Below are 122,946 nucleotides of genomic sequence, written 5' to 3' on the forward strand. Positions count from 1 at the left end.
TCATTCATATTGAGCACTTACTGTGTGCAGAGCGCTGGACTGAGCACCTGTATTTCTTTCATTCATTCATTCGTATTTACTGAGCGCTTCCTGTGTGCAGAGCGCTGGACTGAGCGCCTGTATTTCATTCATTCATATTGAGCGCTTACTGTATGCAGAGCGCTGGACTGAGCGCCTGCATTTCATTCATTCAATCGTATTTATTGAGCGCTTCCTGTGTGCAGAGCGCTGGACTGAGCGCCTGCATTTCATTCATTCAGTCGTATTGATTGAGCGCTTCCTGTGTGCAGAGCACCGTACTGAGCGCTTGGGAAGGACAAGTTGGCAATAATCGTAACCTTCTAGGCTGTGAGCCCACTGTTGGGTTTAACAAAGCTTAACAAGTACCATTATTATGATTATTATTTGGCCGGCTCACTTCCGAAGGCACTTGACCAAGACAGGGCCGTGGGCAAATACATACATTTCCTTCTCCAGCCCACATCCTCCCCCTGGCCGGGAGTCATCATCATCAATCGTATTTATTGAGCGCTTACTGTGTGCAGAGCACTGTACTAAGCGCTTGGGAAGGACAAGTTGGATGCCCTCCCTCCACACATCCGCCAAGTTAGCTCTCTTCCTCCCTTCAAAGCCCTACTGAGAGCTCACCTCCTCCAGGAGGCCTTCCCAGACTGAGCCCCCTCCTTCCTCTCCCCCTCGTCCCTCTCTCCATCCCTCCTTCCCCTCCCCACAGCACCTGTATATATGTTTGTACAGATTTATTACTCTATTTTACTTGTACATATTTCTTATTCTATTTATTTTATTTTGTTAATATGTTTGGTTTTGTTGTCTGTCTCCCCCTTCTAGCCTGTGAGCCCGCTGTTGGGTAGGGACCGTCTCTATATGCTGCCAACTTGTCCTTCCCAAGCACTTAGTACAGTGCTCGGCACACAGGAAGCGCTCAATAAATACGATAGAGTGAATGAATGAATGAAATACAAGGGCTTAGAGAACCAGCGTGGCTCAGTGGAAAAGAGCGCGGGCTTTGGAGTCAGAGGTCATGGGTTCAAATCCTGGCTCTGCTGATTGACAGCTGTGTGACTTTGGGCAAGTCACTTAACTTCTCTGTGCCTCAGTTCCCTCATCTGTAAAATAGGGATTAAGACTGTGAGCCCCCTGTGGGACAACCTGATCACCTTGTAACCTCCCCAGCGTTTAGAACGGTGCTTTGCACATAGTAAGCGCTTAATAAACGCCATTAAAAAAAGTCACTTAATTTCTCTGGGCCTCAGCTACCTCATCTGGAAAACGGGGATGAAGACTGTGAGCCCCACGTCGGACAACCTGATCACCTTGTAACCTCCCCAGCGCTTAGAACGGTGCTTTGCACATAGTAAGCGCTTAATAAATGCCATTAAAAAAAAAAAGTCACAACTTCTCTGGGCCTCAGTTACCTCATCTGGAAAACGGGGATGAAGACTGTGAGCCCCACGTCGGACAACCCGATCACCTTGTAACCTCCCCAGCGCTTAGAGCGGTGCTTTGCACATCATCATCATCATCATCAATCGTATTTATTGAGCGCTTACTATGTGCAGAGCACTGTACTAAGCGCTTGGGAAGTACAAATTGGCAACATATAAAGACAGTCCCTACCCAACAGTGGGCTCACAGTCTAAAAGGGGAGTAAGCACATAGTAAGCGCTGGCCAGGAGGCCTTCCCAGACTGAGCCCCTTCCTTCCTCTCCGCCTCGTCCCCCTCTCCATCCCCCCATCTTACCTCCTTCCCTTCCCCACAGCACCTGTATATATGTATATATGGTTGTACATATTTATTACTCTATTTATTTATTTATTTATTTTACTTGTACATTTCTATCCTATTTATTTTATTTTTTTGGTATGTTTGGCTTTGTTCTCTGCCTCCCCCTTTTAGACTGTGAGCCCACTGTTGGGTAGGGACTGTCTCTATGTGTTGCCAATTTGTACTTCCCAAGCGCTTAGTACAGTGCTCTGCACATAGTAAGCACTCAATAAATACGATTGATTGATTGATTGATTGATTAATAAATGCCATAAAAAAAGTGCTTAGTCCAGTACACAGGAAATGTTCAATAAATACGATTGAATGAAGGAACTGCAGCGCAGGGCAGGAGTAGAATTAGGGCTAGGGGGCTGATTGAGGCTGGACATTGCGTGGTTTTATTGATGTCACCCACTGGGCCTTGCGCTGCACTGTGGTGTTTTGCGTCATGTGAGGGGCTGCACTTTGAACTTTTCATTCATTCAATCGTATTTATTGAGCTCTTACTGTGTGCAGAGCACTGTACTAAGCGCTTGGGAAGGACAAGTTGCAACTTTCACCTCAGGGTGCCCCACGGACAGACTGACTCGGGCTCTGGGGCTCCTGGCCCATGGCGGTCTGAGGTAGGGGCTTTTCTCGCTCCTGCTAAGAGGGCAGAAACTTCTCCTGCTCCCACGAAAAAGCCTCTGAGGCCAGCTGGGGACTCACGCTACCCCACCGTGCTCTGGAAAAGTTTGGGAATTTTCCCTCCCCTGCTCCAGAGTTTGAGCCGGGGTGGCCCCGTAGGGGAAATGAACAATTTTGAGTTTATGCAGACGGTCCCTTTTAATCACAAAATGGCATTAAATTGCTCTTCGGAGATAGTGACTTTATACACGAGACAAATGAATACTGCGATTCAAGTTAAAAGTTGAAGAGCCAAAATAGAAAAATAGGAACGGTGTCTTGAATGAGGCCCGGAGGCTCAAAGAAAGCAGCGTTGTATTATCGGCACCATCTTATAGGCAGTCAGTCCAGTGTAAATGAAAAGCATAAATCACACATACACACACCAAACACACACACACACAAATATCTGTATATATATATATATATATATATATGTATATATGTGTGTGTGTATATGCACATATATATGTGTGTATACACATATTTGTGTGTATATACATACATATGTGTGTATACACATATATATATGTGTGTGTGTATATACACATTCATTCCTTCAATTGTATTTATTGAGCGCTTTGTGCAGAGCACTGTACTAAGTGCTTGGGAAGTAGAAGTTGGCAACATATAGAGACGGTCCCTACCCAACAGTTGGCTCCCAGTCTAGCTCCCAGTCTAGGCGATGGCATCACAGAGGGTAGTTAACGATTAACATGCTGTAGCAATAATAAAATAGGCAGATATAATGATGTCACAGAGAGCAGATACAAACTATTATGTGCTGGAGTAAGGTGGAATATATATATACACATATATGTGTGTGTGTGTGTATACACACATATGTGTGTGTATATACACATTCATTCATTCATTCAATTGTATTTATTGAGCGCTTATTTTGTGCAGAGCACTGTACTAAGCGCTTGGGGAGTAGAAGTTGGCAACATATAGAGACGGTCCCTACCCAACAGTGGGCTCACAGTCTAGCTCACAGTCTAGGCGATGGCATCACAGAGGGTAGTTAACGATTAACATGCTATAGCAATAATAAAATAAGCAGATAATGATGTCAGAGAGAGCAGATACAAACTATTATGTGCTGGAGTAGGGTGGAATATATATATATATATACACATATATATATGTGTGTGTGTGTATATACACATTCATTCATTCATTCAATTGTATTTATTGAGCGCTTACTTTGTGCAGAGCACTGTACTAAGCGCTTGGGAAGTAGAAGTTGGCAACATATAGAGATGGTCCCTACCCAAAAGTGGGCTCACAGTCTAGCTCACAGTCTAGGCGATGGCATCACAGAGGGTAGTTAACGATTAACATGCTATAGCAATAATAAAATAGGCAGATAATGATGTCACAGAGAGCAGATACAAACTATTATGTGCTGGAGTAGGGTGGAATATATATATATATATATACACATATATATGGGTGTGTGTATATATATATATGTGTGTGTGTATATATACACATATATATCCCACCCACCTCTCCACATCACGCCCCTGCTGCACCTCCCTGACTGGCTCTCTTTGCAATGTATTTTTTTGCTCCATTGTGAATGAGAAGGAAAAATGGCCCATTTTATATGTCCCATATAAATGTATATACACATGTGTTATATATATATACACACACACACACACACATATGTATATGCACACATATATATGTGTGTGTATACACACATATGTGTGTGCATATATATGTACATATATGTGTGTGTGTATATACATACATATATGTGTGTGTGTGTGTGTGTGTGTGTGTGTGTGTGTGTCTATATACACATATATATCCCACCCACCTCTCCACATCACGCCCCTGCTGCACCTCCCTGACTGGCTCTCTTTGCAACGTATTTTTTTTGCTCCAGTGCGTATGAGAAGGAAAAATGGCCCATTTTATATGCTCTTCGAGGATGTGAAATATTCACTTGGTTCTCCTTAGAACACCGGGGGTGACATCCTTGCAGAATCATGCTGTAAGAAAAGCCGGCCTCACAGTCCCCGTGCCTTGTCCGACACCATGCAAAAGGGCACAAATACTTAATTCCAAAGTCACTCTGCAACCGGAAAGATGAGTGTTGTTGGAACGGCATTCTCTCATTTGTCTACCCAAATGAAAGAGAGGGAGAGAGGGGAGGAAAGAGAGGAATGAGAGGAGAGAGAGACCGAAGAGAGGAAGGGGATGGGAGAGAAGGAGCGCCTTTCAAAAGCTGTTGTAAATTACTGACACACAATAGATTTGATGGAAAGGCCATGTTGAAAAAGGAATTTATAATCCAAAAGGTGGCGCAAGGATCCCTTGCTCCAATAGCTTTTTGGCCGACTTCAGATTACCCGTCGAGTTTCACAAATCGAATATTGAATCAAGTAATTTGGAGAGATTCTTCTTCCTGGTCATTTCTATTTGCTCTGCTGGATTGCTATGACTTCTTTCATAGCGCGTAGTACAGTGCTCTGCACACAGTGAGCGCTCAATAAATACGATTGATTGATTTCATAATAGGGAACCGGACGGGGCTATTAAACTGCGAAACAGTCATTAGAAGTTTTTCTTAGGGGAAATGGAGGATTAGTAAGCAGAACAGAAAGATGAGACAAGCACTCCCTTTTAATGTCCTCCTCCAAACCTCTGAAGAGAGTTTTGTGCTTTGCTGTGTATTTTTATCACCTCAAGGTTGCAACTGTGGCTGTTCAATTTGTACTTTAAAATGGTCAAAAAGATTTAAACCAAAGTATTACTGATTCAACTGGAACTATCCCTCCTTATTCATTCATTCATTCATTCATTCATTCATTCAATCGTATTTATTGAGCACTTACTGTGTGCAGAGCACTGTACTAAGCGCTTGGGAAGTACAAGTTGGCAACATATAGAGACGGTCCCTACCCAGCAGTGGGCTCTCCTTATCTGTGATCAGCACTAATAATTGAAATCTATCTGTAATTGTCAATCTCGATTCAACTCATTTCAATTTTTCCATCGTACTTCGTTCCAGAGGTGGTAAGGATGGCAAAATTGACTAATGTGAGTTTTAGCTCCTTTTATTTCCTCTTGTCTGAGATAGGTCCTTGAATAATCAATAGAAAATGCTACTTAATAATTCTAGACTGTGAGCCTGCTGTTGGGTAGGGACCGTCTCTACATGTTGCAAACTTCTACTTCCCAAGTGCTTAGTACAGTGCTCAGCACACAGTAAGCGCTCAATAAATACGATTGAATGAATGAATGAATTAAGGGCTCGCAGAGCTCTTTGCAAATGGACAAAAGGTGAAAAGGCCTGTCCTTTTCTTCAAGGAATTTTCACCTAATCCTGTTTAGCTTTGGATCCAGGTGTTTGGCAGGACAAGACGTACATTCAAGCGCCTGTATAAGTCAAAAAGCACAAGAGAAAGAAGCAACAAAAATATATGCAGACAACTTAAAGTACTTCTGATGTCCAAGCAGTGTGCAAGGGCTCAAAGGAGAGGCATGGAGAATGGACAGGCAGATTTCTTGGGCGCGATTCCTATCTCTGATTTGTTGGATGATGTAAAATAATAGTAATTATAATGGTGATATTTCTTAAGCACTCACTATAATCCGCGCAGGGTGGCCTAGTGGAAAGAGTACAAGCCCGGGAGTCAGAAGGACCTGGGTTCTAATCCCAGCTCCGTCACTTGTCTGCTGTGTGACCCTGGGTAAGTCACTTCACTTCTCTGGGCCTCAGTCCCCTCATCTGTAAAATGGGGGCTAAGAATGTGAGCACCGTATGGGACAGGGAGTGTGTCCTACCTGATTATCTTGTATCTATCCCAGTGCTCCGATCAGTGCCTGGCACATAGTAAGTGCTTAACAGATAGCATTAAAAAAAGCACAGTACTAACCACTGGGAGGGAGAGGCGTAACTACCAGAAAATCCAGCTGGACACAGTCTCTGTCCAACACAAGGCTCACTGTATAACGGGGAGGGAGAACAGGAATAAAAGTGACTATAGGCAAAGTCCTTAAAGATGAAGAAGGGGGCATCCTAAGAGTTAGGAAGCTCAGAACGGAATCCTCCCTCCTGCCAAGTAAGGAAATCCTTAAATGAAAAATAATTCTTCTCAAGGCATAACATAGCTGACTTTAATCATTATCATTAATCGAATCAGGCAATCAATCAATCAATGGTATTTATTTTTGAGACTGTGAGCCCACTGTTGGGTAAGGACTGTCTCTAAATGTTGCCAACTTATACTTCCCAAGCGCTTAGTACAGTGCTCTGCACACAGTAAGCGCTCAATAAAGATGATTGATTGATTGATTGAACACTTACTATGTGCACAGCACTGTACTAAGCATTTGGGAGCGTACAATGCAACAGAATTAGCAGACAAATAACGGGCTTACAGCCTAGAGGGCGGGGACAGGCATTAATAAGAACAAATAATTTATAATATATAATTTAAAAATATGTACAAGAGTGCTGTGAGGTTGTGGGATGGGGGGCGTTGAATAGCAAATGTCCAAAGGTCACAGATCCAACTGCACAGGCGACTCAGAAGGAAGAGCGAGCCGGGAAAAAGAGGGCTTCATCGGGAAAGGGCTTGGCGATTTGTACTTTCCAAGCGCTTAGTCCAGTGCTCTGCACACAGTAAGTGCTCAATAGATACGATTGAATGAATGAATGAATGAGAAGATGTGATCTTAATAATGTGGTCTTAATAATTATAATGACTTAATAATAGTTCTGGACTGCGGGGAGGTCGCGGGAAAGGGATCGACCACGAGACAGGTGAGATCAGGACACAGTGTGTAAACTGTGTATACCTGTATATATGTATATATGTTTGCACATATTTATTACTCTATTTATTTATTTATTTATTTTACTTGTACATATCTATTCTACTTATTTTATTTTGTTAGTATGTTTGGTTTTGTTCTCTGTCTCCCCCTTTTAGACTGTGAGCCCACTGTTGGGTAGGGACTGTCTCTATATGTTGCCAACTTGTACTTCCCAAGCGCTTAGTACAGTGCTCTGCACCCAGTAAGCGCTCAATAAATGCGATTGATTGATTGATTGTAAAGTGGAGGTAGAGGAGCGGAATGCGCGGCTGGGCTGTAGTAGGAGATTAGTGCGGTTGAGGTAGGATAGGGCAAACAGATCGAGTGCTTTAAAGCCGATGATAAGGAGTTTCTGTTTGATGCGGAGTGGATGGGCAGCCACTGGAGGTTCTTGAGGAGTGGGGTGATGTGAGTTGAACGTTTCTGATGATAATAATAATAATAATAATAATAATAATGATGGCATTTGTTAAGCACTTACTATGTGCAAAGCACTGTTCTAAGCTGCTGGGGGAGGATACAAGGTGATCAAGTTGTCCCACGTGGGGCTCACAGTCTTCATCCCCATTTTACAGATGAGGTAACTGAGGCTCAGAGAAGTTAAGTGACTTGCCCAAGGTCACACAGCAGGCATGTGGCAGAGTCGGGATTTGAACCCATGACCTCTGACTCCAGAGCCTGTGCTCTTTTCACTGAGCCACACTGCTTTCTCTAGCCACGCTGCTTCTCTGCAGCAGAGTGAAGTATGGACTGGAGTGGGGAGAGGCTGGGAGGTCAGAGAGGAGGGAGATTCATTCATTCATTCATTCATTCATTCAATCGTATTTATTGAGCGCTTACTGTGTGCAGAGCACTGTACTAAGTGCTTGGGAAGTTCAAGTTGGCAACATTTAGAGACAGTCCCTACCCAACAACAGGCTCACAGTCTAGAAGGGGGAGACAGGCACCAAAACAAAACATGTAGACAGGTATCAAGTCATCAGAACAGACAGAAATAAAGCTAGATGCACATCATTAACAAAATAAATAGAATAGTAAATATGTACATGTAAGATAAATCTGGACAAACATATATGCAGGTGCTTTGGGGAGGGGTACAAACATATACAAGTGCTATGGGGAGGGGAAGGAGGTAGGACTGGGGGATGGGGAGGAGGAGAGGAAAAAGGGGGTTCAGTCTGGGAAGGCCTCTTGGAGGAGGTGAGCTCTCAGTAGGGCTTTGAAGGGAGGAAGAGAGCTAGCTTGGCGGATGTGTGGAGGGAGGGCATTCCAGGCCAGGCGGAGGACGTGGGCTGGGGGTGGACGGCAGGACAGGCGAGAATGAGGCACAGTGAGGAGGTTAGCGGCAGAGGAGCGGAGGGTGCAGGCTGGGCTGGAGAAGGAAAGAAGGGAGGTGAGGTAGGAGGGGGTGAGGTGATGGACAGCCTTGAAGCCGAGAGTGGGGAGTTTTTGCCTGATGCGTAGGTTGACAGGCAGCCACTGGAGATTTTTGAGGAGGGGAGTAACATGCCCAAAGCATTTCTGCACAAAGATGATCCAGGCAGCAGCGTGAAGTATAGACTGAAATGGGGAGAGTCAGTAGGATGGGAGGTCATAGAGGAGGCTGATGCAGTAATCCAGTCGGGATAGGATGAGAGATTGAACCAGCAAGGTAGCGGTTTGGATGGAGAGGAAAGGGCGGATCTTGGCGATGTTATGGAGGTGAAACTGCCAGGTTTTGGTGACGGATTGGATGTGAGGGATGAATGAGAGAATGGAGTCGAGGATGATGCCAAGTTTGCGGGTTTGTGAGATGGGAAGGATGGTAGTGCCATCTACAATGACGGGAAAGTCAGGGAGAGGGCAGGATTTGGGAGGGAAGATAAGGAGTTCAGTCTTGGACATATTGAGTTTTAGATGGTGGGCAGACATCCAGATGGAGATGTCCTGAAGGCAGGAGGAGACATGAGCCTGAAGGAAGGGAGAGAGAGCAGGGGCAAAGATGTAGATTTTGGGTGTCATCAGCGTAGAGATGATGGTTGAAGCCGTGGGAGTGAATGAGTTCACCAAGGGAGTGAGTGTAAATGGAGAACAGAAGGGAACCAAGAACTGACCCTTGAGGAACCCTTACAGTAAGGGGATGGGAGGGGGAGGAGGAGCCCGCAAAGGAGACTGAGAATGAAAGGCCGGAGAGATAAGAGGAGAACCAGGAGAGGACGGAGTCTGTGAAGCCAAGGTTGGATAGTGTGTTGAGGAGAAGGGGGTGGTCCACAGTGTCGAAGGCAGCTGAGAGGTCGAGGAGGATTAGGATAGAGTAGGAGCTGTTGGATTTGGCAAGCAGGAGATGCAGTAGTCAAGGGGGGATAGGATAAATTTTTGGATCGGCATGGTAGCAGTTTGGATGGAGAGGAAAAGGCGGGTTAGCAATAATCATTACTAGATTTTTCCAGATTACAATAAACCTCAACTAAAATGTAAACCTGTGAACCAGACCATACAGGCACTAACAGATAAATGAGGTGAGGGATTCAGAATCTCCATGCTGGGCAAAAATACCCAAAATTTCCAGATGTTACAATTTGGGAAAACCCGTATGGCTTCTGGTCAATCCTTTAAATATGGAATGTGACCTTTCTGAACAAGATGCAAATCACAAGGCTTTAGAAAAAAGTATGGACTTTCAGCAATCCTTGTTCTGGGGTTTTTCCCATCAGTGAATAACTGTCATCAAAGAAAATCCTAATCAATCAATCAATCGTATTTATTGAGCTCTGTGTGCAGAGCACTGTACTAATGAAAACAAACCATCAGAAACACTGTAGAATTTACAGTGAAAACGGTCAGATCGATTTCAAAAAATCTCTCTCCCTTTTAGGTAGGAGACCTCTACAGAACCTCAAAGCCTCCTCAGTGATGTCCCTTCGTCTTGATGTAAAAATTATGAGTCTGGCAACTGAAGTCAAATGAACCTACCGTATCTGGATGGTATATAGGCCAGATAATTTAGGCACAGATTGAGCCTTTATGCAGGCCCATTTCCAAACTTTCTTCACTTGAAGATATTTCTGATGCCACATGATCAAATATTATGAAAAATATGCTCTGCACTCAGTAAGTGCTCAATAAATACGATTGATTGATTGATTGATTGATTGAAAGAAAGAGAAGTTGAGTGATCTAATGAAAACAGCACAGGCCTGGGAGGTCAGAGGACCTGGTTTCCAATCCCGGCTCTGACACTTATAATAATAATAATAATAATGATGATGGCGTTTGTTAAGCGCTTACTATGTGCAAAGCACTGTTCTAAGCACTGGGGGGATACAGTGGGATCAAGTTGTCCCACGTGGGACTCACAGTCTTAATCCTCATTTTACAGATGAGGTAACTGAGGCTCAGAGAAGTTAAGTGACTTGCCCAAGGTCACACAGCAGACATGTGGCGGAGCCGGAATTCGAACCCATGACCTCTGACTCCAAAGCCCGTGCTCTTTCCACTGAGCCACGCTGCTTCTCTATGTGCTTTGTGACTGTGGGCAAGTCATTTAACTTCTCTGTGCTTCAATTTCCCTATCTGTAAAATGGGGATTGAATGCCTGTTCTCCCTCTCCTACAGACTGTAAGCCTGTATATATGTATATATGTTTGTACATATTTATTACTCTATTTATTTATTTATTTATTTATTTTACTTGTACATATCTATTCTATTTATTTTATTTTGTTAGTATGTTTGGTTTTGTTCTCTGTCTTCCCCTTTTAGACTGTGAGCCCACTGTTGGGTAGGGACTTGTCTCTATATGTTGCCAACTTGTACTTCCCAAGCGCTTAGTACAGTGCTCTGCACACAGTAAGCGCCCAGTAAATACGATTGATTGATTGATTGATGGATGTGAGGGACAAGGACTGTGGACCATGGCGTAGCGGATGGAGCACGTGCCTTGGGAGTCAGAAGGTCATGGGTTCTAAACCCGGCTCTGCCACCTGTCTGCTGTGTGACCTTGGGCAAGTGACTTCACTTCTCTGGGCCTCAGTCACCTCATTTGTAAAATATGTAAAATCTGCAAAAAAAAGATGGAGACTGTGAGCCCCACGTACAACCCAATTTGCTTGTATCCACCCCAGCGCTTAGTACAGTGCCTGGCACATAGTAAGCACTTCATAAATACCATAATTATTGTTATTATTATTGTAACTACCCTTGTGCTGGGCACATAGTGTGTGCTTAAATATTATTATAGGTCTCCTTTTTGAAATTTATAATCATGAAGTAAAATAATACTATTATCACTTATATGTATATATTTTTAGGCATTTATAGATACACCATTATTCATTTGTATGTATTTCTACAGGACCTTAGCATCGTAAGGAACTTTACAGCCGTTTTTTATTAGTTAAGCTAGTCGATAGCCCTGTGAGGTAGGTCTGAATTATTCTAATTTTACAGCTGAGAAAACAGAAAGACTTAGTGATTTGCTGAAATGAAGTGCTGTTCTTTCAAGTTAACTTGGCCTAATTCCCTATCCATTTCACTCCTCTGGGCGCTCAAAGCGCTTCTCTGAAAGCGAATCTCTTCCCTCAGAGCAGCTTGGTGGGAAGAGAAGGGGTGAGGCATTGCCTAGGAGGTTCTGTGTGGGGCCCAAATTGCTTGAATTATCTGCATTTTTTTTTCCTGGGTTCAGGACTTAAAGAAGACTGGACCTCACCAGATATTAGATACTTGTATTTCAAATTCTGGCCAAGGCAGGTTATAAACCAGAGTTGGAGGTGGGGGCTATGAGCTTGTAGCAGATGCAATCAATCAATCAATTGTATTTATTGAGCGCTTACTTTGTGCAGAAAACAGTACTAAGCGCTTGGGAAGTACAAGTTGGCAACATATAGAGACAGTTCCTACCCAACAGTGGGCTCACAATCAGCTTTATTGAGTGCTTACTGTGTGCAAGGCACTGTGCCACTTCTCTGCTGGGTGGCCTTGGGCTAGTCACTTCACTTCATTCATTCATTCATTCAGTCAGTCAGTCAGTCAGTCGTATTTATTGAGCCCTTACTGTGTGCAGAGCACTGTACTAAGTGCTTGGGAGAGTTCAATGCAATAATAAACAGACACATTCCCTACCCACAACAAGCTTACATTCTCGAGGTAATTCATTCATTTCATTCATTCATTTGTATTTATTAAGCGCTTACTGTGTGCAGAGCACTGTACTAAGCGCTTGGAAAGTACAATTTGGCAACAAATTCTCTGCCTCATCTGTAAAATGGGGATTGAGCCCCACGTGGGATAGGGACTGTGTCCGCCCGATTTGCTTGTATCCACTTCAGCGCTTAGCACAGAGTCTGGCAGATGCTTAATAAATACCACAATAATTATTATAATTACAAAGTGCTTGGAAGGGAATGATATAACAAATAGGCACATTCTCTGGCCACAGTGAGCTTGCAATCCAGAAGGCGAAGTTTACAGCCTAGAGATGCATTCATTCATTTGATCATATTTATTGAGCGCTTACTGTGTGCAAAACACTGTCCTAAGTGCTGGGGAAAGTACAATGTAACAACAAACTGACACATTCCTGCCCACAATGAGCGCAGATGGCAGTCAGGCAACATGTTGCCCCAGGAGCTGCTGAATATAGTTGGAACGGTTGGAAAAGACAAGAGCCATCTCAGATGGAAGTGCAGTCACTCTTGCCACCTAATTAGCCTCCCCTACCGCCTCACCTCTTCCTCCCCATGGCAGCCAAGGGACATATAATAATAATAATAATAATGGCATTTGTAAGCACTTACTATGTACAAAGCACTGTTCTAAGTTCTGGGGAGGTTACAAGGTGATCAAGTTGTCCCACATGGGGCTCACAGTCTTAATCTGTAATTATATACAGACTTCTCTGGGCATCAATTTCCTCATCTGTAAAATGGGTGTTAAATCTTAGACTCTCAGACCCTACTTAGGCCCTACTGAGAGCTCACCTCCTCCAGGAGGCCTTCCCAGACTGAGCCCCTTCCTTCCTCTCCCCCTCATCCTCATCTCCATCCCCCCATCTTACCTCCTTCCCTTCCCCACAGCACCTGTATATATGTATATATGTTTGTACATATTTATTACTCTATTTATTTATTTATTTTACTTGTACATATCTATTCTATTTATTCTATTTTGTTAGCATGTATGGTTTTGTCCTCTGTCTCCCCCTTCTAGACTGTGAGCCCACTGTTGGGTAGGGACCATCTCTATATGTTGCCAACTTGTCCTTCCCAAGCGCTTAGTACAGTGCTCTGCACACAGTAAGCGCTCAATAAATATGATTGATTGATTGATTAATCCCCATTTTACAGATGAGGCACAGAGAAGCTAAGTGACTTGCCCAACGTCACACAGCTGACAATTGGCAGAGCCAGAATTTGAACCCATGACCTCTGATTTCCAAGCCCGTGCTCTTTCCGCTGAGCCATGCTGCTTCTCTACGGCCTAGCATGGTCCCCAAATGTGGCTAGTAGCCAATCTGGCAAAAGATTGTTAGGCTAGAGTATGAGTTGTGTAGTTGATTTGGTCATAATCCAATTCCCAGCCGTCCCAAGAGTGTCCTACAAGGTACAAATCAATCAATCAATCGTATTTATTGAGCGCTTACTGTGTGCAGAGCACTGTACTAAGCGCTTGGGAAGTACAAGTTGGAAACATATAGAGACAGTCCCTACCCATCAGTGGGCTCACAGTCTAAAAGGGGGAGACAGAGAACAAAACCAAACACACTAACAAAATAAAATAAATAGAATAGATATGAAGAAGTAAAATAAATAGAGTAATAAATATGTACAAACATATATACATCATCATCATCATCATCAATCGTATTTATTGAGCGCTTACTATGTGCAGAGCACCGTACTAAGCACTTGGGAAGTACAAATTGGCAACATATAGAGACAGTCCCTACCCAACAGCGGGCTCACAGTCTAAAAGGGGGAGACAGAGAACAAAACCAAACATACTAACAAAACAAAATAAATAGGATAGATATGAACAAGTAAAATAAATAAATAAATAGAGTAATAAATATGTACAAACATATATACAGGTGCTGTGGGGAAGAGAAGGAGGTAGGATGGGGGGGAAGGAGAGGGCAGTCCATACAGTCCAAAGTGGCAGTCCATACAGAGCAGCAATTCTAAGAGGATAATAATCGTGTCGAGATGATCTGGAGGCAAGAGGAAATGGGAGATTAGAGCAAAGGTGAGAAATTGGGCCTAACAAGGTAGATCTGGGAGTCAATAGCAGAGAGGTGTTAGTTCAGTAGTAATAATAACTGTGGTATTTAAGTGCTTGCTATGTGTCAAGCACTGTATTAAGCACTGGGGTAACTACGAAATAATCAGATCGGACATTGTCCCTGCCCAACATGAGGCTCATAATATAAGTAGGAGGGAGAACAGGGATTTAATGTGGAACAGCAAGGCATGGTGTGGAGCAGCATGGCATCGTGGATAGACAAGCCTGGGAGTCAGAAGGTCCTGGGTTCTAGTCTCGCCTCCACCGCTTGTCTGCTGTGTGACCTTGGGCAAGTCACCTCACTTCTCTGTGCCTTAGTTCCCTCATCTGTAAAATGGGGAGTAAGACTGTGAGCCCTATGCGGGATAGGGTTGTGCCCCACCCACTTTGTTTGTAAACACCCCAGTGCTTAGAACATCATCAATCATCATCAATCGTATTTATTGAGCGCTTACTATGTGCAGAGCACTGTACTAAGCGCTTGGGAAGTACAAATTGGCAACACATAGAGACAGTCCCTACCCAACAGTGGGCTCACAGTCTAAAATGGGGAGACAGAGAACGAAACCAAACACACTAACAACATAAAATAAACAGAATAGATATGTACAAATAAATAAATAAATAAATAGAGTAATAAATATGTACAAACATCTATACATATATACAGGTGCTGTGGGGAAGGGAAGGAGGTAAGATGGGGGGGGATGGAGAGGGGGACGAGGGGGAGAGGAAGGAAGGGGCTCAGTCTGGGAAGGCCTCCTGGAACAGTACCTGGCACATAGTAAGCACTTAATAAATACCATCATTGTTATTATTTAATCGTATTTATTGAGCGCTTACTGTGTGCAGAGCACTGTACTACGCGCTTGGGAAGTACAAGTTGGCAACATATAGAGACGGTCCCTACCCAACAGTGGGCTCACAGTCTAGAAACAATAATAATTATTATTAATCCCCATTTACAATCAATGAATGAGAAGCAGCATAGCTTAGTGGTTAGAGCATAGGCCTGGGATTCAGAAGGACCCGGGTTCTAAACCCAGCTCCCCTGTTTGTCTGCTCTATTAACTTGGGCAAGTCTCCTCCTTTTAGACTGTGAGCCCACTTTTGGGTAGGGACCGTCTCTATATGTTGCCAACTTGTACTTCCCAAGCGCTTAGTACAGTGCTCTGCACACAGTAAGCGCTCAATAAATACGATTGATTGATTGTCTGTGCCTCAGTTACCTTACCTGTAAAATGGGGATTAAGACTGAGAGCACCGTGGGGACATGGATTGTGTCCAACCTTAGCTTGTATCTACTCCAGTGTTTAGCACAGAGCCTGGCACATAGTAAGTGCTTAAGAACTACCACAATTATTATTATTATTACGGTGCCTGACACATAGTGAGCACTTAACAAATACCATAAAAATGGTATTTATTGAGCACTTACTATGTGCATTGTATTAAGCTCTTGGGAGAGTACAATACAACAGAGTTGATAGACATGTTTCCTAACCACAAGGATCATGCAGTACAGAGGAAACTTACAGGTGAGAAACTGAGGCACAGAGCAGTTAAGCGACTTTCCTAAAGTCACACAGGAGGCAAATGACAGAGGCAGGATTAGAATGCAGGTCTTCCTCTTTCCAGGCCCTCGCTCTTTCCACCATGCCACACTGCTTCTCTGGGAGAAGCCTTGGGAGTACAGTGCTCTGCACACAGTAAGCGCTCAATAAATACGATTGATGAGTAGATGACCTCCCAAAGGTAGAGCAGCATGAACTAGTGGGAAGAGCTCAGGACTAGGACTCAGAGGACCTGGGTTCTAAACCTGGCTCTGCCAGCTGGCTGCTGTGTGACCTTGGGCAAGTCATTTAACTCCTCTGGACCTCAGTAAACTGGGGACTTCAATGCTTTTTCTCCCTCCTACTTAGACTGTGAGCCCCATGAGGGACAGGGACTGTGTCTGATGTAATTGATTTATATCTGCCCCAGGGTTTAGAAAATGAGTGCTTAACAAATATGAATTATACAAATATTAATATTAATAATACAAATATTGGTCCTTCAGCGTGGCTCAGTGGAAAGAGCCCGGACTTTGGAGTCAGAGGTCATGGGTTCAAATCCCGGCTCCGCCAATTGTCAGCTGGGTGACCTTGGGCAAGTCACTTCACTTCTCTGGGCCTCAGTTCCCTCATCTGTAAAATGGGGATGAAGACTGTGAGCCCCCCGTGGGCCAACCTGATCACCTTGTAACCTCCCCAGCGCTTAGAACAGTGCTTTGCACATAGTAAGCGCTAAATAAATGCTATTATTAAATATAACGATAACAAAAGCAATAATAATGATAGGAGTAGACGGTAAGCTTATCCTCTAGCCTGTAAGCTCGTGGTGGGCAGGGAACGTGTCTGTTATATTCAATTCATTCAATCGTATTTATTGAGCACTTATTGTGTGCAGAGCACTGTATTAAGCGCTTGAGATGTACAAGTTGGCAACATATAGAGACGGTCCCTACCCAACAGTGGGCTCACAGTCTAGGAGGGGGAGACAGAGAACAAAACAAAACATATTAAAAGAATAAAATAAATAGAATAAATATGTACAAGTAAAATAAATAGAGTAATGAATACGTACAAACATATATACAAGTCACATCAGCAACAAGTGGCAGTGCCAGGATTAGAACCCAGGTCCTTCTGATCCCCAGGCCTGAGCTCAACCCACTAGGCTACGCTGCTTCAAGCGGAGGACCTCTCCCAAATTACGATTTTAACCAGTTCTGTTTTTAACTTTTTTCTTTCTTATATTATTCCTTTCTCTGAGGGTCTTGAGGATTGTAGTAAATAACGTTATTCGATCGTACTTACTGAGCGCTTACTGTGTGCAAAGAACCGTACTAAGCGCCTGTTTAACAATAAACAGACACATTCCCTGCCCACAAAGGAGGGTTCCTAGAATCGAACACTGTTATATTGTTATATTGTACTCTCCCAAGCGCTCAGTACAGTGTTCTGCACACAGTAAGTGCTCAGTAAATACTGACTGTGAGCCGAGAAGGGGATTCAGAACAGAGCCTTGAGGTGCACCCCAAAACGTGCAGTTAGATGCAAAGGAAGAGCAGTCCAAGTGACTGAGAGGGAACAATCAGATAAGAGGAAAATCAGGCAAAAACTGTGCAGGTGCAATTAAGGTCTGGTAGTATTTCCAGACTGTGAGCCCACTGTTGGGTAGGGACTGTCTCTATTATGTTGCCAACTTGTACTTCCCAAGCGCTTAGTACAGTGCTCTGCACACAGTAAGCGCTCAATAAATACGATTGATTGATTGAGTAATGAGTGGTTCGCAGCCTCAAAGTCAGCCAAGAGGTGTAGGAGGATTCAGACAGAATAGAGTCTGATGGATCTGGTAAAGAGGAGGTGAACTCGGTGACGTCGGAGAGTTGGAAGAGAGGAAGGGGAAAGAGCAGGTGCGGGCTACCTGTTTGAGGAGGTGAGTAGAAATGGGAGTAATAATAATAATAATAATGGCATTTGTTAAGCGCTTACTATGAGCGAAGCACTGTTCTAAGCACTGGGGGGGATACAAGGATTTCTCACCTCCTCCAGGAGGCCTTCCCAGACTGAGCCCCTTCCTTCCTCTCCCCCTCGTCCCCCTCTCCATCCCCCCCATCTTACCTCCTTCCCTTCCCCACAGCACCTGTATATATGTACATATGTTTGTACATATTTATTACTCTATTTATTTATTTATTTTACTTGTACATATCTATTCTATTTATTTTATTTTGTTAGTATATTTGGTTTTGTTCTCTGTGTCCCCCTTTTAGACTGTGAGCCCACCGTTGGGTAGGGACTGTCTCTATACGTTGCCAATTTGTACTTCCCAAGCACTTAGTACAGTGCTCTGCACATAGTAAGCGCTCAATAAATACGATTGATGATGATGATGAAGGTGATCAGGTTGTCCCACGTGGGGCTCACAGTCTTAATCCCCATTTACCAGATGAGGTAACTGAGGCACAGAGAAGTTACGTGGCTTGCCCAAAGTCACACAGTTGACAAGCGGCGGAGGCGGGATTAGAACCCATGACCTCTGGCTCCCAAGCCCGGGCTCTCTCCACTGAGCCACGCTGGGGAGATGAAGTGGTAATGGGAGGAAACAAAGGGATCCATGAGGTTCTTTATAGTAGAGGGCAAATGCGAGCCTACTTAAAGGCAGAGAGGAAGGAGTGTGGCCTAGTGGAGAGCCCACGGTCCTGGGAGTCCGAAGGACCTGGGTTCTAATCCCGGCTCTTCCAATTGCTTGCCGTGTGACTTCGGGCAAGTCACTTCACTTCTCTGTGCCTCAGTTCCCTCAACCATAAAATGGGGATACCTGTTCTCTCTCCTAATTAGACTGTGAGTCCCAAGCGGGGCAGGGACTGCATCTGACCTAATGAACTCATACCTACCCCAACTCTCAGAACAGTGTTTGACACATAGTAAATGATTAACAAATACCAATTAAAAAAAAAAATCAGAAAATGGCATCCAGGGAAGAAAGTGGGCACAAGCCCTTGGATGGCAAAGTGCTACATCAAGCCTGAATATTCCTGGAATGCCTGGGATCAGAGCTCAGATGGTGCAGGAGTGCTCACTTTAAGGCCCAGGAGCAGAACACTGCCACCTCTGAATCAATCAATCAATCAATCAATCGTATTTATTGAGCGCTTACTGTGTGCCGAACACTGTACTAAGCGCTTGGATGTACAAGTTGGCAACATTTTTAGACTGTGAGCCCACTGCTGGGTAGGGACTGTCTCTATATGTTGCCAACTTGTACTTCCCAAGCGCTTAGTACAGTGCTCTGCACACAGTAAGCACTCAATAAATATGATTGATGATGATATAGAGACGGTCCCTACCCAACAGTGGGCAATCAACTTTGTACCAAAAAAAACCCTCACACATTGTATAATTTTGGAAGAGTAGTCGTACATTTTTCATTCAATCGTATTTATTGAGTGCTTACTGCGAGCGGAGCACTGTACTAACATGTTACAGCCCTTCATAACTCAGGCTCCAGTTTGCTTACAGTTCTTTTGTTTGTAAAGAAATCTTTAAGTTGGTGGGTAAGTAAACAACTGTCTTTTGATTGAAAGGAACCGGCTGCTTCCCAATTTCCAACTGAGTACGGAATTGCATTACACCAGAGTAATTAAAGAACGAGGTGATTTGCATTATTTTTCTATAAAACCACTCGAGCAACAGATGGAAAACACAAATGTTTTGCTCTAGAGACATATGGAAACCCCTCAGTTCCATAAAAGCCTCAGTGGATATTCACCCTCCAGCAACTCCTCTCGTTGCATCACTCAGACGGAGTGATGATCTTCAAACAGCTCTAATTAGGTCACGTAACCATTCAAGTCTCAGAAAATAATATGCGGAAAATGATTATGTGAATAGTGTTTAATTAGCAGTTTACTTTAATCTGATTATTCATGCTAGCACAGCGTAATTAACCTATCCAGGCATATTGCTTCAGCTCTCGAGTGGGTTGTCGCCATCGTTTATAATCTTAAATTCTATCATGAAGGCAGTAGCCTGATAGTAATTCTCCATTGAACACAACACCCCTTTGCCTCACTCAAAACAAATTTAGTAAGAACTTTGCCCAAATGGTATAGTTCGTCACAGGTTCTCGAACAATTAACCATGCTCCTGGATTAAGCAGGTCTTTCTACTTTTACTTACATGTGTGGGAATTTATTATATACTGGGTGGAGGAGTGGGAATTTATTATATACTGTTCCCATTCACTGGGTGGAGGAGCCAAATTCAAACAGATTTTCTCACCTAAGAGAGAAATGGAATTGAATTTTCTTTTTGGTTTACCGGCTTCGTACAGATTTCTCCCAGAGGGTTAAAACCTGCCAGCACTTGGTGGACAGCATGACGTACAATTCCTTTGAGTCAAAAAGGAGCATTGGATGGCGTTTAGAAGTGGGAACTAGGCATCCTGACTGTTCCTAGGACGGCATCATCCTACTTGACCTTGAGTGAGTTACTTGTTTTTGTTGTGTCACTGAGAAAGGCTGATAACTGCCCCTGCCTTGTGAAAGCCTTGGGAGGTTGAGGAAGATAGAGAGCCTCACTCCCCAGAGAGCATGGTAAAGAGGTTGGAAGCGTTGACGACAGAAAGGGGGTACAAAACGAGGCTCAGAAAAAACGTAAAAACGTTAAGGCATTTGGAACCCACCTTTTTCGGTCAGCCTTCGCAATTCCAGTCCTTGAAGCCTGTATATATGTATATACCTGTATATATGTTTGTACATATTTATTACTCTATTTATTTTACTTGTACATATCTATTCTATTTATTTTATTTTGTTAGTATGTTTGGTTTTGTTCTCCGTCTCCCCCTTTTAGACTGTGAGCCCGCTGTTGGGTAGGGACTGTCTCTATATGTTGCCAATTTGTACTTCCCAAGCGCTTAGTACGGTGCTCTGCACACAGTAAGTGCTCAATAAATACGATTGATGATGATGATGATGATGAAGCGATGCTGCTGAATTGTTTTGCAGGTAGTTTGTGGTCCGAAACAATCAATGGGTTTTCCATTCATTCATTCATTCAATCGTATTTATTGAGCACTTACTGTATGCGGAGCGCTGTACTAAGCGCTTGGGAAGTACAAGTTGGCAACGTATAGACGGTCCCTACCCAACAGCGGGCTCACAGTCTAGAAGGGGGAGGCAGACAACAAAACAAAACGTGTTAACAAAATGAAATGTGCCGGAGGGAGGGCATTCCAGGCCAGGGGGAGGACGTGAGACTTCCTGACTCCCAGTTCTGTGTCGCCTGCTTTTCATTTTTCATCTTTGCTTTACTTGTAACCTGTTTCAACTGCTCAAATATCTATTAGCAGCAATAAAGCAAAGCTGCTTAACAATTCCAGAGGGTGGCACGTCCACTTAGGATAACTCTCAAGAAAGAGAAAGCAGCATGGCCTAGTGGATAGAGCACAGGTCTAGAAATCAGAAAGACCAGGGTTCTTCGCTTCTTTTTTTTAATTATTATATTTGTTAAGCACTTATGTGCCAGGCACTGTACTAAGCGCTGGGGTAGATACAAGCTAATGAAGCTGGACAGGGTCCCTAGCCCACGTGGGGCTCACAAGTCTTAATCCCCATTTTACAGATGAGTCAACTGAGGCTCAGAAAAGTTAAGTGGCTTGCCCAAGGACACAGGCCTTTATGCTGTGAGCCCACTGTTGGGTAGGGACCGTCTCTGTATGTTGCCAACTTGTACTTCCCAAGCGCTTAGTCCAGTGCTCTGCACACAGGAAGTGCTCGATAAATACGATTGAATGAATGAATGAGTGTTGGGTAGGGACCGTCTCTATATGTTGCCAACTTGTACTTCCCAAGCGCTTAGTCCAGTGCCCTGCACACAGGAAGCGCTCAATAAATACGATTGACTGATTGATTGATTGATCAGCAGCATTATCTATTTATTTATTTAGTTTACTTGTATATATCTATTCTGCCTCCCCCTTCTAGACTGTGACCCCACTGTTGGGTAGGGACAGTCTCTATATGTTGCCAACTTGTACTTCCCAAGCGCTTAGTCCAGTGCTCTGCACACAGTAAGCGCTCAATAAATACGGTTGAATGAGTGAATGAATGAATGCTGTACCGTGAAAAAAAAACCCGACAAAAGAAACCTCTTAAAATCCCCAAGAGTCCTCTATTGCCAACCCACTCACTGTACCGAGGTCTCGTCTATCTCACCTCCTAACCTCTCACCTCCATCCTGCCCCTGGCCTGGAATGCCCTACCTCTTCATATCCAACAGACAAGACTAATAATGATGGTATTTGTTAAGCGCTTACTATGTGCCAGGCACTGTACTAAGCGCTGGGGAGGATACAAGCGAATCAAGTTGGATAGACAATTACTCTCCCCACCTTCGAAGTCTTACTGAAGGCCCATCTCCAAGAGGCCTTCCCTAAGACCTCATTCATTCATTCAGTTGTATTTGTACCTATCTATTCTATTTATTTTATTTTGTTAGTATGTTTGGTTTTGTTCTCTGTCTCCCCCTTTTAGACTGTGAGCCCACTATTGGGTAGGGACTGTCTCTATATGTTGCCAACTTGTACTTCCCAAGTGCTTAGTACAGTGCTCTGCACACAGTAAGCGCTCAATAAATGCGATTGATGATGATGATGATGATTTATTGAGCGCTTACTGTGTGCGGAGCACTGTACTAAGCGCTTGGGAAGTACAAGTCGGCGACATATAGAGATGGTCCCGCCCTTCTGCGTCACCCTGATTTGCTCCCTTTATTCATCCCTCCCTCAGCCCCACAGCACTTACGTACATAGCCGTAATTTATTTATTTATATTATTGTCCGTTTCCCCCACTAGACTGTTAGTTCACTGTGGGCAGGGAATGCGCCTATCAACTCTTTTATATCGTTACACTGTAGTCTCCCCAAGTACTCAAAACAGTGCTCTGCACACAGTAAGCGCTCAGTAAATACGATCGATTGATTGATTAAGAGCTCACTCACACCCATCCTCTCCAGTTGGAGCTATGTGAAACTCCACAAAGCTCAGCAAAGCCAACCTACTTCCTTACCGCACACAAATGTGAGGATGTATTTTATATGTAACATGTAGTAACATGTATTCATTTATGTTGACTATTCGTTAATCCATTTTGGGTTCCCAGATGTTTCTAAATGGTAAGTCACTTGAGGGCATTCCCTCTGTTATTCTGTTATCTAATTATCATCAATCGTATTTATTGAGCGCTTACTGTGTGCAGAGTAGACATCAAATCAATATTGGTTTGTAATGAGGCTATGTACTAGTGCCTCAGAACAGAGTTTATCCCTCCCTGTTTAGTGTAATTGGAAAATTTATCCTGCTGAAATACATTTGACAAACATTAATGACAAACATTAGTCTCCCCAAGTACTGAAAGCAGTGCTCTGCACATAGTAAGCGCTCAGTAAATACAATCGATTGATTAAGAGCTCACTCACACCCATCCTCTCCAGTTGGAGCTATGTGAAACTCCACAAAGCTCAGCAAAGCCAACCTACTTCCTTACCGCACACAAATGTGAGGATGTATTTTATATGTAACATGTAGTAACATGTATTCATTTATGTTGACTATTCGTTAATCCATTTTGGGTTCCCAGATGTTTCTAAATGGTAAGTCACTTGAGGGCATTCCCTCTGTTATTCTGTTATCTAATTATCATCAATCGTATTTATTGAGCGCTTACTGTGTGCAGAGTAGACATCAAATCAATATTGGTTTGTAATGAGGCTATGTACTAGTGCCTCAGAACAGAGTTTATCCCTCCCTGTTTAGTGTAATTGGAAAATTTATCCTGCTGAAATACATTTGACAAACATTAATGACAAACATTAGTCTCCCCAAGTACTGAAAGCAGTGCTCTGCACATAGTAAGCGCTCAGTAAATACAATCGATTGATTAAGAGCTCACTCACACCCATCCTCTCCAGTTGGAGCTATGTGAAACTCCACAAAGCTCAGCAAAGCCAACCTACTTCCTTACTGCACACAAATGTGAGGATGTATTTTATATGTAACATGTATTCATTTATGTTGACTGTTCGTTAATCCATTTTGGGTTCCCAGATGTTTCTAAATGGTAAGTCACTTGAGGGCATTCCCTCTGTTATTCTGTTACCTAATTATCATCAACCGTATTTGTTGAGCGCTTACTGTGTGCAGAGTAGACATCAAATCAATATTGGTTCGTAATGGGGCTATGTACTAGTGCCTCAGAACAGAGTTTATCCCTCCCTGTTTAGTGTAATTGGAAAATTTATCCTGCTGAAATACATTTGACAAACATTAATGATATTAAGTACTTACAATGGACCAAAGGCTGAGGTTGATTCAAGGCAATCAGATCAGCCACCATCCCGGTTCCACGGGGACTCACAGTCTAAGAGGTAGGGAGAAAAGGCATTTTATCCCCATTTCACAGATGAGAAAACAGAGAATTAAGTGACTTGTCCACGGTCAACGAAGTCACACAGCACACGGTCACACAGCAAAAGAGCCGGGTTTAGAACCGAGGTCTCCCGATTTCACCCCCGTGCTCTTTTCGCTAGGCCGCTCTGCCTTCCGGGTTTGGGGGTGACACCAAATTGTAAAGGATGTTTAACATTGCACAATGGAAATTAACCTGCATAAACTAGAGAAATAAACCAGTAATAAAGCATAGAATAATACACTTAATGAGGAGAAAAGCAAAGTATCAAATACACAACAAAACAACTAGTCATCACGATACAAGGAATAACAATAATAATTCTGATGTTGGATTGAACGTTTGGGTTCCTTAGGGGACTTCGGCTGACTTTCTGGGAAATTTTGAAATGATCTGACGTTTGTTTCATTTTTACTTCCCTGACTTTTCTCTTCAAGCATTTGTAATACATGTGACCGCCACAGCCGAGGGAATTTTCAAAAAAGTCTGGGCCCTGGAAGTTTTTGAAGCAGCGTGGCTCAGTGGAAAGAGCACTGGCTTTGGAGTCAGAGGTCATGGGTTCGAATGCCGACTCCACCACATGTCTGCTGTGTGATCTTGGGCAAGTCACTTAACTTCTCTGGGCCTCAGTTACCTCATCTGTAAAATGGGGATTAAGACTGTGAGCCCCACGTGGGACAACCTGATCACCCTGTATCCTCCCCAGTGCTTAGAACAGTGCTTTGCACATAGTAGGCGCTAAACAAATACTATTATTATTATTATATATATATATTTTTTTTGAGCAGATGAACTGAATTTTGGCCAGTTACTGACAACTTCCTTTGATGTGAATTATCAACTATTGGGTAGGGACTGTCTCTATATGTTGCCGACTTGTACTTCCCAAGCGCTTAGTACAGTGCTCTGCACACAGTAAGCGCTCAATAAATACTATTGAATGAATGAATGAATGAACTATGTTCATTAGAGATCAGACTCTGTACCTTTGATGGCTCTGAATGCTTTTTGAACCAAAATCCCTGGAGAGAGCTTGACCTATAGGATTTGGACACCAAGTGGGCCTGACACGAAGTCGCCATTACACCCCTTTAATAATAATAATAATAATAATAATGATATTTTTTAAGTGCTTACTTTGTACAAAGCACTGTTCTAAGCGCTGTGGGCATACAAGGTGTTCAGGTTGTCCCACGTGGGGCTCACAATCTTAATCCCCATTTTACAGATGAGGGAACTGAGGCCCAGAGAAGTGACTTGCCCAAAGTCACACAGCTGACAAATGGCAGAGCCGGGATTCGAACCCAGGAGCTTTAGATGCACTTTTTTTGTATCTCTAGAGGGCAATTTCAGAAATTTTCTGCCATCGCCTCATTGAGAAAGAGCCTCTCGGTTGGTTTAGATAATGTACCTGACCAGGCATTCATTCATTCATTCAATCGTATTTATTGAGCGCTTACTGTGTGCAGAGCACTGTACTAAGCGCTTGGAAAGTCCGGGCATGAATGCAGTCCTTTGAGCAAGGCGAGCAGCATGAGGAGTGGGGCCCACTTTACAAGATGAGTAGGGTTATTACAACTTTTCGATGAGGAACAGACGTTCTTAAGAGCCCCCGAGGCTTCCCATTTTGGTTTCTATGTGGAAGATCATCATCATCATCAATCGTATTTATTGAGCGCTTACTGTGTGCAGAGCACTGTACTAAGCGCTTGGGAAGTACAAGCTGGCAACACATAGAGACAGTCCCTACCCAATAGTGGGCTCACAGTCTAAAAGATGTGCTTAGAGAAGCAGCGTGGCTCAGTGGAAAGAGCCCGGGCTTGGGGGTCAGAGGTCATGGGTTCGAATCCCCGCTCTGCCACTTAGCAGCTGTGTGACTTTGGGCAAGTCACTTCACTTCTCTGGGCCTCAGTGACCTCATCTGGAAAATGGGGATTGAGATTGTGAGCCCCCCGTGGGACAGCCTGATCACCTTGTATCCCGCCCCAGCGCTTAGAACAGTGCTTTGCACATTGTAAGCGCTTAACAAATACCATTATTATTATTAAAGATGCCCACCCAAAAGTAGCGTGAGAGTTGAATTGGGATGAAGAAGGGCTTAGCCCGGGCCTTTGCCACTGCTACTTATTCTTCCTGCCTGGGGGGGAGAAAAAGGAACAAAACTGTTCGATATGTGTCTAAATTTTTTAATCCGCATACGCCAGTTGAAGGCTTCGGTCGGAGAGGCTGCCTCTCCCCGGGTGAACCCGCCTCGGGTTCCATGGCTACAAGAAGCAGCGTGGCTCAGTGGAAAGAGCCCGGGTTTGGGAGTCAGAGGTCGTGGGTTCGAATCCCGGCTCTGCCACATGTCTGCTGTGTGACCTTGGGCAAGTCACTTCACTTCTCTGAGCCTCAGTGACCTCATCCGTAAAATGGGGATGAGACTGTGAGCCCCAAGTGGGACAACCTGATCACCTGGTATCCCCCCCAGTGCTTAGAACAGTGCTTCGCACATAGTAAGCACTTAACAAATGCCATTATTATTATTGAGAAGCAGCGTGGCTCAGTGGAGAGAGCCCGGGCTTTGGAGTCAGAGGTCATGGGTTCAAACCCCAGCTCTGCCAATTGTCAGCTGTGTGACTTTGAGCAAGTCATTTAACTTCTCTGAGCCTCAGTGACCTCATCTGTAAAATGGGGATGAAGACTGTGAGCCCCCACCAGGGGACAGCCTGATTACCTTGTATCTTCCCCAGTGCTTAGAACAGTCTTACGCACATAGTAAGCGCTTAACAAATGCCATCAACATCATCATCATTATTATTATAATTATTGAGAAGCAGCATGACTCAGTGGAAAGAGCAAGGGCTTTGGAGTCAGAGGTCATGGGTTCAAACCCCAGCTCTGCCAATTGTCAGCTGTGTGACTTTGAGCAAGTCATTTAACTTCTCTGAGCCTCTGTGACCTCATCTGTAAAATGGGGATAAGACTGTGAGCCCCAAGTGGGACAACCTGATCACCTTGTATCTTCCCAAGCGCTTAGAACAGTGTTTTGCACATAGTAAGCCCTTAACAAATGCCATCATCATCATCATTATTATTATTATTATTATTAAGAAGCAGCATGACTCAGTGGAAAGAGCACAGGCTTTGGAGTCAGAGGTCATGGGTTCAAACCCCAGCTCTGCCAATTGTCAGCTGTGTGACTTTGAGCAAGTCATTTAACTTTTCTGAGCCTCAGTGACCTCATCTGTAAAATGGGGATGAAGACTGTGAGCCCCCACCAGGGGACAGCCTGATCACCTTGTATCTTCCCCAGTGCTTAGAACAGTCTTACGCACATAGTAAGCGCTTAACAAATGCCATCAACATCATCATCATTATTATTATTATTATTGAGAAGCAGCATGGCTCAGTGGAAAGAGCACGGGCTTTGGAGTCAGAGGTCATGGGTTCAAACCCCAGCTCTCCCCGTTGTCAGCTGTGTGACTTTAGGCAAGTAACTTAACTTCTCTGTGCCTCAGTTGCCTCATCTGTAAAATAGGGATGAAGACTGTGAGCCCCATGTGGGACAACCTCCCCTTGTAACCTCCCCCGTGCTTAGAACAGTGCTTCGCACATAGTAAGCGCTTAACTGTGAGCCCGTTGTTGAGTAGGGACCGTCTCTATATGTTGCCAACTTGTACTTCTCAAGCGCTTAGTCCAGTGCTCTGTACATAGTAAGCGCTCAAGAAATATGAATGAATGAACAGATGTCATCATTATTATTATTATTACCAGCCTCAGCTTGCGGGGGCGGGGGGGTGAAAGACTTCCTCCCTTCAAAGCCCTACTGAGAGCTCACCTCCTCCAGGAGGCCTTCCCACACTGAGCCCCGCCATTCCTCTCCCCCTCCTCATCTCCCCCACCCCACCTCCTTCCCCTCCCCACAGCACCTGTATATATGTTTGTACAGATTTATCAATCTATTTATTTTACTTGTACATATTTACTATTGTATTTATTTTATTTTCTTAATATGTTTTGTTTTGTTGTCTGTCTCCCCCTTCTAGACTGTGAGCCCGCTGTTGGGTAGGGACCGTCTCTCTATGTTGCCAACTTGTACTTCCCAAGCGCTTAGTACAGTGCTCTGCACCCAGGAAGCACTCAATCAATACGATTGAATAAATGAATGAATCAAAAGGCCCGTTGGTGGGTAGGGACCGTCTCTATATGTTGCCAACTTGTACTTCTCAAGCGCTTAGTACATTCATTCATTCAATTGTATTTATTGAGCACTTACTGTGTGCAGAGCACTGTACTAAGCGCTTGGGAAGTACAAGTTGGCAACATATAGAGACGGTCCCTACCCAACAGCGGGCTCACAGACTAGAAGGGGGAGACAGACAACAAAACAGAACATATTAACAAAATAAAATAAATAGAATAAATACGTACAAGTAAAATAAAGAAATAGAGTAATAAATATGTACAAACATATATATATATATATATATATGTTTGTACGTATTTGTACATATACAGGTATATATATATATATATATATGTTTGTACATATACCTGCATATGTACAAATACGTACAAACATATATATATATATGTTTGTACGTATTTATTACTCTATTTCTATTTCTTTATTTTACTTGTACGTATTTATTTATATATATATATGTTTGTACGTATTTATTACTCTATTTCTTTATTTTACTTGTACGTATATATATACACGTGCTGTGGTGAGGGGAAGGAGGTAAGGCGGGGGGGATGGGGAGGGGGAGGAGGAGGAGAGGAAGGAGGGGGCTCAGTCTCTGCACCCAATAAGCACTCAATCAATACGACTGAATGAATGAATTATTCATTCAATGAATTATTCATTCATTGAATTATTCAATCAATAAGGCCCGTTGGGTAGGGACCATCTCTCCATGTTGCCTGCTTGTACTTCCCAAGCACTTAGTACTGTGCTCAGCACACGGGAAGCGCTCAATCAATACGATTGAATGAATGAATGAATGAATGAATGAATGAATGAATGAAAGACTACAAGTCCCGTGAGGCTCCGGGGCGGGGATGTCGGCCCCCAGGAAGCGCTCAATCAATACAATTGAATGAATGAATGAATGAATGAAAGACTACAAGTCCCATGAGGCTCCAGGGTGGGGCTGTCGGCCCCCCAGGAAGCGCTCAATCAATACATTTGAATGAATGAATGAATGAATCTATGAATGAATGAATGAATGAGTGAGTGAATGAATGAATGAAAGACTACAGGTCCCTTGAGGCTCCAGGGAGGGGATGTCGGCCCCCAGGAAGCGCTCAATCAATAGGATTGATGAATGAATGAATGAATGAATGAATCTATGAATGAATTAGTGAGTGAATGAATGAATGAATGAATGAAGGACTACAAGTCCCGTGAGGCTCCGGGGCGGGGATGTCGGGCCCCCAGGAAGCGCTCAATCAATAGGATTGAGAAGCAGCGTGGCTCCGTGGAAAAGAGCCCGGGCTTTGGAGTCAGAGGTCATGGGTTCAAATCCCGGCTCCACCAATTGTCAGCTGTGTGACTTTGGCCAGCTACCTCATCTGTAAAATGGGGATGAAGACTGTGAGCCCCTGTGGGACAACCTGATCACCTTGTAACTTCCCCAGCGCTTAGAACAGTGCTTTGCACATAGTAAGCGCTTAATAAATGCCATTATTATTATTATTATTATTATTATTATTACGATTAAATGAGTGAGTGAATGAATGAGTGAAAGACTACAAGTCCCGTGAGGCTCCGGGCAGGGATGTTGGCCCCCAGGAAGCACTCAGTCAATATGATTGAATGAGTGAATGAATGAGTGAATGAATGAATGAATGAATGAATGAATGAGTGAATGAGTGAAAGACTACAAGTCCCGTGAGGCTCCAGGGCGGGGATGCCGGCCCCCAGGAAGCGCTCAATCAATATGATTGAATGAGTGAATGAATGAATGAATGAATGAATGAATGAATGAATGAAGAGTGAAAGACTACAAGTCCCAATCAATATGATTGAATGAGTGAATGAGTGAATCTATGAATGAATGAATGAATGAATGAGTGAAAGACTACAAGTCCCGTGAGGCTCCGGGGCGGGGATGCCGGCCCCCAGGAAGCGCTCAGTCAATATGATTGGTGAGTGAATGAATCTATGAATGAATGAGTGAATGAATGAATGAAAGACTACAAGTCCCGTGAGGCTGCGGGGCGGGGATGTCGGCCCCCCAGGGAGCGCTCAATCAATACGATTGAATGAGTGAATGAATGAATGAATGAGTGAAAGACTACAAGTCCCGTGAGGCTCCGGGGCGGGGATGCCGGCCCCCCCAGGAAGCGCTCAATCACTACGATTGAAGGACTGAATGGGGGAAGGACTACAAGTCCCGTGAGGCTCCGGGGCGGGGATGACGTAGTTCTCCGGGATTGGTCGGGGCTCCTCCCTGCTCCCCTCCTCCCTGCTCCCTCCTCCCCGCCCTGCCTTCCTTTCTCCTCCGGTCTCCTGCGGTGCGGGCCGTGCTGCGCTGTGCGCTGTGCGCTGTGCGCTGCGCGAAGGGCTGTGCGCCGCGGGCCGCGCTCTGCCTGTGTGTGTGTGTGTGTGTGTGTGTGTGTCTCCCCCCCCCCCCCGCCCCCCGCCCCCCGAGGGCCCGAGCGAGAAGATGGCGAAGACGTACGACTATCTGTTCAAGCTGCTGCTGATCGGGGACTCGGGCGTGGGGAAGACCTGCCTCCTGTTCCGCTTCTCGGAGGATGCCTTCAACACCACCTTCATCTCCACCATCGGTCAGGAGGCCCCCGGGGGCCGGGGGGGGGGGGGGGGGGACACATGGGGGGGGGACACATGGAGGGGGGGACACATGGGGGGGGGAAACCCAAAGACCCCGGAGAGGGGCCGGGCACGGGGGGGGCACGGCGGGAATTGGGGGGCCGCCACCGGGGCCACGGGGAAGAGGAGGAGGAGGAGACCGTCGGGGGGGGGGGGAACTAGGGGGACCCCAGGGGGGCGGGAGAGGAGAGAGGGGGGACCAGGGGGATGGGAGAGGGGGAGGGGACCGGGGGGATGGGAGAGGAGAGAGGGGGACCAGGGGGACGGGACGGGAGAGAGGGGGACCAGGGGGACGGGAGAGGAGAGAGAGGGGGGACCAGGGGACGGGAGAGGAGATGGGGGGGACCAGGGGGACGGGAGAGGGGAGAGGGGGGACCAGGGGGACGGGAGAGGACAGAGGGGCAGGGGGACAGGAGAGGAGAGAGGGGAGACCAGGGGGACGGGGGGGACCAGGGGGACGGGAGAGGGGAGAGGGGGGACCAGGGGGACGGGAGAGGGGAGAGGGGGGACTAGGGAGGAGAGGAGAGGGGGGACCAAGGGGACGGGAGAGGAGAGAGGGGGGGACTAGGGAGGAGAGGAGGGGGGGGGACCAAGGGGACGGGAGAGGAGAGAGGGGGGGACTAGGGAGGAGAGGAGGGGGGGGGACCAAGGGGACGGGAGAGGAGAGAGGGGGGACCAGGGGGACGGGAGAGGGGGGACCGGGGGACGGGAGAGGAGAGAGGGGGGGACTAGGGGGACAGGAGAGGGGAGGCGGGGGGGCAGGAGAGGAAAGAAGGGGGACAGAAGAGGAAGGGGGAAAGGAGAGGAAAGAAGGGGGACAGGAGAGGAAGGGGAAAAGGAGAGGAAAGAAGGGGGACAGGAGAGGAAAGAAGGGGGACAGTAGAGGAAGGGGGCAGGGGAACAGGAGAGGAAGGGGGGAAAGGAGAGGAGAGGAAGGGGTGCGGGGGACAGGAGGGGAAAGAAGGGGGCCAGGAGGGGGGGGGGACCGGGGGACAGGAAAGGAGAGAGAGGGGGACCAGGGAGAGGAGAGAGAGGGGGACCAGGGGGACAGGAGAGGAGATGGGGGGACCGGGGGACAGGAGAGGGGATGATGGGGGGGACCAGGGGGACAGGAGAGGAGATGATGGGGGGACCAGGGGGACAGGAGAGGGGATGATGGGGGGACCAGGGGGACAGGAGAGGAGATGATGGGGGGACCAGGGGGACAGGAGAGGAGATGGGGGGACCGGGGGACAGGAGAGGAGATGATGGGGGGACCAGGGGGACGGGAGAGGAGATGGGGGGGACCAGGGAGACAGGAGAGGATGGGGGGAACCAGGGGGACAGGAGAGGAAGGGGGGACCAGTGGGAAGGGGGGAGAGAGGAAGGAGACAAGGGGATGAGAGGGGAGGATAGAGGGATGGGTGAGAAAGGGCTGCCGCAGGGAGAGGTACAGGGGGATGAAAGTGGGGAGCGGGGAAATAGAGGGGCAGGAGGGGACAAAAGTCGGGGGGCGGGAATGAAAGCTGGGGATCGGAGGGCAGAGGGAAGGGGTGGACCGGGAGATAAAAGGGGGATCAGGGGGCGGGGAGGGGAGAGAGAAGGGGATTAGGGCGGTGCGAGGGGAGAGGGAGAGAGAGAGAGAAGGGGGAGGGGAGCCGGGGGGGGGGGATGAAGTTGAGGGGGGACAGAGGGGCAGGAGGGGAGAGAATAGGGGGCAGAAGGGGAAGGTGAGAGAGAGGAGGGGGTGGGCTGACAGGGGCACAGAGGGTGGAACGGAGTCCGGGGAGGAGAGACGGTGGGTCACAGGAAAGGGGGGGGGGGGGGGGGGCAGAAAGAAAGGCAGATTGGGGGGTGGGGGAGGAACAGGGCCCACCTAGGACCTCGGGGGAGAGGGTATACAGGGACCAGAGGAGGGAGGGAGGAGGACAGGAATACCAAGCGCTTAGTACAGTGCTCTGCACACAGTAAGCGCTCAACAGATATGATGAATGAATGGGGGACCAGGGGAGGGAGGAATGGGACCAGGAAAAGAGGGAGGTGGGGAATATGAGAAATAGGGAATCAACAGGAGGAGGAGACACCAGAGAAGGCAGTGGGGAAAGGGACCAGAGGGAGGGAGGGAGGAAGTAACATAAGGGAGGTCAGAAGTGGGGAGAGGGGGCCAGACAGAAAGGAAGGAGAGAGAACTGGCTGGAGGAATTGTGGGGACAGGGGCAAGACGAGAGCAGAGTGGAGAGAGGGGAAAGGAAAAGATTTTAAAAAGTAAAAACGTGAAGGAATACAAAGGGAAAGGTGAGTATTATGGGAATGATCACAGAAGAGGGGGTGAGCAGAGAGAACCAAAGTGGGGAACGGTCACGTGGTTGGTGCAAGAAGGAAAAGGAAATGTGCTGATGTTCTGCCCAGGAGGACAATTCTGCTTTTGCTTCTTGCCTAAGAGGAAAAAGATGGTTCTTCATTTCTTTTTGAGTGGCCACCGTGAGTGACAGTTGTAGGCTTGATGACTGAAAGTGTTTGGAACTTGAAAGCCGGGGAAAGTCTCCTCTTCTCCCACATTTAGAAGCAACACCTCAGCCTTCTACTGAGTGTTAATGTTCACTGACTTCCCAGGCAGGGAATGAAATCTTACACCCTCCCCAGCTAGCCTGTATATTTTTCTGTGGTTTACATTTCCCCTAGCTAAATGTCTTACAGCCTGCCATTTACCCCAGCAGGCAATTTCTAATTGATTTGGGAGGTTTTTCTAGGCTGCCTTGGGAACTGGCCTTGTTGCTTTGCCTGCGTTTTGGAAGCCATTGTGTTTTAGGTAACAGGCTCTGTAACAATTTTACGTAAATTTTAAGAGTGGGGAATCAAAACTGGGCTGCCCCTCGCCTTCCCCCGAGTTCTGGGTCAACCTTTTTTCTTTTCTTTCTTTTTTTTGATGAAAAGAGTATAATTGGGAAGCATGAAGCCTGAGAAAACAACCATAGTAGCAGGTCAGCTAGTGATCTTCATGGCCTTAATCACTTAGCTTGGCCAATCATCGTGCAGGTTTAAATACTGGATTTTGTTACTTCTTGCTCTCTGACTTCCTACTTGACGAGATATTGATAATATGCCCTTGAAGTGAGTGAATTTAACGATGCAACTGGTTTCTGTCTGTTCCTAGTGAAAAAGAAGAGCTGATTTGTTACGAGGAGTGTTTTATACAAAATATAAGATTTAGCTGGTTTATATGCTTCTAATTTTCATGTCGACTTGGTTATATGAACTGAAGAGTTGTTACTCTACATTAGTACCAGGAATTTTAGGCTGTAGTTTCTTGGCAATTGAGTGAAGATTATATAGCATGAGTAGGTCCTTACTTCTCTGAGGAAGCATATTTTAAAGGTCGTCTCATGAGTTTATTCATAAAGGATTGAGTAGGTGTTTGTTCAGAAATGAAAGGGGAGTTTTGGGGTATTTTTCAGGTTTGAAATTACTAATCTCATGATTTCAAACAGGCCTTGTGTTCTTTATTGAGTATATATGGAACTGTATTTACAAACAGTTTGGGAGAAAATTTTTCTCCAATCCCAAACTGTTTAATGTCTTTACCTCAGTTGCATGCTTGTTCTATTTCAATGGCAAATGATCATTTTCAGTATTGTCTAATCGGCTTCTTGAATTACTAGGACTTGTTCTTACCACTTTTGTCTACTTTTTCCGTCAGATTTATTTTTGTTTTCACGATTATTTCCGGTTCTTACTGTGGGGATGTGTATTTTGCGTTTTAGTTTTTTTCCTGTTTTCGTAACCTCTTGCAAAAAGAACTCTCCTTCCTGGAGAAGTGGAGTATTTGTTGGAATAATCTCTCACTGCCCAGATGCAGCTGCTGAGGAGGGGAGGCACCTCTCTGGCCACTCTAAACAGTGCCACTCCTCAATTTATAATAGTAATAATGCTAACTGTGGTATTTGTTTAGCGCTTCCTATGTGTCAAGTACTGTTCTAAGCATCGGAGCAGATGCAAACTAATCAGGTTGGACACAGACCCTGTCCCACGTGGGGCTCACATTCTAAGTAGGACAGAAACCAGGGATTATTACGTCGAGTTGTAGTTTGCAGAATTATAGCATGGCTGCCTTGTAGCTGTTGGGGTTTTTTACATAGGGTTGGTGAGGTGCAGTAAGGGAACTCATGCCTCCATTTAAATCTTAAAATCCCAGACAGTCAGCAATACAGGACATGCAGTCAGGCCAAACCAAAGAATTTTCAGACCATGAGAACTATTGCATTGCCCATATTGACTGAGTCGGGGTAAGGGTTTAGATTTTTTAGTAGAAAGTGTCACAGAACCATGAACGTTTGAGTCATTTGTGTATCGTGCGGTTGGAGTGCTAGCCCCTTGAGCAGCATCCCTCAGGTTGAGCTGAGGATTTATCTTTAAATAGACCCACAGGTCCTAAATCATCATCCCATGAAAGCCCCTAATAGCTAGAGGACTTCCTTCTGAGTTCCGACAAGGTGGCATGACCATGGCAGCTTGGTGGCAGTGAAGTTTGCTACGATCATTTGTATCCCAGAACCATTTTCCCCCCATTAGTTAGGTCTGAGGTGTATTTTTTTTTTCCCCCTGGTTACTTCTGCATACTGACCATACACATCTGCTCTTTCCTGCGTTGCTTTCCTTCCACCAGAGATGAAAAGATCTTTCTCGACTGAGATCTGTTGTGTGAAGTCTGTCATTCCCCTCTGTGTTTGTTTTCGCCTGCCTCATTTCCTCTTCTGGGCAGACACTTGTAAAGTTTTGTACTGTCTAGGCCAAGCAAGGGTTATGTTGCTCACCTCAGAAGGAGCAATGTAAAGTACAGTAGATCCGTATTTATGTGGCCTTCGACTATTTGGAGTCTGGGCAGACTGTGAGTTGATTATGGGCAGGGAATGTGTCTGTTTATTGTTGTATTGTCCTCTCCCAAGCTCTTAGTCCAGTGTTCTGCAAACAGTAAGCGCTCAATAAATACAACTGAATGAATGACTGAATGTATAAAGGAATGGAGATATATTTCTCCAACAAAATGGGCAGCTCTACCCTGGCCCTGCCACTCAGGACACTCGCAGAAGGCACGTTGGAATTGCTCCAGCAGCTACACAGGGAATGTGCTTGTTTATTGTTGTATTGTACTCTCCCAAGCGCTGGAGAAGCAGTGTGGCCCAGTGGAAAGAGCACGGGCTTTGGAGTCAGAGGTCATGGGTTCAAATTCCGGCTCTGTCAACCGTCAGCTGTGTGACTTTGGGCAAGTCAGTTCACTTCTCTGGGCCTCAGTGACCTCATCTGGAAAATGGGGATTAAAACTGTGAGCCCCCGGTGGGACAGCCTGATCACCTTGTAACCTCCCCAGTGCTTAGAACAGTGCTTTGCACATAGTAAACCCTTAACAACACCATTATTATTAGTAGTAGTAGTAGTAGTACACAGCTCTACCCACAGCGCTCAATAAATGCAACTGAATGAATACACTAGGGCTGTTTCCCAATCATTTACCACGGCTTCAGTCCCACTGCTTAGGAAATCTTTTGGCAGGCACCCCGTCTGCCATTCCTGTGGCTCACAGACTCAAGGATATCGGGTTTGTTGGATTCCATGTAAATGTTTATCGGTTTGATTTTCCAAATTATCTACAGCCCCAAATGCCGTAGATCTTTGAAACTTGATGAAACCCATTGATCACTGGCAAATGTATATCCCAGCAGTGTGTCCTTGGAATGCCTCTTCTGGGCAACCACACTTTCCAAGAAATTGGAATTTACTTTCAGTATCACTATCATTGTAAAATAATTGTGGTATTTAACACTGCTCCTCTGCCCCATTGAGGTGTTAAGGGTTATAGCTTTCTCTGTTGACCAAGGTGGGCTTTTAGGAAGGTCTTAAATGTGGAAGGATCAAATGCAGCTAAACTAACTTTGTTCGGTGAATCAAAATACAGAGACTGAAGCTCCTTTGGGAGCACACAGACCTAATATTGAAGCCACCTTTTTTTGCTCACCTTTCCCCTAAGATTGTATTCATTAGAAATTGCATACTTTATAGAGCCCTTCAAGTTAGGAGACTAATCCTTTAAAAATTCATGCTCGCACACAGATTATTGAATGACATTATCCTAATATTGGTCTTTTGATATCATAGTTGCTGTCAAGTGCCACCAGGCCAAATTTGATCACTTTGACAGGTTCTATTATTTAGTCTAGTGCTCGTCACTGAGATGAATTTTATTGAGATTAAAAGAATCCCTTGCGTGATGGATGATTCAGAGCTTATTCTAAGACTTATTGACTGAAAAACAAACTTTGTCATATTTACATTTTTATCCAAGATGCTATCAACATTTGGCTGAATGTAATCCACATTTTGTTGTACTCTTGTTGACATCTGGAGTGAGTTGCCTGTAATTTTCAAATTTTTTTCTGGTTCCATTTTATTAAGCAGCGATATGCAAGGACAACATAGCTAGAAATTGTACTTTTTGTACATTGTTCTCGTTTATTAGTGTCCCTGCATTCTCTTGGCAGACTGTGACGGACAGTATCTTCTTAGATTTTCCATGTAGTATAATCCAGCCTGATGTTTGCATGGAATCCTTCAGACCAGCAGTTCACCAAAAATAGTGTACATTTAGTTGACTAGTAAAGGGCCAATGAGTGCTACACCATAAACTACAAAAAAATGGCAGTACAGATATATTGTCTAGTGAATACATGAAGGGAGCCATTGGGTATAGGTTGTTGAGGTTAAAAGAGTGATATATGAATCCTAGCCAGGTTTCCAAATGAGTGATATCATTAAAGCAGGAACATTCCTGCAGAAGTGTTTCACACAGAAACAACTCAAAGAAATTTCTCTCAGAAGAGGAAAGAATATTTAGAGCAACCGAGAAATTTGGCATTAGAGTGTTTGAAAGATGTTAGAGCGATCAAGTCTGAAAGAGGTAAAATTTGGGCCTTGAAGACTTACGAAAATTGGAAGTTGTTGACGTAGATGCAGAGATGTGAAAATGATCCAGAAACTGGAACTGAAACTGTGTGAGGAAGGGAATGTTGCATTGGCGTTTCTTTGTATTAGTGAGGCATGGACAGCAGATTTTTCTGCACATGAGCTTGGGTGCCACAACCTAGATCTTCAGCAAGTAGTTATAATGTTAACTATATGTTATATGTTATATGTTATATGTTAACTAATGTTAGAAGCAGCGTGGCTCATTGGAAACAGCACGGGCTTTGGAGTCAGAGGTCATGGGTTCGAATCCCAGCTCCACCACATGTCTGCTGTGTGACCTTGGGCAAGTCACTTAACTTCTCTGAGCCTCAGTTCCCTCATCTGTAAAATGGGGATTAAGACTGTGAGCCCCAGGTGGGACAACTTGATCACCTTGTATCCCCCCCAGCGCTTAGAACAGTGCTCTGCACATAGTAAGCGCTTAACAAATGCCATTATTATTATTATTATTATTAAACAAAAGAAGGCAAGCTAGGGGAAGAGTATATGTGAATTGCTGGAGGATGTGGTGGGTTAAGGAGAGACAAAAAGAGCCCTGAAATCTTGAAGGAATGAGAGGAAAGGAAACGTTCATGACTCAGGATGTTGCCGTTGTTTTTTCCAGTAAGGGCCTGCTGATGACTTTGGAAGGTAGTAGTAGTAATAGTAACATTTATTTTGAGCGCCTACTGGATTCAGTGCACTGTCCCAAGCGCTTGGAAAGTGCCAAAGATGCAGAAGATACATTCCTTGCCCCCAGGGAGCTTACACTGTAGCTTCAAGTTAAACTCTAGACTCCTTGGGCCTAAAATCTTTGAAAATGAATCTGGCTAGTGGCTGATAAAAGCTTCTGGTGTTTGTCCATAGACAGACTGGCCTCTTATTATATGATATGAGGATCCTCAAAATTCCCTAGCATTTTACAGGCAGTCTGCCTCAGAGGACACAATGAACTTCTTTTGAAGCCAGCACCAATAATAGTAAAAGGGCAGGATGTGTCCTGAAGTAAGATTGAAGATGATTTTGGTAGTATTTGATAATATCTAAATGTCCCCAGAGTTGTGTATGTGTGTATGTATGTATGTATGAGGGATAGGGATGGGGTTCCCCTCGAAATTATTAGAATACCATTTTTAAAGTCAAAATTTTAGCACAGAATTTTAAGATGTGGAAAACGTCTTCCGCTATGCCTGCCTGTTAAAGATAGGTTAGACACTTTTTTTCTTTTACAGGAATAATTCTAAGCAGTGAGTTCACTCGATTTACATTAAAAAGCTCTTTCAGATCTGTGTGTTTGATATGGTGAAACATGCCTTTTAACAGTTTCTTCCTCTGTTTTAATCCGCAAGGCGGAGACCATAGTCCTGTGTTCAGTTTGATACACGTTTGAGAGACAAGGAGTTGGATTGGGGCTGAAATAGAAATATGAGTTGGTTCAAAACACAGCCCCTTTTAAAACAGAATATGTTTATATTTATTCTATAGATTCAATTTTATCATTTATTTTGACAGTAGATTCTACAGAGCGTTGTGTGTCAATAAGGAGATGACTACAAGCAAATTGATATTTAGAGTCTATGGTATTTTCTTACTAAAATGGAAATAGAATGTCTGTTTCTAACAACTGCAAATGTTTTATATTTTTTACAGAGTGACTGATGTTTAAAAATAACTTCAATATAATTGGTTATGGTATAGAATATGTCTTGGGTTCTTTGAGGATTGAAGGAAACATTTTTTTGGTGCGGGGCAGATTTGGTTACTGTTGTAATACGCATATTACAAGTATTACAAGTTAGTACGAAAATGGACTTACTATTTAAGCAGTCCTTGTGTTGGGTCAGAGGTTTTTAAAGACATGTACATTTGAGATTTTAATTCTTGAATTTTTTTCCTTTTCTATTGAAGTAGTGGGAAATTTAGAGGAAGTGCTTGACCATTAAATGAATAAATAAATCTTGTCTTTCAGTTACTTAACTAGTTCCCCTCCTGTAGCTTTAGTGAGTAGGTATGAGGCAGATTTACATGTTATATCAAAACATATTCTTCTGTTTTTGTAAAGTTGTGCTTTAAATAGAAAAAGTATTGACACTTTGTTTTCATTTCTGAATAATTCAATTCTGTGTCCTTTTTCTATTCTCCGTATAATACTTTGGAAATTTTGTCCCAAGGACACTAATTTGGGTGAGATTAACCTTGAAACGAGAAGAAATTATGAACTTGATTGTAAGCTTCAAAATCATGGAATTATGTGTACTCTTAAGAGAAACCCTCCACGCCCTTAGAAGAAAACTATCAACCAATCATTCAATGCCATGGTATTCTAGCAAGCAGCCCCAAGGCCAGAACATTGCTTTCTCTTTTTCTTGGCACCCCAGAAAGACAAAGATGTCTAGGCCTTGCCTGAAAGAGTTATGACTGTACCATCTGACAGCGGGGAATTGAAGCACTGGGGAAAATCGAGCCCAGTTGGAATGATAATCTGAGGTTTCAGGTTTACTTTTCAGTAGGAGGGCATATTCCTCCAGGGCACCTGTGGCATCCAGAGCCATTTTAATTAGGCTCTTGATATTTACCTACCTGCTGAAACTTTGGCTAATTTCCAGACAGCCCTTTATCTCCCCAGGCTCCTTATTTTATTTTTTGGCTCCTAATGAAAGTGTCTTTAAAACTCTTCATTGATGCACGCTAATCGAAGCGGGGCTAGAGAACTGTTAACCTTTGAAAAGCCTCTTACGGGCAGAAAGAATGAGAGGTAGCATGGCTCAGTGGATCGAGCACCGGCCTAAGTGTCAGAGAACCTGGTTTCTAATCCTTGCTCCGCCTCTTCTCTGCTCTGTGACCTTGGGCAAGCCACTTCAAATCTCTGGGCCTCAGTTACCTCATCTGTAAAATGGGGATTAAGACCGTGAGCCTTATGTGGGGTATTCATTCAGTCGTATCTGTTGAGCACTTACTTTGTGCAGAGCACTGTACTAAGAGCTTGGAAAGTAAAGTTCAGCAGCAGAGACAATCCTTGCCCACAGTGGACTCATAGTCTAGAAGGGGGAAGACAGACATCAAAACAAGTAAGCAGGAATCAATAGCATCAATATAAATAAATAGAATTATAGATATATACACATAAGTAATAAAACAAATAGAATTATAAGTGTACATATATTCACACAAGTGCTGTGGGGTGGGGAGGAGGGGAGAGCAGAGGGAGTGATTGGGGGCGATGGGGAGGGGAGGAGGAGCAGAGGAAAAGGGGGGCTTAGTCCGGGAAGGCTTCCTGGAGGAGGTGAGCTTTCAGTAGGGCTTTGAAGGGGGGAAGTGTGCTAGTTTGGTGGATTTGAGGAGGGAGGGCATTCCAGGCCAGAGGCAGGACGTGGGTCAGAGGTCGACGGCAGGACAGGCGAGAACGAGGCACAGTGAGGAGGTTAGCAGCCACAGAGGAGCGGAGTGGGCGGGCTGGGCTGGAGAAGGAGAGAAGGGAGGCGAGGTAGGAAGGGGCAAGGTGATGGAGAGCATTGAAGCCCAGAGTAAGGAGTTTTTGCTTGATAGAAACCTGCGGTCTGTCTACTAGGCCATGCTGTTTCTGTCCATTGAAGAATAGACAGGCGAACAAACTCTAGAATTGTTTTTAATGACTGTCATCATTCATTAGTAGTAATAATAATAATAATTTATTAATAATTATTTATTGAACATATATATGTCCCACCTGATTATCTGGTATATACCCCAAGTGCTTATTACAGTGCCTGGCACTTAGTAAGCGTTTACCGAATACCATAAAAAAAAAGGAATTCTACCTTGCGTTGATATAGCATCGGCATCTTGAAGTGTCAAAGTACTCTAATAAGCTTTTTCCTGAAAGCGGAATCAGACACGGAGAGGTTAAAAGAAGCTTGCTCAGCCTCATGAAGATGTTGAGAAAGAAAGGGGAATGAGACTCATGTTTCCTTTCCCATTGCTGTGACAGCTTTACTTTTTTTCCAAAGTCTTTGGCATTCGTTTATTAATTGAATTAGTTTAATAATCCAGGGTTATCTTAATCACATTGCTCATTATGTTTTTGTAGGGGTAGAAAGTTGGGGTGAGAGTAGAAAGAGGAGCAGGAAAACCTTCAGAGCACTGCCCTTCCCAGGAAGTGGGTAGGGGTGGATGGTAAAAGAAGATGTATCGCATCGCATCTGTCAGTTTGGGAACTTGTTAATTTGGGGAAAGTGTTCTCGTGTCTACCAGTACCTTTGGTAATCAAGATTTGGCATTCCATCCCTGCAAAGTAACATAGGCCCTCCAACAGAAATCAGAGTGCGGGCGTAAGTCTAAAATCGCTTTAATGAACTCAACCACTCCTTTCTTTTGCTGTTTTGTTACTCTTTCATCAGGTTTGCAGGGGAATTTGTGTTTGAGTGCATTTGCCTCAGGCAAACACTTGTGTTTTTCTTGTGGTGATAGTGGTGACAGCAAGGGGGGTCTTGTGGTGGTGAGGAGAAGTGGTGGTATGTAGATCCAGTGTTGATTTGGGGGACTGGGGAAAAATTTCTATATGTCTGGACGTTCTCTGAACTCATCTGTCTTTGAGGACTGTCTTGTTTTGAAGTAATTTTTTTTTTATAAATAGCATTTGTTGAATACGTTGTGCCAGGCACTGTAGTAAATACAAATTAATCAGGTGGCATAAAGTCCACATCCCCCATAGGGCTCACAGTCTTCATTTGTATTTTACAGATGAGGTAACTGAGGCATGGAGCAGTTAAGTGACTTTCCCAAGGTCACGTAGCAGACGTGGCAGAACTGGGATTAGAATCCAGGTCCTTCTGATTCCCAGGCCTGTGGTCTGTCTACTAGGCCATGTTGTTTCTGTCCATTGAAGAATAGACAGGCGAACAAATTCTGGAATTGTTTCTCATGTCTATCATCATTCATTCGTATTTATTGAGCGCTTACTGTGTGCAGAGCACTGTACTAAGTGCTTGGGAGAGTACAATACAACAATACACGGACCCGTTCCCTGCCCACAACGGGCTTTTTTTGAGCATACTCTGGGCAAACCACTGTTTAAATAGTAGTAATAATGATAATAATTGTGGTATTTGCTAAGTGCCTACTATGTGCCAAGCACTGTATTCATCGCTGGGACAGGTAGAATATAATCAGGTCAGATATAGCCCCTGCCCCGTATAGGGCTCATAGTCTTAAGTAGGAGAGAGAACAGACATTTAATCCCCATTTTGCAGATGTAGAAATGGAGTCACAGCGAAGTTAAATTGTTACTTGCCCAAGGTCACTAGAACATTTGCAAAATAAATAGAAAGTAATGCCTCTGAGGGTCACTAGAACATTTGCAAAATAAGTAGAAAGTAATGCCTCTGACTGTTCAAAAGATATCAAAGGGAAAGGAGACAGATTCTTAGAGAAAAGTTCAACTATTCAGATCAAAATTGTCATTAGTGAAAAAAAGTTAATGAAAAGGAAGAATAAAAACAACGATCAGCAAAGAGCAATGCTCTAGGGAGTCTCTAGTCCTAAAGCCTTCTGGTCTGCTTGGAAAATTTTTGCATTGATGTTTCGAGCTTGGTCGCCAAGAGGAGGTAGGTATACATTAGTAGAAGAAACGCTTGCTGAGATTAGAAAAAAATCAGTAAAATTATGTACTTTTATCAAAATATTTTGTTTTTGTTATGAAGAAAAATGTAAATATTTTATCTCAGCATGACTCAATGGAAAGAGCACGGGCTTGGAAGTCAGAGGTCATGGGTTCAAATCCTGGCTCCGCCAATTGTCAGCTGTGTGACCTTAGGCAAGTCACTTCTCTGTGCCTCAGTTACCTCATCTGTAAAATGGGAATTAAGACTGTGAGCCCCATGTGGGACAACGTGATCACCTTGTATCCCCCTCCAGCGCTTAGAATGGTGCTTGGCACATAGTAAGCGCTTAACAAATGCCATTATTATTATTATTATCTCCAGTTATCAGAAGTCTTTTATAGATTCTTGGGCATAGATACTGATATTTCTATTCCCTTCAAGTATTTTAAGGACAAAATAGCACTTAAAATTGAATGAAACCATGGTTCCATAAAAACTAAAGTTGGATGTGGCAAAGTAGAAAAAGTTTATGAACCAACAACAGCAAAACCGCCCCAACATATTACATTCCCTAATTTTTTTTTAGAACAGGAAAAATAGATGGGAAAATGATTGCCAACTCTTAACATGAGTTGATTTTGTTCCTTAATTTCCACTTCCCAATGCTTTCTGGGTTTTAGCAAGGATTCCTTTGTGGGATGTTGGATTATTTCATTTTCACTGAGGGATTCGTACCCATTTATTGTGGTTCCTTGTCTGTGTCCCTTTTGGACCATCAGGATGGATGTGAAAGCTGGTTATTTCAGTTTATTGTTACAAATGATTTGGTTCAGAACTGGTAGTAAATGGTGAAGGGCCTGGGAGTTTGCTGCCAAATACTTTTGGCTCATGCTAAAAGTTTCTCTAGTAGAAAATCTGGAAAGGATTTTAATGAATTAGCACCAAATATTCATGGAATACAAAGAGGACTGATTCTCATAATCATCATTTTTTTTCTTTTAGTGTAAATTTTTGGGGGAATTCAACGGAGGCAGTTGAAGTGCAGCCTGTAGCTTATATAGCTACCATGAAGGAAATTGTTTAATTGTGCATTCATGATTAAATTATATGAATGAGATCATTAATGTTTCCCTCAGAGTATTAAAAAGGTATATTCAAGGAGTTTGGAGTTGTACTTGTAGCAGTCTCCGTCTACTTGGGTAGCAGTCTCCGTCCGCTTGGTCGAGTGTCTTGCTTCATGGTTGTCAAAGTGGGGAACTTTCATCTCATCAGGCAATGTGGCTATCAGAGAAACCTCACGTATGCAGATGGATCAAATTTCTCAAAAAGTAACAGAAAAAAATGAAAAAAAAAGCCGCAGCTACTTTGCAGGTGACAGCAGCAGCAGCAACTTATGTGAAGGCTGTATTTTGTCTCTCATCTAGTTTAGTCCTAAAACCATTGCAGTGTCTGCCCTGGGATGAGCCCAGCTACAGGGGATTGCTGTGGTTGGAGGCCTTTTCCCAACACTGTAATTTTCAGGTTGTCTTTGGCCTTAAAAAACAAAATGCCTTTTTTTTAGATTGCTGGCCCGTCAAATGCTCAGGAAGTATATGAGAGAGAGAGAGAGAGATGGAGAGAGAGAGAGAGAGAGAGAGAGAGAGAGAGAATGTATGAGCCCACAAAATGAAAGGAAAACTAAATATAGCTAAAACTTTATGACTGCCTCTTCTCCTTGGACTTCTGAAGTGTCTTGCTTCCAGGTTACCAGGTTTAGATGTGGTTAAACACTAACTGGATTTCCTTCCGTTTCATATATTTGGGAGGAATCTTACTGACTGCCTTAACCCTTCTTTTAAAGGTAAAATGTACCTTTAGTTTGTGTGATTCGATTTAGTAATCTTCTTGCTCATTTTTGCTGTAGTAAGTGTCAGGGAAATAAATGTCTCTGTGCTACGGATTTGAGCTTTCCTTTCAATACTGTCGAGCAGACCTCTTCCTCCCCCCGTGCCCTTACTGATCACACAGTGTGGTTGTTGAGAGTGATTTTATTTAAGCTCTTTTCTAGACTGAGCATTACCATTCCTGCTTAACCTCAGCTTTCTTGAGAAGGAGGAGGAAGAGGGTAAAAGTGGCTTTTGATCCTGGACATAGACCATCATCTGATGCAGGAAACTATTCTTGATATCCTGCACTCTGTTGTCTGAAGTTTTTCTTTTTCTTTCTTTCCAACTTTCTCCCTTTTTTCTTGCTCTCTTCCTTTCTTCCTCTTTTTCTCACTGTCTCCCTTTTCTTTCCTTTTTTTAAGTGAAAGAGAATGCTCTTCTCTGGAGGAAGAAGTAGTTGTAGTTGGAAAATTCCAGCTCAGTTTCCTATGTTGATCCTGTGAATTTTAAACGCTTGCTTCCAGGGTGCTTGTGTAGTGGGCTTCTTTCTTAGTGGAGGGCTTATACATTTTAATGAGGAGAATTTGTTTGCATGCATGCGTCTGAACAATACTTTGACTGTTTGAAGCATGCTCACTGATTTGAGGAAAGTAGGCTGCAAAGCCTGAATGTTAGTTTATAGGCAGGGGGTACTGGATTTGGGCTCCTGGATGACTCTGGATTTGTGGGCTGGAGTGAGCCTTTAAACTAAGGTGTCTCCCTTCCTCAGTGGCCCAGGCAGGGTTACACTTGTGCATTCTTACCTTAGGACCCCTTCCTTTCTGAAACTGATTACGTTCTTTTTAATGCTGTGATAGTAGCCATGATGGAGATTTCAGCACACTAGATAGGAAGAAGGATGCTATTGGGATGGTGGTGATGATGATAAGAGCAGCTTGGTAGACAGCGGCCTTCAGTTAACTTCTCATTCATTCCAAGCCTGGCACTGGCTATTACCATGCACCTTGTGATGTCATCTCTAACAGCATTTTGCCCAAGCCTGCTGCCCAAGTAGCAGAATGTTTCGATGGTTTGAAACTGCACTCCATCCATGGATAGCTTCGGAGCAGGTGCTTTGATGGTGGACTTTTGATAGAAACGTGCGTGACTGAACTTTTTCAGACGGATTTTTCAGCCCCAGGTGGTTAGATGTGAAACATTTATCAATCAATTGTATGTCTCCGAGAGCATTGGCCACTACTTGCAGTCAACCACAAATACTAGCTCATGGGTGAAAGTCTTAGGTACCTTGGTCTTCACCCAAAGGCACCGCAAATATGAGTCCCTCTCTGTAGGGACTGCACATGTTGAACTCACAAGGCCCTGAACATTTTTTTCTTCAGTGGTTTTTGTTAAGGGCCTGATATGTGCCAGGCAGTGTACTAAGTGCTGGGGTAGATACAAAATAATCAGGCTAGATACAGTCTGTGTTCCACGTGGGGCTCACAGCCTTAATCCCCATTTTACAGATGAGGTGATTGAGAAGTGAAGTGACTTGCCCAAGGTCACACAGCAGACAATTGGCAGAGCTGGGATTAGAACCCAGGTCCTTCTGACTCCCAACCCCATGCTCTATCCACTAAGCCATGCTGCTTTTCAATGACAAAACGCATTGGTGAGAGAATGCAGCTTTATTGTGAGCCTGTTGTTGGGTAGGGATTGCCTCTGTTGCTGAATTGTACTTTCCAAGCGCTTAGTTCAGTCCACTGCACACAGTAGGTGCTCAGTAAATACGATTGAATGAATGAATACTAGTGTGAATTTTCATCACACTGGCATTTCAACATGGAGGACCACTGAGATGTAAAATTTCTCGGGACAGCCAGACTTGCGAAGAGCAGCCCGCAAGCCATCATGATTTATCGAGTTAAGTCTTCGTGAGGTCGATGAAGAACCCTGGTTCCGTCCTCTGCATTTTTCCTGCAGCTGCTTGGAGACCATTTGTACTCAGCATTGAGCGTGGGTCAGCAACAGGAACTCTGCTGTCAAAACATGGTCTACCAGGGCACCAAGCAGCTGGTTGAAGCCTGACTACATTCATTCATTCATTCAATCGTATTTATTGAGCGCTCACTGTTTACAGAGCACTGTACTAAGCGCAGGGGAAGTACAAGTTGGCAACATATAGAGACGGTCCCTACGCAACAGTGGTCTCACAGTCTAGAAGGGGGAGACAGACAACAAAACAAGTAGGGGATGGCTAGAGCTGAGGAGCTGCAGGCAGCAACTGAGTTTCATTTGGTTTAATAAAAATAATAATAATAATTATGGTATTTCTTAAGCGCTTACTGTCAATCAATTGTATTTATTGAGCGCTTACTGTGTGCAGAGCACTGTACTAAGCGCTTGGGAAGTACAGGTTGGCAACATATACAGTCCCTACCCAACATCATCATCATCATCAATCATATTTATTGAGCGCTTACTATGTGCAGAGCACTGTACTAAGCACTTGGGAAGTACAAGTTGGCAACATATAGAGGCAGTCCCTACCCAACAGTGGGCTCACAGTCTAAAAGGGGGAGACAGAGATCAAAACCAAACATACTAACAAAATAAAATAAATAGAATAGATATGTACAAGTAAAATAAATAGAGTAATAAATATGTACAAACATATATACATATATATTATGTGCCAAGCACAGTTCTAGGCACTGGGGTAGATGCAAAGTAATCAGATCGGACACAGTCCCTGTCCCACAGGGGGCTCATAGTCTTAACCCCCATTTTACAGATGAGGTAACTGAGGCCCAGAGAAGTAAGGTGACATGCCCAAGGTCACCCTGCAGATAAGGGGCAGAGCCTGGATTAGAACCCATGCCCTCTGACTCTCAGGCCCATACTCTTTCCCTTAGGCTTGTGGACCGAAGTCCAGTGACTAATCCAGTGACTCCTAAATGCCAGGAGTCACAATTGGAGACAGAACATGTTAACCTTTCTGGAAAGGTGGACTGATCATCGTCATCATCATCAATCGTATTTATTGAGCGCTTACTATGTGCAGAGCACTGTACTAAGCGCTTGGGAAGTACAAATTGGCAACACATAGAGACAGTCCCTACCCAACAGTGGGCTCACAGTCTAAAAGGGGGAGATCACTTCAGTGAAGTTCTCAACTGTCCATCACTGGTCTTGGATACCCTGATAAGTGGTGTGGAACAATTTCCTCCAGTTAATCAACTCACACCATCTCCAACCCTCTCCAGGCACTGAAGGCTGTAAATCAAGCTCCAGGCAGATGGGCCCCTGATCAATCAGTCAATCAATCGTATTTATTGAGCGTTTACTGTGTGCAGAGCACTGTACTAAGCGCTTGATCAGCTGGCAGTCCTGTGGAAGCGAACAAATTTGGGGTGCCCGAGTGCTCCAGAAAGCTTACTGCTCAGCCGTGCATCATTTGGAAATGGGAAGAAGTGCTACAGACGTTCAAAACTTTTTTTTTAATGGTATTTGTTACACGCTAAGTGGAGGAGTAGATACGAGCTCACACAGCAGACAAGTAGAGGAGTGGGATTAGAACCCAGGTCCTACTGACTTCCAGGCGTGGGCTCTCTCTGTATGTTTTCAGTCTGTATAACAGGAAGGGCAGTCTTATGATGTGATAATTACAGCGCGATAGGTGATGTGATAAACCATAATGCGATGTGTCTTCCGACCGTGGCTGGCAAGTTTCTAGCTAATGTAATGTTATCTAACTGATCAGCTGGTGGAAAAAATACTCCTGAAGGGTAAGGCTTTAGGTTTGGATACAGTATTGCCGACATAATCTATACTCTGAGGATACTTGTTGGAGATAAGGAAAGGAAGGTGTGCTGTACTGTTGGGATCATTGTGGGAAATGGGAAAGAAGGGTGCTAATGGGATATTTGCTGGGATCCTAAACACAGGGATAAAGCCTTCACCAAGCTGCCTCAATACAAGAAATTGGATTTGATTCCGTGGAAGGGAGATTAATGAAATTAGATACGGGATCCTAGCAGACTGAGACGGGACACCCCCTTGATCAGACAGTCAGCAATATTTGTGGAGCACTTACTCCATGCAGAATACACTAAGCACTTGGGAGAGTACTAAAGAATTAGTAGATGAGATTCCTGCCCTCAAGGGGTTTACTATCTAGTGGGCGAGACAGACACTTGAATAATTTACAGATATTTATTTATATTAATGTCTGTCCCCTGTCGAGACTATGAGCTTGTTATGGGCAGGGAACGGGTCTACTAACACCCTTATTATTGTACTCTAGAGAAGCAGCGTGGCTCAATGGAAAGAGCACGGGCTTTGGAGTCAGAGGTCATGGGTTCAAATGCCGACTCCACCACATGTCTGCTATGTGACCTTGGGCACGTCACTTAACTTCTCTGAGCCTCAGTTGCCTCATTTGTAAAATGGGGATTAAGACTGTAGCCCCACGTGGGACAACTTGATCACCTTGTATCCCCCCAGCTCTTAAAACAGTGCTCTGCACATAGTAAGCGCTTAACAAACACAATATATTATTATTATTATCTCCATTATTATTATTTATTTACTCTCCTAAGTGCTTAGTACAATAATCTGCACACGGTAAGCATTCAATAAATATGATTGATTGATAGAAGGAAGTTAGAGTATGGGTAGTGGAGGGTCGAAGTGGTAGGTGGGAGGCATGCTCATCCTGGCTCTGCCTGCCGTGTGACCTTGGGCAAGTCACATAACTTCTCTGTGCCTCAATATGGGCAGGGCAACCATGTCGGTGGGGATAGCCTGGAGGCAGGAGGAAACAGTGAGCTTTCCAAGAAGTAGATTTGAGAGTCATCTGCATAGAATGGTAGTTGAAACCTTGGGAGTCGATGAGCTCTCCAAGGAATTGAGGTTACAATGAGAAGAGAAGGGGAGCCGGAATGGTCCTGAGAGACAGCCACAGTTAGGGTGTGGGGGTTAGAGGAAGAGGTGGCTGGGAGAATGAGAAGGTTGGAGGAGGCCCAGGAGAGAACTGTGTCAGTAAAGCCAAGGTTAAATAGTGTTTCCAGGAGAAGGGCATGGCTCACAGTGTCGAAAGCAGCCAAGGAGGATTGGGATACGGTAGAGACCATTATTTTGGGCAAAGCTGACCAAGCCTTTTTATGAGAATGTGGAGTATCAAGATCAATTTTAAAGTTTTGTGAAATTCATAGTTTGTAGTCGAGGCAGACCATCACTCTCCTCACCTTCAAAGCCTTATTAAAATCACATCTCCAAGGGGCCTTCCCCAACTACGCCCTCACCTCCTCCATTAAGCCCTCATTTCCCAACCCCCTCACTGTTCTGCATCATCCTTGCACTCAGATCTGTACCTTCTAAGCACTTGATCTTCACCCACCCTCAGCCCCACAGCACTTATGTTCATAACTGTAATCTATTTTAATGTCTGTCTCCCCACCTAGACTGTAAGCTCATTGTGAAAAGGGAACGCGTCTACCACCTCTGTTATATTGTACTCTTCCAAGCGCTTAGTAGAGTGTTCTGCACACAGTAAGTGCTCTGAGTCCCTCTGATTGATTGAAGATAGGAAGATGTGTTGTGGCATGTACCATTAATCCTTCCTGTTGACCCTGGCCGTCTTGGAGGTACGAACTTAATCAGTTGTATTTATTGAAGGCTTACTGTACTATCTACAATACTACTATGTACAATACTACTATTGTATTATCTAGGAACATTTTGTTGAACACAAGATGTTAGGGTTTGGGGGTTTTTTTGGAGGATTTTCTTTAGGGCTCCTGAAATTCAGTGAGGCTTTTCAGTATTGATATTTACAAAATTACCCTTTAAGTAATGTTCGCAGTAAGTACACAGTAAATATGATTTATTGATATAATAATAATAATGGTATTTGTGAAGCACTTACTTTGTGCAAAGCACTGTTCTAAGCACTGGGGAGGTTACAAGGTGATCAGGTTGTCCCACGGGGGGCTCACAGTTTTAATCCCCATTTTATAGATGAGGTAACTGAGGCACAGAGAAGTCAAGTGATTTGCCCAAGGTCACACAGCAGACAGTGGCAGAGCCAGAGCTCACCTCCTCCAGGAGGCCTTCCCAGACTGAGCCCCCTCCTTCCTCTCCCCCTCCCCCCGGCCTTACCCTCTTCTCCTCCCCACAGCACCTGTATATATGTTTGTACTTATTTATTACTCTATTTTATTTGTACATATTTATTCTATTTATTTTATTTTGTTAATCTGTTTTGTTTTGTTCTCTGTCTCCCCCTTCTAGACTGTGAGCCCACTGTTGGGTAGGGACCATCTCTCTATGTTGCCAACTTGTACTTCCCAAGCGCTTAGTACAGTGCTCTGCACACAGTAAGCGCTCAATACATACGATTGAATGAATGAATGAACACAGGTCTTCTGCTCCCAGGCCTGTGCTCTTCCCGTTAGGTCATGCTGCTTCTCTGTTCCGCTATAAAGTGCATGCTTTAAGTGTGTCTGGCAGACTGTTCTGCCAGTGGAATATATTCTGCTTGGGTGCAATATGATGTGGTGTCGGAAGAAACAGTTACACGTTTGTATATTCATTCAATCGCATTTACTGAGCGCTTACTGTGTGCAGAGCACTGTACTAAGCGCTTGGGAAGTACAAATCGGCAGCATATAGAAACGGTCCCTACCCAACAATGCCGTCAGGCGTGGCACGGGTACTGCAAAATGTGTTTTGGTTAATGTGAGGTGCTTTGATTTGTAGGCCCCTTGGAGGCCAGGGTTTCTGTCTAAATCTCATTCTCATTCATTCAATCAATCGTATTTATTGAGCGCTTACTGTGTGCAAAGCACTGTACTAAGCACTTTGAATGCTTACTGTGTACAGAGCACTGTACTAAGTGCTTGGGAAAGCAATATATAATAGAGCAATAGTATAATTACGGTACTTGTTAAGTGCTTACTATGTGCCACACGCTGTATGAAGCACTACGGTAGATACAAGGTAATCTCAGGCTGGACACAGTCATGGGGCTCACGCTCTTAACCCCCATTTTACAGATGAGGGAACTGAGGCCCGGAGAAGTGAAGTGACTTGCCCAAGGTTACACAGCAGACATGTGGCAGAGTGGGATTAGAACCTAGGTCCTTCCAACTCCCAGGCCCGGGCTCTAGCCATTAAGTCACGCTGCTTCTCTAGAGTAGGTAGACATAGGTAGAGAGATCCCTGCCCACAAGGAACTAACACACCAGTGGGGAAGACTGACGTTAAAATAAATTACAGAAGGGCAAATGGTGTGAGGGTGCCGTGAAAACCGAAGTGCTTAAGGGTTACAGTTCCAAGTGCACAGCTGACGCAGAAGAGAGGGCAAAAAAGGGAAGTGATGCAAAAGGGAGGGCAAATAAAGGAAGTGTGATGACTTAGTTAGGGAAGACCTCGTGGAGAAGATGTGATTTTAGCAGGGCGTTGAAGGAGGGGAAAGTGTAACTCTTTCCCAATGCTTAGTACAGCTCTGTGCACATAGGACGGGCTTAATAAGCACTATTTTAGGAACACGAGTCCCAAGTTATAGCGAAACTGGTTGTTTTAAGAACTGAAATCCATTCTCCTTCATAGTAGGTCCCCCATATTTATAATTTTCACAACAGTTTTCTACCCCAGCTCTTATTATGGCTATTATGGCATACAGTAGGTGCTTAACAAATACCGTAAAAGAGAATAAATTCTTCATCTTTGTGTCTTCAATTTTTTTATTTTATTGAAATTCCCAATTTTTCCCTGTTATAAACTTTATTTATTTATCATTGAACCAAATAAAATATAACTGTCCCCTCTCCGGTATATAATTTAATCACGTGAACCAGCTAGTGAAATCAGAATATTCCATATAATTACTCTTTTGGAACATACACACATGGAAAAACAGGGGGAAAACAATGGAAATTAATAGCCTTATGGCCTTGATGATAAGTTGTTTTTTGTAAGTGCTTCAGTTTTTGAAACTTTTTAAGCTAAAAGTTAGTAGGAAGTATTTGCTGACCATTAACTTAAGAATGATTTTACTCCCGAATGTTAGTCTTTATAAGGGTTTTTAGTTCTATTCTCCGTATGTTGGTTTATTATCTTTACGCACATCACTTGACATTCAGACATGTAACCTCCAAATCTAAATTCCAGAATTTTGTTGTTATGCAAAAATAGTTATTGAAACGTTTTCTTGTTCCCCAGGCACTCTATTGCAACATCCTTGGTTCTGGCCTAAGTGCTGCCTGGGGTCTTTGAGTTTATTAACACCCATTTGGAGTACTGGAGAGAAAATGAGATTCAGGGCAACAGTCACTTTTTCCAAATTAGCTTCTACAAATTCACTTTTTGCAGCTCGTCTTTTCTGCCTCTAATCTCAAAAAAAGTCACAGTTTCATTTCTTAGCCTGAATTGTAAAATATGAACTTAGTTGGGAGGAGGCTGGGATCCACACACATCGCTTCAGGTTCCTGGTTTATGCTTGGAGTTCTTGAAGCGGATTAGCCTGCTGCATTCAACAAGAACAAACTAAGGCTTCTTGAACATAATAATTAACAATGACGATAATAATAATAGTGTTTGTTAAGCACTTACTGTGTGTCTGTTGTATTCTGTATTTCGTGTCTGCTAATTTTGTTGTATTGTACTCTTCCAAGCGCTTAGTACAGTAGTGTTCACATAGTTTGTTTTATGATACTTGCTAAACGCTTCCTATATATCAAACACTGTTCTAATCACTGGGGCAGGTACAATTCCATTAGGTCGGACACAGTCCCTGTCCCACATGGGGCTCATTGTCTTAAGTGGGAGGGAGAACAGGTATTTAATCCCCATTTTACAGTTGAGGAAACTGAGGGACAGTGAAGTTACGTGACTTGTCCAAGGTCATACAGCTAGCAATTGGGAGATCAACTGGCAAAGCCAGGATTAAAACCCGCCTCCTCTGATTCCCAGGTCTGTGCTGTTTCCACTAGGCCACACTGTATGTATTCCATTCATTTATTCAATTCATTCAGTTGTATTGAGTGAGCACATAGTGTGTGCAAAGCACTGTACTTAACATTTGGGAAAGTACAGTACAACAACAAAGAGATACATTCCCTGCCCCCAACGAGCTCATAAACACTAAATGCTGGGGTAAATTCAATATAAGCAAGTCAGACACAGTTCTGCCCCACATAGGACTCATAGTCTTAAGAGGGATGGAAAACTGGTGCTTTATCCCCATTTTACAGATGAGGTTATGGAGGACCAGAGGAGTTAAGTGGAAAAGTAGTGTGGTGTAATGGATAAAGTACGGGTCCGGCAACCAGAGGACCTGGGTTCTAATACCGGCTGGGCCACTTCCTTGCTGTGTGACCTTAAGTAAGTCACTTAACTTCTGGGCCTCAGTTTCCTCAACTGCAAAATGGGGACGCAATACCTGTTCTCTTTCCTACTTAGTCTGTGAGCCTCATGTGGAGCAGGGACTGTGGCCAACTTTGTATCCACCCCAGCACTTACAACAGTGCTTGACACATAGTAAGCGGCTTAACAAATACCATTTTAAAAAAAGTGACTTGCCCAGGGTCACACAGAAGGCAAGGGGCGAAGCCAGGATTTATAACCCAGCTCCTCTGATCCCAGGCTTCAGCTCTGTCAACTGGGTCATGCTGTTTCATCATCGTTTCCCTGTCTTGGACTTTTACAAGGTATGTGAAAGAGAAAGAAAGTAAGTAGCTTTTATGGAGCGTCTGGTTGGTTCAGTGCACTATTCTAAGTCTTGGGAAATATCAACAAAGAATGGCATATTTTCTTCCCACAAGGAGCTTACTTTCTAAAGGTGGGGGGTGGGGGGTGGAGAGACATAAAATAATGAAATTTACAGCTGAGTAAATGCATATTCCAAGGGAAGGAGGATGAATATGAAGTTCATAAGTGCCAGTGATAGCTGTTGGGTTTATATGATCTAAAGTGCTGGGAATTAAACAGGGAAGGCTCGGTGGAGGAGATGAGATTTTCGGAGGTCTTTGAATGCGCTGACAGTTATGGTCTGTCTAATGTGAGGAGGGAGGGAGTCCCAAACTAGGGGAATAGCATGAACAACGGGTCAGAGGTGGGGGATTTGTTGAGAAGGCCATCCAGGTAGGAGGTCGGCTTTGGGAGAAACAGAACCAGCTGGGTAATAGCAGATGAAGAACAGGGAAAAGGAAGGTGAGGCGGAGTTGGAGGAGGTCTCTGGAGCCCACTGTAAATTTTCGTTCGAGGCAGAAGGCCCCAGGAAGCCAGTGGAGGGTTTTGAGGGGAGGAGAGATGTCAGGCAGGTGACACTTCAAGAAGATAATTAGTGCAGCAGCGTGTAATACAGATGAGGGGTATCGAGCGCCTGATTAAGGAATGGTTCTGGAAGTCTCTGAAGGGACTGATTATCCTTGGTCTTCCACCTCATCCCAGCAAGTATTAGTAAACATGAGACCCATCATATTGTTAAAAGGGTAAAAGTAGGAAAGGCGGGCTTTAGGTAGGATTTCTTCGGATTTCGGAGTGTCGCTTCAGCTTTACTCTGAAAGGAATATTAAAGGTGAATGACATAAAAGGGGTTTTCGCTGCATTTTGGATCACAACTAGAGGAATAACTGAGTTTCTTAGAAACTGTTTCACAGATGTTCTGGAACTAAAGCTTAACTAAGTGAATTCTTGCCTATTTACGTATTGGGCGTTTGAGAGACGATCATGACACATCGGTCTGTTGCAAATGTGCTCCACCCTAATCTTTACACTATCTGGCCATATTTTTCACATGACAGCCTTGCTTTACTCTGAAATGGAGCTTCTATGGTCACTTTTAGTACACAGAAATCTAAAAGCAAGTTTTTAGGGAGGCAGCAGTTTCACCGTTTTTGTTAACATCAGCCCTTCTTTTTCTTCATGGAAATTGAGCAACTGCAATGGTTTTAAAACGTGCTGTTTTGAAAGAAAAAGCCCAAGCAAGTTGGAGCTTTCTCCTTTTTTTTTTTTTTAACAAAAAGTTCAGCCCAGGAGTTATTCTGAAACAAAACGTTGATTTTTCAGTTTCTTGCCTTATACCACCGTGAAGTGTGACTAACCCGTTGGCCACATCTGAAAATAGAATGCTTCCTTCAGCTGTCTTTTATTGTACCCCATCTTCAAAGCCCGGAGTAATGTAGCATCTGCTTCTCAGCACACTGCCCTGTCTGATCTTCCACGCTCAGTTCCAAAGGGTCACGGTGCCAGACTTTAAGCGAGATAAGCCATCGCTTCAACACAACCCAGCCGCCCCGCCACAAATGTTGGCGGAAAGGAAGTGGTCCATTAGCGGGGCCGAAGTCAGGGTCTCTGAGCCGAGCTGTGTGGGGCGACAACAATGATGGAGAGGTGTTTGTCAGGCAAACTTCCACCTGTGACATCATATGAAATGGAGCCAGTAGCAAAATCTTTCCCTCCTCAAGGTGACCACCAGCGTGATCGCAGGTGGTTAAACGTCAGAAGCCAGTCTCAGGCAGAGGACTGGCAGACTCTCGGTTCAGCAGTGGGGAACGAGTTCCCTAGGGCGGCTGAAATCTTTGGAGTGACGAAGCAGAGATGTGTCCTTCGGTGATAGGCGGCTATTTGCAGAAACCACCTTTTTTTTTTTTTAAGTGGTAGTTGTTAAGCCTACTATGTGCCGCTGTTCTAGGCACTGGGTTAGATGCAAAGTAATCAGGTTGGACACAGTCCATGCCCCACACGGGGCTCACAGTATTAATCAGTTCCCTCGTCTGTAAATTGGGGAATAAGGCTGTGAATCCTATGGGGGACAGGGACTGTGTCCAACCTGAGTACCTTGTATCTACGCCAGTGCTTAGTTCGGTGCCTGGTTACATAGTAAGCGCTTAACAAATACCACTATTATTATTATTAGTCATCCCCGTTTTGCAGATGAGGTAACCGAGGCACAGAGAAGTGAAGTGACTTGCCCACGCTCACACAACAGACAAGTGGCAGAGCAGGGGTTAGATCTCAGGTCCTCCTTACTTCCAGTCTCATGCACGATCCACTAGGCCACACTGCTTCTCCGTGTGTTTGCTAGTGTGTCATGTACTTGACCTGGTCTCTTTAGATTGTTCCCTGGGACTGACAGTAACATGATAGTCATTCTCTCATGCCTATGGGATGTGTTTTCAATAAACCTGGGTGGTTGTTTTCTCATGGCATTTGTTAAGCGCTTACTATGTGCCAGGCACCATTTGTGAACCACTATTTCAATGGAACATGTTTCAACCTCATTCAAGTTCCCTTTCTCCCCCCAATATCCTTAATCCGTCAGCATTTAGTAGTAATGGCAGTAGTAATACTATTTTTTCTAATGGTATTTAAGTGCTTACTCTGTGCTAGGCCTATACTAAGTGCTGGGTATTCATTCAATCGTATTGAGCGCTTACTGTGTGCAGAGCACTGTACTAAGCGCTTGGGAATACAAGTTTGCAATTAATCAATCGTATTTATTAAGTGCTTACTGTGTGCAGAGCACTGTACTAAGCGCTTGGGAAGGACAAGTTGGCAATATATAGAGACGGTCCCTACCCACCAACGGGCCCAAGATACAGGTTAATCAAGTTGGACACAGTCCATGTCCCATATGGTAGTTACAGTCTTAATCCCCATTTTATAGATGAAATACTCTTTATTAAGTGCTTACTCTGTGCAAAGGATTGTACCAAGTGCTGGAAAGAAGCATGAGCTATCGACATGGTCCTGGCCCGCCTCCAGGAGGCTCGCCATCAAAAAAAAAAAAGGGAGGACGGGGTTGGCAACGGACACATAAGGAAAGGAGAAGAAAAATAAGAGTGAAGGATGACAAAAGGAGCAGCAGGGTTTCAGGCTCCTCGCAGCCCAAATAAACAGTCACGCCGGTGACCCCATCAAGGTCAAGAGAAGGCCTCCCACTTCAGCTGCTGGAGTCTCAGCCAGGCAGGAGCCCAGGGGCCAAAGGAGTCTCAGTGGGATGGGGTGGAACAGCGTGTCTCCTATGAGATTGGGCCCCCGAGGCCAGCCGGCTGAAAGGGCAGGAGCGGATGGCTTGTTTGGCGGCCCGAGTTCGAGTCGGTTGTGGGCAGGGGCAGAGGAAGATTCTGCCCGAGCGCGTGTTTCTGCCACACATTTTGGACAGTTACCATGGCCAAAATAGGGGCCATCCCCCTGGATACAGGAGGAAACTGTATCAGACAAGATGGTTTGGGTGCCTATAATCATAATAATGGCATTTATCCCCAGTTTACAGATGATGGAACCGAGACACAGAGAATAATAATAATAATGGCATTTATTAAGCGCTTACTATGTGCAAAGCACTGTTCTAAGCACTGGGGAGGTTACAGGGTGATCAGGTTGTCCCACGGGGGGCTCACAGTCCTATTCCCCATTTGACAGATGAGGTAACTGAGGCCCAGAGAAGTGAAGTGACTTGCCCAAAGTCACACAGCTGACAATTGGCGGAGCCGGGATTTGAACCCATGACTTCTGACTGCAAAGCCTGGGCTCGTTCCACTGAACCACGCTGCTTCTATACATCATGGCCTAGTGGCTAGAGCACGGGCCTGGAATCAGAAGGACATGTGTTCTAATCCTGGCTCAGACTCTCATCTGCTGTGTGGCCTTGGGCCCTTCACTTCTCTGCCTCAGTTACTGCATCTGTAAAATGGGGATTGACTGTGAGCCCCTTGTGGGACATGGACTGTGCCCTACCTGGTTAGCTTGTATCTACCCCAGTGCTTAGTACAGTGCCTGTCACATAGTAAGTGCATGGTATAGTAAGTGCGTAGACTTGGGAGTCAAGATCTAATCCTGGCTCTGCCACTTTTCTGCTGTGTGACCTTGGACAAGTCATTTCACTTCTCTATGCTTCAGTCCCCTCATCTGTAAAATGGGGATTAAGACTGTGAGCCCCGTGTGGAAGAGTAACTGTCCAAATCGATTTGCTTGTATCCACTTCAACGCTTAGTACAGTGCCTGGCACATAGTAAGCGCTTAACAAATACCACAATTATTATTATTAAGTACTTTGCAAGTACCACTTAAAAGAAGATGGAGAGAGTGAGTATTACAACATAAGTTTACCTTGAAGTACAGTTCTGCAAGAACACTACCTATGATATATTTGTAAGGGAAGTTGGTGGACAGAAACTTCATAGAATTTTGCAATGTTATTATCACCATAGTGCTTGGTACACAATCTCCTCAAAAGCATGTATGTGATTTAAATGTTATGGGATTATTTTATATTTCATGCTTATCAAATTGGCTTTCCTAGACAACTGAGGCAGGATCAGAAGCCATCTGCAGTCCTCCCTCTCCAATGTAATTGACATGTTAATAATAATAATAATAATGTTGGTATTTGTTAAGCGCTTACTATGTGCAAAGCACTGTTCTAAGTGCTGGGGGGAATACAAGGAGATGAGGTTGTCCCATGTGGGGTTCACAGTCTTAATCCCCATTTTACAGATTAGGGAACTGAGGCACAGAGAAGTTAAGTGACTTGTCCAAGGTCACACAGCAGACATTTGGGGGAGGGGTGATTCGAACCCATGACCTCTGACTCCCAAGACTGCACTCTTTCCACTGAGCCACGCTGCTACTCAGATAATAATTGAGGTACTTTTTAAGCACTTACTGTATGCCAAGCACTGTTCTAAATGCTGGGGTAGATACAAGTCAATCAGGTTGGGCGCAGCCCTTATCCCACATGGGGTTCACAGTCTTAATTCCTATTTTACAGATGAGGTAACTGAGGCCCAGAGAAATGAAGTGACTTGCCCAGGGTCACACAGCAGACATGTGGCGGAGCCGGAATTAGAACCCAGGTTCTTCTGACCCCGAGGCCTGTACCCTATCCACTAAGCCATGCTGCTTCTCAGTGGCGCCTTCCTCTCAGTATTTGTAAATTTTTGGTGTGAAAAATCCACCAGAGACATTCACTGTATCCCTGTTGGGTGCAGAGCACTTCAATAAATGCTTGGAAAAATACAATAATAATAATAATAATACTGTTGGTATTTATGAAGTGCTTACTATGTGCCAAGCACTGTTCTAAGCGCTGGGGGGGATACAAGGTGATGAGGTTGCCCCATGGGGGGCTCACAGCCTTCACCCCCATTTTACAGCGGAGGTAGCAGGCTCAGAGAATAATAAATAATAATAATAATTATGATGGCATTTGTGAAGCACTTACTATGTGCCAAGCACTGTTCTAAGCACTGGGGGCATAGAAGGTGATCAGGTTGTCCCATGGGGGGCTCGTAGTCTTCAGCGTGGCTCAATGGAAAGAGAAGTGAAGCAAGACACATTATGGCCCTCAAGGAGCTTATACTGTAATGGGGGAAAGAGAGATTATTTACAAATTAGTAGGATGTAATGGAAGAACAAGATAAGCCTATGTCCTGGTGTAAAACCAGCCATAGTATCTGGTAACATCTTTGTGGCCTTTCAGGCAAAGCAAGCTCTGTGAAATTTAGATCACTGGCTTTTCTTGGGTCCCTCATGGTTTCATTCTTTAAAAGTCCTGCATGTTGAGATTTCAAAAGGAAATGTCCTTAAAATAGGGAACCTCATTCATTCAGTCATATTTATTGAACGCTTACCTCCTTCAATCGTATTTATTGAGCGCTTACTGTGTGCAGAGCACTGTACTAAGCGTTTACTGTATCTATCCGTTTGTTGGTTTGATACCGAAAATGTTACTGTAACTTTTCAAAGGAAGCCAGTTTGGATTCAGAGTGATTTCAGAATAACAGGGGTTCATTTCTGGCTAAACAGAATGCACTTAGTATTCTTATAATTTACGTACATATAATAATAATAGTAATAATGGCATTTGTTAAGTGCTTACGATGTGCAAAGCACTGTTCCAAGCGCTGGGGAGGATATAAGGTGATCAGGTTGTCCCATGTGGGGCTCACAGTCTTAATCCCCATTTTACAGATGAGGTAACCGAAGCGCATATCTGTAATTTATTTATATTAATGTGCGTCCCTCCTCTCTAGACTGTAAATTCATTGTGAGCAGGGAATGTGTCTGTTTATTGTTGTATTGTACTCTCCCAAGTGTGTAGTACAGTGCTCTGCACACAGTAAGCACTCAATAAATACAATTGAATGAATGAATAAATATAACATAAGGGTGTATACCTGCAAAACTTCACTGCAGTCCCACTCCATTCCAATGCTACATGCCTACTACGCTCATTAAGCAGTTTTATTAATCAGTGTTATTTGTTGAGCGCTTACTAGGTGCAGAGCTCTGTTCTAAGCTCTCGGGAGAGTATAAAACAACAAAATTAGCAGACAGGTTCCCTGCCAATAACAAGTTTACAGCCTAGAGGGAGAGGTAGACATTAATATAAATGAATAAGAGCACCACGCACTGTGCTCGAACAAACTCGTAATTTCAGAATCACATTCCCTTCATGTCCTAGACAAAACACATAGTGCAAACACAAATTACGGCTGTGGAGTGAGTTGTATAATGCTTTTTTTAAATAAAAAAAAATGGTATTTGTTAACCGCTTACCATGTGCCAGCTACTGTACTAAGTGATAACAAGTTAATCAAGCTGGACACAATCCATGTCCCACATGGGGCTGACAGTGTTAAACCCCATTTTACAGATGAGGTAACTTCAGCACAGAGAAGTTAAGTGACTGGCCCAGCATCACACAGCATACACGTGACAGAGCTGGGATTAGGATCCAGGTATTTCTGTCTCCCAGCCCTGGGCTCTGTCCACTAACCCTTGTCATGTCCCAATTTTTATTTCAAGTTTAATTCAACCCCTTTCTTTGGGACTCCTCAGAAGAAATGAGCTAAGTAAACTATAGCTGTTCTTAGGAGGAAAAGAATGTTTTTCTGTAGATTTCTGTTGGAAGGGAAGGGGTAAAAATATTTTTAAGTTTGAATATGGTGGGAAAATATCTCCCCAAATATTTGGCTATGTGGAGAACAGCTAAAGTGAATTGACTGGGGTTTGGGGCATGATGATCTAAAGATATTAGAACTTTTAAACTCAATCCCCAAAGGCCCCGCCTCACATATAATCATCTACAGATGACTATATGAGAGAATATATTCCTGTAGCGAGTGACGATGGATGTAAATGAGAACTGTGAAATACTTTTTCTTTGCTTGCTTGCACAATTTCAGGATGTAATTCGAAGCACATGTCACTGGTGGTACTTTGCTGTGCAGTTCATTTTACATTTCTTATTAGCCCTTGGCCTGAACCCGGAGGACATTATGAACCAAAGTGTGTCAAAATTTTTTTAAAAAATGGCATTGGCAAAGCCGGAGTCACTGAGCTGTGACATTCCTGTTTTACCATCAGCTGCTTTTACACGTTTACGGACAATTCTACCTTTTAGGGAGATTAAATTACAGTTTATTTTGCTGAATCACATCTGGCAGGGACTCTTTCCGAGAACAGCTACAATGGGTCATAAATTGCCGCTTGTCCCTCATTCCAAAGGAAAACCTGCAGAGAAGAGAGAGAAGTTTTCCAGTGCAGGACTGCTTTCTTCCCAGCTGGATTCAGTCATATTCTAGAGTTGGATTTACTGCGTCTCAAACACGCTTTTAAGGATGTGAGCCTGAATTTGTTTCAGGCTTCCAAATAGTTAACCCAGTTTTTGCATTTGAGAGCTTAGTGTGTTGCTTTTATCTTTTTGTTGTTGTCACATTTGATTAAAGACCCATCGGGGATGTTTTAAGAAATAGTTGGCTCCATCTTTGCAGGGAGGGGCTGGATCCCTGAGAGAAATGTCGTTTTTTGGGAAAGTATTTGAGAGGTAACTCTTTCAAGCCGAAACAGGATAGACATTATTAGCCTTTAGAGAAGCAGCATGGAGTAGTGGATAAGAATCAGAAGGTTGTGGATTCTAATCTCAGTTTCGCCACTTGTCTGCTGTGTGACCTTGGGCAAGTCACTTCACTTCTCTGTGCCTCAGTTACCTCACCTGTGAAATGGGAATTGAGACTGTGAGTCCCATGAGCGCCAGGGAATGTGTCCAACCTGACTTGTTTGTATCCACCCCAGCGCTTAGTAAAATGCCTGACATCACCCCTCCATCCCCGCACCACAGCAATTGTGTATATATGTACATAGCTATAATTCTATTTATTTATATTAATGCCTGTTTACTTGTTTTGAAGTGTATATATTTATAGGATTATTTATTTATATTGATGCTATTGATGCCAGTTTACTTGTTTTAATGTCTGTCTCCCCCCTTCTAGACTGTGAGCCTGTTGTGGGCAGAGATTGTCTCTCTCTGTTGCTGAACTGTACTTTCCAAGCGCTTACTACAAGGGCTCTGCACACAGTCAGTGTTCAGTAAATATGATTGAATGAAGGAATGAATGAATAAAATTCTGCACAGTTGAATGAATGAAGTGTCACTTCAATTCTTTCATTCGTTCATTATCGTATTTATTAAGCGCTTACTGTGTACGGAGCACTGTACTAAGTGCTTGAGAAAGTATAATGCAACAATAGACAGTGACATTCCCTGCCCACAAGCTCACAGTCTCCAGAGTGCCTATTAATTCTCAAGGAGACATGCCCTTCAGGTAGGCCTTAAATTGAATTTCTTGTTTTAAGCTTTGTCTTTACAGGTCCTGTTTCACACCATGAGGGGGGAAAAAAGAAATCCCCCCAAAACCTAAATTGGAAAGCAAGGGACAGTAACAAAAAGGCTTTTCCCAGCAAAGTTTATTTATTGGTTACATTTATTCTTCCTCACTGTCCAGTCAGTGAGGCAGTTGAAATTGAAATTAACAAGTTCTCTCTTCCGAAGAATTTTATAAATTTCCCATTTTCACTGTCTGCCCTTAAGAACTGAGCTCCACCATCAGACAAATTCAGGGATGCTGGCATTTTCCCTCCGCCTCGTTTCATGAAAGTACCGAAATTTCCAACAGTGACAATTTCAAGCAGTTTTATTTTTCTCAATTCTTTCCAGCTTTGGAGGGAAATAGAAATCCGTGAGTCCCGAGATTTAGATGAGTGGACAGAGAAAGAGGTTCCTGCCAGGGAGTCATGCTCATTTCCTTGGAAATGGCTGTTCTCACTCAGTTATGACATTTTACAAAAACCTTCATCTCCGGTAATGTGACGGGCTGATGGGGGAGGGGAGAAAGGAAAGAGAATCTCTTCTCCCTCCCGCCAAGTATCAAACAAGTTCACTTCTTTTTTCCTAAAGCAACTCTTCCTTCTGGAATTTCTTTTTCTGAGATTTCATTACCAGAGGTTGGGGATTTTTTAAAAAATTTGTTTTTGTTTTTCATTCAAAATTTGCAGACAGCATGGGTGGGTGTGTTGGGGGTGGGAAGAAAAACTATTTTGTAGAAAGCATTTCCTTTTCCAAAATTTTATCTCTCCATTTTTATTAATGCCCATGATTTCCTTGCAACACAATGGGGTGTCTCTTCCTTTCTCATGAGAGTGTATTGCCCTTGAAATTTTATATTTTTCTTAAGCCTCTATTCCACCCCCAAATCTCAGCATTCATATTGTTCTATGGATGAAGTTACCGATGTCTTTGTGTGCAGGTGAAGAATGCCCCAAACCACAATTTTTTGGGGAACAAACTGATTAATTAAAGATCACCTGGAAGCATAACTTGCTGCATACCTGTGCATGTAAGTTGGCACCTGGGGCATTGTTATTCCTTGTAATTTAGGAGATATCATTTTGTGGAAATATAAAATAAATCTGGGAAGGGCTCTTTGATCAGAAGAAGTAGAAAATTATCTAGGTGCAGTTTAGTTCTTGGATCAGAAACCTATAAATTAGAAATTTCTCCTTCTGTCTTGAAGATCCTTTCTCTCAGCTTAATCGCCGACACCAACATCTGGAGTAGCTAAGGATTTTATTTTATCCGCATAAGGCTTAGCAGGAAAATACTATTTAAATCACAGAATTTAGGTACCAAAATAAGAAAAGCCAATATTTTTTCAAATACCTTTTTCATTCTAGAATGTTAGGGCATGAACAGTCAATCCATGGCACTTATTAGACACTTATTGGGTGCAGAATAGTGAACAAGTGCTTGGGCCTTCAACCTAATGGAGCTGTAGGGGGAAGGTTATGGGTTCTAATTCCGGCTCCGCCACTTGTCAGCTGTGTGACTTTGGGCAAGTCACTTAACTTCTCTGGGCCTCAGTTACCGCATCTGTAAAATGGGGATTAAGACTGTGAGCCCCTTGTAAGCACTTAGTAAATACGATTGATTGATTGATTGATTGTGGGACAACCTGATTACCTTGTATCCCACCCCCAGCACTTAGAACAGTGTTTGGCACATAGTAAGCGCTTAACAAATGCCATCATCATCATTATTATTATTAGTTTCATAATCAGACTGTCTGATCATTTTGTATCTACCATGGTGCTGGGCACATAGTAATTGCTTACCAAATACCACATTCTTATTTATAATCAGGGGCTTGTACATTTTTCTAATATTGTGTTCATGTCATTCTGTCTGCTGGATGCTGGGAGATGCAGATTTAGAATCCTAATGTTTAACATTAGGCAATTGCAGATGGAGATGGGGTTTTCTGGGAGAGGTGTGTCCGTGGCGTCGCTATGGGTCGGAGATGACCCGACAGAATAAGACAAGATTGGTGCCCAAGCAACCAGCTGAAGTGACATCGGAACCCCTGGGGTTCCCCCTGAGAAGTTTGGGTTGTCCTCATCTTAGCTTTGCTTTCATGTGCGGGCACAGTGACATAGAAATCGGTAGCACCCAGAACTGAAGAAATCTTATCACTACATTGGCAGATGGTGAATGAGCCCTGGCCTCCTCTTTTCATACCCCACTCCCACAGGCTTCTAGGGGAGCCAGTTGGCGTGGGAATGAATGCCTACGGGAAGCTCCCCACTTTGACGAATGTTCCCAACCTAAATCAGTGTAGGAAGCATTTGTCTGGGCTAACGTTGGTCTGGTTTAGTCAGTTCTGTTCAAATGTAAGAGCATTGAGATGTTGGGATGCTAGGGTAATAAGCAGAATTAACTAGCTTTTGCCAGTTTGACTTCAGCACTTCTGCTCAAGGCTTCAGACTGTCCCCTGTTATCTGATTTTGCCCCTCATTTGTAGGGACCGTCTCTATATGTTGCCGATTTGTACTTCCCAAGCGCTTAGTACAATGCTCTGTGCATGGTAAGCGCTCAATAAATATGATTGAATGAATGAAGATTCGATGCAGCCAGTTTTCTTATAACTCAGGAATTACATTCACAAAGAAGCCTGCATTAAGGAAAACTTGCACAGTACATGTGCCATAGCTAATGGACGTGCTTGAGCTTCGCATCACACTCTATCCAGGCACACATGCGTGGTCTGAAGAAAGCTTGCTAATCTTGTGTGAAACAGATAGTGGAAAAACACTCATTGGGTGAGAATCGATTTATACTACTCTTCATATCACTCGTGTGTGTTTCATGGTGACTAAGCTCATTGAGGGCAGGGAATATATGTGTTTATTGTTCTATTGTGCTCTCCCAAGCTCTTAGTACAATGCTCTGCACACAGTAAGCACTCAGTAAATATGGTTGACTAACTGTGGAGAGGAATTTTGCTGCCTGTTGGTGTGGTTTCATCTTTTAGTCACATCCCAGAGGCTCGAGTTTGAAGGTGGCCCAGTCCTGAAGATGGAAGCCACAGACTCGTTTGAAATGTCATACTGAAACATTGGACATAGTCCACAAACCGAATTAAAGCAATGTCCCCTTTCCTCCAAAATCTCAGGAATCCCTTAGAATCATCTCAGGATTCTTCCGTTCTCCCCCATCTCAAAAATGTACTTTTCAGCTCCATCCCTCTATACAAGGCCAAGTAAAGATCAACTCGATGAATGTTGTCTTTTTCACCCCCTGCAACGAGAGGCCAAAGAAGGGATATCTTCACTAGCTTTGGAGTTAAAAGAGAAGCACGAGACCTTTGGTTGACTTCCAGACTGTTCTCAAGGCTGTGGTTTGCCAGCTGGAGGCATATGGCATTTTCCAAAAAAGATCAACTCTGGAGGCTGAAGTTGTAAGGAGAAAAACATTCAGCTGAAAGGCCAGATGTCCTGTGAGGAGGAACCTTTGGCTTCCAGTGCCTGAGGGTATCTGTTTTAATAAGAGCCATTGGAGCAGTGGTAGCCCACTGGAACGGCACATGAGCTTTCTCCTAAATGTGTGAGTCGGTTCTGGAAATTGGGCATCGCTTCCTGGGCGGGATATACTAATCAATCAATCAATCGTATTTTTTGAGCACTGTACTTAAGCACTTGGGAGAGTACAGCCCAACAATATTACGGACGCATTCCCTGCCCACAACCAGTTCCTTTTTTTATGGTGTCTGCTCATTCATTCATTCAATCGTATTTATTGAGCACTAACTGTGTACAGAGCACTGTACTAAGCGCTTGGGAAGTACAAGTTGGCAACATATAGAGACGGTCCCTACCCAGTAACAGGCTCACAGTCAGAGGGATTAGACTTCTTCTGTTAAGTGCCTACGATGTGTTGAACATGATGAACACTGTTCTAAGCGCTAGGATAGATACAAGTTAATTAGGTTGGACACATTCCCTGTCCCGGACAGGGTTCACAGTCTAAGTAGGAGGGAGAACAGGAGAACTGAGGCAAAGAGAAGTTGTGACTTGTCCAAGGCACACAGCAAGCAGTTAGCAGAGCTGAGAGTAGAATTCAGGTCCTCTGACTCCCAAGCCCATTTTCTTTCCACTAGGCCAAGCTGCTTCCTAGCTCTTCTTGAGCATACGCTCCAGTTTGCCTCCCTCCCTTCTCCTACATTTCTGGGTTGTTTCCAACTGTTGCTAGTTGACACAAGCTCCTACCCTGGAAAACCTGGCATCAGGAGGGTTGCTTCCTTGCCATGTTGGCTAGAATACAATCCACAGGCAAGTGGTTACATGTGGGAAGGTACGGCTGTCTCTTGACCATGTCAGGGGTCAAGGTGTGATGCTGCTATCCTTCCCAGTCTCTATCAGTCTCACTCTCCAGGATCATGTGGGTCATATATATTTGGGTTCATATAAATTTGGGTTCATATAGGTAAATCTTTGAAGTAGAGAAGAAAATGTTGGCATCCTCCAGTGCCCTACTCTGCCATCATTTAATTAAGTATCTCTGCAGGTTACGTCCTTACCCGTCTCCCCCTCCCCACAGCACCTGTATATATGTATATATGTTTGTATGTATTTATTACTCTATTTTATTTGTACATATTTATTCTATTTATTTTGTTAATATGTTTTGTTCTCTGTCTCCCCCTTCTAGACTGTGAGCCCGCTGTTGGGTAGGGACTGTCTCTAGATGTTGCCGACTTGTACTTCCCAAGCACTTAGTACAGTGCTCTGCACACAGTAAGCGCTCAGTAAATACGATTGAATGAATGTGGTACTCTGTGTGTTTGCAACTCTGCAGTACTCAATAACAGTGGGGAGCTAAGGCGTAAAGCATTCTGCAAGTGGTGGACCTACTACTAGTAATCTGTGAGTTCTTAGAGAAAAATATCTGGCATGAAAGTATCTTAAATCCATCTACCACCTATGTCTGCCTAATTCTCTGTGAATCAGCGGTTAATGTAATGAAGTTCTTCAAGAAGTATCGTTTGGTGGTGGTGACTGTCTTTTCCCACCTACCGACCTCAAAAAAGCACCCCTTTCTCACTGATCAGTCCGTGCCAGGAAACATTTAGCTTTGCTTTCCCTAATGAAGTTCTTCAAGAAGTATCATTTGGTGGTGGTGACTGTCTTTTCCCACCTACCAATCTGAAAAAAGCACCCCTTTCTCACTGATCAGTCCATCCCAGGAAGGATTTAGCTCCGCTTCCCCTAATCCTTTTCCCCAAGAAGCCAGTGCTCACTGCTTTTTTAAATGGTATTTGTTAAATACTTATTATGTGCCAAGCACTGTACTAAACACTGAGGTATTTACTAGCTAGTCGGGTTTGACACAGTTCCTGTCCCACATGGGGGCTCCTAGTCTTAATCCCTGTTTTACAGATGAGGTAACTGAGGCACAGAGAAGTTAAGTATATTGCTTTTTATTCTCTCCCCTCTCCTCCCCAATGATCCCCGTCCCTTCTTCTTAAAGGATCTATTCTTTGCCACCCAAAGACAGTTTGAAATAGATTGTTTGAGGCAGTATGTCACTTCTTAGGGTCAGAGTTCCCAAAGCCAGAGTTAGATCTGGGAATATTTTCTACCACACTATGATAGCAATGAACTGCCCTGGGCTGTGCCACAGAGGGCTGTGATTTGGACCTCCCAGCTTTCTCTTCTCTTGTAGCTTTGCCTTTAATTCACTCCCATCTGGACAGTAGCAAGCCATTTGCTTCAATCAAAAGTGAAGAGCCCACCACACTCAGCAATTTTGTGATTGCCTCTAATCTTCACAAGTATCCCATTCAATAGAGCAGTGTTTCCCATTGAATATGAGGAACCCACAGATCACTTAGGACATCCAGCATTTCATCACCCCCAAGTTACTTTAAAAAAAAAAAGGTTTTAAGCATTTTTTAAGTGCCAGGCACCACAATAAGCCCTAGGTTAGATACAAGATAAGTGGGTTGGACACAGTCCCAGTCCCACGTGGGGCTCAAAGTCCCAATCCCCGTTTTACAGATGAGGTAACTGCGGCACAGAGAAATTAATAATAATAATTTTGGTATTTGTTAAGCACTTACTATGTGCCAAGCACTGTTCGGAGTGCTGAGGGGGGTACGAGATAATCAGGATGTCCCACGTGGGGCTCACAGTCTTAGTCCCCATTTTCCAGATGAGGTCATTGAGGCCCAGTGAAGTGACTTGCCCCAAGTCAGACAGCTGATCAGTGGCGGAGCCAGGATTAGAACCCATGACCTCTGACTCCCAAGCCCGCGCTCTCTCCACTGAGCCACACTGCTTCCCTACGGAAATTAAGTGACTTCCCCAGGGCACACAGCAGACAGGTTGTCAGCTGGGATTAGAACCCAGCTCCTTCAGACTCCTAGGCCTGTGCTCTATCTGCTAGGCCAGGCTGCTTCCCTAATGATAATTGTGGTATTTGTTAAGTGCTTACTATGTGCCAAACACTGTTCTAAGTGCTGGGGTAGATACAAAGAAATCAGGTTGGACCCAATCCCTGTCCCATGTGGGGCTTATAGTCTTAATCCCCATTTTACAGATAAAGTCACTGAGACACAGAGAAGTTAATTGATTTACCCAAGGCCACACAGCAGTCAAGTGGCAGAGCCGGGAATAGAACTCAGGTCCTTCTTACTCCCAGGCCCATGCTCTATCCACTCGACCACACTACTTCTGTAGAAAATAATGACTTGTCATTTGCTCTGACTTCTCTTCATCATCATCATCATCATCATCAGTTGTATTTATTGAGCGCTTACTATGTGCAGAGCACTGTACTAAGCGCTTGGGAAGTACAAATTGGCAACATATAGAGACAGTCCCTACCCAACAGTGGGCTCACAGTCTAAAAGGGGGAGACAGAGAACAAAACCAAACATACTAACAAAATAAAATAAATAGGATAGATATGTACAAGTAAAATAAATAAATAAATAGAGTAATAAATATGTAGAACCATATATACATATATACAGGTGCTGTGGGGAAGGGAAGGAGGTAAGATGGGGGGATGGAAAGGGGGACGAGGGGGAGAGGAAGGAAGGGGCTCAGTCTGGGAAGGCCTCCTGGAGGAGGTGAGCTCTCAGCAGGGCCTTGAAGGGAAAATTGATTACAAAATTCAGAAAAATTGATTACAAAGCCCATTGTTTCACTATTTCAGCGGAATGATTTTCTTGCTAAAGTGAAGCTCCTCTACCTGGCATTTAATACACAAATCCTTGTCACTCCTGATTGAAACCACTTTTGAAGAAGCTGAAAACTAATTTTTTTGTGGGTCATTATTGATGTTAGCACCCTGACCCCCATTTATTCTGAAATCTCTCAGAAGATATCAAAGAACAGACTAGAGGTAATATCTGCTGAATAATTCAGTAGCATTTGCGGTACACTCAGTTCTTCCACAACACATGTTTCCACTGTTGCTTTGGCTAGAACATGGTTGAGTGAGTAGGGAGCGTTCCTCTGACAGTGCATGTCTGGTTACCTTGTGAAGTTGGAAGGAACAGTTGTGCACGTGCTAGACACCCAACAAATGCACCTGTTATACTGCCAACTTGGGATTTGTCGAGACTATAACCCCAGCATTATAGGAGAAACTGAGGGCAATAGCTCGTTGTGGGCAGAGGTCCTATCTGCTAATTCTGTCGTACTCTCCCAAGCACTTAGCATAGTGCTCTTCGCATAGTAAGCACTCAGTAAATACCGTGGATCATTTGTAATTTAAGGAAAGCCCCAGACTGAGCCCCTTCCTTCCTCTCCCCCTTGCCCCCCTCTCCATCCCCCCATCTTACCTCCTTTCCTTCCCCACAGCACCTGTATATATGTATATATGTTTGTACATATTTATTACTCTATTTTACCTGTACATATCTATTCTATTTATTTCATTTTGTTAGTATGTTTGGTTTTGTTCTCTGTCTCCCCCTTTTAGACTGTGAGCCCACTGTTGGGTAGGGACTGTCTCTATATTTTGCCAACTTGTACTTCCCAAGCGCTTAGTACAGTGCTCTGCACACAGTAAGTGCACAATAAATACAATTGATTGATTCTCTGCCAGAAGTTGCATGTATTTATAAAGCTCAGGCCTTTGGCTCGCCTTCCGTGTTTCAGTTTTTCTTTTCAGTGTAATAGTTTCATTTTCAGCATTTGATTTTGGTTTGACCTTGTAAATCAAACCCAATATATAAGTTTTACCACTACAGCTTGAAGGACAAGGCAGAAAGTCATAACTAGCTGACCTCATACCTTTTGCTGGTCGGGAGCTGATCTGCAATAAAGCTTTTGGTTAGTAGCTAGCCATTATGTACTTCAGTCCAGTCCGCACACTTTGTTCCTCTAATGCCAACTTACTCGCTGTACCTTGATCTTGACTGTCTTGTTGCCAAGACTTCACCCATGACCTTCCTCTGGCCTGGAACTCCCTCCCCCTCTATTTATAACAGACCACCACTCTGCCCACCTTCAAAGCCTTATTAAAATCACATCTCTTTCAAGAGGCCTCCCCTAAGTCCTCATTTCATCTTCTCCTTCCTGCTGTGTCATCCTTGCACTTGGATTTTCACCCTTTATCCACCCCATAGCCCTTATGTGCATAATTTTAATATAATAATAATAATGGTATTTAAGCACTTATTATGTGCCAGACACTCTACTAAGCTCCGGGATAGATACAAGATAATTGGGTCATACATAGTCCCTGTCCCGTATAGGGCTCACAGTCTTCGTCCCCATTTTATAGATGAGGTAAAAGAGGCACAGAGAAGTGAAGGGACTTGCCCAAGATAACACAGCAGACAAGTGATGGAGCTGCAGTTAGAACCCAGGTCTTCCAACCCAGGCCTTTGCTCTTTTCACTAGACCATGCTGCTTATATTAATGTCTGTCTTCCCCTCCATTCGTTCATTCATTTGTATTTATTGAGCACTTACTGTGTGCAGAGCACTTTACTAAGCACTTGGAAAGTACAATTCAGCAACAAATAGAGACAATCCCTACCCAACAACGGGCTCGCAGTCTAGAAGGCCCAGATTCTAGACTGAATGCTCCATGTGGGCAGTTTTGTCAGTTCAGTTTTGCTGACTTGAACTTCCCAAGCGCTTAGTACAGTGCTCTGCACATAGTATGCACTCAATAAATGCCATTGATTGATTGCCTATTACAAAATCAGCCACACACTTGCACTGTAGCATAGGGGGGTGAGAATCTATGGCTCTTGAGCTATATCTGATTCTTAATGGTAATAATAACAGTACTTGTTAAGCACTATGTGCCAAGTACTGTTCTAAGCACTAGGGCAGATACAAGTTAATCAGTTTGGACACCGTCCCTGTCCGACATGGGGCTCACACTCTTAAACCCCCATTTTACAGATGAGGTAACTGAGGCCCAGAGAACTTACGTGACTTGCCCCACGTCACACAGCAGACAAGGGCAGAGATAGGATTAGAGCCCAGGTTCTTCCGACTCCCAAATCCGTGCTCTATCCACTAAGCCATGCTGCTTCGTGATACCAGGTATCTCTCCAGTATAGACCCCTCCCACTCCATGGGTGGACTTGGCACTGTGAAGGTGACCCCATTAAGTCTTCCGCATGGTTTTCTGGGCAAGAAATAGCTTGCTCACCTCCGATTTAAGGGAGGGGAGACAAGACAACGACAGTGGCTCTGTTCCCTTCCTCTGCCTGCTTGAAGCAGCTCCGGCCTGGGGCTGGATGGCAAGGCAAACTGGGGCTCCTCGTTTCCCCTCTACCCCCAATGCCCCGTGCCACCTTTGCCAACGGCAGTGACTCCAAGGCCATCAAGTCAGGGAAGGGGATCGGGGAAGGGGAACGCTCTGGCCCCGCTCAGACACTGGGAACAGTGCTAGGTTGTCTGCAGTGAGCTGCTCTATAGGAGGGGCCAAAAAGAAGATTTACTGACTGACTGTTTGAAGAGTCCCCACTGGATTCTACGCACCCCGTTTACTGTGCAGGAAAAGATTCACTCTCCACCCGAGCCTGGCCCAGAAGAGTAGCAGTGGCAGAGGAGGAAGAGGTAGTGAGTGAGTGAGAAACAGCATGGTATAATGGGTAGAGCACAGCCTTAGGAGTCAGAAGAACCTGGGTTCTAATCCTGTCTCTGCCCTTGTCTGCTGTATGCCCTGGGCCAAGTCACTTCACTTCTCTGGGCCTCAGTTACCTCATCTGTAAAATTGAGACTGTGAGCCCCATGTAGGACAGGGACTGTGTCCAACCAGATTTGCTTGAATCCACCCCAGCGCTTAGTACAGTGCCTGGCACATAGTAAGCGCTTAACAAATGCCACTATTATTATTATTTTCATTATTAGCAGCAGGCACAGGGCTCTGCTACTTTGGCAACTGCCTTCCCCCTGTCTCCCTGAAAAAAAAATACCACAACCAAAAATGGGAATTGTCAGGGATCGAGTTGGGATGGCTGTTGGTGGGACATGTGCTATTTTACTTTCTAGGTAACTTAGGGTGTCAGCGCTATTCACCTCCAAAAATAGGTCATCTTCAGGTGTGTTTGGTTTCTCAGGTAATTGGTCAGACTACTCTTCAGCATCATGGCCCACATGTCTGGTTAAAAAAAAAAATCATATTTGCTTAAACAGGAAAGATTTCTCAATTCTTCCCCATTCCAACCTGAGACCAGAGCCTTAATTGTTTTATTTCCCAGATTTCAGCTGTAATCCTGAGGAATGACAATGCTAGGCAACAAGGGCAATGCTAATCTACATTGATAGCGTAAGTAAATATGGCATCTATAAAAATATATAAAGTAAAATAAAGCAAACACAACTCATATTCAAAAACTGGGAGTTGGAACTACAAATCACCCCAAACTAAATGCACAAAGTCCAGTTATCGAGACATTCTGATTATTTGCATCTTCCAAAGCTTTCATTTAACTCACTAAATTCATCCAAAAATGTCTTGTTAGGCTAAGGTTATGGTTGGGGCCATGGATGAGTCTGTGGAGAGGGATCTCACCAAATTTTCTTCCAAGTTGGCCCGGGTATTTATTGAACACTTATTATGTGCAGGGCACTGGACTAAGTGCTTGGGAGAGTATGACAGAACAGAGTTAGCAGATGTGTTCCCTGCCCAGTCCAGAGGACCACAGTAAATTATTCTAGCTGACTGTTGTTCCATTCTGCTAAGAGGAGTCTAGAATGTAGTTGTAGTATTTTTCTGCATATGTTGGGGTGGCCCTTTGGTAAGAAATGGGATATAATATCTTTTTTATGGTATTTGTTGGGCACTTACTATGTGCCAGGCACTGTACTAAGTGCTGTGGTAGATATAAGCTAATCAGTTTAGATTCAGTCCCTGTCTCACATGGGGCTCACAGTCTTAATTCCCATTGTACAGGTGAGGTAACTGAGGCATGGAGAAGTTAAGTGACTTGCCCAAGGACATATAGAAGACAAGTGAGGGAGTCGGGATTAGAACCCCGATCCTTCTGACTCTGGGGCCTATGCTGTGTCCATTAGACCATGCTGCTTCTACTGCTTATCCTTCCATGTGACAGCCTTATTTCTTCTTTACAAAATCATATATTATCAACGATAAATTATGGTAATTATAACATTTCAACTCCTTTTGTAGTTCGGTCATGATTAAGCTGAGTACATGACTCAAGTATATGCAGTTAAGATTTGGACAGATTTTTTTTTAAAAAAGAAAGATTCTCAATTTCAAAGGGCTACATTTATCCCTTCGAAGAAAATGGTGAAAATCATAGCCACCGTATTGGTCATTTGTGACAGACAAAAGCCATTTGTTTACCCACACCATTTGGAGAGACAATTATATGCTCTTTAAGATATGGCAGAAGTATTGTCGGTGATTTAATATTCTTGAACGTATTTTTCATTAGTTGTTCATTTGTTATTAATAGCTTTCCTTTAGAAAAATGAAACCAGAGGCAGCCCATCTCATTCCCTTAAAGCGTTTGGCTTTGCAAGTAACTGTTATATCCATGTTTTTCATATCTTCTGAAATATTAATTTTTACTTCATGACTATGTTTTCCACTTTCATTCATTCAATCGTATTTGTTGAGCACTTACTGTCCTAAGCACTTGGGAAGTACAAGTTGGCAACATAGAGAGACAGTCCCTACCCAACAACGGGCTCACACTGTCTTACTGTCTTGTTTTTCAATATGGGAAATCTAAACAACAAAAAAAACAGTCTAGTATTGTAGCTATCTTTTTCTATTGAATACACATTCTTTGAAATACTTGTTGGTCTTTCTGCTGTTCCAAACTTGCTTAAACGTTTGTTGTTTGTGTTCATTTTTGTTCCTGACACCTACCATGAAGTTTTCCTTTTGGGTACATCATCCTTCTGCAGACTATAAGCTTCTCGTGTACAGGAATGCTATTGTGTCATGCTTTCCCAATCGCTTAGCACAATACTCTGCACACAATAAGCACTTAGTAAATACCACTGATTGTTTCAGAAAACAAGAATGAGGACCTGTCAGAGTGAAAAACTCACTGGTCAGGATGTACCAACCATAGTCTCAGCTTATCTGCATCACTGATGTGTACCATTTCCTGTCAGTGACTCTCCTCTATTGCAGTAAAAACATGACCACTCAATGTGGAAATCCTTGGTCTCCAAGACTTGATTTAGCATCCTGTTAAAAGTACCAACTCTCCTCTGTTTACTGATCACATGAGTGGGTGAGTTTCCATATTGTTCATCTGGGTAAATTCTAGTTATTCATTTCAACTTGATCAAATATTGGAGACTTCAAAGGTTTAATTTTTTTTCCTGTGGTATTTAAGTGCTTACTCTTGTGCTAGACACTGTTCCAAGCGCTGGGGCAGAGACAAGTAAATCAGGTTGGGCATAGTCCCTGTTCCACATGGGGCTCACAGAGAAGCAGAAAGAGCCTGGGCTTGGGAGCCAGAGGTCATGGGTTCTAATCCCGGCTCTGCCACTTGTCCGCTGTGTGACTTTGGGCAAGTCACTTAACTTCTCTGGGCCTCAGTTACCTCATCTGTAAAATGGAGATTAAGACTGTGAGCCCCACGAGGGACAACCTGATCACCTTGTATCCCCCCCAGCGCTTAGAACAGTACTTTGCACAGAGTAAGCACTTAACAAATGCCATTATTTTTTTATTATTATTAATCCCCATTGTACAGATGAGGAAACTGCAGCACAGAAGTGAAGTGACTTGCCCAAGTGGCGGAGCCGGAATTAGAACCTAGGTCCTTCTGAGGCCCAGACTCTTGCTCTTTCTACTAAGCCATGCTGCTTCTCCATGTCAGTGAAAGTTGCGTCGATGGTATTTTTCTGTGATAATGGGAAAACACAATCTTATTTGGGGGATTTTTTTTTAAATCATTTGAGTACTGCAGAGGTTTTGTGCAAATTATCCTCCTTATTTCTTGAAGTGTACTCAAAACTCATCATCCAGAATTTTTCTTTACATTGTTCCCAATCACGTGGCTGTCTTTTAACCCAGTTTGTAATAAGGAACGAGGAGAAGGATGTCATCCAGCAGAACAACAGGAAACAGAAAAGATGCTCAGTGAGCCATTAAACAAAGCCTTTCAAGCCCTTTGTCTGGGACCTGGTCATTCACCACCATTCTTGACTTGAACACCATTTTTAATCTAGTGAATTCACTTAATTAAAGAGTGTACAATTGTTTCCTGCAGCCCTTCCCTTGTTTATTCAATTCCCCTCTCCCCATTGCAGTTCCTAAATTGCTTGAATTAGAAGTAAAAAACCACAGTTCAGCAACTCAGTCACGTTATTGTGAGACGGGGTAGCCTGCACATTTTCTGGTGGAGGCTCTAGATGGTGAGCTCGTTGTGGGCAGGAATGTGTCTGTTGTTATATTGTCCTCTCCCAAGCGCTTAGTACAGTGCTTTGCATACAGTAAGCGCCCAATAGGTACAATTGAATGAATGAATGATAAGTAGTGAAATGGGCCAGTGACATGCCACTGGGCCAAAGGGCCTAGATAATAAATTCCACACTACTAGGTTGAATTTGGCTTAGTAATATGTGTCCAATAATGAATTACCAGAAGTTTAGAAAAGCAGCATGGCTTAGTGGATGGAGCATTAGCATTGGCCTGGGATTCAGAAGGACCTAGGGTCTAATCCTGGCTCAGCCACACGTCTGTTGTGTGACCTTGGGCAAGTCACGTAACTTCTCTGGTCCTCAGTTACCTCATCTGTGAAATGGGGATGAAGATTGTGAGCCCCATACAGGGCAGGGACTATGTCCAACCTGATTAACTTGTATCGAGCCCAGTGCTTTGTACAGCGCTTGGCACATAGTAAACACTTAACAAGTACCATAATTATTATTGTTTCACAGTATAATAATAATAATTATTATTATGGTATTTGTTAAGCACTTACTGTATTCTTCTTATAATTCCAGGGGTCCAAATTGTTTTGTCTGCAAAATAATAATATTTATATTTTTTAAAATACTAGTAATTTCTAAAAAAAAACCCTCGTTTTCAGTTTTAGTAGTCTTAGAAATGGGTGACTGTAGAGATTATTTGTTTTGTAGGCAAGAAAGTGAGGGAGGGAGGAAGAGATCCTATTGCTAAGCAAAAGCACTTCCCCTCGAGTGGGGCTGCCGCCAGTGGCCTTTAGTTCGGGCTTCCGTAACAGTTTTTTTTTGTTGGTGTTTTTATTTAAAAAAAGGGTGTTTGTTAAATGCTTACGCTGTGGCAGGTGCTTTACTAAGCGCTGGAATGTGTCTGTTTATTGTTATATCATATTGTTCCAAGTGCTCTGCACACAGTAAAAGCTCAATAATTGACTGACTGACTAGATTAAAGTTAATCAGTTTGGACACAGTCCATGTACCACGTGGGGCTCACGATCAATCCCCATTTTACAGCTGAGAAAACAGAGGCACAGAGAAGTTGTGACTTGCCCACGGTCAAAAAACAGACAAGTGGCAGGGCTGGGATCAGAAGCCGGGTCCTCTTGATGTCCAGGCCTGTGCCCTATCCAGTGGGCCATGCTGATTGTCTTAGTTCTGCCCTAGTTCTACCCTAAACAGCATAGCTAGTCCTATAATGTCAAAAAAACAAATACAGACTGCCAAAAGTGAAAGTACAAGGGTGATGTTAGCAATGAGTCACATGTATCTTCTGCTGTCAGGGCTGGGCATGAATTTAGCCTGAATGACTGCATTGTTACATATTTTAAGGGCTAAATTCTTCAGTAACTTTACCCTTTTCAGGGATTGCCCCTAGGTTCCCAAATGATTTTTGCAGCAATACTACAAAAGGGAAAAAGCTTCCAGTTCACCACGAATTAAGCCCATTACGGGCAGGGAAAATGGTCCGCTAGTTCTGTTTTACTGTGTTCCCAGTGCCTAATACAGTGCTCCACACATAAGTACTCAAAAAATACCGTCGATTGACCGATTGATGGAATTAGAGTGATTCTACTGTTGGAAAGACTGATCTTTTGGTTCCAGCAGATGACTTTATAGTCTGAATGAAAAAAAGAGCGAACAATGCCCTGCTTCCATGTCACATAGCATACGTGTGTGTGTGTGTTTGTGTGTACACACACACTATACAGTTGGGCAGAATCATGGTCATACTGGCTGCTGATTGACTAGTCAGAAGCCCTTACAGCACTAATCAGAAGAGAGGAGGTTTGCGGGAGGACGAGACAACAGTAGCAAAAATAGGCTACAAATTGCCACTTCCTGACCAACCCATCCCCCCCTTGTTTTTAATGGTACTGGTTACGCACTTACTATATGCCAGGCACTATTCTAAGTGCTGGGGCAGATACAAAGAATCAGATTGGACATAGTCCCTGTCCCCCATGGGGCCCCCATTCTCAGTCCCCATTTTACAGATGAGGTAACTCAAGTGCTGGGTAGCGACTTGCCCAAGATCAGACAGCAGACAAGTGGTGGAACCGGGATTAGAAACCAGGTCCTTCTGACCCTCTGGCCTGTACTTCTCTAACCCTTCTAAAGCTGGGTGTATTTTCTGTCTTGCCTCTTGAGCTCCTGGCTCGTCTAATGCATTTAGAGCATAATGTCGTTCGTGTAGAATATTTTATCCTTTCCTTGCTGCTTCGTTTCCATTTGCCTTGAAGGGAATGGAAAGTGTGACATGTTCAAGTCCTGGGTAACTCCAAAGAATCGGTTTCGCTTCTGTTTTTTTGAACAACTGCATCAAGAATGTTGGTGTCATTTTTTTCCAGTGGTTATTCCAATAATAGGCAATAGGGATTTCCCACAGCAACAGCAAAGGAGAGCAGCTAATTTATTTCAGTTGCCATGTTTTTTGGAGTGACCTCCCCAAAACCCTCTCAAAGCTTAGATGAACTGGGGTGTGGTTCTGTGGACAAAGAAATACCATGTTTAGTGACTGTAGTCCGGACTGAAATGGCTCTCCAGATTGAAGCTGGAGTTTTTAATGAACAGGGTGTATGGTGGCTGAAAACCATTTTCCTGCCTTATTTTTGGAGCTGCTCCGCTCTAGAGGTTGGCTTGGATTTTCGCAGGGGAACATCCTGGGAGAAGTCCTAGAGAAGTACAAAGGTTTTTGTTGAATTAGAGCAAAAATTAGTTTGGTTTTTTGAAGATAAAACTTCCACAGGCAATTATTTTACAGAAGGTAAAACATATGTTGCTCCATAAGAACCTCGGAAATTCATATTTTGACACTGTCAGGCATGTTGGTACTTCCAGATTGAGTAACACTTACACATTTCCTTTTGAAAGTGCAAAATTTGTTAAAAAGACTTGTCATGCATTAATTTTGCCATTCTCCAATGATGCAAATGTGTGCCAAATAATTTTTGCTCTCAGAAGATGCGGTATTAAAATTTCAAGCATTTGAGATGTTTCAGCATACTTATCTGAATTGTTCCAGCTATATTGCAGTAGTTGCTATTCATGTTATTCTCTCAGGACATTTTCAATCGACTAGTTCGTTATGACTCTGTTGAATTGTTCTCTCCCAAGCGCCTAGTACAGTGCTCTGCAAATAGTAAACACTCTACAAATACCATTGATGGATTGATTGTTTGATCTAGTGTTACTTCTGAGACTTTTTATTTGGGATGGAATATGGAATTCTCTTTTCATGTTAGTAATCAGGCAAGTTCTAGTTTGTTGTGATCTTTTCATCTGGATGTGTGTCTACTGAATTGCAGAGCATGAAACTTCTTCAGTTGAAACTTCTGCAGTAGGAAGTGGTAACGTATGTCTGTCAATTTGTGCTATAAACAGGGCTCCAGTACCCACTTCCTGTTCTCAGAGTAGCCGAACAAAAGAACACTTGAATTTTTCTAGTTCATTTTACTCAGTTTGGAAAAAGATAATTTTATAAAATGTCTCAATGTGGTGTTGTCATTCTTGTTCAGAATATCCTTGCTGACCAGGTCATCCCTCTCCAAGAAAATCCTTCCCGTTACCTATTGTGCTATATAAATAAAGCTAAAATTAGTCCAAATGGTATAATCTTTAAATGATCATTCTGAAAAATAGTGCTTGGTGACAGAATATCTTGTAAATTTTTAGGTTAGTCCGTTTTCACCCAAAAACCCATTGGACTCTTTCAGTGATAGGACTGGATATAGATATGGTCTTTGCTTAGTGTTTACAGCCCAAGAGTTTCTTGCTCTGTGAAGAGAACACATTGCTTTGAACAAACTGCAATATATTTTTACCAAAGAATGGTCACTTAGTACTTATCAACTGCTAATTTGTAAAACCTTCCTTTTAAAATTGTCTAATTCTACCAGAGTTCAGTTATTTGCTTCATGTGTTTTTCAACTCATAATCCAGCATCTAAGAAGAAATTTCAACTAATAAATGAATTGTAACTTCTGTGCAGCATAGCCACATTTTTCAGTGAGTGCAAAATCAATTTGATCTTTATAATGAGTATAAGACCTTTTGACAAAGAAGTGATATGGATTTGATGCATATCGCATTTGCAACTTTGACAACTCAACTGGAATCCTTTCTCATACTCTCTACCAATAATTGGAAGGGGCAGAGAAGAGATAATGCTAACTGATCCTCTGGACTCCTTTTGGGCAAGGAATGTATTTACCGACTCTTTATATCATACTCTCCCAAGCGCTTAGTACAGTGCTCTGCACACAGTGAGCTGTCAATCAGAGCAAAGGATACAGGAGGCAGTGTAAAGACAGTGGCTTAGTGTAAAGAGCACGGGCTTGGGAGCCAAAGGACGTGGGTTCTAATCCTGGCTCCACCACATCCCTGCTTTGTGACCTTGGGTAAGTCACTTAACTTCTCTGTGCCTCAGTTCCCCCATCTGCAAAATTGGTATTCGGTACCTGTTCTCCCTCCTGTTTAGACTTGGACCCCTTTTGGGGACGTGATTATCTTGTATCTACTTCACTGCTGAGTACATTGTTTGGGACATTGAAAGCACCTAACAAGGACCACAGTTATTATTAGAGTGGAACAAAAGGACTCTGAATAGCCAGGAAGGCCAAGAAGTGGTCCCTGAAGGGCTGAAAAGCCCAATAAATAAGAGGGGACAAACTGGAGTGAGGAAAAAAACGGATTGGGCTCCAGAGAAGAACATGAGCTAAGATCTTAAGTTACCGTCAAACTCTTGGTGGGTTTTCAGCTAGTTGAGTAATTTAAATCTTGAGCGAGAAAATGAATGTGACATGTTAGAGCCGCATAAGTAGTAGTTTATTCATGGAAAACTGGATTCATGACAAACGTGACAGTGCTTCCTAAACTCCAGAAAGTAGGTCCCTCTCTGAGCCCCATGAGGAAACCAAATCCAGGAGGCCTTCCTTGGAAAACTCCCAGGAATCCCATGGGACGGGGAGGAGACGAGCAACAGAGGTCCCAATTCACCCCAGCTTCTTCAGCGTAAGGATCGATCAGTCATATTTATTTCCGTGTGCAGAGCATTGTACTAAACGCTTGGGAAAGTACCATAGAATAGGTAGATATTTTCCCTGCCCACAAGTTTACGGTGTAAAGGTTTGTTAATATTTCTGGGAGGACAAGTTCTGTTAAAGACAGGAGCCAGCCGGACTTCCAAGTGCCCGAGCTTAACCACTGAATGAGTTGTAATCGTTTTTGATATTTGCTAAGCACTCACTGTGTGCCAAACACTGTTCTAAATGCTGGGGAGAAGATCAGTCATGTAGATGGTAAACTCGGTGTGGCCAGGGAATGTGTCTGTTTATTGTATTGTACTCTCCCAAGCGCTTAGTACAGTGCTGTGCACAGAGCACTCAGTAAATACGACTGAATGAGAAGCAGCATGGCATATAGAGAAGCAGCGTGGCTCAGTGGAAAGAGCCCGGGCTTTGGAGTCAGACGTCATGCGTTCGAATTCCGACTCCACCACAAGTCTGCTGTGTGACCTTGGGCAAGTCACTTAACTTCTCTGAGCCTCAGTTCCCTCATCTGTAAAAATGGGGATTAAGACTGTGAGCCCCACGTGGGCAACTTGATCACATTGTATCCCCCCCAGCACTTAGAACAGTGCTTTGCACATAGTAAGCGCTCAACAAATGCCATCATTATTATTATTATTATATAGAGCACAGGCCTGGTAGTCAGGTCATGGGTTCTAATCCCGGCTGTGCCACTTGTCTGCTGTGTGACCCTGGACAAGTCACTCCATTTCTCTGGGCCTCAGTTACCTCAGCTATAAAATGGGATTGAGACTGTGAGTCCCATGTGGGACAGGGACTGTGTCTAACCCAATTTGCTTGTATACACCCCAGCGCTTAGTACAGTGCCTGGTGTACAATAAGTACTCAACCAAAACCACAGTTATTATTATTATTGATAATAATTGGTTGCTATTGATTAATAAGAGAAGCAGCGTGGCTCAGTGGAAAGAGCCCGGGCTTTGGAGTCAGAGGTCATGGGTTCATATCCCGACTCCACCAAGTGTCAGCTGTGTGACTTTGGGCAAGTCACTTCACTTCTCTGTGCCTCAGTTACCTCCTCTGTAAAATGGGGATTAAGACGGTGAGCCCCCAGTGGGACAACCTTTTCTCTATATGCTGCCAACTTGTACTTCCCAAGCGCTTAGTACAGTGCTCTGCACACAGTAAGCGCTCAATAAATACGATTGATGATGATGACAACCTGATCACCTTGTAACCTCCCCAGCGCTTAGAACAGTGCTTTGCACATAGTAAGCGCTTAATAAATGCCATCACCATAGTAATGTTAATTCTAATAATAATTGAATGAATACAAGTCAGCCCGTGGGACACTGCCCCTGTCTCACATGGGGCTCGAAGTCCAAGTAGGAGGGAAAACAGGCTTCTTCAAGCCTGGAAGTGGTTGACATGGGCATTTGTAGAAATGCCCACACCACGGGCTTGTTTTCACGTTGGCCATAATCTGGGTGGTTCATTCTCTTGCCCAGGTCTTGGCCTTCCACTTTGCCTTGCCTGATAAGGAAGCAGAGCACCAGGTGCTTATGTTGGCCCACTCTTTCCCTCCATGTGCTTCCAAAGAAGGCTTATTTCAGCCCAAATCCTCCTGAGAAGGGGTGGGAGTGGCTCAGGCCAGGGTGGCTCTGGGGGATTTTGGACATCTCACAGGTCACCACCTTTGCCAGGACCCTGGGGAGATAGGGCAGGTAGGCCCTGAGTCCCTTGGGGGTTTGGCTGAGGGGTTCTGCCTGGTGCCGATTTGTTTTTTTTTTGCCCATCCACTAAGGATTTGCAACTTTACTTTTTGGAGCCCTGCTGGAGCAATAGTAGGAGCAAGACAGATGTATGCATGGGAAGTCTCACTTTGTTAAACAGATCAGTACCCGCTGCAAACCCTGTTCTGTTGTTCGTGGTATTTGGAATTAGGTTGGACACGGTCCTTGTCCCGCATCAGTACCCGCTGCAAACCCTGTTCTGTTGTTCATGGTATTTGGAATTAGGTTGGACACGGTCCTGGTCCCGCATCGGGCTCACAGTCTTATTCCCCGTTTTACAGATAAGGAAACTGAGCCACAGAGGAAGCGGGGTGATTTGTCCAAGATCACACAGCAGACACGTGGCAGAGCTGGGATTAGAACCCAGCTCTGCCTCTTTGAGCACTAGGAGAAAGCGCAGAAAGACGCTGGTAGCCTCTCTTAGCCCCCTATCTTGCCTGACCTTCCCCATCTGGATTCCCAAGATTGCGAGGGTCACACCCCTCCTCCTGCCAGCTCAGCAGCCCTGCCTTCGGGCTCCCAGACTGGCAGCAGGGTCAATCAATCAATCATCAATCGTATTTATTGAGCGCTTACTGTGTGCAGAGCACTGTACTAAGCGCTTGGGAAGTACAAGTTGGCAACATATAGAGACAGTCCCTACCCACCAGTGGGCTCACGGGTGTGGAGGGTGGGAAGGGAGCCGAAGTAGAATTTGAAATGCACTCCGGCCATCTTGCAGATGTGCCGACCTCAGAGTCCCAAGGGCGGCTCTGAGGTGGAACTAATGAGCTAGCAGTTGTTCGACTAATCAGAGAAGCAGCTTGCCCTAGTGGGAGCAGCATTGGCCTAGAAGTCAGAGGACCTGAGTTCTAATCCTGGCACCACCACTTGCCTGCTGTGGGTTACCTCAGGCAGGGAAGGTAACTTCTCTGTGCCTCAGTTCCCTCATTTGGAAAATGGGGATTAAGACTGTGAGCCCCATGTGGGATGGGGACTGTGTCCATCCTGATTCATTCAGTCATATTTATTGTGCGCTTACAGTGTGCAAAGCGCTGTACTAAGCGCTTGGAAGAATATAATGTAACAACAAATGGACACATTACCACCCACAATCCTGATTAGCCTGTATCTAGCCCAGTGTTTAGTAAAGTGCCTGGAACATAGTACGGGCTTAACAAATATCATAAAAAAAATCCCAGCCTTTAAGCATTAGCTGAAAGGCAGGCTTGCTCCATATAGATTTAAGCCTAAATAAGATTTTTCCCAAGGAAAACCGATTTAAAAAAATAACCTGCCTTGGGCAGATTTAGTCAGTGTGAGGTGAATCTCCTGAAGCAAAGGAATTTGTCTGATTTGGTTCTAGAAAGAAGCGAGAATTTTGAAATCCGCAGATGATTTTGATTTCTTTTTAAAGCTTACCCCACCACTTGGAGAATCAGGCTGTAAAGAAGGAATAATAATAATAATTCCAATTATGGGATTATGTGCCAAGCACTGTTTTAAGCTCTGGGGAAGATACAGGGTAAGCTGGTTGTCCCATGTGGGGCTCACAGTCTTAATCCCCATTTTACAAATGAGGTAACTGGGGCCCAGAGAAGTTAAGTGGCTTGCCCAAGGTCACACAACAGGCAAGTGTAAGAGCTGGGATTAGAACCCACAGCCTCTGGGTCCCCAGAAACCACGTCTATGATCCCATGGGCCCCAAATTCTACAGAGGTCAAGAGAACTAAGCCCTTGAGAGAATACGGTTCAACAGAGCTGGTAGACACATTCCCTGACCACCATCTGGCTACCATCATCTAGACTATAAACTAGTTGTGGTCAGGGGACGTGTCTATTGTTGTACTGTAGTCTCTCAAGTACTTAGTAATAATAATAATAATGGCATTTTATTAAGCACTTACTATGTGCAAAGCACTGTTCTAAGTGCTGAGGAGGTTACAAGGTGATCAGGTTGTCCCACGTGGGGCTCACAGTCTTAATCCCCATTTTACAGATGAGGTAACTGAGGCACAGAGAAGTGAAGTGACTTGCCCAAAGTCACACAGCTGACAATTGGCAGAGCCGGGGTTTGAACCCATGACCTCTGACTCCAAAGCCCGGGCTCTTTTCCACTGAGCCACGCTGCTTCTCTAGTACAGTGCTGTGCACACAGTAAGTGCTCAATAAATGTGATTGAATGAATGAACCAGCAGAAACTGGCATTTCTTCTGTTTTAAGGTCGTTGCGGGCAGGGAACTACCAACTCTATTACATTGTACTCTCCCAAACGCATAGTACAGTGCTCCGCACACAGTAAGCACTTAAATGTGATTGATTTGGCTGATTTTTTTAGGATCTACAGGGTTAATAGTCTGTCCATCATCAGTGAGTCTGAGGTTTTGGGGGCAGAAGAGGTGATGCCTGGGTCCCATTTTCTGATCCTGGCTTGGGGCCTGGAAGTTCCCAAGACTCCACTCCTGGGTTGTTAATAATAATATTATTATTACTATTATGGTGTTTGTTTAGCGCTTACTGTGTTCCAGGCACTGTACTAAGCGCTGGGGTGGATACAAGCAAATCAGCTTGGACAGTACCTGTCCCACATGGGGCTCACAGGCTTAATACCCATTTTACAGATGAGGGAACTGAGACCCAGAGAAGTGAAGTGGCTTGCTCAAGGTTACGTAGCAGACAAGCGGGTTAGGAGATGTGACCCAGGCGTCCCTTGGGACTCTGGCCAGGAGTGGACAAAAAAATTGAAGTGTCAGGGCAGTACCATGGCCCACTTGAAGTCCTGGATGTTTCCCTTTGCTTTTTTTTTTTAATGGTATTTATTAAGCTCTTACTCTGTGCCAGACACTGTACCAAAATTCATGATTGACTATTAAGTTAGTGTCGTGAAGCAACATTTTAGGCATTGCTTGTGAAGAGGATATGTCTTTGAAATTAAATAGAAGAACAGTAATTTGCCTTTTCATCTATTGGTTCCTCAAATAGTAGATAACCTCAGTAAAATAAAGAAGTTTGTGTACAAGTGGATTGTGTATTTCCATATTGACACTGTTCTCAAACTAATTGTATTGTACCTAACATAAGATAAGGCTAGGTATTTGTGTCATTATTCCTGTTTAAATAAGTTTCCCATTAACTCACCCCAAGAATAGGATTTTCTCACCACACAACTGCCCCAGAGCATCTTTGAACTTGCGAAACATTTATTAGCCCTTTCTGGCCTTCCGCCTGCCTTAGTGTTGGTGCACCTGAAGAAGTACAGTAATAATGCTGTGGAACAAAATTTCATGTTTTTCTTACAGGTATACTTTTGCAGAGAATGATTCTTTTTTGTCCCCAGTCTGATGTTCTGTTTTGTTTTTAATAAACTCAGTACCTTTGGTATTTATTGAGCACTTAAGGGGAGCCCTGCATTTAGAAAAGTACAGTGGAGCAGCTGGCATGTTCCCCACCCTCAAGCAGCTTACCAGGTAGTGGGGGAGAGAAACAAAATATTTACAAGTAGAAAGAGCACACATCAGATAATATCAGGTGGCTTTTGACAAAAGCATGTAAATGCTAGGTATCAAAGGACACTACTATAAAACGTAATAATTAAACATTGAAAATCTTTGAATAGGTGTTTGGATGAAAAGACAGTTAAGCATCACCGACAATGGTAGGACTTCTTCCAATAACAAACAACTGAACTTCCAACACCCAGGAGAAAAGTAGACCATGAGCAAGGTTTAAAAAGCCGTTTATATGTTAGCTAGTTGGAAGAGACCCATGCAAATGTCAGAGTATTTCCTGCAGCCCTATCCATTCATTCATTTATTCAGTCGTATTTATTGAGCTCTTACTGTTTGCAAAGCTCTGTACTAAAGCGCTTTGGGGAGTACAATATGACAACAATCAAACATATTACTGCCCACAATGAGCTCAGTCTGGGTTGAGGATGGAGGGGAGACAGACAATATAATAAACAAACAAATAAATAACAGAGATATACATATTCAATCATTCAATCGTATTTATTGGGTGCTTACTGTGTGCGGAGCACTGTACTAAGCGCTTGGAAAGTACAGTTTGGCAACATAGACAATCCTTACCCAACAACAGGCTCACATATGTGCTTTGGGGATGGGAGGCAAGATGAATGAATGAATACCAGTGCTTAGTACAGTACTTGCTGCAGTTAGTAAAGGGCCTGGTACATAGTAAGCGCTTAACAAATACGACAATTATTATTATTATTATTATTATTATTATCATTACATAGCACTTAGCAAGAACCGTAATTATCATCAGTAATATAATTTAGAAGGGACTTAAGGTATGTAACCCTCATTTTACAGATGATGAAACTGAAGCACAGAGAAGTTAAGTGACTTGCCCATGGTCACGCAGAGGGATTAGAACGCAGGTCCTGGTCACACTGCTGCCTCTTTCCGTGGCTGTTCCTCTTTCCATGGCTGTTCTTTCTGCGTGTCTTCTGCTCTAGCCCCATAAGGATAGTTCTGCACTGAATTTCCTTCATGCTGCCAGCCAGTCTGAAGGCAGGCTATTTGGATAAATTGAAATGGAATTACCACTTTAGAAGAGTCTATTATGCCTGGTCATACTTGGTGGATATTACATCCTGCAAATTACGAGAGAGAGAAATAAAAGTCGATGGAAGGAGAATTCAGAATGTAGTAGGTCAAAATGGGAAGGAAAATTTTAGGTAAAATGAATTTAAGCAAGTGGGTTTTTTTTTGGTAGTGATCAAATATTAACGTGAAACTATAGAAAGGGTAGGCTATCATCTGGGGGTCCCAGGGTGTCACTTAGTACGTTACTGCTCAAATGCCTGGAAACCATGGTGGAACTAGGACAGATTGGAAGGGTTAGAGGAAGGGCTGTACTTTAAACCCTTGGCGTAGTGGAAAGAACACAGGCCTTGGAGTCATAGGACCTGGGTTCTAATCCCAACTCTTGTCAATTGCTTGCTGTGTGACCTTGGCAAAGTGACTTAATTTCTCTTGGGCTCATCTGTAAAATGTGGATTAAATCCTACTTCCTCCTACTTAGACTATGAGCCCCACGTGGGACAGGAACTCTATCCACCCTGATAAGCTTCTATCAACCCCAGCGCTTAGAACAGTGCTTGGCATATAGTAAGCGCATGACAAATACCATAAAAAAAAGAGTAAGAGCCTGATTCCTCCTGGGGGAAATGCACATTGGGTCTTCTCCCCACCCTCCAGGTCATCGCCCTTCGGCTGTGAGTCATCTTGAAATGTTGAAGTTCTCTGCAGGGTAGCAAAAATTCTTCTCCTCAGCATGAGTTAAACCATTCAGGGAACACATACCACTCATTCCCTCTCTCAATCCAAAACATTTTCCAGCGCGTTGGAGAATCTTAAATTCAATGGAAATCTTTGTTCTTTTCCTAATATGTTCAAAAACTTGACATATCTATTTTTTTCTTTCTGACAGGAATTGATTTTAAAATCAGAACGATAGAGCTAGACGGAAAGAAAATCAAGCTCCAAATATGGTAAGATGTTACAAAAGCCCAATGCTAGAACTTCTTCATCGGAACAGTGTGATTTAAATCATGTAAATGATGGTGTCTTAAAAGGGCAGAACCATCTGAATTGCAGCAGAGGTATAGTGTAGCGGGATGAGTTAGGTATCAAATAGGCATTTTGGCAGAGAGCTTCCCAGCTGTTGCCCCATTTTATCTCGTGCCAAGAGCCAGCTCGTAGCAGGTCCACAAGAGGGGATTGGATTAGGGCAATATCTTTGATTTCATGATTTTTTTTAGGAAAGAGTACTTCACATTTTAATAAACCAGGTAATGAAGGGGCATGAGAGTGACACGTGGAAGAGGAAAGCATTGTCACGTGGAAGAAGAAAGTGTTTCTGGCACTCCCACAAGAATAGAGAAATGAGGAAATCTTTTTTTGACCAGAAAAATATTTTCCCCAATATCTCCCATATTTTATGTGTGTCTTTGGCTAGGGGATTCCCGGGAGATTTTGTCAAGCCACAGTTGGTGTTTCTTGAAAGTAAAAATGGCATTGACTATGGAGAAGTCCTTTTCCTAGTGCTGGTCTATGCCTGTTTTGGGGGTAAGGGCTGTCAAAATTCACAGAAATCTGGATAGGCAAGGAAGAGAGCAAAAAGGAGAAGTAACATTTTAGTTTCTCCTTTAGATTTTGTTAGAGCCCCCCAATAATAAGTGTGGTGTTTAAGTGCTGTGTACATGCTGTGCACTGAGTAGGTGCAGTATGATCATATTGAACCCAGCCTCTGTCCCACATGGGACTCATAGTCTAAAAGGGAGGGAAAACAGGTATTGAATTCCTGTTTTACAGAGGAGGAAACTGAGGCACAGAGAAGTCAAGTGGGTTGTCCAAGATTACACAGCAAAGAAGTGGTAGAGCTGGGATTAGAACCCAGATCTCCTGATTCCACTGCCCCATGATTTTTCCACTAGGCCATGCTGCTTCTCAAATGATTCTGTAGTAGTGGCAACATGGCTGGTCCATTTCCAATTCTGAGTTATCTGCTCGGCTACAGGCCCCAGTTGAAGCAGAAGAGGACCATTAGAACAGTTGCTCTGTGTTTCATGGAACTCTTCATTTTAGTATTTTCTAAAAGTTGGGGAGAGAGAATTCCTCACTTACGTTGGAATGATACTGACTTTGGGAGTAGGAAACCCAAATGCAGTAGTCCTCTGGGAAACTGTTGGTGAGCTTCTAATTGTTGAGTAGAGATGAGTGGATACAGCTATTCAGCTGCTTTCCTGCCAAGTTTTCCAGCAACTCCCTTTTTTTCTCAACGATATGACACCTCCCTCCCCACAATAGGAACTAAATCTGTTAAAGCTTCTCCAGTCTCCAGAGTACTATTTCCCTGTTTTCCCCTCTGTTGACAGATTTGTATTTTTTTTTCATTTTCTCCTTGTCTGAACTTTTTCTGTGCCAAAAAAGATAAAATTTCTAATTTCTGTAGCTCCTATTCACATTTCTCATGGGCTGTGTCTTTGCTTTAACTGGATTTCCAAAAGGTTCCAGCAAGTGCTATCTGTTATGGGGGTTGGGTTCGATAGAGGGACAAAAGGGTCAGTGGCAGAAAGAACCACAACTTTGATACAGCAGATGAGTAAATGTCACACTGTAAATCCTAAGAGGGCAGACGTTCCTTCCCCCATGCTGTAAATTAGTGGGGCTGGGACTAAGGAAAAGCCCTCTTGGTAGGGAAGGGAAGGTTTCTGGAACCATCAACAGCCACCGCTTCCTCACTCTCTCACTGGGCAAAGCATGTTAAAAAACAAAGAGGATTAGGGCAAAAATACAGACACTGGAAAAAGAGGAGGAGCCAGGCCAATGGGGAAGGAATAATAATAATAACTGTGGTATTAAGCGCTTACTATGTGCCAAGCAGTATCCTAAGCACTGGGGTGGATGCAAGCAAATTGGGTTGGACTCAATCCCTGTCCCTCTTGGGGCTCACAGTCTTAATCCCCATTTCACAGATGAGGTAACTGAGGTACAGAGAAGTGAAGTGACTTTCCCAAGGCCACAATGCAGACAAGTGGTAGAGCTGGGATTAGAACTCATGATCTTGTGACTCGCAAGCCCATGCTTGATCCACTATGCAGTGCTGCTTCCCTGAAGGAAGAGAAGGAAGGCAGCGGGCACCATGAACCTTACTGCGCAAGCGCTTAGTACAGTGCTGTGCACAAGTTAGCACTCAATAAATACGATTGAATGAACGCCCAGATGATCAGTATAGTGCTAAAGATAGCCTTAGGGAGAACACTGATTGAAACTGCCCCAAAGCTGTGGGAATGCCTAGGCCAGGCCTTAATGGCAAGCTTTGCTAATTTTCAGGAACAGTACCGGCAGATTTTATCTCCGGTTCTTAGACCGGTAAGGGATCCAGCCTCGGGACTTCGATTTTGCTAATTTTCAGAAACAGTACCGGCAGATTTCTTTCCAAGTCTATGGTCGATAAGGAATCCAGCGCTTCAGTCTTCGCTTCACAACTGACTATACGCTTAAACCAACAATTAAAAGCAAACTTAGGTATTTGGAAGTTGTTTATGCTTATTGTTGACTTTCGATGCCCTGAGGATTTGGGGGGCACTCCAGCCAGCCGGTTTAATAATGGGCTCCATTGCTTCAAAAGCTCCTTCTGCAGAATTACCTCCAAGCACTCCAGTGAGCAGTTTGCACAGTAGTAAGTCCAGCTTGATTGATTGTTTTGCATAGAAGTCAGACTTTCAGTCAAGTGAAGCAATTGTCTTTCATTAAATCCCAGTAAAATGGATTATAACAGTGCCGCTGGGAGTCGGAACATTTAAATCCATTATTCCCGCCCACGTGCTTTGGCCCTAACATTTCAGGCCAATTTCCTGCAGTGTTCAGATATATTCCTGTTGCTTCTTAGTTCAGAGAGATCAAGATTTTTTTACCAAAACCTGTGTGATTTCCTGTCAGGTCTTTATGCCCAGCACTACCTACTGACTATAAAAGCTATACAGACTCTACTGGTTTCTTTACTTCACTCTTCTGGAAACATTAAACTCCTGGAATAGCCTTATGTAATGCACTGTACCTGCTAGTTCACTTCTAAAGACTAAAATCACTGCCTTCTTTGTTTCAAATTTCAGGGACACGGCAGGCCAGGAAAGGTTCCGAACAATCACAACAGCCTACTACAGAGGAGCCATGGTGAGTGTGTTTTAGGAGTCAGTAACTATTCAAGTGAAAGTAAAGCATTAATTTGTCAAAATTATAGGATTCAAGATGTGATTCCCAACTGTGGTTCTAGGGAAAAAAAAAAAGAACCAGCCTTCTTGATTAAAGAAGGAAATTAGAAATTCAGGAGGTTTTTCTCTTTCTGAGCGCTGTGCGTTATTTTGAATCATTATAAGCTGTTTTAGGACCCTACCTCAAATTCCATATGTAAAGTATTTCATGTTGTCATACCCACTGGGGCATTAAAAAAGTGGGTGTTCATTGTGCTGTTGACTTGAGGAGGAAGAAGCATTCCTCTGACTTTTCACTCCCGACTTGATATTTCTTCTGCCACTTCCCCCTCATCCCTCACCAGCCATAAATCAATCAGTCGTATTTATTGAGCACTTACTATGTGCACTAAGTGCTTGGGAGTGTACACTATAACAACAAACAGATACAGTCCTGCCCACAGTGAGCTCACAGCCATAAGAGTACTTGTCCCCTCCTTCATACTTTTTCATTCATTCATTCATTCAATCGTATTTATTGAGCGCTTACTGTGTGCAGAGCACTGTACTAAGCACTTGGGAAGTACAAGTCGGCAACATATAGAGATGGTCCCTACCCAACAACGGGCTCACATTCTAGAAAGGGTAGACAGACAACAAAACAAGACATGTAGACATGTGTCAAAACCGTTCGAATAAATAGAATTATAGCTATGTGCACATCATTAATAAAATAGAGTAGTAAATATGTACAAGTAGAATAAATAGAGGAATAAATATGCCGTGGGGAGGGGAAGGAGGTAGGGCAGAGGAGGGGCGATGGGGAGGAGGAGAGGAAAAAGGGGGCTCAGTCTGGGAAGGCCCCCTGGAGGAGGTGAGCTCTCAGTAGGGCTTTGAAGGGAGGAAGAGAGCTAGCTTGGCGGATGTGTGGAGGGGGGACATTCCAGGCCAGGGGAAGGATGTGGGTTGGGGGTTAACGGTGGGACAGGCGAGAACGAGGCACAGTGAGGAGGTTAGCAGCAGAGGAGCAGAGGGTGCAGGCTGGGCTTAGAAGGAGAAAAGGGAGGTGAGGTAGGAGGGGGCGAAGTGATGGAGAGCTTTGAACTTGGAATTGGAATACTTCCAGCATTCCCTTTCTGGTGTCTTAACTCCTGGCCCTTCTCTTAACTAGCTGCCTGCTGGAATTCGAGCTGGTAACTGGGGTGATTTTTGGTTTCAGTGAATGGCAGGCCAGAAGGAGATGGGTCTTCCCATCTGACCTGGTCTGCCTGCCACCTCTGAGGCTAGGCTGTCAGACAGGGAGGCCGAGGAGCCAATGCAGCGGCCGGGGCTTCTGGCCTCACTTCTGACATTAGCTTTGCTTGAACTTAAATGGTCAAGCTTTGAATTGTGCTGTTGAGGTAGGGAGTGGGGAGAGGAGCTTCCTTAAAGTAGTTTTTAAGCTTTTTCCCCATTCCAGGCTTGGAACATTATAAAATAATGATGATGATAATAATAATCACTGAGGTTTCCTTAAGCGCTTATTATGTGCTAGGCATTGTTTTAAGCCCTGGGGTAGTTACAAGATAATCAGGTCCCAAAAGGGGCTCGCAGTCTTACGTAGGAGGGAAAACAGGTATTGAATCCCCATTTTGCTGAAGAGGGAACTGAGGCCCAGAGAAGTGAAGTGACTTGCCCAAGGTCACACGGCACGTTAGAGGCAGAGTGGGAATTCATTCATTCAGTCAGTCGTATTTATTGAGCGCTTACTGTGTGCAGAGCACTGTACTAAGCGCTTGGGAAGTACAGGTCGGCAACATATAGAGACGGTCCCTACCCAACAACGGGCTCACAGTCTAGAAGGGGGAGACAGACAACAAAACAAACCGTGGACAGGTGTCAAGTTGTCGGAACAAATAGAATTAAAGCTAAATGCACATCGTTAACAAAATAAATAGAATAGTAAATATTTACAAGTAAAATAGAGTAATAAATCTGTACAAACATATATACAGGTGCTGTGGGGAGGGGAAGGAGGTAGGGCCGGGGGGATGGGGAGGAGGAGAGGAAAAAGGGGGCTCAGTCTGGGAAGACCTCTTGGAGGAGGTGAGCCCTCAGTAGGGCTTTGAAGGGAGGAAGAGAGCTAGCTTGGTGGATGTGCGGAGGGAGGGCATTCCAGGCCAGGGGGATTACGTGGGCCGGGGGTCAACAGCCGGACAGGCGAGAACGAGGTACAGTGAGGAGGTTAGCCGCAGAGCAGCGGAGGGTGCGGGCTGGACTGTAGAAGGAGAGAAGAGGGGATTAAGACTGTGAGCCCCACGTGGGACAATTTGATCACCATGTATCCCCCCCCACCAGTGCTTAGAACAGTGCTCTGCACATAGCAAGCGCTTAACAAATGCCATCAAAAAAAATAAAGAGAGGTGAGGTAGGAGGAGGTGAGGTGATGGAGAGCCTTGAAGCCGAGAATGAGGAGTGAGGTTTAGAACCCAGGCCCTCTGTACTATCAGGCCCCTCTTTTTTCCGTTAAGCAGTAAGCTTTTTCCATTAAAGCATTGCTTTTCAACACAACGTAGGATGTTCACTCTAATGATGGTCTTAAATGAAGGATGATTATTCTAAACATGGTCACTGAGAGAGCAGTAGAAAAAGAAACGGATTTATGCTAAACTAGAAGGAAAGAGAAGTCTGGCCAGGTCAGTGGTGGTAGTACTTAGAGGCAGGAGGACACACTCTCTTGATGACGCCTCAGGACCGCACTCCTCTACCTCCAGGCCTTTGCTTAACCAGGCCTTGCACTTGGGTCGGTGACCTTTGGGCATTTGAAATTCACCCTATCCTCAACTCCAAAGTAGTTTGGCCTGCGTATCTTTAAATTATATATTCTAAACTATTTATTTCTATTAGCGTCTGTCTTCCCCTCTAGACTGTAAAACTCGGTGTGGTCTGTTGTATTGTGCTTAGTACAGTGCTGTGCCTACAGTAAGCACTCAGTAGATACCGTTGTTGATGATGATGATGTCAACCTCACAGGTGGACAGGCTCACGTCAGGTGGACAGTTCACGGCCACGGGGATCCAGGTCCCCTGGGGCCATAAATATGCTTGTGCTTTTGTAGTGACCAGATGACCCAATTGGTGGATTGTCCAAACCTTTCGCTGCCACTTTTTTCTTCATACTTTCTGGTTTCTTTCGACCGTGACCTCAAGCAGAGGTGCAGACAGGAATGAAAAATTAAAGAACCTGAAAGTCAAACCCAAACATTGTAATGTTTATTATTAGTAGCTCAAATAAGAAGATTAATAGAGAGGAAAATGAAAATAATGTTCTGAATACCACATATTTTACCGATGAATTAAAACAGAGTTAAAGCGACTCGGCAGAATTCTCCCTTCTAGTTTGTGGTGAAGGAGGAGATTCATAGTCCACTTGCGAGATTACTAGGCCGTGATGCCTTGAGTTGTTATTCAGAGCTTTAGTAGGCTCTACCTCACACATTAAAATCTTTTGGATTGACCTTTCTGCTTCCGACGGGACCTTCAATCAGTCGATTAATTGACTGGTCAATAAATGAATCAATCGGTGACATTTGTTGAGTACTTATCACGTTCAGAGCACTGTATTAAACCCTTGGGAGAGTACAGTACAATAGAGTTTGGTAGACAAAGTCTCTGTCTTCAGAGATGTTGCAAGCGTCCTTTATTCACATCCACTGCACTGGTTGAATGGGAGCCCCGGGTATAGTGGGAACTGTGTTTGAGCTGATTATCCTCTATTCTGGGATTTACCACAATCATTCAATCGTTATTTATTGAGCACTTACCATGTGCAGAACACTCTAAATACCACTGATTGATTGACTGAGCATTAACTTTCATTAGGGGACCATTTAGCGATCTATGCCTTTGCAGCAGTGATACACTCTGTGTGCAGCATGTCTTGAAGGGTATTTTAGTGATCTAAAGTGTTTCTTGTTAAGTGCTTACTATGTGCCAAGCACTGTTCTAAGTGCTGGAGTAGATACAAGTCAATCAGGTTGAACATACTGTGAGCCCATTGTTGGGTAAAGACCGTCCCTATATGTTGCCGACTTGTACTTCCCAAGCGCTTCGTACAGTGCTCTGCACACAGTAAGTGCTCAATAAATACGATTGATTGAATGAATGAATGAACACAGTCCCTGTCCCGCATGGGGCTCACACTCAATCCCCGTTTTTACAGATGAAGTAAATGAGGCCCAGAGAAGTCAAGTGACTTGCCCAAGGTCACACACCAGACATGTGGCGGAGCCAAGATTAGAACACAGGTCCTCCTAACTCCCAAGCCCCTGCTCTATCCCCTAAGTCACACTGCTTCTCTCGAGAGTTAATATGGCTACCTCACTATAGGGAATAAACTCAGCCTGTAGGAGAATTAGGCACAATCTTTATAAATCGTCCTGGAACATCACAGCTCTACTTGAAGTATAGTTCAGTTGTGGCACCATCGTTACGTTGACTACCTGTCAAGGACCTGGTGGGTGGGGCAAAATCTGTAGATTTGCTTCAGTTTCTTCAGTGTGATTCACATCAACGGTTAGATTTTTGAATGTGCAGAACCAAGAGCATGGACTGAACGGATTATTTAAAAAAAATCCAGGTCCATCGTACTAGCTGTTAAAAAAAATTGCTGCACAGAGAATACCACAGTTTTCTCTTCTAGACAATGCTTTACCCTCCTAATATGTTTCATTCATTCATTCAATCGTCTTTATTGAGCGCTTACTTTGTGCAGAGCACTGTACTAAGCCCTTGGGAAGTACAAGTCGTCAACGTATAGAGACGGTCCCCACCCAACAACGGGCTCACAGTCTAGAAGGGGGAGAGAGACAACAAAACAAAGCATGTAGACAGGTGTCAAGTCATCAGAACAGTTAGAATTAAAGCTAAATGCACATCATTAATGAAATAAATAGAATAGTAAATATGGACAAGTAAAATAGAGTGATAAATCTGTAGAAACATATATACAGGCGCTGTGGGGAAGGGAAGGAGGTAGGGCACGATTGAATGAATGTTTCTATATGTGATTGGCTCCCTTCTAGTGGCAGTATTGGTACAAATGGAGAGGAGAGAGCTCTAACTGTGCTTTTGAAGCAGAAGGTAGAGAGTCCTTATTTCGAATCTCTACTCCTGAATGCTGATTAGCTCACCACCCTGGGGTGGTCTGCAGCACATAGAATTAGGTGTTTTACATACTAATTAGCTCTCAGTGAAAAGGTCTTTTGGCAGCTGCATTAATGTTTTCTGGCCATTTAAATGGCCCCTGAACTTAGTACAGTGCTCCATAAATACTATTGAGAATGCTAAGGGGCTGCCTTTTTTTATGGCATTTTTTTTAAGCACTTACTACTTGTCTGGCACTGTACTAAGCACTGGAGGAGATACAAGATAATCAGGTTGGACACGGTCCAAACCCGACATGCGGTTCATAGTGTTAATCCCCCATTTTACAGATGAAATTGAGGCACAGAGAAATGAAGTGACTTGCCCAGGGTCAGACAACAGACAAGAGGCAGAGCTGGATTACAACCCAGGTCCTTCTGACTCCCAGTCCATGATCTATCCACTAGGCTGTGAGCGCTTGGAACAGGGCTTGGCACATAGTAAGCACTTAACAAATACCATTATTATTATTACTAGTCCTACTTCAGTCCATCCTCCACACTTCACTTCTCTAATCATCATCAATCGTATTTATTGAGCGCTTACTGTGTGCAGATCACTGTACTAAGCGCTTGGGAAGTACAGGTTGGCAACATATAGAGACAGTCCCTACCCAACAGTTCTCTAATGCCAACCTATTCACTGTACTTCGATCTCAGCCGTCTCACTGCCAAGCCCTTGTCCATGTCCTCCCTCTGGCCTGGAACTCCTTCCCCTTTAAGCCCTTGATATTCACTCCACCCTCAGCCCCACAGCATTTAGAGAAGCAGCGTGGCTCAGTGGAAAGAGTGGGGGCTTGGGAGTCAGAGGTCATGGGTTCTAATCCCGGCTGCACCACTTATCAGCTGTGTGACTTTGGGCAAGTCGCTTAACTTCTCTGGGCCTCAGTTACTTCATCTGGGCAGGGACTGCGTCCAGTCTGATTTGCCTGTATCCACCCAGTCCAGTGCCTGGCACATAGTAAGTGCTTAACAAATACCATAATTATTATTATTACAGTGCTCTGCACACAGTCATCTCTCAATCAGTATAATTGACTGACTGAGATGATCCTGTGCCCCTTATCTTCCTGCAGGTCTAGGGGCTCTCTCCCCTTCTCTAGTTCCCCCAACCACTCAGCACAGTAGGTGCTCAATAAATGCCACTTGGGAGGGTCTATCAAAAAAGCAAGCTCCCTGCCCTCCAGGAATAGACTGCCACAAACAGTTTAACCAAATATAAACGGTTGATAGGCCCGGAAGTTAAGTGAATGGGATTTGCACTTTACTGAGCACTTCACTAAGTGAATAAAGAGTTAAAAAAAAAAGACACATTTTCTGCCCTCAAGGGAGTTGATAACCTAAAGGGATTAACTGTGTGACAGGATAGATATCAATATCTAAATGGATCTGTTAAGATGCTTTCAATAAGTTTCTTTCATAAGCATTAGTGATTCCCAATTTGTACTTCCCAAGCGCTTAGTACAGTGCTCTGCACATAGTAAGCGCTCAATAAATACGATTGATGATGATGATGATGATGATGATTCCCTCTCCTTGGCTGAATGGGGCATTCTCCAGTGCTTAGAACAGTGCTTGGCACATAGTAAGCACTTAACAAATGCCATTATTATTATTTATTCTCCTAAGGCATGTTGATTATAACAAAGAAGCCTGGATGCTTCTTGATAATAACTGTGGTGTTTGTTAGGTGCTTACTTTGTGCCAAGCACTGTACAAGATATATCAGGTTCTCCATTGGGCTCACAGTCTAAATAGGAAGGAGAACAGAAACTTCTAAATTTATCTCTATCTTCTGCAGAAATCACTTAAGCTTCCACGGGCCTTTTATTTCTCCGTCTATAAAACTGGAATGATGATAGGAATGTATAAAGTGATATAGTTGCCCTTAAATGCCATCGAGAAGCAGCGTGGCTCAGTGGAAAGAGCCCGGGCTTGGGAGTCAGAGGTCGTGGGTTCTAATCCTGGCTCCGCCACTTGTCAGGTGTGTGACCTTGGGCAAGTCACTTAACTTCTCTGAGCCTCAGTTCCCTCATCTGTAAAATGGGGATGGAGACTGTGAGCCCCAAGTGGGACAACCTGATTACCTTGTACCTCCCCCAGTGCTTAGAACAGTGCTTTGCACATAGTAAGCACTTAGTAAATGCCAACATCATTATTATTATTATTATTATTATTATTAAATAACTATTAAAGAGTGTCTTGAGATCTTGATCGAAAGACGTTGAATTACAGCAAAATGGTGAGCCCTACTCTCCTGTCTCTAGCACAACAGCACTAAGTCCTTGTGAATTATCCTTTTGCTTCATACAAGTGTGTGGATTCACACTCCCAAGCAAACTAAAATCCACATAATTGCCGCTCAGCAGACTTCAGGCAGCTCTCCAAGGGCAGATTCAGCCTCATAATGTTTGATTTCAAACTTTGACCTTTAGATTTTTGGTTATGATTGTGAAATTCTAAGAAATGTAAAAGGGTCTTTTTGTCAAAGATGGAAATCTTTGGCTCCGTTTAATAAATGTATTGCCAGGCCAAATGGATATGGTGTCTTGTGTTCAATACTGAGATCAGCTAATTGGAAAGGAAATGATGAAAAAATACTTTATTAAAGTGTGGGTGGTTCCATCAATTGGGGATTCCAAACTAATTGTCATGAGAAATGTTGGTGTGTTTACAAAAATGATTCTATTATAGTGTAAAAATGTTCATTCCTGGTTTTTTAATCAAATATTTCTTCAGTCCAACCGACTGTAATTTTATTCAGTAAAAGCAGATGGCATGTTTGCTTCAACTTCGGGATGAAAAGGCTATTTTCCTAGTAGACATCGATTAACTTTGGTAAACGTTTTGTAGCACTTTCTAAAAGGTAGTTTGGGGTTTTATAAAAACTTTTATTAAATAAGAAGCAATGTTATTACCAATTTGCAGCGTTTTAATAAATGCTTTAATATTTTATCAGGGAATTATGCTGGTGTATGACATCACAAATGAAAAATCTTTTGACAACATTAAAAACTGGATAAGAAACATTGAAGAGGTATTTGGGAAATTATTCTGCTATTTAACTGCTGAGTGATGGATGGTGTTTGAAACAAACTTTTGCATGAGTTGGAAAAACCTGCTTCTGTTTTTCCACCAGATTGCCTAGATATTAGAAGCAAAGTTCGAGTAGAAAAAATAGCTTTGTTAGGCCCTGATAATTTTTAATGATGAGTTTTTATATAATTATAGAGGAATTGAGTCTGCAGGACTCCATGTTGTCTTTTTCATGAGCAATCAACCTGATTAAAAATAAATTCTGAGAAGTGGTAAATCACTGTTTCTCTTATAGTCCTGATGTAATTTAAAGTCAAAAGGATGTCTCTCCAGGTAGCAAACTAATTTGAGATCTGTCTAGATCTCAGCCCAGAATTTTGCCCACATTCTTCCTCCCCGCTTCCTACATTTCACTTGAATACGTGTAAAATGTTGTCTGAATTAGACTTCATTATAAATTGGTGGGCATGGAGAATTTCTCATCTTTCCGGTCTTTCCCGAAAAGGAATATAGTCTGAATTTATCTACAAAGAGTTTTCTTTTCAAGTGAGCCTGAATCCAGGTTACTTTTTTCCTATCACTACAGATCACAATAATAAAATATCTAGTCACCATTTTGTGGGTGGATCTTTATGAACTGTATTTCAGACTTAAACCCTAGAATAAATTCAGCCAAATAATTAAAAATCATGGTTTTCTGGCAGTCTAAAGACAGATTATTTGGTTTCCCTTGTCTTGTTAACACTTTCTTTTGCTGTGGCAGAATCTTGAACTGCTATTTAGTTGGTTTTTTGCCAGGCACATGGCCTTGTTTTGTGCTTTTGATCCATTTACTCATATTTATTGAGCACTTACTGTGTGCAGAGCACTGTACTAAGTGCTTTTGATGTGGCTAGGGGATCATTAAATTAATTTTTAAAAGTTCAAACAGTTTTTTATAAGGTCTTCTTTTCCTCCCTAGCATGCCTCTTCGGATGTAGAAAGAATGATCTTGGGTAACAAATGTGATATGAATGACAAAAGACAAGTATCAAAAGAAAGAGGAGAGAAGGTAAGATTATGAAATGTAAAGGTTTCCCCTTAGCAACTCCCAAATTAAATTACCTGTTCTGTTTCCTAGAAGCTATACGTGTGCATGTGTGTTCCTCCCTTCAAATGGGTATCATGTTATAAGGATCCATAATCCATACTTGAATTCTGTAAATTAGTATCTGGGATCCTGCTCCTCTACTGTGGGGTCATGATTCATTCCAAAAGAATGTGTCAGTTTTCTTTGTAAAGCCCCATTGGCCTCTATGGATGGCTGCTGCACAGTGCTAGCTTCTGTCTTCTAAACCCTTTGCTTGAAAATGCACTGAATCTCTAACAGTTGGAGCTGCGGGAGAGGTTCCCCCTATTAAATAACAGTTTTGAAAAATAGCCTAGTACCTCGGTGCAGCCCTCGATTCTTGTCACTACTGAAAGTCCAAACATCTGTGACCCAGAGAGCTTTGGAGAAATTTTTTTCTTATTATTTATAAGAAACTTCATAATTAAGGGCAAATTGTTTTTTTATAAAAGTAGTAACAAAAGACCAGCCCTGAGGCTCTGCAGACCAACAAATTTTGTAGTTGATAAACTAAGCTGAATTGAAAGGGCAAAGAACTCCCCTCCTCTGCCCCCTTAAAATAGAAATCTTGGAACAATGAGCAAGGATTTGATAGTTAATGAACAGAAGAGAGCACTCAGGGGAAAATGGGTAACTTGTTAGTAAATGTAAAAATTGCTGCTGTGTGTAAATACTCTAACTGTCACCATAATGGAAATGTTTTTGACTTATTTTCTAGTTAGCGATTGATTATGGGATTAAATTCTTGGAGACGAGTGCAAAATCCAGCATAAATGTAGAGGAGGTAAGAGATTATAATCTTCAGTGATAACAATTTGGACAGTTATTGTTATTGTACTAGTGTTAATTCATTCAATCGTATTTATTGAGCACTTACTGTGTGCAGAGCACTGTACCAAGTGCTTGGGAAGTACAAATTGGCAACATATAGAGACGGTCCCTACCCAACAACAGGTTCACAGTCTAGAAGGGGGAGACAGACGAGAAAACAAAACATGTGGACAGGTGTCAAGTTGTCAGAACAAACAGAATTAAAGCTAAATGTACATCATTAACAAAATAAATAGAATAGTAAATATGTACAAGTAAAATAAGTAGAGTAATAAATCTGTAGTGCTTACTGGGTGCAGAGAACTGTTCTAAGTGCTGGGAAAGAATAAATAATGAGAGATATGGTCCCTGGCCCTAAGAGGGCTTACAATTTAAAAATAAAAAGTGAGAGAGGGGATTGGTGACAGACAAACAGGGAGAGTCTGAGCAAAACGCTAACACAACATAGGGATGAAACAAAGGTAAGAAAGGGATTGTAGCTAGAGGAGCGAGATTTCAGGCTCCTTGCAGCTTAGAATACAGTCACAACCCCAGCCACTCGGTACTTTCTTCAGGAGCAGCCACCAATCAATCAAACAGTGGTATTTTTTTGAGTGTTTACTATATGTAAAAAGCACTGTCCTAATCTCTGCAGTCTTCACAAGGTTTTGTGAAGGTGGTTCCAGGCTGCCCTTGCTTTTGTCTGTCCCACTGGGGTTTTGTGAGGCAGGTTGGGATGGAGATCCCTCAGTGACACAAAGGAGAGCTGATGTGGAGTCCCAGGGAGGCAGGTGTGTAGTTCAATAGAGCCAGTCAATACTAATAATAATAATTGTGGTATCTGTTAAACACTTATTATTTGCCAGGCTTACTAAGCGCTGGGGTGGTTACAAGCAAATTGGGTTGGACACAGTCCCTTTCCCACGTGGGGCTCATGGTCTCAATCCCCATTTTAAAGATGAGGTAACTGAGGCCTGGAGAAGTGAAGTGACTTGTCCAAGGTCACACAGCAGACAAGTGACAGAGCTGGGATTAGAACCCATAATAATAATAATATTGGTATTTGTTAAGCGCTTACTATGTGCCAAGCACTGTTTTAAGCAGGTCATCAGGTTGTCCCACGTGGGGCTAACAGTCTTAATCCCCATTTTACAGATGAGGTAACTGAGGCCCAGAGAAGTGAAGTGACTTGCCCAAAGTCACACAGCCGACAAGCGGCGGAGCTGGGATGGCAACCCATGACCTTCTGACTCCTGGGCCCATGCTCTATCCACTCTGCCATGCCACTCTTCACAGTCAGTCAGTTGTATTTATTGAATGCTTTACTATGTGTAGAGCACTGTAGGAAGAGCTTGGGAGAGTACGATATAACGGACACATTCTCTGCCCACAACGAGCTTACATTCTAGAGGGGAGAGGAGAATGCCGAGGACCCTGCTGTCCCAGTGGGGTGGATCCGCTTAGCCATCCCGTGGACAGGCAGGCCCGGGGGATGCTCTGGAGCGTTTCATTCAGTCATTCAATCATATTTATTGAGCACTTAGTGCATGCAGAGCACTGTACTAAGTGCTTGGGAGAGTACAATACAACAAACAGACACATTCCCTGCCCACAACGAGCTTACAGTCTAGAGCAGGGGAAACAGACATGAATATATATAAATAAAATTTATTTGAAATCACTGCAGCCCACAGTGCACAGGGAATGGTGGAAGCTTGGGACCTGTGATGATGATAGGGTTGGGAGCGGGAGGCGGGGGGGTTTCTAGAGAATTCATACAACTGTCTGGTGGAGAAGCTGGTTTTGCATCGACCCGACCTCTGAGCTGCTGCACGATTAATCAATCAATCAATCAATCGTATTTATTGAGCGCTTACTGTGTGCAGAGCACTGTACTGAGCGCTTGGGAAGTACAAGTTGGCAACATATAGAGACAGTCCCTACTCAACAGTGGGCTCACAGACTCAAAGGGGGAGACAGAGAACAAAACCAAACATACTAACAAAATAAAATAAATAGAATAGATATGTACAAGTAAAATAAATAAGTAAATGGAGTAATAAATATGTACAAGCATATATACATATATACAGGTGCTGTGGGGAAGGGAAGGAGGTAAGATGGGGGGATGGAGAGGGGGACGAGGGGGAGAGGAAGGAAGGGGCTCAGTCTGGGAAGGCCTCCTGGAGGAGGTTTTTTGCTTTTTGAGAAGTCGCGTGGGGTAGTGGATGGAGCACAGGCTTGTTAGTCAGAAGGACCTAGATTCTAATCCCGGCCCTGCTACTTGCCTGCTATGTGACTTTGGGCAAGTTGGGCAAGTCACTTCACTTCCCTGGGGCTCATCTGTAAAATGCGGAGTAAGCATTTAACAAATACCACAGTTATCATCATTGCAATTATTATTATTGACTCTTAGCTGGTGGTTTCAGATGCCTAACCTTATAATAGATTTCTTAATGAGTCATCATCTGACAGCAAGTCACAGATAAAAGAAATAGTTCAAATTCATTTTTCCCATGTATTTGGGAAACTAGAACTCTGAGCAACAGATCCAGCACGGCTTTGCATACTTATTTGTAATCATTTGCATTTTGTCATAATCAGTTATGGTTGAAAGGCAGTAATCACTGTACAGTTTTATTCTAAAACTCTTGGAGAGATTTGAACTGTCATCCAGTGAACAGATTTCCTTAACGTGAGTGTTTGCTATGGGTTAGCCACAGTGCCCTGAAGGAAAATTGTATTTAGCAGTTGTGGATATTCATGAGGCAGGCTCTTTAATAAGGTGACAATAGGGTGGATATATACAGTCTCCCTAACAATGTGCTTTATTTGACAGGTAGACTTGTGATAATTTCTTAATAGCTTAATTTCAATGGCACTGTTAATTACATCACAGTCATTCCCCTGGCTCAGCACAGTTCTAAAAGGTGTCAGATTGGTCTCAGTTGTGGCCAGGTTTCTTTCTCTCAATTTTTAATACTTAGAAAAGTCGCCGTAGTCCGAAAGATTTAACTGATTGAGGGAAAAGAAGCCCTATTCCAGTTGCAAAGGAAGAGACAAGCTGAAGCTGGCAGTTTGAAATCTGTATTCCTCTTTATTCCAAGAAGAGACCCCCTCGATTAGGGCCCATAGGGGTTAAAACGGTTGCAAGGGCTGTGCTTAGAAACCCAAACCCAGACCTACCATAAGAAGCAGCGTGACTCAGTGATAAGAGCACAGGCTTGGGAGTCAGAGGTCATGGGTTCGAATTCCAACTCCACCACTTGTCAGCCGTGACCTTGGGCAAGTCACTTAACTTCTCTGTGCCTCAGTTACCTCATCTGTAAAATGGGGATTAAGACTGTGAGCCCCACGTGGGACAACCTGATCACCTTGTATCCCCCCCAGTGCTTAGAACAGTGCTTCACACATAGTAAGCGCTTAACAAATACCGTCATTATTATTATTATTATTATCTGACTTTCTGAGCAATTTAATCAGCATCCTCATCTAGGAACTGGCAAGATATGTTCATTCACAATTGAGGTGATTGATACCTATCCCAGTAAAATTGTGCTAGGCAAGTAGGTGATAAATAATGACAGCAGGACACCCAGATTCCCAGGAGCTGCTGCCTGGTGGTCCAGACCGGGTGGGATAATCAATCAATCAATCAATCAGTCATATTTATTGAGCGCTTACTGTGTGCAGAGCACTGTACTAAGTGCTTGGGAAGTACAAGTTGGCAAAATATAGAGACAGTCCCTACCCAAGAGTGGGCTCACAGTCTAAAAGGGGGAGACAGAGAACAAAACCAAACATACTAACAAAATAAAATAAATAGAATAGATATGTACAAGTAAAATAAATAAATAAATAAATAGAGTAATAAATATGTACAAACATATATACATATATACAGGTGCTTTGGGGAAGGGAAGGAGGTAAGATGGGGATAACTTCAAGGAAGATGGGTAGGGTAAGCACCAAAGCACAACCATAAACAGGGTATCATAACTCTGGATTGCTGGGAAGTAACAGCTGGGTATGCAGCATTCATTCAGTCATTTATTGAACGCTTACTGCATGCAGAGCATTGAACTAAGCACTTGGGAGAGTAAACAATAAACAGACACATTCCCTGCCCACAGTGAGCTTACAGCCTGGAGGACTGCAGCAATAAGAAATAGAGTGGCTCTTTTTGTGTAGGTGTTGTTCAAAAACTATGAGACTTAGAGATAGTAAAAAAAAAAAAGTTCTGGGCATAATGAATTGCAGTTTGACACTCAGAGCATTGAACTGAGCACTTGGGAGAGTACAGTATAACAATAAACAGACACATTCCCTGCCCACAATGAGCTTACAGCCTGGAGGACTGCAGCAATAAGAAATAGAGTGGCTCTTTTTGCATAGGTGTTGTTCAAAAACTATGAGACTTAGAGATAGTAAAAAAAAAAAGTTCTGGGCGTAATAAATTTCAGTTTGACACTCAGAGCATTGAACTAAGCACTTGGGAGAGTACAGTGTAACAATAAACAGACACATTCCTTGCCCACAATGAGCTTACAGCCTGGAGGACTGCAGTGTGGCTCTTTTTGCATAGGTGTTGTTCAAAAACTATGAGACTTAGAGATAGTTAAAAAAAAAAAAGTTCTGGGCATGATAAATTGCAGTTTGACTAGACCGTAAATTCCTTGAGAGCATGGACCATGCCTTTCAACTCTATTGAATTGTACTCTCATGTTTAACAAAGTGCTTAATAAATTCCATAGATGAATTTATTTATCTATTTATGGAATAGAGAAATGTATTATTAATTTCTCATTATTATTAATAATTATAAATTTATGGAATAATAAATTCCATAGATGAATTTAGAAGTGTGCACTGTGGGAGGCACTATTATTCCCATAAGTTTTTTCAGCCATATTCTTAGAGATTACTGTCAGTAGCACTGTTTTTTTAAAACAAAGGCCGAGTTTCTCTCTATGTAGTTAGACATCGAGACCAACCTGGGACAGGTGACTCCATGAGTAAAATGATTTTCTTTTAGGCTTTAGCCAGGGCGTGGGCAGCAAGGAAGGTAGGAAGTAGACAGTTCCCAATGTTGGGAGGGACTTGGGTTGAGGGGCGGTGAAACTTGGGAAAGTTCTTTGGATGTGAGAATTGGGACACCAGAGAGGAACATGTAGGAGATTGGAAGTGGTGGCCAAGTGGCTAGAGCATGGGGCTGGGTTCTGATCTCAGCTCTGCCATTTGTCTGCTGTGTGACCTTGGGCAACTCACTTAACTTCTCTGGTCCCTAGTTACTTCATCTGTAAAATGGAGATAAGAGCGTGAGCCCCATGTGGGACAGGGACTGTGTCCAAACTGATTAACTTGTATTTACCCCAGCACTTAGGACAGAAGAGCTTACCAAGTACCGTAAAAAAAAAAAAAATTAAGGATGTTTAAAATAAAAAGCGTTTTCTTATGCCTTGTACAGATTTTGTATGAAGTAAGGGAGATGTCGTCACCTCATTCAGTAGATGTACATTCATTCATTCATTCAATCATATTTATTGAGCGCTTAGTATGTGCAGAGCACTGTACTAAGCGCTTGGGAAGTACAAGTTAGCAACATAGAGAGACGGTCCCTGCCCAACAGCGGGCTCACAGTCTAGAAGGGGGAGACAGACAACAAAACAAAACATATTAACAAAATGAAATAAATAGAATAGTAAATTGGAATAGAATAGAGTTCATTCATTCAATCGTATTTATTGAGCGCTTACTGTGTGCAGAGCACTGTACTAAGTGCTTGAAAAGTACAAGTTGGCAACATATAGAGACGGTCCCTACCCAACAGCGGGCTCACAGTCTAGAAGGGGGAGACAGACAACAAAACAAAACATATCAACAAAATAAAATAAATAGAATAAATATGCACAAATAAAACAGAGTAATAAATACGTACACACATACATACACATATACAAGTGCCGTGGAGAGGGGAAGGAGGCAAGGCGGGGGGAGGAGGAGGGGAGAGGAAGGAGGGGGCTCAGTCTGGGAAGGCCTCCCGAAGGGGGAGACAGACAACAAAACATACCAACAAAATAAAATAAATAGAATTCCTTCAATCGCACTCACTGAGCGCTCACTGTGTGCAGAGCACTGTACCAAGCGCTTGGGAAGTCAGAAGGTCATGGATTCTAGTTCCAGGCCCACCATTTGTCTGCTGTGTGACCCTGGGCAAGTCACTTCACTTCTCTGTGCCTGAGTTCCCTCATCTGTAAAACGGGGATTAGGACTGCGAGCCCTATGTGGGACAGAAATTGTGTCCAACCCGATTATCTTGTATCTACCCCAGTGCTTAGAACAGTGCTTGGCACATAGTAAGTACTTAACAAATACCGTGATTACCATAATTAATTATTATCTAGGCAAATTTGAGTTGAAAAGAGTGTTTGTCCTTTTTTTCCTGAAGATGCTTTTGAAAACATTACAGTAAGATGAGGCATTATTGACCCTGAAACATGGGAATTATGTCTGTTTTATTGAAAAAAACAAAGCTGCAAAATAATTTTCAAAAGAAACCTGTGAATTGATCATCACTCATGTTTTTAGTTTGAGAAAAATGCTGACACCTCAGTAAACAGATGACAATTATAACGAAATAAACTTCCTCCTTATGGGAAATAATAATAATAATAATGGCATTTATTAAGTGCTTACTATGTGCAAAGCACTGTTCTAAGCGCTGGGGAGGTTACAAGGTGATCAGGTTGTCCCACGGGGGGCTCACAGTCTTAATCCCCATTTTACAGATGAGGTAACTGAGGCTCAGAGAGATTTCATTGGAAAAGCAAAGTGCAGCTGCATTAACCTAATGTAGTTACACTTGGGTAATACATTCAAAAACATAAATGAAAGTCGACAGCGTGTTTCACCGTAAAGGTGTTTCCTTTTTTCAGTCCTTGTTGATAATGTTTCAACTGTTACAGACAATACCGTCCTTAGATAATCTCTTAAGTGTGTCCCGAGGCTCTTAAACCGAGGTGTGTTTGTGTAGATCAAATAAAGAGTCCCATTAAGGTCAGCTGAGAGTAATAGGAAATGCATTTCAGATTGAAAAACATAGCCCTTCATCTGTAAAGGAACCACCAAATTGTTTACCTTCCTCATTCATTCATTCCTTCAATCTTATTGAGCGCTGACTGTGTACACCCGCTTGGAAAGTACAATTTGGCAACAGGTAGAGACAATGCCTACCCAACAACGGGCTCACAGGCTAGAAGGGGGAGACGGACAACAAAACAAAACAAGGAGACAGGTGTCAGTACCATCAAAATGGATAAATAGAATTATAGATATATACACATCATTAACAAAATAGAGTAATAAATATATACAAATATACACAAGGGCTGAGGGGAGGGGGAAAGGGGTAGGGTAGAGGGAGTGGGGACAATGGGGAGGGGAGAAGGAGTGGAAGAATAGCTGGGGGGCTTTGTCCGGGAAGGCCTCCTGGAGGAGGTGATATCTCAGTAGGGCTTTGAAGGGAGGAGGAGAACTAGCTTGGCAGATGTGTGGAGGGAGAGCAGGCCAGAGGTAGGAAGCGGGCCAGGGATCGATGGCGGGACAGGCGAGAATGAGGCACAGGGAGGAGGTTAGAACTGTGCTGCATTTTGGATTTTTAGTCTTATAAGTTCAATACAGAATGCATGAACACCCTCGAAACCTAATAGGTGATGAGCCCCTGTCCCCTTAAATGCTTTTATTTTTTTAATCAAAATGCACAGAAATTGGAATGTCTAGGCCAGCTAAAATAGCCTAATGTGTAAAACCATCTTTTTTCTTTAATCTGCTTTACCAGGACTGTTAACAGACTTTTAGGAGGTCATTTCTGCAGTTTCCAACCAGAAAAAGTCATGCAAATTCTGTTCTAGTTACTCTAGTCAGACTCCAGGGTTTCTGCTGTTTTGCTTAGTGATCCAAGGTTTCCTGTCCCTTGCCCATGGAAAGTTAAACGTGTTAAATCAAATTTATTTTCGTTCCTGCAGTTTCACTTTGCTCATTGCAGTGGAAAAATTAATGGCATTATTTGTGAACTCTAGACTGTAAGCTCCTTGTGAGCCAGGTGTGTGTGTGCTTATTGTTTTATTGTACTCTCCCAAGTGCTTAGTACAGTGCTTTGCACACAAATGAATGAGCATAAAGACAACATTCTGGGAACACTGATCTTATAAACTTTCTTCCTTGCCAGTATAGAGTTGTTCCTATTAGAAGGAAAGATTGAGCTGTAATTAATTTACTCCCCCCACCCACCTCATTTAATAAACTTCAGGTACTTCCAGTGCCCTGACAAATCTTCATAAATCAATCAATTGCATTTATTGAGCACTTAGTGTGTGCAGATTACTTTACTAAGCACTAGGGAAAGTACAGTATAACAGAGTTGGTGGACGTGTTCCCTGCTCATAGCAAGCTTACAGTCTAGAAGGGGAGACCGATATTAATCTCTCGGTTTCCCAAAACAAGGTTTCTCTTCCATGAGTGGGTTACCAATGATTTTGAGAATTGGAGACAAGTGTTAGTGTTAAATCAATCAGTAGTATTTATTGAGCACTTACTAAGAAAATAGAATAATAGAAAATGTAGAAAAAATAGAAAAGAGCTGGAAGAGCCCAGTGCAATAGAGTAGGGTAGACATGATTGCTGCCTACAAGGAGCTTACAATCTAGACATTAAAATACATTGCACATAAGGGAATTGACAAAGGGGTTCAGATCAGAGTACATAGGTGACACAGAAGGGAGAGTGAGAAAGGGAAATGAGGGGTTAGGGAAAGCCTTTTGAAGGAGATAGAATGTCAAAACAGCAACATTTCTGGGAAAATTGCTTCTTTGGATTAGTTCAGTTTATGTACAATAAGATCTTCTTAAGATATTTTATAAGAAAGCTGTAACTAAAAACACAATAAGGAAGCTTATTAAAATTTGCATAAAGGAAGCAGCCTGGCTCAGTGGAAAGAGCATGGGCTTTGGAATCAGAGGTCACGGGTTCAAATCCCGGCTCCACCACTTGTCAGCTGTGTGACTTTGGGCAAGTCACTTAACTTCTCTATGCCTCAGTTACCTCATCTGTAAAATGGGGATTAAGACTGTGAGCCCCCCCATGGGACAACCTGATCACCTTGTAACCTCCCCAGCGCTTACAACAGTGCTTTGCACCTTGTAAGCACTTAATAAATGCCATTATTATTAATCAATCAATCAACCGTATTTATTGAGCGCTTACTGTGTGCAGAGCACTGTATTAAGTGCTTGGGAAGTACAAGTTGGCAACATATAGAGATGGTCCCTACCCAACACCAGGCTCACAGTCTAGAAGGGGGAGACAGAGAACAAAACCAAACATACTAGCAAAATAAAATAAATAGAATAGATATGTACAAGTAAAATAAATAAATAAATAGAGTAATAAATATGTACAAGCATATTATTATTATTTAGAATAATCATGGGAAAACAATAGGCAGAAATTTCTTTTAAAAAAGGCAAAAATGAATTACAAATCATAGAAACTATAATGAACTTTTTTTCCATTTTCAGGCATTTTTTACACTTGCAAGAGACATTATGACGAAACTCAACAGAAAAATGGTTTGTATCTTTAAGAACTGTTGAATAACAATCATTCTGATGATGAAAGACGTCACAGAGTGCAGGGCTACAGCTTTTAAATGCTCTTAGTTGATTCATGTAAAACTGTTTTGAAAGGGTTTATCGTTGGCAGAAACTATTTTGCCGTGGTCCAGTGAAGAAAGCAGTGTTCAGGAAAGAAGGATATCTGGGCCCTAGTCCTGGTTCTTCCATAGGTGGCTACCATGGGCCAAGAAAACAGGTGCACCTCGCAGTGTGCTGCACCCCTGCCCGCCTATTCTTTTGTGGCACTCGATGCCCCAGTGGGAAATACGCAGGCACCTGAGTGGTGTGAGAGATGCCGGGCAGGCTTAGTGGAAAGGATGTGGGACTGCGAATCAGAAGACCCTCGTTCTATTCCTGGTTCTACCACTTTCCTACTGTGTAATCCTGGGCAAGCCACGGGACTTCCCTGTGCCTCAGTTTCCTCATGCGTAAAATGGGGATAAAACACCTGGTCTCCCCCCTCTTCTTAGATTGGGAGCCAGGGACTGCATCCGATCGGATCATCTTCTATCTGACACAGCTCTTGGCGTGTAAATGCTTAATAAATAGCATTAATTACTATTTATTAGTAATTTTTTACTAATTTATTAGCTATTTTAATAAATAGCAATACCATTACTATTTAAGTCTTAGAACTAGGGCCCACCTTTGGTTCCTGTTGATGACTCCTTATCTGACAGCTGTTTCAGCTCTGTCACTTGGCAATCCGGACAGATTTTGAGTGGACCGTGACATTGGAACAGATTCCTAGAAGTGAAGCAACAAAAAGACTGAATTTTGATCAGAATGAATTTCATTTTGCTAAAAAAAGCTATTTTGGGCCATTTGTCATATGACTGGCATTTACGTCAGTGGGCAGTGGTGAAAAGGTCATTGAAATGTGCTTAAAGTGTTTCAGTGATTTCCACATGAAACACCTCTTTTCTAATCACTAACTGGACATTCAGCGAGATCTGTGTATGTGAAGATGCTGGCACTTTCTTGGAATGACGGGATTATTGTTATTCCTGCTATGTGTCCATCATTACCCTGACACTCCACAGCGGATTTCTTTGAATTTGGAAATGAGAGCTTCTTAATTAAATGCATTATTCCAAAGAAATTAGTCATCTCAGAAGCACTCTCCTTGTCACCCTTTCTTTCTTCAGAAAATAAAAGATCCCAAAGAGTTTTGTCATATCCTGTAATAATCTCCACTTCAGAATGTTGTCTTAAGAAACCTATATCAGTTTTCTCTTCATAACAAGAAGCAGCAAGAATACAGGACTGGAAGTCAGAAGGACCTGGGCTCTAATCTCCTCTGCTTATCTACTGTGTGACCCTGGGCAAGTCACTTAACTTCTCTGTGCCTCAGTTACCTCCTCTGTAAAATGGGGATTAAGACTGTGAGCCCCATGTGGGCCAGGGAATATGTCCAACCTGTTAAGCTTGTTTCTACCTCAGTGCTTAGTAATGGTGCCTGGCACATAGTAAGTGCTTAATAAATTCTATAGGGGAAAAAAAAACACATTTAAGAGTTATACTCCTTAACCATTTGTGGTGCTTTCTTTTCATCTGTTAGAACGACAGCAGTTCTTCGGGAGCGGGTGGACCGGTGAAAATAACAGAAAATCGATCAAAGAAGAGTAGTTTCTTCCGCTGCGCACTACTTTGATGAACTTGTAATGATAGACTGCAGCATACCTAGGAGAACCTTTACCGCTTCTCTGCAAGCACACCCAGCTTCAGAGAAGCAATGCCACCAAGCTGCTGCTGAGAGCTCCGTTGAACTTAGACTTCTTAAAATGCCAAGTGGATGTCAGCTTGATGGCCTATCAACCCCGCCAGGCTCCCTTTACTGAAAACATGGAAGCAAAGAAGTGGAGAGACATATGCAGGAATTAACTTGGTTTTTTTTTTTCTTGGTTTCTTTGTTTCATCGCCTATTGCAAAAGCTGCTATATTTCTTTTAACTTTGCACATCAGTGTTAGCCTTTCTTTACCTGTTACTGCACAACATCACACTTACACTTGCACAGTTTTGTCTTGTGAAATTCTTAACAGTTTATTGCATTGCGGGGGGGGGGGGGGGGGTATTTTCTAGAGGCAAAATCGACAATGTGAGAAAGGTTAATTCACTAGAATTCTGATTCACTTGACCTTGTTCAGAAAGACGTGATTGCAGCTTCAGTTCATTTCTACATAAGGGCTCGGGTGTCATTTGTTGAAAATCAGTGTTAAACACTAATGTGATTTAATTTTTTCAATTAAGAAAATGCACTAATTTGTCTATATAGAAAGTTCACAGAAATTTTTCTGAGTGGAAGGGATTTCTTAACCCTGTTCTTTTTACCTCTGAGGTAAGCTGGGTATAGTATGTTTTTCTTAATAAGTATCTTCTCTGCCTAATCTTTAGTCACCGCCTTTCAAAAACATCCACTCAATCTATTTTAGCTTTCTTTTAGTTCATATTTAGGACTCTTCTTTGGACCTACGTTCTTTAACGCCATTAAAATATTCTTGGATTTTTGTGTGTTTTTATAGCTATGATACCTCCTTGATCTGAAATCTTGCATCAGTAGAGGTATGGGTACTTTGTTTATGCTAAATCTGCCTATTGAACTAATAAAAATTCTCCCTGTAGTTTTGCCTCCTCAATGTCATAGCTGGAGCATTCATCTTTACTGTAACCACTGGCAGTGATGCTTGGTAAGAATTAGTCTCCTGTCCAGGTTTGATAGCTCTTTAGTATGGAATACAACCTGTTGAGATTAACTACAGTCTGAGAGTTTTTGAAAGAGGACAACTTTTTTGTTTGAGGCCTTTTTTTAGTATAAATGATTGAACTCTGCCGCTTCTGGTGGTTATGCCCTTTCAATAAAGGAAACATGAACATTTTAGTTTTAGAGCAACTCTTGTTGAATGTGTAAAAACTGGGTCCATTTACTCAGGTTTTAGGCTATAGAACATACTGTTGCCAACCAGAAGGTCACTTGACATGGTAATTCGAACTTGATATATCCTTTACAGTGTATATTTTTTCAAATCTTTCCATGGATGAGAAATAAGAGAATAAGGGTTTTAATGTTTGGCGATGCACCCGATTCAGACCGACATAATCAAATTGGCAAACCTAACACTGTCATCAGTGTTTGTGCTAGACTATTTAAAGGGAAGTGGAAGACGGGTGAGGAGATGAAATGGGTCTTTCGTAATTTCCTAACTCTTTTTTTTTCCTTCGAACTCTTTCTATATCATCTAGAAGGAATATAATAATGTAATCATTGATAGCTGATAGTAGAAATAGTGGATTTGGTTATCGCAGGTAACTGTTTCAGTTAGGGAGTGTGATTAGAATGCTTTGGTCATTAACCTTTCTCACATTTTGAAACGTATAAACAGGCCATCAAAATTAATAAGGGACCTTCCATTTCTGTTGGGCTTCTAATTATGTTGCAGAAAATCTTCAGCCTCACTGACTTTCTAATCAGTTTTGGATTTTAAATGACTCCAAACATGTGTTCTTAATGCTAAATCCCATATAATAAAGTGCTCTTTGTAATTCGATTGTGGTTTACTATTATTCAGACTGATTTTTGACCAGAATAAAAGCTGTCTACATTTAGCATTTTATGAAATTGGTAAACGTAGTTACATTTTCTGCAAAAGTGTTTTCTAATAGAGCAAGCATTATGACACCATTTATTGTGAATGTAATTCTCTTTCAGTAATTTACCTCTGATTATTTGGTGTCCTAATGCTTCAACTTTATCTCAGGGGTTGTCTGCGAACCAAAACTGACATACTGACATATTCTGTGTTTGGCTTTTTTTTTTATGAACAGAATGCTTTTGCTCTTGTTGTACATGTCATATCTCTCCTTTATTTTTGGTTCCTGTATATATTAAAACATAGTCTCCATGAACTTCCCTTTGAAAGAGCCTGAAAGTAGTAAGTCTAAAAGGGCTTTTTGAGGTAGCAGCAAATTTGGTACATCAGCTCTCTTGTATAAAAAAAATTTAAAATAGTTTCTTTGCTATTTTCTTACATTTAGCTACGCTAAATTGTATATAAATTTGAGGTGAGACCATAGGAAATTCACTTTATGCATGGTAAAATGATGCAGTAAATATTTCACTTCGCTTAATAATGTTCATATAGTGCATTATTTTTTCTATTCGTAGAAGGATTTGTGAAAGATAATTTTGTCTGTTCCCTGCTGAAACTGAAAAACTAGTTTCGTGTGAACATTTTGTGGTCTTAAGGTAAAATAAAAAAAAAATCGCAGCAGTATTAAGTGGTTCCTTGGCTGCACTTTATAATCAGTGTGCTCCTCCTTTTTATAATGGTTGGTGTAGACTTTTCCACATACAGCCGGAGTGCCAGACAATGAAAAATGTGTTGTAACTAAGTAGCATGTAAATCAGCTGATAGCGTTCCCTTTTGCTGAGATCTTATTTTAGCTATACTTTGCATTTGCAAACAGTTATTGGTATGTTTTACCAGTCCATCTGTTAATAGACCCTGGCGATTTCCTTACAGCGTCTGTTGTTAACTTCAGACTATAATCTTTACTTTGAAGGAGTCTTTTTTTTTTAACTATACCTCAGTAGCTAGTATTCTAATATCCAGTAGAACAAAGGTGAGCCGACTATTACGCATCCTACAAAGTAGAAGGTGTATGTTTTGAGTGATCTAAAGGCATCATTAGCCTTTGGGCAAAGATGGGTGTTTCTTCTTATTAAGAATAGAGCCTACATTTCCTGCAAAAATAAAAAAAAAAGAAGTGTTTCCCATCTTTTTAAGTCTGTCTGTGCAATATAGATAAACTTAACTTTCAAGATTTCTCAGTAACAAAAGATACAAAACAAAACTTCAATTTATAAATGATAACCTTTTAGAATCTGAACTAAAACTATCAAAGCTTTTTCAGCCCGTGACTTAAATGACATATATATATGTATATATATATATATGGGGCAATTTTTAAAATCCCTGATTAATGTTGTTTAGTTTGTAATCTTTTAAGGCAGGTTTTCATGCTTAAATTTACATTTTAAACCCCCTTTTTGTAGGTTGATTCATTAGTCTCTAATGGCTTCTTTAATTCTCATAGTTGCCATTTTTTATTTTTTTTTTATGGACAGGACAATTCTTGTTCCTTTTAAGAGAAAAAAGATATCTTACCGTAAAACCAAATGAACCTTCAGATCCTCTGAAAACTTCCTAATGGCAGTTGGGTGGATGGAATTATTATGAGTCTATTTAGATTATCCAAATTGTTATTTTACTAACCACGACAATTCATCTTTAATCTGATTTTGTAATTTTGAGTGAAGTTTGTAGGAAGAGTTGAAGGATTAATTATTAATAATTGTATTTAAAGACTTCTGTTCATCCCTTGGGATATGTGTGCCATATCTGGTCTTTTTAGATGTAACTTGAATTTCAAGATGTCAAGAAAAAGCAGAACTTCCCATTTCATTTTCTTAGTTTTCGATGAATTTCATTACTGTGGTGCATTCCTATGGCCTTACAAATGGGTTGGGTTTTTGGTTTGCCACTGACACTGCTAGAATAAGACTGCAGTGTTCAGGTAACTGAATATCTGTCTGAAAAGCACGACCCTAGGGAGAAATGCTTGATTTTTTTCAATAGATTCCTCCTACAATGTGTGTTTAAGCACATTTTATCTCTGCTCCAAAGGCTTAATGTGAAAAGCTCCTGCAGATAAAGTGGACTCTTGTCATGTGGTTAACTTGTATAAATCTAATCATTAATTTGTGTACTGATACTGATGCTGTGTTTTAAAAAAAAATAGATTTTATTATTCATGTGAATTTTTTTTACAACAATGTGTCTCAAATAAAAATTACATAATGAAAGTATTCATAGCTTTCTGTACAAAATACATTCCATGTTTTTAAAGTAATTGTTGTTGGAAATTTTCTTTAAATATTTGAGTGACACAAGGGGCTTCCCATTTTTTGCTGGTAACCCCAACCCCTCCAAAGACGCACACACACACAAAACCTTTCAAGTTGGGTGATATTAAATAATTTAAGGCAGAAAAACCAATTAAATGACTTAGGTCCACACCTGAAATGTAGTTTACCTTGATGGAATGTGTATCATTAAATTGATACTAACGTGATGCTTCCATTCTGAACTATAGAGGGTAACTATGGACGTCTCTAGACCGCAAACCCGTCACATAGACTGTAAGTTTGTTACGGGAAGGGAACGTGTCTGCTAATTCTTCTGTTTTGTACTCTCCCAAGTGCTTAGTAAAGTGTTCTGCACATCGTACATGCTCAGTAAATACCATTGATTGATTGATGTCTCCCTCTAGTCTATAAGCTCCTTGTAGGCAGGGATCATCAAAACGTACTCTTTAATATAGTCTACTTTCCCAAATGCTTAGTATAGTGCTGTGCACACAGCAATAAATACCAGGTGTTCAGTAAATACCACTGAAATGATTGATTGTTCAGAGTTAATGTTGACTGTTCTTTTGTGTCAGTCCAATGTGCAACAGCAATCAAAAAGTCAACGCAGTGCTGTGTTGCCGGGAGAGGGAATCAAAACAAAAGACCCAATTTTGCTGCTCAAGAAGGGTATATCAGACATTTAGATGGTACCGAGAAGGGCAGCCAAGATTACCAGAAGGGTGAACAAGCTTCCTTCAGGATAGCCTGAAAAGATCATGACTCCAGTCTCGAAGCGAAGGCTGAAGGGGAACTGCTTGATGTCTACAAAATCAGGATAGGTGTGGACAGGGTGAACATGGAATTGCAGTTAAATAAATCCCTCAAAGCCAGAACTTTGGGTGCCCATGGAGACATGAAGATGGTAGGTTCAAAATTCACAAAATTTGAAACACTTCTTCTCATAGAAGGTGGGAATCATGTGAAAGGCCTTACCATGGGAAGTGCAGGGCAAAAACTAGCAGCAGGTTCAAGAAGTAAGTGTACGAAGGAGCCCTCCCTAATGGTTTACTAGAAGGTCTCAAATTTGCTATGTCTTTTAAGAGAGAGAAAAGTACAATCAAACAGTGCAATTTTGAAGTGATTCCAGCCATAATTTTAATTTAAAGAAAATTTAAAAGTAGGCCATTAATCAGTCAGTCAGTATTTAGAGTGTTTTTTTAATGCAGAGCACTGTACTATGAACTTGGAAGAGTTCAGTTTACAATCTAGCCTTATATTAAAGGCTTTGGAAACTGTTCAGAGATGTGCACCTCTGCTTCATCTTCTCTTCCTCTGTGTCTTTTCCGTACAGAAATTTTGGTTCTCATTAAACATGCAAACACTTTTTATGCTGAAAAAAAGGATATGGAAGGGTTGAGAAGAGCAAACTATTAAGCTAGAGGCCATCAGACATGAATTTATTTCTGGGGTCTCCCTCGCCTCCTAGAGAAAGCTGGCTCAGTGGAAAGAGCACGGGCTTTGGAATCAGAGGTCGTGGGTTCAAATCCTGGCTCCACCAACTGTCAGCTGTGTGACTTTGGGCAAGTCACTTCTCTGTGCCTCAGTTACCTCATCTGTAAAATGGGAATTAAAACTGTGAGCCCCTGGTGGGACAACCTGATCACCTTGTAACCTCCCCGGCTCTTAGAACAGTGCTTTCAACATAGCGCTTAACAAATAATATCGTTATTATTATTATTATCAATGTTTCCCAACCTTACATCCACGTTTTCCTCTTCCTCTCCTGGCACCTAGAGGAGAGGATTTCTAGACTGTGAGCCCATTGTTGGGTAGGGACCATCTCTATATGTTGCCGATTTGTACCCAAGCGCTTAGTACAGTGCTCTGCACACAGTAAATGCTCAATAAATACGATTGAATGAATGAATCTACAACGCTTAAAATCTTCAACATCTACCTATGCCCTGGGTCCCAGTTCCCCAGCCCCTCTTAAAATTTCTCATTCCACCCTTATCCCTTTATTGGTATCTTCAGCCTCTTATCTCTCCCTTCCAAACAGCACAGAGCTCTCATATTGAAAAGTCCCATTATTTGACCCCTGCCAAACCCTACAGCTATTGTCCCAGCTTCCTTCCCCTCCTTGAGTGAGTTTTGTATATCCTTGCTGCCTCCACTTTCTCCCAACTCTCTTCTCAACCTTCTGCAATCTGAATTTCACCCATTTAGCTCTATAATGCCAAGTTCACGGTCATTTACAATGGTCTCCTTCTGGAAAAATCCACTGGGCCCTATTCTGTCCTTTTCATGTTCTCAACTAATCAATCAATCAATCAATAGTATTTATTGAGCGCTTACTGTGTGTAGAGCACTGTACTAAGCGCTTGGGAAGTACAAGTCGGCAACACATAGAGACAGTCCCTACCCAACAGCGGGCTCACAGTCTAGAAGGGGGAGACAGAGAACAAAACCAAACATACTTACAAAATAAAATAAATAGAATAGATAACGTACAAGATAGAGTAATAAATATGTACAAACATATATACATATATACAGGTGCTGTGGGGAAGGGAAGGAGGTAAGATGGGGGGATGGAGAGGGGGACGAGGGGGAGAGGAAGGAAGGGGCTCAGTCTGGGAAGGCCTCCTGGAGGAGGTGAGCTCTCAGTAGGGCCTTGAAGGGAGGAACTACCATTGACAGTGATGCACAGCCCCTCCTGTTAGTCTTTCTCCACCCAGGGCCTTTCTGCTTTCTATTCCTACCTCTCCAACTGATACTGTTTCTTTTTGCTGGTTTTTCTTCCTCTCCTCAACACATTTTCCCTTTCCCAGAAGTTCACGACCCTCATGTCTTCTAATTTTTTGTCATTCATTTATTTCCCATTTCGCCAATCCTGAAATCCCCCTATTTGTTGGGTTCTGCCCCCACAACCTTCTGCTCCACACTTTTATTCCATGATCCTGGCTCATGCCCTTATCACCTCGTGGTGGGATTACTCTAACAGCCTCCTCAAGGTTTCCCCTGCCTCAAGCCGTCAGCTGTACCGAACCTTGAAAAGGTCAATCAAAATATATCGCTTCTGCCTTCATATATATCCCAGGGTACCCAATTCTTCTCAGATAAAATTATAACTCCTGACTATTGGCTTCAGGGCCTTCACTGGCTGTCTCCTTCCTATTTACTCAGAGTCTTCTTAGTTCACCTCCAGCTCACACTCTTCACTCCTCCCAAATTAGTCTTGCCCGTAATTTTCCTGCCTCAGATTCCCCCTGCTCAAGCCTTTTCCACCTGCCAAACCATGCCTCTCCCTTCCTCTCTTTAAAAGACCCCCCCTATAAAAGTCACCTCTTTCAAGATGCA

General features: G+C 43.1%; 1 protein-coding gene across 1 annotated transcript; it reads left to right on the forward strand.

The window, feature by feature from the left end:
* The first annotated feature begins 31,206 nt into the window (after nt 1-31,206).
* RAB8B (RAB8B, member RAS oncogene family) lies at nt 31,207-119,569 on the forward strand. Its single transcript, XM_038746438.1, has 8 exons — nt 31,207-31,344; nt 90,606-90,666; nt 93,793-93,853; nt 102,012-102,089; nt 103,050-103,139; nt 103,915-103,980; nt 113,582-113,632; nt 115,239-119,569. The coding sequence occupies exons 1-8, from the start codon at nt 31,221-31,223 to the stop codon at nt 115,329-115,331; spliced, it is 624 nt and encodes a 207-aa protein (XP_038602366.1). The 5' UTR covers nt 31,207-31,220; the 3' UTR covers nt 115,332-119,569.
* The last annotated feature ends 3,377 nt before the right edge of the window (nt 119,570-122,946 follow it).

This window comes from Tachyglossus aculeatus, chromosome 5, assembly GCF_015852505.1.
Source record: "Tachyglossus aculeatus isolate mTacAcu1 chromosome 5, mTacAcu1.pri, whole genome shotgun sequence".
NCBI classification, from domain to species: Eukaryota; Metazoa; Chordata; class Mammalia; order Monotremata; family Tachyglossidae; genus Tachyglossus; species Tachyglossus aculeatus.

What these genes read in the sequence shown, in the direction of transcription:
- RAB8B (XM_038746438.1), top strand. Translation starts at nt 31,221, where the DNA reads ATGGCGAAGACGTACGACTATCTGTTCAAGCTGCTGCTGATCGGGGAC. An exon ending in CCTACTACAGAGGAGCCATG is followed by an intron (nt 93,854 to 102,011) that starts GTGAGTGTGTTT and finishes ATATTTTATCAG; the next exon opens with GGAATTATGCTGGTGTATGA. An exon ending in GGATAAGAAACATTGAAGAG is followed by an intron (nt 102,090 to 103,049) that starts GTATTTGGGAAA and finishes TTTCCTCCCTAG; the next exon opens with CATGCCTCTTCGGATGTAGA.